The sequence below is a fragment of the Pholis gunnellus genome, assembly GCF_910591455.1.
Source record: "Pholis gunnellus genome assembly, chromosome: 4".
Lineage (NCBI taxonomy): Eukaryota > Metazoa > Chordata > Actinopteri > Perciformes > Pholidae > Pholis > Pholis gunnellus.
Genome location: NC_136530.1, coordinates 2,303,136 through 2,447,314, shown reverse-complemented (window position 1 = coordinate 2,447,314; position 144,179 = coordinate 2,303,136). Strand labels below are relative to the sequence as shown.

The 144,179-nt window shown below is 43.2% G+C and overlaps 4 protein-coding genes across 7 annotated transcripts; 1 reads left to right on the top strand and 3 right to left on the bottom strand.

Annotated features, from left to right (window-relative positions):
• Positions 1 to 3,566: 3,566 nt before the first annotated feature.
• On the top strand, positions 3,567 to 23,672 carry kdr (kinase insert domain receptor (a type III receptor tyrosine kinase)). 2 transcript variants are annotated; one of them, XM_079158570.1, is made up of 31 exons: positions 3,567 to 3,713; positions 4,534 to 4,627; positions 4,709 to 4,911; positions 5,976 to 6,097; positions 6,943 to 7,108; positions 7,725 to 7,864; positions 8,881 to 9,064; positions 9,771 to 9,885; positions 10,045 to 10,211; positions 10,309 to 10,465; positions 11,389 to 11,509; positions 12,026 to 12,137; positions 12,244 to 12,443; positions 13,400 to 13,568; positions 14,295 to 14,441; positions 14,527 to 14,658; positions 16,435 to 16,541; positions 16,914 to 17,049; positions 18,000 to 18,104; positions 18,207 to 18,320; positions 18,770 to 18,858; positions 18,960 to 19,122; positions 19,231 to 19,322; positions 19,440 to 19,562; positions 20,361 to 20,472; positions 20,564 to 20,663; positions 20,752 to 20,857; positions 21,292 to 21,437; positions 21,820 to 21,904; positions 22,832 to 22,917; positions 23,013 to 23,672. In XM_079158570.1, exons 1-31 carry the CDS (start codon positions 3,659 to 3,661, stop codon positions 23,227 to 23,229), a joined length of 4,065 nt encoding a protein of 1,354 aa, XP_079014696.1. In that variant the 5' UTR covers positions 3,567 to 3,658; the 3' UTR covers positions 23,230 to 23,672. The 2 variants fall into 2 exon arrangements, with proteins under 2 accessions (XP_079014696.1, XP_079014695.1); XM_079158569.1 differs by having other exon boundaries at positions 6,940 to 7,108.
• Positions 23,673 to 47,328: 23,656 nt separating this feature from the next.
• kita (KIT proto-oncogene, receptor tyrosine kinase a) lies at positions 47,329 to 77,486 on the bottom strand. 3 transcript variants are annotated; one of them, XM_079157386.1, is made up of 21 exons: positions 77,178 to 77,486; positions 73,147 to 73,401; positions 71,270 to 71,554; positions 70,659 to 70,798; positions 69,359 to 69,551; positions 67,728 to 67,914; positions 66,866 to 66,981; positions 66,483 to 66,597; positions 62,971 to 63,155; positions 59,953 to 60,059; positions 59,665 to 59,791; positions 58,996 to 59,100; positions 58,515 to 58,625; positions 58,255 to 58,411; positions 58,004 to 58,098; positions 57,782 to 57,909; positions 56,221 to 56,343; positions 52,026 to 52,137; positions 51,838 to 51,937; positions 51,345 to 51,450; positions 47,329 to 50,359 (listed from the first exon to the last, which is right to left on the bottom strand). In XM_079157386.1, the coding sequence occupies exons 1-21, from the start codon at positions 77,230 to 77,232 to the stop codon at positions 50,171 to 50,173; spliced, it is 2,991 nt and encodes a 996-aa protein (XP_079013512.1). In that variant the 5' UTR covers positions 77,233 to 77,486; the 3' UTR covers positions 47,329 to 50,170. The 3 variants fall into 3 exon arrangements, with proteins under 3 accessions (XP_079013512.1, XP_079013513.1, XP_079013514.1); XM_079157387.1 differs by having other exon boundaries at positions 58,270 to 58,411; XM_079157388.1 differs by having other exon boundaries at positions 69,359 to 69,530.
• Positions 77,487 to 98,074: 20,588 nt separating this feature from the next.
• Positions 98,075 to 119,765, bottom strand: pdgfra (platelet-derived growth factor receptor, alpha polypeptide). Its single transcript, XM_079158214.1, has 29 exons — positions 119,626 to 119,765; positions 117,471 to 117,546; positions 116,976 to 117,254; positions 115,687 to 115,947; positions 114,587 to 114,726; positions 113,619 to 113,781; positions 113,099 to 113,291; positions 112,500 to 112,615; positions 111,996 to 112,292; positions 111,645 to 111,911; positions 111,420 to 111,550; positions 110,773 to 110,941; positions 110,490 to 110,679; positions 110,233 to 110,348; positions 109,753 to 109,879; positions 109,460 to 109,656; positions 108,933 to 109,027; positions 107,882 to 108,014; positions 107,562 to 107,666; positions 106,749 to 106,859; positions 106,252 to 106,414; positions 104,602 to 104,753; positions 104,223 to 104,338; positions 102,790 to 102,912; positions 102,566 to 102,677; positions 102,367 to 102,466; positions 102,131 to 102,236; positions 101,304 to 101,539; positions 98,075 to 100,508 (listed from the first exon to the last, which is right to left on the bottom strand). Exons 2-29 carry the CDS (start codon positions 117,532 to 117,534, stop codon positions 100,361 to 100,363), a joined length of 4,410 nt encoding a protein of 1,469 aa, XP_079014340.1. The 5' UTR covers positions 117,535 to 117,546; positions 119,626 to 119,765; the 3' UTR covers positions 98,075 to 100,360.
• A 5,389-nt stretch (positions 119,766 to 125,154) lies between these two features.
• Positions 125,155 to 126,094, bottom strand: gsx2 (GS homeobox 2; the record flags this gene model as incomplete). Its single annotated transcript, XM_079158482.1, is given in 3 exon segments — positions 125,155 to 125,498; positions 125,664 to 126,075; positions 126,077 to 126,094. Coding segments are annotated over 3 exon segments (774 nt in total).
• Between the last annotated feature and the right edge of the window lie 18,085 nt (positions 126,095 to 144,179).

Sequence of the window (144,179 nt, the reverse complement as noted above, 5' to 3'; positions counted from 1 at the left end):
TCTGATAACTTCTACTGTGATAGTAGATGATATCTGATAACTTCTACTGTGATAGTAGACAACTTCTAATAACTTCTACTGTGATAGTAGATGATATCTGATAACTTCTACTGTGATAGTAGATGATATCTGATAACTTCTACTGTGATAGTAGACAACTTCTAACAACTTCTAATAACTTCTAATAACTTCTACTGTGATAGTAGATGATATCTGATAACTTCTACTGTGATAGTAGATGATATCTGATAACTTCTACTGTGATAGTAGATGATATCTGATAACTTCTACTGTGATAGTAGATGATATCTGATAAAATTGTGGAGTCAAAGGCAAAAGACAAATATTTTTTCTGAAGCTGCTCTTCACTCTAGCGGTGACATCACGCACTCTAAGCTGCGCAATACACACCCATTATAAAGGCAGAAAAGGACTGAAAAAATCATAAAAGTTAAAATGGGACAGTTCAAAAAGTATAAAAGATATCAAAAAGCTGAATTATGCGGCAAAAGATCAGGATTTTTCCAACATTTTAAAGTTGAAATGGTGTCTGTAGCTGAAAGTATGAGGAAGTTGAAGGATTTGAAAGTTGAAGAACTTTAAGAGGATTTGAAAATACTCTCCATAGAAACCTTTTAAAAAAAAAAAGTGCAAAGAGCTTAATAATTCAAAAAGTTTAAATATTTGAAATATGAAAAGTCATAGCACCCCTCTGCTGAAAGAGCTGAACATTTTGATATTCGAACGGTTTCTGTAGCTTAAAAAATGTGGAAGGAGAAGAGTTGCAAAAAACGTACGGAAGAAATAGTGGAATAAAGAAAACAGGATAACTATAGTTGGAATGCTTCAACAATAAAGAAAACAGGATAACAATAGCTGTCCTGTTGTAAGCGGTGCAGTTTCCACCCACACAGTGATGCAGTTTGTCAGGATGCTCTCGATGGTGCCTCGGTAAAAAGTGCACATGATGGGTGGGGGGGTTCTTGCTTTTTTCAGTTTGCGGAAGAAGTAGAGGCGCCTCTGGGCTTTCTTTGCCAGTGATGTTGTGTTGGCTGTCCACGAGAGGTCCTCACTGATGTCCACCCCCAGGAATCTGGTGCTGCTACTGTGATAGTAGAAGTTATCAGATGTTCTAATAATCGAATAACTTCTACCGTGACGGTAGGCAACATCTAATAACTGATTCAATAATAAATAAATAAACACATAAATAAATAATAATTGTGCTTATCTCACTTGTCATTTGCCATAAGAGCAGTAAATCCAAGGGCGTAGGTTTGGCCTCAGCATTGGTAGGGAGCCCCCCCCCCCGGCCAGTGTGCAGGAGCTCTTTGGCTGATGAATGTGCGTCTCCTTACTTTCCCTCGGAGCTGTAGCTGTTCATGCTGCCGTCCGTGGACTCCCGGCTGGCCTGCCGAGTCATCCTGCTCCTCATCTCCACCGCCAGGCCCGTCTCCGTGCTCCTCTGGATCGTACTGCGCAACTTCTTACCTCCCGCTTCTGCACACAGAACGACACACAGGCGGAGGGAGGAGAGAGGGAGGAAGAGGGAGGAAGAGGGGGGAAAGAGGGGTGGAGACTGTCAATCCGGGACGTTGCATCGCTTTGTGACTCATACAAGCGAGTTGCACTCACACGGATTACTACCGACATGCCTGCGCTTTCGTCTGTTTATAGAAAATAAAATCAGTCTAGAGGGGAAACAAAACGCAAAGAATGAAAATCAATCTCTATACCATGAAGTGCGTATAGTTTATTCTGGCAAGCATCGAGGCAATTTCACTGTGACAATCAAAACAAGGTGGCTAGTTCAACCAGCTCCACAGAGGTGTATGCGTCGAACACAACGTGTGCAGCCCTCCTGTGGTCTGTGCGACCGACTGCCTACATGAGTTTTATGACTTTTTATGACATACCATTTTCATGACTTACTATATCAGGGGTGGCCAACCTGTCAGAGACCAAGAGCCACATTTTTTACTGTGTTACCGCAAAGAGCCACATCATACACATGGGCACACATGAACATCACCCTATCCCTTCCTCACACACACACATACCTTTGCTCAGCCAGATTTATTGTAAATGTCACACACCAATATGATAATGACAGAAATTGACTCCTAAGACCACAGGCCAGTCATTTTCAACAATGAACATTGTGTACACCAGGGGTGTCAAACTCATTGTCGCTCTGGGGCCACATCAGCATCATGGTTGCCCCCAAAGGGCCGGTTGTCGGCGGTGGGGGGGGGGGGGGGGGGGGGTGCTGCTGCTCCTTCTTCGTCGGCGGGGAGGGTGGCTGCTGCTGCTGCTGTCACATACGCTGGTGGAGGTGTGCGCGGCGCGTGCGGATCGGGGAGGAGCTCCGCCTTGCGCGATACAACGGATATTTGTAAATTGTCCGACTTTTACATTTTTACTTAAAGCGGGGCTTTCAAACAGTCCGTCTCGGCGTTAAATGGGTCGACGAGGAACGTAATCTGTGGCCGCACATGCGCGTTTGACGAAAATACCGTATTTAACTCAAGCGAAGCGAACACGAACATTAAAAAAACACAAATACAAACTTCGATATGAACGTAAGAGCCGCATGAAACCGGGCAAAGAGCCGCATGCGGCTCGCGAGCCGCGGGTTGGCCACCCCTGTACTATATTATTAAATGTGTTGTCTTTTTAAAGACATACTATGTATTTTCATGACATACTATACTATGACATTTAATACATTTTGTTTACATACTATACTATGACATTTCTGGACTTTTTATAACAACTACACAATGCCATTTTTATGATTTTTTGAGTAGTTCTATGACTTCTTTTTACATGCTATACTTTGCCACATTCATGACATTTTCTATGTATTTTTATGGCTTACTATACTATGACAATAGTAATTCTTTTGACGTACTATACTATAATTTGTATTACATACTATACAATTACTTTTTTATGACTTTTTAAAGACATACTATAATATGATTTTGACATACTATACAATGCCATTATAATGATTTCTTTGACATATTATCCTATGACTTTTAAGACACTAACATCTTTTGATTTGTTTTTGATATACTATACTATGACATTTTATTACTTTTTTGAGTATTTTGGGGTATATTATGACCTTTTTCTCCCCATACAGTACTATGATATTTTTCGAATTCTTTACATACTATGCTATGAATCTTTATGACATACTATACCATCATAGACTATTCTATGACTTTTTTTAACTATACTGCGACATTTTTACAACACTAACTTTTTTATATTTTCATGATATATTATACTGAGTTCTGACTTTTTATGACATACCATACGATTGTCTTCTATGAAAAACTATACTATGACATTTTTTATTACTTTTTTGACATCCAATAATATGACTTTTTTCAGACAGACAGACAGATAGAGACAGACAGAGAGAGAGAGAGAGAGAGAGAGAGAGACTCCTCCCCTGCAGGCTGTCCAGCTGAAGGAGTCTCTCCATCCTCAGCAGCAGCTTCAGCTCCATTTGGACTCGCAGTCCTCCGCTGCTCGTTTTCATGACTTTCTGCCGTCGCCAAACTTTCTCTGGAGTGGAATCTCAAACATCAGAAGTCGATGGATTAGCACACTGAGCCTGTAGGATTATCGTTACTGACGGACGATGGCGCAGGCAGTCTCACTGTTTGGCATTATTCTGAAAATCAGCTGTGTTGCTGGTAAGAGAATCAATTAAATACTCATCAAATCTTCTTTCTGAACCAAAAACTTCAGTTCGATAACAAACTAAGTTTCGCAATAGAGGCAATCATTTATTCTTTTTTTATGTCAATGTAATGTAGCTGTCAGTTGTGACTATTAGGACACACATAAATGAACTTTGCTGAATACTTTTGTGGTCAATGAAGAGTTCCATAAGTCTGAAATGTGATGATTATGAGAAAGTATTCTAGTTTAATCCATTGATTTCTGCTCTGGGTTTTGTTGAGAAAAGGAGGGAAATGTGAGTCTACTTGACAAAGAAGAACTAAATACAACCCGATATAATAATTATATCTGTGACAAATCAATCAAATCAAACTTATATAATTCCCACTTGGTCAGCCTGTAAAGTTTTGTTTTCCACACAATACAATGTGTGTTTTAGGGCCTCACAGGGAGGTGGTGGGCAGCCTGTATCCTCAGAAACAGGAACCGCACCTAGGCCACACTGTGCCGGGCTATTGAGCCTGACCCGGCCCATCTTCCCCTGCTTCCTGTTTTGACACAGCTCCGCCATTTTCTGCAGCAGTGGAAAAAAAATGTCCCCTCAGTAGCCAGTTACGAAACACCCTTTTTTAAAAATATATCTTTTTTTGCACTTTAAAGTTCCTACCTTGAGCTTTTGAACCTGATTTAATTTCCATTTAGTACATTTTTTAAAGGACCATACTGTGCGCGTTATTGGAAACAATAGTGACCTCTGACCCCTTTTGTGTAGCTGTTGTTTGTTAGCGCTGCACAGACTTGTGTCATCACTGTGTTTGTCGACTCCTCCAGCCATCGAACTGCGGTTTATGCCCGATCCACCGACGCTGAACGTCTATGGCATTCACAGGATGAACAAATCGGACAACCTGGAACTGACATGCAGGTATATACGTATGAATATACTTTAACGAGTTCAATCCACACATACAGTACAGAAGTGACTCAATATCTCTCGTGTGTGCAGAGGCCGCCAGTACCTGAGGTGGACGACCCCTCCCACGAGCACTCGCGTCTCCACCGGTGACTGCAGTGGATCGGGACTCTTCTGCACGACGCTGCAGATCTCCAACGCGACCGTCAACGAAACGGGACAGTACCAGTGCTCCTACAGGGACCTGAAGGTGGAGGACGGCAAGACTTCAGTCGCAGCTTATGTGTTTGTCAACGGTACAACCCACTCTAAACAAACTGACATCTTTGCTTTATTATATTGTATTATATATTTTATTATAAAGTAGGTCTAAGTGTTGTATAAATACTGTGAAAATATCAAACAAGTATTAAGAAACGGTGCCTTTAAACAAGCCGTCTGGATCACAACTACACCATAAAACCCAATAAATTCAGAATACTCAAAACTTCTGAGGAAACATTGAACTGTTTTTTGGGTTAATTTGACTCGTACAAAAGAAAATGGCGATTGTTGTTAGTTTTGACTGTTTAGCTCTTTTTCTGTAACCAGTGTAGCATTAAACCATGGTGGAATTAGCGAGCTTGCTAACCAGCCAGCTGTCCACTAGATAGATAGCTAGCATGTTATTTGCGCCATGCTTTAATGCTACACTGGTTACACAATGTTTTAGAATTTCTTCCATAGACTTTTATATCCGCATTACACCTTTGAGCCAAGTGAGGAAGCGTGAACGTTCGTATTGTTTGAATATTTGTGGCCTACTTATAACATTGAATCTAATATGAAAGGCTAGCGTACATTCTGTTTTCATGATAAGAGGGAGAAAACGAGAGCCTGTTAAATCCTGTACATGTTTTCAATTACATATGCATATAACAAGATTTAACAAATGTATATCTCTTCTAAATGGCTGGTTTAACAATTTAAGATAATGTAAGATGTGGAAATGGCAGCAGAACTTTAGTTTACGCACAAATTCATCCTCACAATTTATACATAAATGTGGTTTGGGGTCGAGATTTCTGTTTTTTAAGTTTGGGAAACACTGATCTCGGCTTATACAGTCAAAAAAACACTTGTATTCAACGCTATGGTTCACAAACCCACCGTCAGGTTAGAGACGCTGGCTGAAGTCTTGCAGACGTCATTAAGTCAAATTCTGTTAAAGGTTCGGATTGCTAAACTGCAAATAGTATCACTGTCAACATTTATACCCCAAAATCCTGTAAATCCTGCTGTCACAGTCTCACAAAGGACACACTGCTAACTAATACACCGTTTTTAACTTAACTTACACATATTGTCTGTTTTATTTCAGATTACAAGGTGCCATTTGTGCCGCCTGAGAAAGAATACGAGGTGGTGTTCATCCGTGAGGGAGAGCGGGTGGTGATACCGTGCCGAGGCTCGGTGGAGGATCTCAACGTCACGCTCCACACTGTGAGGAAGAGTTGCTTCTGTTCGCTTCATGTTCTCTCTGCTGCACAGAATGGAAGCAACTTCTGCAGGATGACCAGCTAATACCTCATTTTAAAGGGTCGCACATTAACAATAAACAAAGTAACAAATGCAGAGATATTATGTTATTTATAATAATAATGATATTATGTTGTTTCTAAAAATGCAACCAATAGACCCTTTTACAGCCGACGTCATTAAAAACATACGTGTGCATGTTGTCAACGGCCATCCAGACGAGTTATCGAGCTTTAGACACTGAATTCAAACTGTTATCGACGTCAACATGCCTGCTTGTTGCATGTTCGGTTGTCAGATTCGACAGGATCAGGATCATTTCGGTGTTTCACTTTAACACGCGACTGTGCTAACTGGTGACTTTTGGTTGCTCGTACTAACTTGCGTATAGTCGGTAGATAATAAACAGATTAGTCTGTATTTAAATTGAATTGAAGGCTTTTATGAGGACACCTACATGATCTGTTGGTGTTTTAAACAGCTGCCATCGCGAGTCACCAGTTAACAAGTTGACCCTCGATATCTGAGTAATGCCCCTTGTTTCCGATGATGACCTCATCTGGGTTGTTTTTGCAGACTTTAGAAAGCTCCTCTATGGCGTCACATGTTCTACAGACACAGAGACTCATCCTCATGTTGAGTAAACATATACATTCTCAAGTAATTTTTTCACCTAATGTGGAGTTTTTTTTATCTTATCTTATTTACATATCTGGGTATGGGTGCTTGTGTTGAAAACTTCCTGGTGTGTTTTTTAAAATTTATTTTTCTATGTTCGAAATCAGTAAATGTTTTGTGTCTGTCAGAAGTATCCAAATAAGGAGCTCCACCCCGACGGGAAGGACTCCCTGTGGGACGCCAGGACGGGCTTCACGGTCCCGAGTCACCTGATCAGCTACGCCGGCGTCGTGTCCTGCCAGACCCGCATCGGAAATGAGACGTTCAAGTCGCCCCTCTACATTCTGGCTGTAGTCGGTAAGATTCACACAGCAAAGTATCAGCTGTAGAAGTTAATATGTGTGTGTTTTATTAGACTGAATGGATATCTAAACGTAGTGAAAAGGCCGTCTAAGGTCCTGTCTATATATATATATATACAGTATATATTAAAAAAAAAGATATTTCTCTCTACGTTGTGGCCTCTCGTCTACACGCAAACAGAGTTTTTTTCGTAGAACAAAATGTGTTTGGTGCCATAGCACCAAATATAAAGTATGTATAAATAAAGAAATAATTACCTATTGCTTTGCTATTGTTTACAATTTGTTAACGCCGCCAAAGGACAATTAGCAGAACCTCCTCTGGTATTTGAGGTATCAGTGATTTAGCCTGTATTGCCACCTTGGAGTCTGGGTTTTTTTGCGTTCTAGGGTTCTAGTTCTAGAGGAGATATTTTGTAAAACGTAGGTGGTGTGGACAGAATTTCATTTCAAGCTGTAGGGGAAAATATGATCGCAAAGCAAGTGAAAGACTTGGTGGAGTACTGAGCGAGCGAGGAAAAGTACGAGCAGAGAGAGAGAGTCAGTAGTCGCAGGAGAACAATAGGCCGTCGACTGACTGCCATGCCGTCCCTCCCTTTTCTTTTCCGCAGGATACAAGATCTACGAACTCACCCTGACCCCCGCTCAGCTCAGGCTGTCTGCGGGGGAGCGGCTGGAGCTCGGCTGCACGGCCAAAACCGAGCTCAACGTGGGCATCGAATTCAACTGGACGCACTCCGGTCAGGCCCTGGTCAGTGCCCGAGGCCTTCCTGCTCTTCCCTCTGTGTCGTGTATATTTTACATGTGACAGCCTGTCTCTTTAATATGCTGCTGAAGACGGACAGAGACGCCAGAAGTGTTGTATCTGACTTCCTCACGTATTCCTTACTTCCTGCTTTCAGGAATCCTTTAGTTTATCTCAAAGTGCAAAGGTGACCAGATGTGTTTTTGATGTTGTGCCGGTTCATATAAGAAAAACTAGTAAAGAGCATATAGAGTGCAGATCTCCCCCAGGTGTGTTTTACTCTCGTACTCTCGTATAGTGCCTAACTTTATTGGATCATAACATATCGGGTATTCTGCAGATTAAAAAAACAAACAAAAACACTTCCTATGGAAGTCAATTTTTGAGCCACGGCAGATGCCAACATGTGGTCTGGAACCAGGCGACAACCTCCAGGTCTGCAGAGTGAAGCCAAAGCTTCATGTGTTAAAGCTGCATTCTCTCTAGTGTCCACCAGGGGGCGACTCCTCTGGTTGTATAGAAGTCTATGAGAAAATGACTCTACTTCTCTCTTGATTTATTACCTCAGTAAACATTGTAAACATGAGTTTATGGTCTCAATCTCTAGTTTCAAGTCTTCTTCAATACAGCATGATGTTCATTTAGTAAATGTTGGTCCATTTAGAGTCAAACAGACCATAAAGCAGGGGATGCTTTAGGGCGTTCATACAGCGTCTCTAACGTCACTCCTTCACAGTCCAAATAAGGTAAATTCCTATCATTGGTTGCAAAAGCATCAAGATGGCGACGGCCAAAATGATGAACTTGAGGCTTCAAAACCGTCGTCCACAAACCAATGAGTGACGACACGACTGCTACGTCCACTTCTTAAACACCGTCTACGCCTGCAACAGATTAGTTAACTGAAAGGCTTTGCTTACTTTAGGTTTGTTTTAGCTTAAAAAAAGTCTTCTTCTCTGTATGTCCACATTCATTCTGATGTGTTTTTAATCGTCTGAATCGTTCTCTCTCTCTCATGTCAGACCTCGGTGAACAATTCGAGGCCGACCCACACGACGCCCAACAAGAAGAAGCTGTGGAACTCGCTGGAGCTCTCCAGCAAACTCAGAGTGGAGAACGTGACGGTCGACCACACCGGAGAATACACCTGCACCGCCTCCAGCGGGAAGATGGAGAAAAGTGCCTCAGCATTTCTTAAAGTGTATGGTAGGTGTGCTGAATACAGAGACCTCCCGCTCAGGTGGAACTGTTTTATTTTTCAATATTTCTCTCCTATTCTTTTCCAAAAAGTGTTTTTTATTTTTGTTTTTGTGTCTTATGGAACCCCAGAACGTCAAAAGTAAAAAATATAATGAATAAGTCAAAAAGTAGTTTTAGTTAAATAATTAACATCGATTGTAAAGAGAAATAAAACATACTTTTCCTGCAACCTCAAATTAATTCATAAAAAAATATATATTTTAATGTGTTTTGTTTTACTCTTCAATTTATCTTTCACCATCTCAATACATTTGAGATTATTTACACGAAAAAAACTTTGATATTTGAAAAGATTAAAGTAGTAAATATACAAGAAAAAACTCAGAAATGTGAGAGAAAAAACTTGAATAACCTCTGAGAATACAAAGTGATCGTTTAGAAAACTCTCTGAGATTAAAGGAACCACGTCTTTTCTCTCAGAATCTTTTTTTTTCGTGGCTTCCATATTTTATTTCATTCATTTCTTTCTACATACAATGGCTCCAATAATACACAGTGATGTTTATCTATTCCCTTTTTTTCTTTAACCACAACACTTTTCCCATTTTCTCAATGCTCATAAGATTGATGGGACAATTTCTATGGTTCTTTCTTAAGATTTGAATATTGAAATATTGAACATTTGTGTTGTGACTCTTTTTTTTGTTTCCAGAAAAGCCTTTCATTGATATGAAAGAGCCGTGGACGAAGGTTTGGGAGGTAAACGTGGGGGATCAAACATCCATCCCCGTCAAGTACTCCGCCTACCCAGAGCCCAACTCCAAATGGTGCGTTCACAGCGGAACAATACGTTGTGGCATAAAGTACTAGCAGCACTTTGTCATACAGTTAGTTAAAAAAACGTAACTTTCCATTGTGATCTTTGTCACATTCATGTAGATTCAGATACTTCATGTCACGCTTTGTACGCTGCTCTGTCTGCCCAGGCTAAAGAACGGCCTTCCACTGAAGGACGATTACAGAATAAAACAGAGAAACGACGCCCTCGTCATCCGCGGAGTCACAGACATGGATGCTGGGAATTACACAATGGTCCTGACCAATAAGATCACCAAAGAGGAGCAGAGGCGCTCCTTCCAGCTGCTGGTCAACGGCATGTTTTCTCTTGTTTTTTTGTTTTTTTTACAGTATTTTTTTACGCCGTTACTGGCGGGACAGTGGTGTTAACTGTCAGTCTCTTCTTCTAACAGTGCCTCCTCACATCATTGAGAAGGAGGTGGCGGTGGACACTGATGTGTACCCGTACGGCAGCAGCCCCACCCTGAGGTGCACCGCCCGTGGATTCCCCACACCTGCACACGTCCTGTGGCAGTGGATGTCTAAAGACGACTGTCCGAAGGCCTTCCAGTGAGTCCTTTTTTCGAGTGCGCGTGCAGCGCTCACGTGCTTCTCAGCTCGACTCGTTGTCAACAGGTCGTTGGTTTAGAAGAAGGAATAGCTGCTTTCGTGATGTTGACAAAAACAGGAGAAGAGACAATGAGAGCGCCCCTCTGACCCGATGCAGATCAGCGGATGTGATTCATGTTCTTCACAATGTCCCCTTTTTTTTAAACAAGGAAATCAGTTATTCTCAGACTTGAGAATGTGTTTACTGATTTTATACAATCTTGAGATTTGGTGCGTACGTTCCTGGATCAGTTTCTGGTCCATTTGCAATATACAGACGGGCGGCGTCGGCGGTCACCCGACAGCCTCCTCGGGTAGGCCGTGATCTGACGCGTGTTGATAGAAAGGAGGAGGCGTGTGTGTGTGTGTGTGTGTGTGAGTGGCCGGCTTTGTCCAGAGAAGACCATCAGCAGGTTTCCTTATCTCCTGTCTACACATCGGAGCACTTCCTCAGTCCTGCACTGCGCTTCCTGTTGTTCCCGTCGTGCTCCCTGTAAAGAAAAAGAAAAAAGAAAGCTCTTCTTCCTGCTGAAGCTGCGTCTCTTCTTGCAGACTTTTTCTTTCTCTCGTTATCATGTTCTGAATTTTAAAATAAACTGAACTTCCTTGTTCTTCTTAATTTTGATCGACAGTTTTGTCTCTGCCGCGACTAAAAATAAGTTGCATAGCTCAGCAATAACAGAAAAGACAAAGAAAGAAACAAGTACATGACCGTCATAGTGAAAGTCATAGTTCTCCGTTTGTAAATGTTAAAATGCGTTTGGTGCATCAGAGTGAAAGAGAAACAACTCTGCTCCTACACTGACGTGGGTGATTAGTGCAGCTTCTGTGAGGACATTTTTTAAAGATGTGTCACCTGGTTTCTGTTTGTTTATGTCCAAAAGGTCACGGCTGATCAAGTCTGAGGTGCAGCTAGCGGAGTGCACAGGCTGGAGGCATATCAGCAACAGCACCGGTCACCAACCAGTCGAACGCATCATAATTGACGCCGGGCTGAACCAAAAGGTAAATAATTCCCCTCGATTACTTACACCCCCCTTCTCCCTGCTGTCCGCTGTGGAGGACTAAAGCTGGCATTATAATAAATAAATGAAACAATAAAGAAAAAAATAAAGAAATAAAAGCCTCAATTGTTCAATTTGGAATGAATAAATATGCACAGAAATAATTTTAAAATTAAAATCATTTTGTATTAATTTATTTTTATTTAAATATTTATATTGTTTACATTTATTTCTGCTTTTCTTTATTCTTTATTCATTCATTTGCTATTTTGTTAAAATAAATAGATATAGCTTAATATAATATATTTTTTTAATTAACCTGTACATTTATTTGATGATTCAGTTTATTTGATGATTCAGTTTTATTTCTACATTTCTTTATCATTTTATTTATTCAGTCATTTATTTAATTATTCGTTTATTTATTATAACAGCAGCTTCAGTCCTCAGCTCAACAGTGTTGCAGTTGCACTTTATTTAATGATCAATCATAAACAAATTAACTGCATTTTCCCAGAAAATCGCGAGCTCTTTGAAGATTCAGAGAGCCGAGGCCCACGCCCTCTACAGATGCACGGCTGCCAACAAAGTAGGGGAGGACTCACGCATCATCTTTTTCCACGTCACACGTGAGCACTGTTCTTGTTATTTTTGGTCTCATGTGGCTTCCTTCCTGTAACCGCGACCACGCTTCGGTATTCACCAACGCCCGCGTGTCCCATCTGTGCTCTGCAGGCGGCCTGGAGGTGAGCGTGTCTCCCTCCGGCGGGCCCTTAGAGGAGGACCACGTGGTTCTGCGCTGTAAGGCCGACAAGCTGCTCTACGGGAACATGACCTGGTTCGGTGTCACCAACATATCGGAGTCGGAGCAGATCACGCCGGTGCAGCCATGTCGCCCGTGGTGGAATGTAACCGTAGTTAAGAACAATTTTGAGGTACTTGTACTTTACAGTAGTATTTTCTATTTTTTTCTGCTACTTTATACTTCTACTACACTACATGTGTCATTTTTTACTCCATAACTTTTATCTGACAGCTTTAGTTAATTAGCAGATTCACATTATCAACACAAAATATAATCAACTAATGAATCATGATGTATTAGATAGATAGATTGTCAGCTAGATGTACTTTATTAATCCCAAATTGGGAAATGATTGTGTTAAAGCAGCAGGTTGTCCACGACAGTAAATGACAATAATAACACATCAACGCTATACTGTATATCTATAGAATACACACTATTAGGAATATAATAGAATACCCTAAATATACCAAACTACAACATCTAGAATGTAAAATATAAACAAAGGATAACATACTATACACATTCGAGAAGGGGTCTCTTGCAAAAAAAGCCTCTTGGAGTTATAACCAAAACCCAACCGAAGGTCGGCCATTTTTAATTGAATGTGACGAGGCGGCAAAAAGGGGCCTTGTTTAGTCCGAAGTTGTTGCAACTTCAGAGTCCTTAGTAAAATCTGCTCCAAATTTCACAGCCATAAGACATTTAAATGACAATTACGACTCATACCCAACAGCCCAGCCCCGCCCCATTCATAGCCACGCCGCCCGTCCCACGAGTACCTCCGACACAAGCGAGGGTGTGAGGGTCCGTTCATCGCTGCTAGCAGCTTTAATTATAGATTAAACTACACAACAAGCCATTAAAATGAACTCCACCTTTACCGGCTGCAACATTAACGTGATGAACACCTTATGCGTCAGTAATGTATTACTCTGCATAATGATCACTTTAACTTCTTAATACTTTTGCACTTTGACTTAGTAAGGTTTTGAATCCAGGACTTCTACTTGTAACAGAATATTATCATGATTATATTGCCCTATATACTTAATATATACTTCCCGTCGCTCCCTTGAACTGCAGCGGAGTCCCCCGTCTCGTGTAACGCTGTCCAGCCTGCAGGGCACCAACGTGACCCTGGAGCTGTCGCTGCCCAACGTGTCCCCTCGGGATGAGGGTCTGTACGCCTGTCAGGTAGAAAACATTAAGACTCGGGAGAAAACCTGCCTGCTGCGCCGGCTTTCTCTCAAAGGTGAGAAAAATGTACAATTCCCTTTTTTATGTTTGAGAACACTGAGGACCTACAAGTTGATCAGCCACAATGGAAAACCATAATTTCAAGCAGGCGGCAACCTCCGGTTCTGCCGAGTGAAGCCGATGCTGAAGTGTGTTAAAGCTGCATTCTCTCTAATGTCCACCAGGGGGCGACTCCTCTGGTTGTATAGAAGTCTATGAGAAAATGACTACTTCTCTCTTGATTTATTACCTCAGTAAACATTGTAAACATGAGTTTATGGTCTCAATCTCTAGTTTCAAGTCTTCTTCAATACAGCATGATGTTCATTTAGTAAATGATGGTCCATTTAGAGTCAAACAGACCATAAAGCAGGGGATGCTTTAGGGGCGGAGCTACACAGTGATTGACAGGTCGACACCAGAGACGTGGCGTCTCTACGTCACTCCTCCTCAGTCCAGATATGGTCACTTCCTGTTCACTGGTTGGGGAAAAGCCAAGATGGCGACGGCAATGTTTTTCAAAGACAAAGCTTGATATCACGAATCATGAAGAATACAAAATGAGAAGTTATGAGGAATATATTACTCTGCAAGTATTAAGAGCGGGGCATTTGATTGAGGGAAAATCTTTGTGCACGATTATTTCATTCTACATCCCAATTTAAACCTTTTCTTTCAGATGTTTTTGACAAAAACTGACATTTAGTTTTTTAAAATTAATTTCCCGTGATTCTGATTTTAGGTCTTGAGGCTGCGAGGATCCTCAATAATTTAACCGACCAAAAGGTTAACGTGAGCGCAACGATCAGTCTCCTGTGCGACGCTGCCGGGACCCCGAACCCGACGGTGGTGTGGACCAAAAACAACCACACTGTGGTGGTGGGCTCAGGTGAGGCTTTCTTCATGAACACTCCACTCACTTACTTCACGCGTTGCCACAGTTTATTTAATCAAACAGCACGGATTGCTTTCAGGCGTGATCCTGAGTCAGCACAACCACATTCTGACCATTCAGCGAGTGAAGAAGGACGACAGCGGCCTGTACACCTGCACCGCCTGTAACAGCCGAGGCTGTGACACCTCACAGGCCTATTTGACTACTGAAGGTGAGTCCCTCCCCCGAATCATACCTGAAGTATTACAGTATAATGATGAAGTATTTCCTGTTTACTGATAACATATATCGGCCCCTGGGCACAGACATGTCAAAGGCCCCCGACCCCTTCTACACGGGAGCAAGAGCCCCAAAAGTAGTTGTCGTTTTGTGTCTGTTTGTAGTTGTTTTTCGTGTCTTTATGCTCTTTTTGATTCTCTATATACTTATTTCGTGCTCGTTTAATACTTTTATGGGGTCTTCGTTCTGTCTCAAAATCTTTTTTTTATCTTTTTGCATCTCTTTGTAGTCGTGATGTGTCTCTTTGTAGTTGTTTTGTATCTCTCTGTAGTCCATTCGTGTCTCTTTTTGTGATCCCTTTGTGTGTGTTTGAAACAGTTTTGAGTCTTTTTGTAATAGTTCCGTCTCAATGTTGTCTTTTTGGGATCTTTTGTGCCTCTACGTAGTCATTCTTTGTCTTTTGTGATCATTTTGTGTCTCTTTGTATATGTTTTGCATCTTTTTGAAGACATTTACTAGATTTAGAGTACATTTACCTTCCAACAAGAAATGTTAACGCTCACTTCAAACAGAGGGCCCAGGTGCCCCAGACCCCTCTGAGCCCCTGGACCTGTGCCCAGTAGGCCAGTTCAGTAATCCATCTAATCCAGCTGATGAAGAACATATTGCTCATAGTTCATGTAAGGTACTCCAGCCTTAACCTCTTGTAAATACCCTCAATACTCACAAAGACCGTGTATTTATATCTGACCTCAAGGCTTCACCGATTCATATCAAACATCTGACATTTTTTGATATCAAAGATTTAGAGTAAGAATAACTTTGCTTCCGCATGACAGGAAGTTGGCCCAGTTAGCACACATCCTCCTCTGTGTTTCTAAATCCAAAACAATGAGGAGAGAGCAGGACAAAGGGAGAGGCCAGCTCCAGCCTCTGCTCTACCGTCTACAGCGACACAGCGACACACAAACAAATGACTGGAACCAGGGCTTACGTGACCTGGATCCCGCCAGCAGAACGTAGAGCCAGTTAGAGTTGCTCTCGGCTCCGGCGTCGTCCCTGCAAAACAAGGGAGGGCAGAGGACGGACGGATAACAAGAACATCTTGCATGCATGTGAGGGAGTTTTTACAGAGCAACAAGCGAGAGCGAGCAGTGTAAAAAAAGGGATTTTCTGAATGCATTTACTTTTTTAAAACACATGTTTAAAATACATTTCACACGGGAACAATTAATCTGTGATGCTAAAAAAGTTTGAATATAAAATATTCAGACTACCCTCGAAACCTCAAGAAGAAAAAATACCATTCCCTCCCCTTTTCTGACCCAATCTTTCCCCTAATCATTTCCGTACAGTCTCTAAGCTGAATCGCAGCGGAGAGAAGCGGTTCATTACAGCATGTTACTCGGCTCCAAAAGGGCTTTTCCAAGTTGTCTTTGGCAGTAATTGTTCTTGCTGACTCCTGAACATTTGTTATGACTAGATAAAATATCAGTTTGCTTACAGTCCAGATTCCAACAGTCTCCTTCCTCCAGCCCAAACACACACACACACACACACACACACACACATACACACACACACACACACACACACACACACACGTGAACATGCCAAAGACAAGACTGTCTGAACTTTATGCAACTCCACCAAGGCACTCCACTGAAATTATAATCGACATTCCACCGTGACTGTCCCATGTTTTTGTCACTGAGGGATTTGTTGTTTGTGAGCACGCCTGCTTCTCAAATTGTTGGGTCAATTCTAGGTGCAGAGGAAAAGACCAATGTGGAGCTGATTGTTCCCATCGGGTCAGTGGTCATCGCCATGTTTTTCTGGTTACTGATCGTCTTTGTCATCCGTGGAAGAAAGAGAGTAAGAATTTCCTCATCCTCATCCTCCCTTTGCCACCACACTACATACATCCTTCCTTTGGAGAATCCAAGGAAGGAGGATTCTGAATAAAAAAAAAGAAAATAAGAAGTACAGCTAAAATGCACACACAAGCACACACACACTGTGGGGGTGTGTGTGACTGATTAGAAGTGACTGGTTTGGCTCTCAGTGGCAGCTCTCCTTTGTTTCCAGGAACAACAGGGTCCACTTTCTGCTCCGATAAGTCACGTAGACCAGCAGCACTGATTGGGATCGTTTTTTTAACGGGAGGGGCAATAGAGTCACTGGAAAAACGCTGTACAATTTAGTTTTTAATCATTAATTCAGACGTATTTTCTTGTACGGTTTCAGCCAACTCGGGGGGATCTGAAGACGGGCTACCTGTCCATGATCCTGGACTCAGAGGACATGCCCATGGACGAGCAGTGCGAGAGGCTCACGTACGATGCTAACAAATGGGAGTTCCCTCGGGACAGGTTGAAGCTAGGTGAGACTACTGAAGGCTGCAAGGTGGCATAGCGAGTAAGGAGTCAAGCAAACATGAACAGGACACTAAGCTCCTGCAAGTCCCAGCTTAGAGAGTTAGAAGAGTTTTAAAAAGATCACATTGCCTTATGCTGAAATAGATACATTTTTCACTTTAATATATTTTTTTCTGTGTTCAGGTCAAGCTAGCAGCATGGCTCTATAATGTATTGTTCACACCAAAGGCAAAGTGGATTTTTTGCATGACAAGTTTACATACAACGTCAATGCATAGACGTGAATGGACGCGAGTAGATGGGAAATTAGCCTTATTTGTGGGAGCTGAAATATTTCAACTCGAGCGAGAAATTCGCGAGACGCTGTGTTGCGAAAGCATATCAGCGTTGAGATTCTCCTCCCTTCATCACTGACGTCCTGACGTTGAATCAGAAATGGAGAAAAAAAAGTATTGCAGCTGTTCACCCAGAGCGTTATGATACCTGATATTAGCAGAGACCGGACGAAACTATAAACCGTTTGGTACAAACAATAACGACGCTGCCAAATTTATGCCTAGATGATGTTATTTTGAGTGTTGATGGAGCTGCTACAATGTTAGCGTAGCCTAGCACTGATCAATCCAAACTCCATTCAGAAAACAAGCATTTTAAAAGTTGTTTTGCTTGTCATCTTGCGGAGAGACCTCACAAAGCATTAATTCAGACTTTTTACAAATCGGCAAATATAGCAATCCATCCAATAGTTGTTGAGACATTTCAGTCTGGACTAAAGTGGTGGACCAACGCTAGCAAAACTACAAATTATCCACTTTTATATGGTTGATCGTTTTAGATGAATTCCAGTTTAAAACAAATTCTAATGAACACATCATATGACGGGTGATGTCAAAGAAGGGTTACTGCATCTGACGCTGTTATTTGTGTCTTCATGATGAATGTCCTGCATTTAAAGGTGACCCGCTGGGACGAGGAGCATTCGGTCAGGTGGTAGAAGCGGCCGCCTTCGGCATCGAGAAAGCCACCACGTGCACCACTGTCGCAGTCAAGATGCTTAAAGGTGAGTGTTTCCTCCTCCCTTTTTCTCTCCATACGAACACAAAGACAATAAATAAAAAAACTCCAAACACACAAAGTTAAATTAAATCTGTCTGTGTTACAGAGGGAGCCACGTCGAGTGAGTACCGCGCCTTGATGTCCGAGCTGAAAATCCTCATTCATATTGGACATCATCTCAACGTCGTCAACCTGCTGGGAGCCTGTACGAAGCCTGGAGGTGAGCGAGCAGCTGTCCTTATCTTCGTCCTCTTTTCTTCATGACCAGGCTGCATTCTCTCTAATGACCATCAGGGGGCGACTCCTCTGGTTGTATAGAAGTCTATGAGAAAATGACTACTCTCTTGATATATTACCTTAGTAAACATGTTTCAAGTCTTCTTCAATACAGCATGATGTTCATTTAGTAAATGATGGTCCATTTAGAGTCAAACAGACCATAAAGCAGGGGATGCTTTAGGGCGGGGCTACACAGTGATTGACAGGTCTCTACCAGAGACGTATACGACGTCTCTACGTCACTCCTCCTCAGTCCTAAAATGGTCACTTCTGTTCACTGGTTGCAAAAGACAACAACATGGCGACGGCCGTAATCCAAGATGGAGATGGCAAAATCGCCAAACTCAGGCTTCATAACATCAGCCTTAACCTCTTCCCCTCACTCCGCAGGGCCACTGATGGTGATTGTGGAGTACTGTAAAAACGGAAACCTCTCCAGCTACCTGAAGAGCAAGCGTGGCGAGTACAGCCCCTACAAGGTAAATGTAGCTCTCTCTGATTGAGTCCTTGAAAACCTGCAGCTTGAATAAAATATCATTCTGACTCTTTCTTTCTCTGTGTTTTCCCTCGCGGTCAACAGAGGAAGCGGGTGGACAGCCAGAAGTGGGCGTCTGCAGACGAGGATGTGGCCGAAGGGGATCTGGGCTTGGGGAAGATCGCCCAGCTGGACATCTGCACTGGAACGGCCGTCTGCTCCAGAGCTGGAGACCGGGCTTCAGGCAGCAACGTGGACACGCAGGAAGGTGGGGAAGACAACGCAGAATGACTAACTCCCACATTAGTTGTTGTGGACACCTGTAATGTTGTTCAGGGCTCACGGTTATGATCTAAAATGCATCATGTGACCACAGAGAGCTCAGACGAGGACCATCTGACCATGGAGGACCTGATCTGCTACAGCTTCCAGGTGGCTAAAGGCATGGAGTTTCTGTCGTCCCGCAAGGTGAAACTAAATATTATCTAGACGTCTGTGTGTACGCATGCAGACATCCAAAATTGGTGATGATAATCTCTCTTTGCGTGTGAATGTGACTCCCATTTGTTTCTGTTTGCTCTGTAGTGCATCCACAGAGATCTAGCAGCCAGAAACATCCTGCTTTCAGAGAACAATGTGGTGAAGATCTGCGACTTTGGCCTCGCTAGAGACGTCTACAAAGACCCCGACTATGTCCGCAAGGGAGATGTGAGTCGCCCACACTAACGCATGTGGGATCAATAGCTGCGTTTCCACTGAGCGGTTTCTGGTCATTTTAGTCCCGGGACTACTTTTCAACGAACTAAAAAGGTTCCTTTGGCCCATTGTTGTCTGTGTTTCCATAATGGTTTAAAGACCGGCGAAGATCAGGCAAAATTAGTCCGCTGGGACGATGGCTGCTGACGGTCACGTGGTAAACACTCTGCAGTCTGCAGCTCATTGTGCCCGTCTCATCTTTAAAAAAAACAACAAAAAACGTGGTTTTGTCTCATTGCAACGACATCAACTGATGAAATGCAGAGGAGGAAATTTAAACTATATTTATTAATGAAGCGGTACGCGGGTTGAAGCAGCGGCGCTGTGTGTGTTTGACCAAACAGCGACGGACATCACTTAAAAACCACACCCTGAAAGCTCCTGTACTTTCAGAAAGTACTACCCCTTACCGGGGGCATTTTTGAGGGGGAAAACCATGCGGCAACCTCCGGGTCTGAAAAGTGAAACTAATGCTGAAGTGTCTTAAAACCTGCATTCTCTCTAGTGACCATCAGGGGGTCGACTCCTCCGGTTGTATAGAAGTCTATGAGAAAATGACTCTACTTCTCTCTTGATTTAATACCTCAGTTAACATCGAAACACTGTATTTAGACTCTGGTCACTGCGGTCGAAACGCAATGTTCCTCAAAGAGCTCCTAGTTTCTGGGGAAGTTCCTGCAGTCAAAAGGGGACTCATCAAACAATCAAAATATGTGAAGTAATGAAGCTTACGTCCTCTTCTTGCTACAGGCTCGTCTCCCTCTAAAGTGGATGGCTCCGGAGACCATCTTCGATCGGGTGTACACCACACAAAGTGACGTTTGGTCTTTTGGAGTTCTTCTCTGGGAGATCTTTTCTCTGGGTGAGCCTCATAATCACCGTTACACACAACACTTGACACACAATGATCACTGTACACCTGCAGCATCGCCTCTTCTCTCTATCTCCTACAGGGGCTTCTCCCTATCCGGGTGTTTGCATCGACGAGTTATTCTGCAGGAGGCTTAAGGAGGGCACCAGGATGAGACCTCCGGAATACGCCACCACCGAGATGTGAGCGGAAAGTCGACACGATGCAGGTCACACGCAGAAAAAACTGAACTCGCTCCAACGTCTTAACCGTGATCCAATTTACTTATAGATACCAGACCATGTTGGACTGCTGGCTGGATCGTCCCACAGACAGGCCGACATTCGCGGAGCTGGTGGAACATCTGGGCAACCTGCTGCAGGCCAGCGCCCAACAGGTCTGTCTACCGCGTCCATAAAACATTTAAACTCCGGGAAATATTGTCAGCTGTCAGACAGCAAAAGTAAAATGATTCAGATGTACCGGTTTCTGTACAGCCTCAATAGTCCATCATGCAATTGATGATTAAAAGGCAGTGTCCGTGTCTTTTACTGCGCTATAGTTATGGCTGTCAGTGTTCCCAGTAAACCAGAACTCACTCTGGGAAATTTAGGAAGTTAGCTGAAGTTGAACAAGAAAATAAATAAAGGCTGACGCAAGCTAGCTGCGACAGGAGAAAGCTGATTACAGCATCAGGAAAAGTAATTACTGGAAAACATTTAATTGATCATTTTTAAATGTGAGTTCATATATTTCTACTCATTTGTGTGGATTAATTTGATCCAGCGTGTATTTGAGGTGAAATCATTAAGAGTACTCTTGGTCATCCAGGATGGGAAGGACTACATTCCTCTGACAGTCGGCAGCGAGGCAGAAGGATCTCCGGTGACCCCCGACCCCAGGAACCCCTACAGCAGGCCGCAGAGCGGGGAAATCCTGGAGGCTCAGCTCCACTACGACAACCCGCCGTCCTTAGGGTCAGCATGATGATCTCACTCTCCACTCTTAATTCAACAGATCTAATGAATCTAACCAAGCTGCAGGAGAGAACCATGAAAACGTTACATTACCAGAAGCAATTGAAAACAAATTTCAGAATGCAAAACATGTGGACGGCAAAACATTTGTTGAAAAGCGCATTTTTACTTTTTTGGGACTTGAAACTCGAAATTTAGGACAAATTTAGGAACTTGACTCAGAGTGCAAAGACCAATTTTGTTGGTCAAACAAAATATTTCTGCAGGTGGGAATCTGTTGAAATCGTCATTACGGGAATATTTTGTGCCCTGCACTTACGGCTTCAAGATTTCAAATCCTCAGCTGTGGAATGTTGTCCAATCACTTGCCTCCTCTGTGCAGACTGTCCCAGCAGAGCGAGCGGTGCGGTCGTCCCCTCAGCGTGAAGACGTTTGAGGACATCCCTGTGGCTCGCAGCAGTGTCATGGTGAACGTCTGCACATCCAACACACAACGTCGCACATCACAGTTTTCATCTACTTACTCCTGAGAAAATGAGCCTTATTGTATTTGTTCTAAAATGTTCCTTTACATTGACATGAAATATTAAAAGTGCATTTAATAAAAGTCAGACCTCTACGACACGATGTCAACAAGAAGTGAATATGATAAAAGATGTTTTACTTGATTGCATGCATTGTGTTTATACATTATGAATTTATGAATATATAAGAAGAATGTCAAATTCATACATTTCTTTACTTTTTGAAAATCTATGAAGGAAAAACACAACTGATATTTTGAATACAGAAAATATACTTAAAATACTAGAGTCACTAAGTTAAAAAAGATAATGTTGATGAATTGACTCCATGTTAGATTACTTGGTGTAAAAACCGTCAATGGTCTTAATCTATTTGTCCATTAGTGGACTGTCAGAAAATAAATCACCAAGTATTTAGAGAGTCGATTGATCGATTATAAGTCAATCTTAACGATACGGTGAAGATTGACGAGACGTCAATTGGACTAAACGTCCTCACTAGAACACTAGTCCTCCTTTAGCTTAGTGGTGGAGACGTGAAGTCACGTGACCTTCATACTTTAGCTTTTTACGTCTGCTGATCGTATTCATTTGAGAAGATTAACTTGCTCATATCATAAATGTTTATTTCTGCAACAATCCAAAATCTAATCTCATTGGCTTTTTGTCGAGGGAACCAGTACGTCATCCCCGCAGCACTGTATGTCTACTGGTGAAATATTGCTCAAAATCAATTAAAAAGGCCTCGATATAATAAATAAATCTTATTTTAAAAACACTTACCAAGCAAATTTTCTCTCATTGCAAGCAAACACACGTTCACATTCATTTGTTTTTATTTGTCCTTGTCCACTGTTGCTGTTTCTACAGGAGGGTCACACAGACTGTGGTTTGTGCTTCTCACCTGAGGAGGTGAAGGGTTTGAATCCACAGCTGCCAACTACACCCAACTTCAGGTGAGGGCTCACATCATAACCAGACAGACTTTTGATGTGTTTTAGCTGCAAATCAAGTTTAAATGTAACGTCCCCCTTCCTGTCCCCTCCTCCAGTCAGCTGCTGCGCTTTAAGAGTAAAGAGTCTCTGGCCTCGGAGTCGTCCAATCAGACGAGCGGATACCAGTCGGGGTACCACTCCGACGACACGGACGCCCCGATCTACGCCAACGAGGAGGCCATCATGAAGCACAACATGCTGAAGAAGCCTCCGCTGCCCAAGACGCCGGACAAGTTCAACGCGGAGATCCGCTACAGCACGCCGCCTGTCTGACCCCCCCCCCCCCACACACACACACACACACACACACACACACAACAACTTAACCCCCAGGTCTTTTCACTGTATGAGTCACAGGTGTTACACAATAAGTCCGCTGGGGAAAGACACATGGAAGGTTGTGTGATGAGTTTGTAAGCGTAGCTCTCTTCGGACATGCTTTCATGTTTACTCAGCGCGTAAACGACGAGGACACGCCCACTTCCGGAAGCTCCAATGCAGGAAATGACATCTGGAGCTTTTAGATAATTGAATCTGCAAATGTTTGTTTTTTTGGCACATTAAATGTCCAGTAAGGAGGCAGTTCTCACACATCGATCCCAGCAGTGTCACATTTGTACAGTTCTTCTCTGCATATATATATAACTTACAGTATTTTATTGAAAATGTATTACTAAACCTGCAATACATGTAACTAGTTTTATAAAATAAAAAATACTCACAGATTATAAGCTCTTGTCTACTCTGTTATTGTGAAGTCTCCCGTATTCATCACTAATCCATGAATCCAGACACATCTCATTTCATTTCTCTGCGTCTAAAGCAAAGAAAACTACTTCCGTGTGTGTGTGTGTGTGTGTGTGTGTGTGTGTGTGTGTGTGTGTGTGTGTGTGTGTGTGTGTGTGTGTGTGTGTGTGTGTGCTATAGGAACAATGCCCTTCCAACCTTGGGTATTTTCTCAGCGGTATTCAGCTCACAGTGCCCATAATAGTCCGGCGAAGACCAGTAACCAAAATAACCATTTATATATCAATTAATCGCCTTCAGATCGTGTCTTGTATGTCTCCTCGCTTTTCTACAGTCACTACTTCCCAATCACACGCATCTTCGTTAACTTGCTATTAAAAACACGCTTTTGCAGGCACACTACTTGTCCGCGCGAGTCCGAAGTTGTTTTAAATAGTTATAGGTTCTATCGAAGATGAATGCGTTTGTGAAGTATTGAGCACGCGAGCGGATCAATGATTGGATTCTGCTGCACTGAGCTGTGTGAGAGTCTGTAACCGGATGTTTTGATAGAGTTTTCCTGTTGTTTTCTTCAAGAATTCAAGGTAACACGGGGGGAGTAACTGGTACACGAAGGATCATTTTGTGGGCGAAGTGTCAGCATGACTACACAACATATTTAGTCTACAATCAAGGTCACCAGAGGAAACCAGTGAGGAGTTGTTTCCTCACTTCCACACGAAACGCTGGGGGGTAAATTTAGAAAGTCCTCCCCAGTACCGGCGGAAGAGGCCAGAAGGACGGCTTAGTGTCTATGTCGGTGTATTCAAGACAGGGACAGAGGATTTTAAATAAAAACATTGTTTCTAATGCATTATTTTACTGAAGCTTGCAGCTTGAGCAAAAGCATTAATCAAACATATAAAGAACTGCGGATGAGAAGCAAAACATATTCACAGAAATGGTCTTTGAGGTTTTAAAATCACTAGAAAATGAAGATCATCACTATTCTAAAGGTTGTCAGTATTGTTTAAGGATAACTGAGCAACAGTGCCGTCTGTTGAACTAAAGATGTAATTACATTCAGTAGGTCAGACAGGCAGATATCTGCCATAATGTGAAGCTGCCAAGTAATTATAAAAAAGATGAATAAGACGAATTCCTCAGACTTTTGGAAAACATCTGAAACACATTGAACGACACAAGGGAGAAACATTCATTTCCTCCGGGGTGGACGGACAAGCTGCAGGCAGAGCTGCCAGGAAATACCTTGGCATTAACAAACATACACACCCGACAAGGCAGACGAACAGTCATACGGACAGACAGAGACAGACAGACGCTGAATGATGCACCTGGTTGCCAGAGCACGATTGTTGAACAGCTGCTGTAGTGAAGCTACTGACGTCTACCTGAAACATGCAAACATGCTCTATTCATGAACAGGTAGTTATTGATTCCAGGTCCCAGTCCAGGAAAGGGACGAGGTGATGAAATGTGGATTAGATATAGATATAGATAAAGTAAATAAGATAAAGTATGAATGAAGTATATCCACAAATACAGTCTGAACTAGTTGGCTAAAGTGAAACAAAAGTAGTGGTGCTTGACCAACTAAAACATTTGACAGCTCAATTGAATAAAATAATATTGGAACCAAATCCACATTTATATAACGAATAGTTGTGGTTTATTTTGGCAATAGCTAAAACACAACTTCTGAAACTAGAGCCCTCTTTGTCAAAACTCCACAAAACACAGATAACCTCCAGACAACATACAAACTGCATCTTAACTATAAAACACTCATCTGGAGTTTGTGGCATTTTCATTCGTAGCATGCTGAAACTATAAACTACCAACACGAAGACAATGTGACAGCATCAGAGCTACTTCAGCTGAACGATCTCTCTCTCTCTCTCTCTCTCTCTCTCTCTCTCTCTCTCTCTCTCTCTCTCTCTCACAACGCTGCAGCTGATTCAGAACTCTGCAGCTGGAGTCCTCATGAAGACCAAGAAAGTGGATCACATCACTCCAGTCCTGAGGTCTTTGCACTGGCTTCCTGTCCAACAAAGACTTGACTTTATAATCCTGCTGTTGGTTTAGAAAGCACTGAATGTTTTAGGGCCAAAATACATCTCTGATGTGCTGCTACCTTTTAAGAACCATCCCGACCCCTGAGGTGGTCTGGGACCGGTCTACTTCCTGTTCCCAGAGTCAGAACTAAACCTGGAGAAGCAGCGTTCAGGTGTTCTGCTCCACATATCTGGAACAAAGTCCAGAAAGCTGCAGGTCTGCTGAGACCCTCAGCTCCTTTAAATCCAGACTGAAGACTTTTCTGTTTGCTGCTGCCTTTAATTCAACCAGATTCAAGGATCAATTTCCTGCATTTCTGCATTTTACTACTGTATTTTATTTCTTACACTGCTTTCTAGTGTTTTAATGAATGTTCTTAATGTTTCAATGAATGTCCTTAATTGTTTTTAAATCTCCTTTTCTTTTGCCTCATGTTTTGATGCTTTTAATGGTTTTATGTGAAGCACTTTGAATTGCCTTGTTGTTGAAATGTGCGGCACAAATGAACTTGCCTTACCGGTTTTTTTGGAGCAGGAGGGGGGTGTCAGTGAGTTTATCTGATGTAGCTGTAGGGGGAGAAGGTTGGGGACCACAAAGTACATAAAAAAAAGAACACAAAGTTCTCACAAAGTAAAGCTCCACCCGAAATATCGACACAGATAGAAGGGTCGTTTGACTTCCGTAGTATTTGAGGCTATAACTTCCACCACTAAGGGGTAGTAACGCCTTAACATCGGCTCCCCTAAAACCCTGCTGCTATAAAGACATCAGACGGAGGCAGAGCAGCGGGTCGGAGCTGTTGCCCCTCGATGGAAATTCTTAAATTTTACCCCCAAAGATCCTGACGGTGACATGTGAGCGGAAAAGAGAGAAGGCAGCAGGGCCGTGTTGGATCATGTACCCGATGCTCATTACACTAATCTGTGTTATCACGTCAGAAAAGATAGGCTAAGAAACACACACACACACACTCACAGACACACACACACCAGTATGGCGTTGATAGATTGGGTTGTCTGATTTAAATCAGTTTGTCACTCAAGAGATAATAAATTGTGGAACCTCTAACCAGGTTCTTTCATTAGAACTGTCAGTTCAAAAATAAGACCCTAAAAAAAGAGAAAGAAAAATAACTGCAACCAATCAATACAGGGGCTTAGAAGCATTTTCACTCTCACACACACACACACACACACACACACACACACACACACACACACACACACGCACACACATTGATTTGATAGATATGCTTGTTTCACCGTCAGGCTTATCGCATATTCTTGTCATATCCCCGTCCCTCCCCCGAGCTTTTAAAGGCTGCTCACACAAGCCTGTCACTCACTTGCTGGCAAGTCAAGATTGACTTCTGTGATAAACAAACAACAAGTTCACAGAAAATTAACTCCCGTTGGCATTTCGGTGTTCCGAGGCAAAGGAAGGGAAGTGAATCAGAGCGAACACGGATCCACGGTTTTCTCTTTTGGAAAAGAAAAGCCGAATAGAAGCCGAGATGATTTCATGCAATTAAAACACGATCATTGAAAGCACCGACTGAACCATAAATGAGCAATGATGATATGATATGGCGTGCAGGGCAGGATACATTGGATGAGTTACTGCAGTTACCCCCCCCGAGGCCTGGGGCCCACGTCTGTGGGTCGTGGTGTCTGGAAGGACAGAGATGTGGCAGCAGCAGCGTGACGTTGGAGCCTCCGGGCTCAGCCTGTAAGCACTGTTACATCAAGCTGTCAGTCTGACCTGTCACGGCCCTGCAGGTGCTGCTGGTAGCAGGGACTTTATTCCTCTAACACACACACACACACACACACACACACACACACACACACACACACACACACACACACACACACACACACCTATACTCACACACACACACACACACAAATACACACACACTAACACACACACACATACACAAACACTAACACACACACACACACTAGCTAACACACTAACTAACACACACACACACTAACACACACACACTAACTAACATGCACACGTTAACAAACTAACACACACATACACACTAACACACTAACTAACACACACACACACTCACACACATACACTTATATACACACACTCACACACACTAACACCCTAACTAACACACACATACACTAACTAACACACTAACTAATACACGCACACACACTAACTAATACACACACATACACTAACACACTAACTAACACAGACACACATTAACACACACACAAACTAATACACACACACAAACTAACACGCACACACTAACTAACACATTAACTAATACACGCACACACACTAACTAATACACACACATACACTAACACACTAACTAACACAGACACACATTAACACACACACAAACTAATACACGCACACACACTAACTAATACACACACATACACTAACACACTAACTAACACACACTAAGACACACACACTAACACACGCACAAACTCACACACAGACTCAGGAGCAGTGAGGTTCTGTTCCTACACGCTGTGTTCTGGGAGGTTCTCATTGTTTCAGGTTATCTGCGGTTCATAACTTCGACGGTGTGCTTTTGTGTTTTTCACATTCCTTTGTTTTATGTTGCAATTTAAAGCTGCAAAAAACAATTCTCTCAGGGGATGAATAAAGTTGAAAGCTGATGTAGTGCTGTGGTTTGATGTCTGTAATAAATCATTTGACAAATTGGAGAGATATTATGAAACTGGTTTTCATTTAACCTCATTTAGCCTAAAGACGATGGCCTGTTAATAAACCACAATAGTTGATTTATTCAGTGTATTAGATACATTAGATAATATTCCACAAAGTTAAACTTACAACTTTAAATATGTGCAATCTCAACCTATACGTATATGTCCAGTGGTACATGTCTGGTAAGTAGTGGTAACAACCTTCACAGTGTAAATAAAGTTTTACTGACTCAGTAGAACTTGTGTTTATAGTCTCTGATCATGTTTCATTGTAAACAACCAATCAGAGTTTAGACCAACAGGAGGAGAGCTAGTAACGTTAGCAGCACCGCTAACGGCTAACTAACAGGAGGAGAGCTAGTAACGTTAGCAGCACCGCTAACGGCTAACCAACAGGAGGAGAGCTAGTAACGTTAGCAGCACCGCTAACGGCTAACCAACAGGAGGAGAGCTAGTAACGTTAGCAGCACCGCTAACGGCTAACCAACGGAGGTTCACTTCAGTTACACTATGATGCCTTCAGGCTCTGCTCAGTGAACATGAGTACTGGCTGAAGGTACATTATAACGCTATCATGATGTGTTCACATGTCATCTGTAAAATGTAGTTTTGGTGATGAACTACAATAAATCCAGTAGTTTGAAGGAGATGTTTTCACATGAATATAAAATAGATATTAGAGATGAATTATGAGGTATTTACACTAACTCTAATAATACATCATTAAAACTACTAATGACAAGATTCGCTTTAATCCATAAAATACAATCTGTTATTTCCTCATCATTTGAATTGTGTTTTTATGAAGAACAGCCCAGTAAAGATTACTATAACTAAAAGTAAAAGTAGAACATTTGGTGTTTTTGATGGTTTACAGACTTCAGAGAGGTTGAAATGATTTTTTGGACGGTTGCAAAATAAATAGAATGTTCTGGATCCTTGTAGACCAGCTGCTCTAATCAAACAACAAAGGGATCAGTATCTGCCAATATGGATTATTAATGATCAGCAATTAGTGTCAGGGATCTAAAATCAATCTATTTGCTCCCTTTTTTCTTCTGATCCGATCTGTGGTCCGATCTGTGACTCTGATCTGAACTGTCAGTCCTACCATTGCTCCACCGCATCCACCCATCAATCAGCGTCCTGCACGTCTTGTGGGTGACAGACTCTGTCAACATCTGCAGTCCATCACGGCGTCAGAGGAGCAGCAGAGCGCATCGTCACAGAGGAGGGAAATCAACGCAGAGCATCGGGCTCATTCCAACATTCCTCTCTGGAAAAAATTCCGACGACAGATTTAAGCGCAAGTGTGTACAACACACACACACACACACACACACACAGATAATTTTCCATCTGTCAAGACCGGGTTGAATCAAAGTCATAATCTAGCCCTGAACTGACAGAGATGCAAACCCACTAACCATCATAAATACAAATCATTTGAAATATTGCTTTGTGGTCAACAGTGACGTGCTGTGAACACAGACTGCATACAAACACGTGTGTGAACTCTGAACAATGCCCACATGGATTAATATCAGCGCCGGTTTACATAAACAGAAGTTCAGTTTTATTTTGTTGTTGTGAAACACACAATAGATGGAGGTCTGTATCAAGATGCTCCGTATTGCTTTTGAAAAAGGAGAAGAGAGAAATGGTTCCACGGTCACTGGAATGGATCGAGACAGTAAACAGTAATTCACATCATAAATATTAACATGCTGGAATTTATATGGTATCCGATGAACTGCATCGACTAAATGTGTAATAAATGACATTACGGAGCCTTTCAGAGACAGATGGGATAAATATAACACGGTAACATTAAAGTATTGTTTTTAAAGTGTGTTTCTGTTTTTAGGAATGAAAAACATGAACGTGATGAAATTGTTTTATTATATTATATTAACATTTTAATGGTTAAAATGCTCACTGCATTGCAGTGAAAGCAAACACCGTCAAAGGATTATTGTAATGTGAGTTTATTTAATAAACTCAGATTTCCCATGGTGCTTTTCATCCACATCAGTGTGTTTGCTAAACTCAGCGTGGTGCAAGACGGCGTGAATAAAATGGCGCCGCTCCAACCGAACATTGTTAGTTTTAGCGCGGCTATCTGCAGCTGGTATCAGGGGGGCATGAACCGAACGATTCCTACGCAACTGCACCGTGCGTTCACAACAATTGATTGCACAATCATCCATTATGTATTGAGTGAAGCAGGATGTGCTGCCTCACTGTTATTGTGTCTCGTAGGTCCAGCGAGGGGCTGAGATCTGCAAGGCCCCGATAAGAAAACCGGCCGGTCCGTCCATTCACAAATTTCTCATGAGGTCACTTTAGCTGTTGGATATTAAAAGCCAGCGGGGGGGCTGAGGTAGTGCCGGTGGGGGGGGGGCATAGAAAGTAATAACCTCCAGGATGTTTTTCTCTCCCAGAGTCGTGATAACACTGCTGGTTCCTGTCCAACTACAGTCACTGCTTATCAAGGAAAAGAGAGGTATCTGTGTCACCGGCACTGTTGTGTGTGTGTGTGCGTGTGTGTGCGTGCTCGTGTCTTTGGTGAATAATTCATTCATTCAAGTGTTGTTGTGCCGGTCAAGCACAGCTGTGCAGGAAGGAGACCCTCTCCGGTTATCAGCGGTCTCAGCAGACGCTCGCGTCGCTCCCGAGCTGCACTGCAGATGTGTGATTTCTCCGTCCTCAAGTGGAAAGCGACGGCGAATGAAAACACTCCTTTGAGGTGTTGCTGTTGTTGTTGTTGTTGTTTCTTTCCTCTAAACAAGTGGAAACTATCAAGAGATAAAAACCAAATTAACCACATTACGGACGTGAAATTGTTGCGTGCCAATCCCGTTAAAATAAAGCTCTTTAACGGTTAAAAGGTTTATGTCTTTGTGCAAACACTTGAAGTTTGGGAGCATTTCAATTTAATGGCATCCATTTGTGGATTGCAACATGCCTTTAGTGCTGTTAATAGGGATCTGTCATTAGGGCCGAATTGGTAAAATTTAAGAAGTGAGTCACGTGAGTCGGTGATTCACAGTGATGGTAACAGCTAAGGGGCTTCGTTAGGCACGACGCAGAGCATGAAACAAACACCCAGCAACAAAAAATAAAGGAACTTATTGATAAATACTAATTCTCCCGCCAACCATTGCAGTGTTCAGCAACATTTAGCAGAACAGTTGCCAAGCAACACAGGTGTGTGTAGCTTTTTTACTTCTGCCAACAGCATTTAAGCTTAAAAAAAGCATAAAAGTGATGTTTATTTATGAAGTTTATCTCGCGCAAAAAAAACATGTAAGTATCTATCAAGGTTTTTTTTGCCACAGAGTTTGTTTTCTGTGATAATCCAGAATCCAAGGGAACCAGTGCGATGCTAACTTCCTGTTGGCCTTCAACAGCATGCATCCCTGCAGAACGAGAGAAGAGTGAGCATGAGAGGCTACAAATAGAAATATGAAGGCCAGCTGAACTAACGACAGATCATTGGTGTAGTTAGACCGCACTGAATGGAGATAAAAGACAACAACAGGTATTTCTCCTTGGCTGTTTCTGTCACTAAGAACAACCGAACGCAAAATAAAACATTTTTAAGGCAACCGAAGTCTTACAACTTTCATGAAGTGAAAACACACGTGAAAGGGTTAAAGTTGTAAGAGAAAAACACGACAGAGACCTGTCAATCACTGTGTAGCCCCGCCCCTAAAGCATCCCCTGCTTTATGGTTTGTTTGACTCTAAATGGACCATCATTTACTAAATGAACATCATGCTGTATTGAAGAAGACTTGAAACTAGAGATTGAGACCATAAACTCATGTTTACAATGTTTACTGAGGTAATAAATCAAGAGAGAAGTAGAGTCATTTTCTCATAGACTTCTATGCAATCAGAGGAGTCGCCCCCTGGTGGACATTAGAGAGAATGCAGCTTTAACACGTGAAGCATTGACTTCACTTTAAAGAACCGGAGGTTGCCGCCTGCTGCCAATCACGTATCCATTCTGTAAATCCAAATTCACAACAAAATCTGACATTTTGTTGTAATTTGTTTGGCGCAGTAATACTTTTATGTTTGTAGAGTATTTTAAAACGGGTTTGAACATATCAACCATAATCAAGAACCATAACTAACTTGTTTAAAAATGGGTAATTGGTAATAAACAATTAAAAGTTATATCATATAAATAGACAAAGGCCCATAAGTGACCTTTCAGACATGTCAAGTCAAGTCCATCTTGCAGGAACAAATGTAATTTCCGAGGCAATTCAAAAAGATATTATGATCAATTCTTTTGGAGGAAGTGAATGAAGAGGAACTCAAAGTGTTTGAGGAAGAGGAATCTTGATAATCGGTGTGATATTTACCACCTTACAGAACTCACTTCTCTGCTGCACTTCTAACTTGAAGTCAAGTTGAAATGGGGTTAACAGCCCATTACTGGAGTAACAGCCGCCTAGTTGTTCAGCTTTCATTCTTTCCAGTTGTTAAAAAGGAAATAAAACCGTCAAATTAGCCGGCACACCAGGATCACAGCTAGGTATTTAAATAAACACATAGTGAGAGGGTTAGAGCTGCTTTAGAGGTAGGGGGCCTAATTTCTGGAGACTTTATTAATAAGGATCCTGGGTCCTTTTTCACAGCAGACATTTTGATTTAACAATGTCTGTGCTCTATATAAGTATCTTGAGGCGGTTGTGGTTCAGGAAAATGTGAGATCTTGTAATGTGCATGCTTTTTGTTGCTTTGTAGGCCCACCTATAATATAGCGTGACTCCGGCCATTTATGGCTTTTCTTGTTTTTTTTAAGATTTCCATCTCCCTCACTCTCAGTCTGCAGGTGTGGCCCAGGTGTGGCCCAGGTGTGGCCCAGGTGTGGTCCAGGTGTGGTCCAGGTGTGGCCCATCAGCGCTATCACTTGTTTAGGGTTCCAGTTTGTATGCGGAACAATCATCTGGTTCATTCTTCATGGAAAATATGGTCACGCTATAGAAGAACTGGAGGCAAGTAACATTTGTGAGGAGGTGCACGTTATAGCCGCGCTGCAGGCTGAGGAGGATATGTGCGTAGACTGTCGCTGTTATGCAATAACCAGACGGCCGCCTCTGGTTCTGCCGAGTGAAGCCAATGCCGAAGGAAAAAACCCACACGAGGGAAAGAAAACGTTTCCTCATCACAATTTCACATCAGCTCATGTCCGCACGACCGTCTTAATGTATAACGGAGGCTTCAGACAGAACCATTAGGCTGTCAGTGTAGAAATACTCTGACATTTGAGGATACGTGGGTTAGATTGTTCTAATTCAACCTAAATGTCCCGACCGGCCGAGGGAGAGTGAATCTGGTGAATTACTATCTGTGATCTGTGACGTAAGACTAAGAGAGAGAGAGAGGGAACGTGTGCGTATGGATGTTTATTTAGCTGTAAACAGCTCAGGATGAAAAGGAAGGAAGACCGATATCCTTACTCTAAAATAAGGAACGCAGAAACAGGATGTTTGTAGCGTACTGTTCAAGGTGAGGAGATGACAGACGGGTGAGCCCGAGGGCTGCAAGGAACTTGTGTTCTCTCAAGACGTTCAGCCTCAGTTTCAGTCTTGAAATGTTGTATTGAGGAGAAAACATCAAATAAAGTAGTTTTCACTTTTTCTGAAATTGTGCCCAATAAAAAACATCAAAGATAGAGAATTAATGTTCATGTAGATTTACATTAAAATCAACAGAAGTTGAAAATAATCATTCAATCACTGATTGAATGCAAAGATAAAGAGTCATTTTCAGAAAAATAAATGTATTTAATGAAAATTACTCTTAAATCATGAGTTTTATAAAGAAACTGTATTTGTGATTTTGTGTTTTCACAAAATCTAATGACACAAAATGAAGACAAGATTAAGGAAAGTCAAGTAAACAGCGGAACTTATGAGACTTTAAGCAGCTTGACCTCCAAACATCCTGCTGAATTTCAGACATCTATAACCTCAAATCCCTAAAATAACAGTTACTGTCCTCGGGGCATTCTAATAACACCACGAATGAACAAAGAAAACAACATTCACAGATGTTCAGCCTTTGAGATGTACGGCCTCAAAACCACGTGCAGGTGACAGAATCTCCAGGAAAAAGAAAAGTATTATAAGGAATCGTGCAACTTCCACAAACACCAGCAGATCTTTCTTTTTGTTTAAAGCTGCAGTCTTCCCTCACAGCTGTCTGTCATTTCCTCAGTCTGAGCCGGGACCATCGCTCTATAACCTGCAGGCATCGACTGACACTAAATCCCATTTTAATGATTGGAATGCCAATCCTTCAAAAACAAAGGAGACGTCGGAGGTTTAAGGTCCTGAGGTGAACATGTGTATTGGATAGAGAATACTTGAGGATCATCTTTTGAATAATAATATAAATCTTGAAATCATTAATGTTACACACTAAATACCTTCTTTTCTGCCCACATATAAAGAAAGGAATCTCTGTCAGGGTGTTGAGAAGAACAGCAGCAGCTTTGTTAAACTGCACTGTAACCTTTAGTCTTCTTCCTTTTTAGCACGATTTCATCTTGGCTCCTAAATCAATGTTTGTAGTCGTATTTTGTGTTTCTTTTGTATTTTGTCTTGAATTGCCTTGCTGCTGAAATGTGATAAATAAATAAACTTGCAGAATGATCTCTTTGGCTCTAAATCAAGGACTCTGTGTGTTCTTCGTATATCTCGGGAAACGACGAGTCACAAATAATTATTTGATCTCATTTTAATTTTGTCACGATTTACACATGACAAGTTTGTAAATTTAAGAGATAATCTTGCAAGTCAAGAAAGTCACAGTTTGTCGTAAAACTGTTGAAGCATAAGACTGAAAATATAGACGAGACATGTAGGTCACTAAATAATACTACAAACGGCAACGTTTTTTGCAAACTGAAATGGATAAACATCATAATGTGTAATTCTTTTCTTTCGTCGTTGACTACTGTACATGTTTATTCCGAGATAATAATGTCCCACGTAGGACACCGAAAGTAGCCTCTCGATTCAAATTGGACCCCAAAATTTGAATAAACAACCGAAAGCTGCTCTGTGCAGCAGCGGGGGGGCGGAGCCTCAGGGACGGAGTCGAGCGTGTCGTTAGTCAACGACTGAAGCTCACTTTTTCTTCTGCGTGTTGGATAAACTAACGTTGCAACTAAACTCTTCCTCACTTCCCTGGAGTCAACGATCGCTGAGGGTTTTTTTGATGAAGTGCACAAGTCTCACCAGACATGTCTGTACTTATGGAGAAACAGTCCTTAGAATGAAACAACACACAAAAATGCAGTGCGGTAGATTCCTATCCCGACATGTTGTAAGTGCTAACCTCACTGTTTGCTTTCTGCATTGTTGGTGGTGAAGCACAGAAAGGTTAACTGAAGAACTTAAGACAACAACTAAAGTATCAGCGTCTGTCAACATAACACTTATCAAACAGCAGGACAAGACAAACAAGCCTCTCGGCCTCAGACCTCGTTTCAAACCTCTGCAAATGCGGCTCGTCCCTCAAGAGAGGAGAGATACCGTCAACGCCTCCGAACCAAAGCAAACACGGTCTGCTAGTCGACCTCCCACTCCAGACGGGTAATTGCAGTTGTAAAAAACTATAAAAGTGGAAGGTCTCAATATGCTGTTTACTGTTTGCATGATACGAACCAGCTGTTGTAGGGAGTGAAATATACACGAGTGTGTCAACAATTAGTGTGTGGCACATTACAGAGAAACAGAAAAACAGTACTTTGAAATGTAGAACGAACAATAATATTAATATTAATAAACTTTATTTATAAACCGCTTTTCAATGGTTTAACCTGGATTAAACCATTTTATGAAAAATTTAAATTGGGCAAATACACAAATAACACACGTTGAAAATAACAGTGTGCTAAAATAAAATGCTTCGGGTTGTAAAGCAGAAGGTACCGGACAGACTCAGAGTTTGGTTGTGATGAGGTGACACTTTGCCAGCGGCGCGGCTGGAGGGAACGGAAAGCTGGTCCACTAATTTGATCCAGACTGAAATGTCTAAAAAAAGAAGTGCAGAAGAAAGTTTGTACCGACACTCCTGACATTTATTCCAGCACTAACAGGTTGATATTTTTGATTTATTGTGAAATGTCCCAGCAGCCATGTGCGATGATGATGTGGTACAGATATCCAGGGCACCCAGAGGATCTGGTGACCCCCTGACCTTTCCTCTGGTGCCACCATCAGGTTCACATTTGGTGGTTTTGATTGAAATGTCTCAGCAACTTTTGGACAGATTGCCATGAAATTTGTTACAGACTTGTCATATTCCTCCCGGGATGAATTGTGATTCACTTCGGTGATCCCTGGACTTCTAACCGAGCACCGTCATCGGGTCAGAATGTGTCCAATACTTTGGTTTATGACCAAATATTGTACCTTGAAAATCAACGACATTCCCAACAGCCAATGACGACGTGTTCCACGCCAAAGTCCCTGCTGCACAAAGATCACTTGTTTATTCAAAGTTTATTAAAATGGAACATATGGCTTTTCCTGAGCTGGTCTGTGACCACTACGAGTGCCGGTGCAGAAGGAGCGCATGCTGCAGGATTTCCTCTCGGTGAAGCGAGTGCTTGAAGAATGGGGGGAAAATCCACGTTCAGAGAGTCTGGTAAGTCCAGTCTCCGGTGTGGCAGCAGAGCGCAGGTTCAGCCTTTAGACCAAGATTAAAACGGCCAAGTCGACCGTGTGTCGACATGAGAAGTGGCCACGTGGTCAGTGTTGTGTTTCTCTTGTCTCTACCAGTGGCGGGCCGTCAGGGCCTGCAAAGCCTTCTCTGCTGGCCTAAACAGAATCACAAAGTTATAGCTATTTTATAATTTAAGATTTTTTCTTAAATACATTTAATTTTTTCTTATATGTATTATAATTTATAAAAATACTTTTCCCATTATCTTATTTTCTCATTGCACAGCTACTGTGTTCCTCAGTTGCTCTGCTTCCAGTGCAGCTTGTTTTAAGTAGAGCTTTTATCCAATCAGATTTCACCTCTGTGTCTCTAGTAAGAAGAGAGGCCCCAGCCTGCAGACTCACCCAGTGTTGCCATGTGCCGTTTAAATTGAATGGGGACGATATTGTTGATTCAACCAATCAGATCTTTAGTTTGGGATTCATGGCCGCACCAGAGCGGTTTGCAGGCCTAGTTACGTCAGCTCAGAGTCCAGATGCCTCTCTGCCAGCAAGGTGCAGAGTGTGCTGTGATTGGTCAGTGGGCGGGCACGTGACTATGTGCCCGCGAAACATAATGCTTGCTAGCAGAGCTTTGGTTGTAGCAGACAGAGTTCAAGTGGAAATATTTGAAAGACATTTTACCTAGCTTTGTTTTTTTAATATGAAATGGCGGAAGGAGGAGAAACGGATTTAGTGGCGGAGTTACTGGGAACGCTTTTCTCAAGAAGGACATTTCTGAACAAACTGGACAGTAAGAAATGACCCCACAGCTAGCAGCCCTGACCCAGCCAGGAAAAGGATTTGTATGCAGCATCAGAAGCGTCCACCGAACGCGGTCGAAGGCGACCACCGAACTCCGCGGAAAACGGACCATCGACCGGCCGCGGAACACAACCGGACCGAACAGCGGCGGACCACGGACAACCGATCCGGTTGGACTTCTTACTGGAACTGATGTACTGGGATTAAACTCTTTGTCAGCATAGACAGCATTTGGTAAGTGAACTTCGTTTGTTTACCTCTACTGTTCATTTGTCTATCGTGGCGTTTTTATGAATAGTATTTGAATGGCTCGTGCTTGTGTGGTGGAATGCGTGGATCCGCTGCAGGTCTGCTGGATTGATTTGTTGCTTTGTTGTCATATGAATATATGCGACTGCTCTTGTGAGTTTGTCATTGTGTTACATTGATTTGGACTATATTGTCCGTTAATGACGCAGCGTCCCGTCATGCTCGTATTCATGTATCTGCAAATTTTATTTCATTTGTCAAATGTTGCAGTGTTATGTGAATATGCGGCTTTTACACGAAACAAATAATAACCCGTAGCTGTGACGTCATAATGAGGTTATTAGAAGTGAAGAACAGCACTGAAGGCCCAGGTATAAAATCCACGGCCCGCCACTGGTCTCTACACACCTTTAGAAATGCATAATCTATCGATGCTGCATTTGCAAACCTCAATAGAAACTTTGAATGTAAAAAAAAAGAAGAAAAAGACATTAAACGAGGGGTCCGACTCCGGCCCTGGCGCTGAAAACTTGAGAATATTTGAACTTTTGTGCGTGTCAAAAAAAACGCTAGAAAAACGCGACACACGGCACACGAGAGGAGCACCGTACCAAGAGGGAACCAATGTTTTTCGAGGGCAACGAGTTTCCAGCGACGCGTGTCGGTGTGGTCGGGGGCCTAACGCAGACACCGGTGTGTCCGAGTTGCACCAACTTCCACATTGCGTGAACCTTGTGTCCCCAGCAATCCACCCTCACAGTGTGAAGTAGATCATACGAGCGGTTCTGAGGATTTGCCGAGGACGTACAGACCGACAGTTCTTGCTCCATAGTTAGAGAAAAGAAGAACATTTAATTTCACTAGAAACAACAATGACTTCATAAAATCCTGTCATATGTTTTTCACGGAGCGGGGAGCTGCTCATGCGTATCATTTAACTGAAGGCCGTGACACCCGGGGCTCCTCTCTTATTTACACCATATGTGAAGGGACCATGAGCAACAGCCTGGCTGAACACAATCCAATGCACTCGTCACCTGGGCCACTGGAACATATGGCGATCTACTGTATGTACATATATACATATGTTTATGCATCTCTTTAACAGAAAGTCCCTAAATACCTTCCAGGCCTCAGCATAAAGGGAGAAGACGACAAATACAAAGTCAAACAACCCACTTTCATGCAACAAGTCCAAACAAGAGCTTGAGTGTCATTAAGGCAAAAATAAAACAAAATAGCTTTAAAATCTCTAAAGGGAAGAAAAGAATCGAGTTTCAGAGTTATTTGCAGTTCATTGCATTTTTAAACTGTAAAGTACAAACGCAGTCCTCCAAGTATGCAGATAAGTAACGTCCAAGGTTATGTAACTATGGGATCGTTTATCATAACTGTGGGATTGAAGTGAGACAGGATCTGCGAGGTAGTTTGGAAGAAGAGTGACGGTTACAGATAAACAACATGACGTGCATATTCCCTCTTGTAATATTAAAAGGTTATCCAACTTTCCGAAGTGTATAAAATGTATCGTTGGTGATAAAGCACAGAATACTGTGGTAACCTGGGTCAGCATGATAAGACACAACTGTGGAGCGAACAATGAATTGCTTGTTTGGCAGAGTTAACTCCGGCTAAACGTCGTGATCTATGTGCCAGCTCCGAGGCAACTGGAGATTTAAATGAACTCAATACCTTGCTTTTGTCAGCCTCTCAGCCTCGCCAGTTAAATATTTGATGAGCCGACAGGTGATATCCTGTTAGCTGACAGAATGTTCCGGGACACGCGGAACGGCTCAGAAAAAAAAAAAGGTTTTCCCGGGAGGACCCGGACCTGATGCACGGCCGGAAGGATACGAGGCGATAAGGGATGTTGAAGAAATACTAAAAGCAGAGAGGGGGATTCATTATGTGTCGGAACTATGACCTGAAGAGGAGTCAGGAGAAATAATATTGCTAAATCTACAAATAAAATGACAGTAGGTCTCACTCCGTGACACACCTTGGACATGAGAACTGTCAGAAAATAAGCATCACGATATATTTTAGGGTTGAATTAAAGCTGCTAGAAGTTATTCTTTAACCCGTTTCACCAATGATTGGCTCACACCCTGATAGATGTCGGCCTATTACAAAAAAGGCAGCGAGGTTTCCATGGTGCCGCGCTGTGCGCCAACTCAAACAACGTGACATCAAGCCCGAGGTGACGGGTCAGATTAATGATTACCTCCACTGCACAAGGTTGTTGAGACCTCACACACCGACAGAGCTCTCACACATTCTTCCAAACACACCGCATTCCTGACAGATTCATAGGCTTATAACCTCTTCATCTGTTATTATATTTTAATAGATATATGTTTTGGCCATGGAGTTATCTGCCTCAGGATTTAGAACAAAGAAGGAAATCACACTGAAGCGTATTGAATGTCCTGACATTATATTTAAACTCTCTTTAAACTCTTTTATTTATGTATCTTTGTCTCTAATAACATATATCTTTAGGCTATACAAATATCCTGACTCAAAACACATTACTTAAAGTACTACATATTGCACTAATAATAAGATCAAGAAGCAGGTGAAGTATCACTTTTTCTTTGAACATGAATTCTGCACCAATAGCTGCATCTACACGTGTTCTAAAACATAACAACAAGAATCACATCTTCATCCTCCTACATGACTGACTAGCAGAGGGCAATTTTCAATAAGATTTAGGGAAACCAAATTATGCAATGACTTTACCCACCAAACAAAAATGTAATTGCTGTTTTGTAATTGCTTTTTTATGTATTATTGTTCATGTATTTCTTGTTTTAGCTTTATATTATATTTAGAGTTGCTTCACTCATAGGGACGTGTAGTATTGCTTAAGAGTTAATGGAGGTGTTTAAACCAACTCGACACAATGACTTTACTTTACTTTCTCATTGTATTGACATTATCATATTTCATATCTTGTAAAAACATCAATAATATTTTACGTATTCTTATAACTTATGCATATTCATTTTATGTTCTCTGTAATATTATACTGTAGGTGGAGGCTTCAAATAAGCCCAGTTGGCTTTTTGCCTCTTCCTGCACTGTGATATTATTTATCTCTGTTAAGTTTGTATATATATATATATATATAACCTTTTACCGTGCCAAAGCTAACCGTTTCCACCCGTATCCAGTCTTTGTGCTAAGCTAAGCTAACTGGCTGCTGGCTGCAGCTTCACTGGACAGACATGCGGGTCGAATCTTCTCAAAAAACACAATCTCTTAAATCTCTTGAATCTCTTAAAAACACAATTTGTCAAGGTCAAGATCTGTTTCTAGATTGCTCTGAAAACAAATCAAAATTCTTTTCAACGATCATAATTAAGCAAAAACATTATGACAAGACACAAGTATTGAATTACATTCATAAAAACATCATGTCAAGAATGATTGCAGGGAAAGGCAAGCAAGTCAAACTGGGTGCTGAAGGAGTAAGCAGACTCTGCCGTTCTTGTATTTTTTAGGGAGAATCTCGGTGAAGCTCCTGAGAACGCCCTTTCTCCTAAAAAGTTTTTCGACGTGTCTGTGGGATAACACAGCCATTGATCCGTAGATCCTCGGGGCCTAGCTGAACTGTACAGGGGATAGAGGTTTCTGAAATCTAGCTCGGGGCAAGACCGAGCAGGGCTTTAAACACAAACAGAAGAATGTTGTAAGGAATACGATACCGAAAATGGGGGACCGGTGCACGCTAGCACAGGGGGACTGTGATCCCTTCTTTTTACATTTGCATAGGAGTCTGGCTGCAGCATTCTGTACCAGTTGTAAGCAGTGAAAAGAGGCCTGGGTGATAACAAAACATAGGGAGTTGCAATAATCGAGGATGGATGACTTTTTTCTAAATCTTTGGTGACATGAAGGGGCTGATCTTGGATATGATTCTGAGCTGGAAGAAGCAAGATTTCAGACATTCGTATAGGGTTTGATGTGATTGGATAAGTGGTTGAGGGACAGCGGTGCTGGAGGAGTTTGTGGGGCGGAACTATACGATCTCTGTTTTGTTTTTCTTTCATTGTAAAAAATGATGAGCCGTAACGATTCTTTATTAACAAGGGAAGGTAGCTCTGTTTCATCTGTGTAGCAATTAAAATGGGATGTTGTGGTTCTGGATAATTTTGCCTAACAGAGGCTTATAGATGGAAAATAGAAGGGGACCCAAGGTTGAGCCTTGAGGGACGCCACATGAGAGGCACACGGGAGTAGAGGATTTCGCTCAGAAATGGCAGTTTCAGTCTGAAGTTATGTGGTGTTAATGGATCAAGATCCGTGTTTTTTAACCACAATACGTTCGAGCCATAGACTGCATATCAGAAGCTGACGTGACCGTGACCGTGACATCACCCATTGGTTTGTGGACGCTTTGAAGTGTTGAGTTCGACTTTTTGGCTGACTTTTTGGCTGTCGCCATCTACAACAACTGAATGCTGAATAAGACATTCTTAGGTGACCAAAATGTTACAATTTACTTTCATGAAGTGAAAACACAGTGAAATAGTTTTAAGACCAAAACACGGACAAAACCCAGACCTGTCAATCACCGTGTAGCCCCGCCCCTAAAGCATCCCCTGCTTTATGGTCTGTGTGACTCTAAATGGACCATCATTTACTAAATGAACATCACGCTGTATTGAAGAAGACTTGAAACTAGAGATTGAGACCATAAACTCATGTTTACAATGTTTACTGAGGTAATAAATCAAGAGAGAAGTAGAGTCATTTTCTCATAGACTTCTATACAACCAGAGGAGTCGCCCCCTGGTGGACACTAGAGAGAATGCAGCTGTAACACATGAAGCTTTGACTTCACTTTAAAGAACCAGAGGTTGTCGTCTGATTTTAACAAGGGCTTTTGCACTTTTAGTTTCCTTCGGACAAGTTATAACATGTTAATTACTGAACATTGTTTTTTTTTACCTTCTGTGTTTGGGTTGCTTCAAGTCTTTATGCTAAGCTTCATATTAAAAAGAACAGATGACTAACGAAACTAGTCGAAACTTTTCCACGTTCAACCAATGTTCACCAAACCACAAAATGTCTTATGATCTCTTTACAGGTCATGAGAAAAACCCTATAAAACGTTACCAATCATACAAAGTACGAAAATAGTTGTTTGTCCATCAACTGTTTTTATATTTAATACAGCAGAGTAGCCGGCAGCCATCTGCTGGAGTCCTGCACCGGGAACAGAAGGTTCACTCTTAACACATGAGGAAGTGCAGTGTACCTTAGATAAAGTGTTGCCCCTCATCACCCCCACCCGGCCCACACACACACACACACACACACACACACACACACACACACTCATCCTCACCCAACCATGGCCGCCTGATCCCTCTGCGGTCGGTGTATCTTCTGGCTGGCAGGCCGCAGCAGCAGCAGCAGCAGCTCTCCTCGGCTCAGTCAGGGCGCAGGTTTCCTGAGCAACTTCAGCAAAAAATGGGAAGTGGTGGTGACCCGAAAAGTAACCCCCATATGTGGCGCATTCATGTCGCCTTAGGTTTTTTTTCCCCGACCTCCAGCGCATTGGTTGACTGCTAAAAAAAGTGCACAATTAAATCAATTTATTAAAATAAAAGAGACTTTATGTAATTTCAGTTCAAAGTCACAATGGCTGTATTCAGCTCAGCAGAGACGTGGGAGGGTGGGAATGTGTTTCCGGGTGTACATCGAGACTCGATGCCGTCTTTGTTGCATCGTCCTCTCCGGCGTCACATGGTAAGGTATGAAGGCATCACATGACGCTGAAGAAAGTCGAGGGTCATTTAGTAGAGGCCCTGGAGGTTTTTACTGTTAAATGTTTCTTTTCTTTTTATACAAATACATTTCACAGAAGCTGAAGTCGTCGACTTTTTGTTTCTGAGTATGTGCTTTGTAATTTCTGGAAAAAAAAAAAAGGTTCCCCGTTCACAGGATAAGGTTTTTTTTTTGCACAAGCCTCTCTGTTTCCTTCTTACTTTGAGCTTCAAAACAAACCAGGAGGTGTTTCATTTTAAAACTGCCAGATTTTACCACAAACAGCGTCGGAAGGAGTGTGACATGCTTATCAAATTTAGAACCACAGCGAGGGACCGCAGCGGGTTGAGCAATCCCAGGGGACCTGTTGCACAAAACATACCAGGGTTACATGCACATGCTCCTACTTTCTTTAATTTCTTTTTTTTATATTTTATTTTACAAAACACAAGTCAACTCTTCTGGTGCCAGATCACGTCGTAAAGCTAAATCTTCCTGAGGGATCGGGAAAAGAGATGAATGATGGTTCTTCTGTCCAAACTCAGTGTAATTATTATGATGGTATGCTTGTTTCAACAAGAACATTTTCATTATCAAGACAACCTGAATTTCCAGCACAGCGCACACCTATTAGCCCTCAAGGAAACATCCCTGCTTTTGATGTCTGACGTTTTCCAGTTCAGGATGACATTTAGGATGTTTGTTAGAACAGAAACATGTTTTTGAAATGCATTTAGGAAAGAAATCCTATCTTATCTTAGCCTAGCAATGTTGCTATTGCAGAACCATCGTAATTCTGCTATTAAAGCCGGGTACACCTGTTACATGGTTACACTCTTTTTAAAATAATGTTCCATTTTCACAGGAAACAACAGTTAGATTTAGGAAACAAAAACGACTTAGTTGTCGTTTGGGTTAAAATAACTACAGAAGCGACGTTAATAAAGTACGGAGGTAACACGACTAATAACTCAACATTGAACGAACAGCGGTCTGCTGGCTGAAAGATCGTTGGTTGTTGGACACATCCACCTCCGACCACCTTCTTTTTTGTAGGTAGAGCAACGAATGCTGGATGAGACCAGCCAGTTCAGTGTAGTCCTGATCCTCTATCAGACCTCCATCAGTGAAGAGACCATCAGAGAGAAGATGGTCTGTTTCTATAGAGTTATTCTTAAAGCTCGTCATCGGAGCCACCGGACCGGATTCTGGTGAAACCAGATGAACTCATGCAGGTTCACCAGAACCTCCTTCAGCTCGGAGTCCAGCAGAGACCGGTCAACCGTGGACAGACCCAGATCCTCCAGCAGAGACCGGTCCACCGTGGACAGACCCAGATCTTCCAGCAGAGACCGGTCCACCGTGGACAGACCCAGATCCTCCAGCAGAGGATCTGGGTCAAAAAGCATCGTATTTCACTTAATTCACATACAACTGTTAAATGAGATTAAAAGGAGCAACGGACAGAGTAACTGAAAATGACTGTTCTTTGGGAAAACAGTAGTATATTGTTTATTTCCTTCATGCTTCTAGCCAATCCTGAAGGCTAAAGATGATGAACAGACTTGACTAATACATATATGTGTAATTAGTGTGTAACATTTTACATTGAGGTAAGTGTTGTACTACTGGTCAAACCGCTACGAAGATACACCTCAGCCTCTCTTCAACACTTCCTTAATTCTGACAAACAAACATTTACTTCAATGGTGGGACTTCCTGCTTGTCTCTTATCAGTTAGATCCTGAAACAATAGATTCTGCCCACGCAAAAAAAAAAAAAAGAAGTGTGCACCGGGTTTGTCCCGAGTGCTGCCGTCCTCACGTCCAGATGTCCCTCTCTGGGCCGGAGCCAAAAGGATTTAGAGGAGAGCAGGAAGAATCTGAGAGTGTGTCATCCATTACTGTACTTCACATTAGCAATTGAACCCCCAAATTAGAGATGATCTAAATTACTTGTGACAACAGCCTGAGGGGACAACCTGCTACGAGCACACTCACACACACACACGGCTGCCACTGCACTGGAAAAATATAATTGCATGTAACTATTATGTAGTGATGGGTATTGTTTAAAAAAAGACCAGTCCCCTTAAAGTGATACCGATACCAACAGAGTACTTCATTCGATGCCAATCATGTGAATGGAAGCATTTAAGTTGAGTAAAATGCCACCACAGCATTTATTTTGTGTAGTCATACTTCTTTCAACGTGGCGGTGGCCTCTTGGCCACAGGCTGCGTTAAATTGATTAACGCTTGTCGTGATTGGCAGCTAGTAAAACTATACAAATTATTATTTTCTCTAGATTTGGTTACGAAAAAAGGATTGAATGCAGTTTAACTGGAGAAGTTTCCGTACTAGTGTATGGTGGGTTGTTAGGTCGACACCAAGGAAGCAACCTCCGGTTCTGACGAGCGAAGCAAAGTAAAAGCTGCATTCTCTCTAGTGACCACCAGGGGGCGACTCCTCTGGTTGTATAGAAGTCTATGAGAAAATGACTCTCCTTCTCTCTTGATTTATTACCTCAGTAAACATTGTAAACATGAGTTTATGGTCTCAATCTCTAGTTTCAAGTCTTCTTCAATACAGCATGATGTTCATTTAGTAAATGATGGTCCATTTAGAGTCAAACAGACCATAAAGCAGGGGATGCTTTATTTGTTGCCTTTTATCTCCATTCAATGCGGTCTAACTACACCAATGATCTGTCGTTAGTTAAGATGTAACTTAAACTGGCTTTCATATTTTCATTTGTAGCCTGTCATGCTCACTTTTCTCTCGTTATGTTGTCAGTAGAGTTCTGCGGGGATGCATGCTGTTGAAGGCCAACAGGAAGTTAGCATCGCACTGGTTCCCGTTGACTTGAAAATTGGTTAAACTGTTTTCCAAGTTCTCCAGGACGCGTGGGAACCGTTTCCATGCACGACCGTGCAGAATTTAAGAGACACGCGATGACAGCAGCTGCACAGAATGACCGTGTGTTGAGCAAGAAGTGTGTCTGTGCAAGGATGTTAATAAAAAAAAATAAAAATAAAGTTTCGTTGGGAATTCAATATACACAATTTTATTTACATTGACAACAACATCAAAATTACACAGTAACACTAAAGCCTCAGGTTTAATAAATATGTAGCAAAATGCAGGAAAACTCTTCGGGAAGCAAACATTTGAAAATAATCTCATTGGTATTTTTTTTGTTGTTGCTGATATTGCTGATCACACGTGATCACTGGTCTGTTTGGATGAGGCGGTGGGCCCAAGTGAACTGGCTGTAACTGTTTGAAATGATGAATCAGCCAAAAATCTATCCAAAGATAATCTCTTCCGTTTAAGTTACCATGGTGACAGAGACACAAGCAGCTTTTTTTTTTCTCTTTCTTTTTTTCAGTTGAACCAACAGTTTGAAATCTGTGCACACATTAAGAAAATACGGCAATAATAAAACTCTGCATCAATGTACCACATCTTCATTGAGATAAACATCTTCAAAAGCGACGACATTACTTCTTTACAATAAAACGCACATTTATATTTACAAAAAAAGACAGAGCAGTAAGACTGTGTAGTTTTTTTTTTGAAGCCTAAATGACTTGATGAATCTTTAGCAGTGGCACCTCTTGACAGTATTTTAATTCTGCAGTCACACAGACATGCACACACATACACACATGTTCATACACTCAAACAGGACACTTTCCTTCACAACCACGTCCACCAGTGGGAGGATAGGGGGGGTTGGGGGTCATAATGGTCTGGGACTGGTGCAGACTACCGGCTGAGAGGTGCTGAAAAGTCCCACATCTGGTGGAGGAAACAGCTGGAAGGGCTGCTGGGAAACCAGCTACTGGTTCGAGAACAATGAGACGACCGACACGCTGAAACTTAGCGTTGACGGACGAAAACAGAGAGCCTTGAAGACAACACATTTTCACTTTAGCTTTAAATGATGACGCTCTACGTTTTGGACAGCGTGCCAGTTTCCACCAGGCGGCAACCTCCGGTTCTTAAGACATAAAGCCGATGTCTTAAAGCTGCATTCTCTCTAGTGTCCACCAGGGGGCGACTCCTCTGGTTGTATAGAAGTCTATGAGAAAATGACTCTACTTCTCTCTTGATTTATTACCTCAGTAAACATGGTAAACATGAGTTTATGGTCTCAATCTCTAGTTTCAAGTCTTCTTCAATATAGCAAGATGTTAATTATGCTCGATTTAGAGTCAAACAGACCATAAAGCAGGGGATGCTTTAGGGGCGGGGCTAAACAGTGATTGACAGGTCTCAGCCAGAGTCGTACGCGGCGTCTCTACGTCACTCCTCCTCAGTCCAGATATGGTCACTTCCTGTTCACTGGTTGCAAAAAAAACAAGATGGCGACGACTTAAATCGCCGAACTCAAAGCTTCAAAACGGCGGCCCACAAAACCAACGGGTGACGTCACAACGACTACGTACACAGTCTATGGTTTCTATGGTGTCTTTATGGAGAAAAAAAACTTCCGTCTTCACAGGAAGTTCATGCAACAAAACCACCAAGTTAGGTTCAGGAAAAGAGCGTCGTCGCCTCACTTTCTATCGACTAGCGAGTGGCAAACAAGTCAAGGGACCGATGACACTAAAGACTAAACGTGACAAAAAGGTCAACGTTTACTTTTAGTTCCACACGGGACACGAACAGCGTTTTGTTTCACTCTCTCTATATTTACTGGAGTTAGCTGTCAGCCCAGTGCGTTGGTGTCAGACGCCGAGGGCCACCGTCTGGTCGGTATTTGACGAATTGGGAATGAGACTGAATTGTCGAAGAAGACCCACTGTCTTGTCGACTCAAAGAACATTGCAGTCCACTTATTAGGCATTGCCCTTGACTTAATCTGTACTGTACAACAGAGAGCTACAACCAAAAAAAAACAGCCCATCAGCCAAAAACAGAAAGGGTCCCGTTTCCCGGTCCTTCATTAAAGGGGAAGAAGGTGAAAAAGCAGAAATGGCAGTACCTGTCTCATGCTTGTAAACAAAGACCACACACACTTGGATGTGGCGGGAGAGCAAACCACATAAAACATGAACAGTTATTTACACTTTTACAAAGAGAACTCTCCAGCAGTCCAGCTGTCAAAAAGTGAAACTACACAGCTGCATGTTACGTAACAGAGCTAAAGACCCAGAGCCACAGGCTTCTTCTCAGAGTGTCTCGTTTGTCTTAACCTCCCATCATCAACATCTTCACCTACAGATATGTGCACATATTCAGTCAACAAGCACATCAAATGAAAAGCTAACGTACCGTGTCTGTTCCGTATCTCTGAAGACAACTGTGTGTTAATAATCGTGGGCTGATCCATGTAACCTGTTACCAGATCCAGTAGTTGCTCTCTAGGTAGCAACATCGTACATAAAAACAAAGAAAACAGAAGAGCAGAAATGCTTTTTCCTAATTGACTTGAAGCACTTATGGAGTCTAAGCACGACCGACCATGCTGTCTAATAGCTTATACACCAGTGTCTCGATATCTATACTCAAATTGGCCCCCGAAAAAAGTATCTCCTTCATATCAACATAGATCTGAACAGTTGGAAATAATACTGACAATAAAAGAGTAAAAAAAAGAAGAAAAGCTGCAGTGTGAGGTGAGTGTGTTTGACAAGAAGTGAAGTTCAAGTGCCTCAAATGCTTTTCCTCCAACAATTGCAACAGCCAATCAAAAAGAGAAGAAAAAAAAATGCTACATAAATATCAGGAAAAACAACAAAGAATAACAAAAACACAAAATGTAAAAACAAAAAAAAAACAAGTTTTTCCAGTGGATGGAAAGAAATAGAACAACCTTTATGAAATGTGTAGGAAAAATGTAACTGAAACTAAAAAGTAAAACAGTTTCAGACGTGTTGATGTCCCTCCACCGTTTCCCAGGTTGCCTCCACAGTTCTCTGCTATGAGCACGGGAGCTTTAGTCCAACTGTCCTCCCTATGATCTGTAGGCAACAATAGTGGTGACAAGCGATCACAGCCATCCGTCTTTTGTTGTTTCTGGTAATAGATGGCAATTACCGTTGCAACGCAACAAAAGGCTGCAGGATCCGGGGCTGGTGGGGCGGGTGTCGTGGTTGGTTTTCGTGGCGGAACGTTACAGGCACTTTATGAGGCAGCCAGACAGGTCAGGCGGGTCCTCACACCCGTTGGGCTCTCAGGGTTGTCCCCTCCAGGAAGACCTCGTGCTGGACCAGTAAGGGCTGGGTCGGAGGCGGAGCGCTGTTGTCACCGGCTGAGTCGAGGCGGGGAAGCGCAGCGACCTGAGAACCGGGCTCCTCCCTGGCTGTGGGCGTCGCAGGAACCCTGGAGCTAAAGTTCAGATAAATCTGAAGAGAAGGAAGCGAGAGAGAGAGAGAGCGAGAGAGAGAGAGAGAGAGAGAGAGAGAGAACGTTTTAAATTCTTTCAGTTCCCATCTCAGTAAAAGTTTTATTTGTCATAAAATTATGCAGATAAAAGGAATAATTGGAAGGCAGGTTTAAAAGTAAAAAATCTTCTGACAAGGCTAGCTTTTATGCTAAGCTAAACTAGCGGTCTCCTGGCTGTAGCTTCAAATCTAAAGCACAAACGTGAGAGTGTTGTAATTGTTTCCCGTCCAACTCTCAGAAAGACAACAAATACGTTTAACTGACAAAAGTTGGAGTTGAGATGCGACGCGTGCGACCGGATTGTTTCATAAGTAGCCAGTTTACACACTAATATGAAGCTAAAATCGGTTCCCAGATTGCATTCCGCCTCATTTGCTCTCCACACAGACTTTGTTTGTCTGAATTCCACCAAAGCCTGCACGAACGTGACTGGTAAGAACTTCTGTTAGACTACAAATGGAAACCAGCGCTCTTCCGAAAAAATCTTGTCCTGTTGCCAACAGACTCGACATATGAATGCAGATGTTTATTACAGATTACTTAACCTGACATCGACAGGCACATCGACAGAACTGTCAGAGCTGATGAAGTGTACGAGGACAGACATGAAAATAACGGAGGCGCTCACATGTGAGCATGATTAACTCTAGCTGGAAGGCAAAGGCACCGCTCGAGAGGGAAATATATATATTTACATAAATATATCTACATTTATATATATACATTTATATAAATACATACACATTTATGTCCAATATGTATTAAACGTCTCAAAAATGGCGTGAAAGGTATCACATGAACCACGTCACGTGACCACTTTTAGGACCCTGGCGTTGCCTCGGCTTCACTCGCTCATAATCCACTGAACCGCCTGGGAAGTCTTCTCCGTTCTGCACCAATTACAGTGAAAAACAAACAACCTGAGACGGTGGTGCTTCAACCTACGTGCTTCGTGGCGTCCGTCAGCTGTTGTTCGATCCTTTCCACCACCTTCCTGAAGGGGGGTCTGTTGAAGGGGTCGGCGTCCCAGCAGGACCTCATAATCTGATACCTGTACAGCAGCAGAGAAACACAACAAACACTTGTATTGGTCTGTTCTCTCTGGACTCACATCCCCTTTATTTTGTGTGTGTGAAAAACTAAATCCATGTAGACCAGCTGCTGTAATGAAAGAACAAAGGGAATATGGATCATCAATGATCGACAATTAGTATCAATGGCAAAAGAACGTGATCGGGGATCTGAAAGTTATATTTGCTCCCTTTGTGCTGAGTTTTATGATCCGTTGCTCCCCTACATGTGTGTGTGTGTGTGTTGTTTTTTCTGTTTTAGTTTTGCCAACAGGAGGACTACTGCTGTAGTCTCACCACCTCCATCTACCATTTCACACCATCGCTCCTCTGATCTTTTTTACACTTCCAAAAAAACGATAACTCACATTTCGCCGGGTGCAAACTCCGGAGCATCCATTCTGTATCCTTCTTTTATCAGCTTGTAGAACTTGGCGTCCACAGGCATGCCGGGATAAGGACTGTTTCCTGCGTTTTAGAGATTCGGTTACATTGTGCAGCGCTGAAAAGAAACAACACACACAGACAAAACACACAAATGGTCGGATGGACTTACCGAGAGAGAAGATTTCCCAAAGCAAGATGCCGTAGGACCACACGTCACTCTCGAACGTATACACGCACTCAAAGATGCTTTCTGGAGACATCCATTTCACCGGCAGACGAGCCTGCAAAGAGTAATAATAATAATCCCAGAGTGAGATGGAAAGTAGAAATCAATCAAAGCCTTTCACACAGCGATGTTTGCTTTCTTTTCTTTCGGGGTCAAACACGTTTGTGACTGAGGGCTGCTAAATGAACAGACAGTGATAAATGTCAGGTATGCACACACACACACACACACACACACTGTGTTTGCCTGAGGATCTAAAAAAAAACCACTCAGTTCATACCTGACAGCCTGTGGAAAAATAAAAGCAAAGACACACACGTCTCTAGCATTTCCATTCACGTCCATCCAAAGATGCAGTTTATGGTTCCCTCTGCAGATCAGCCGCCGCTACATATCTGCTAAACCAGCTTCAATTCAAACCAGATTTCTTTTTTGGAAAAAGTGGTTTACATGTTGATTGTAAAAAGAAATGTTATCGCACGCTAGAAATACTACTTCCTCGCCAGGAGCCACAAATAAAGGATTTATTGTGATTTAATGCTACGTCTTGAGGCTAGTGATTTAAATGAAATATTATATTTGTAGCAAACAATGTTCACCTGCAGCTTCCAGCCGGCTGATGGTGTCCTCACTGAAACCCGAGGCCTCAAGTTTTGTCTTCTTTAGAAGCTGATATATCTCGGGGACTGCCCATTGTTTGAAAAACACCAAAAGTCGTATCATCGGACCTTCCAGATTTCTTTTCCCCTGCTGGTGAAGGCATGACCCATCACTCCGCCTCTTATTACTCATTCGTTGGTTTTGTACATTAGGTTTATGCACGAGGAGTGAGACCAGCTAGGTTTAGGGTGATAATGTCAGGCTAAGCCACCCACAGGACGGGTCAAACCATTCTGCATAATAATCAGCCCCAGTGGCGGGCCGTCAGGGCCTGCAAAGCCTTCTCTGCTGGCCTAAACAGAATCACAAAGTTATAGCTATTTTATAATTTAATATTTTTTCTTAAATACATTTAATTTTTTCTTATATGTATTATAATTTATAAAAATATTTTTCCCATTATCTTATTTTCTCATTGCACAGCTACTGTGCTCCTCAGTTGCTCTGCTTCCAGTGCAGCTTGTTTTAAGTAGAGCTTTTATCCAATCAGATTTCACCTCTGTGTCTCTAGTAAGAAGAGAGGCCCCAGTGCCGCCATGTGCCGTTTAAATTGAATGGGGACGATATTGTTGATTCAACCAATCAGATCTTTAGTTTGAGATTCATGGCCGCACCAGAGCGGTTTGCAGGCCTAGTTACGTCAGCATTACTGCAGCTTGATGCCTCTCTCCCGCAAGGTGCAGAGTGTGCTGTGATTGGTCAGTGGGCGGGCACGTGACTATGTGCCCGCGAAACATGTTTGCTAGCAGCAGAGCTTTGGTTGTAGCAGACAGAGTTCAAGTGGAAATATTTGAAAGACATTTTACCTAGCTTTGTTTTTTTAATATCAAATGGCGGAAGGAGGAGAAACGGATTTAGTGGTGGAGTTACTGGGAACGCTTTTCTCAAGAAGGACATTTCTGAACAAACTGGACAGTAAGAAACGACCCCACAGCTAGCAGCCCTGACCCAGCCGGGAAAAGGATTTGTATGCAGCGTTGAGAAGCGTTGCACATGTTATGGCTGGGAATGTGTTTCATTTTAACTGAGCGTCGGTACTTTTGGAGAGACTCGAGTGGATCTACAACTCAACGACCACGTTCACAGGGAATTCAGCTCCACAACCGCGGCCCGCCCTTCACCGGTCCGGTCCACGGCCGAAGACGACCACCGGCGCGCCTACCATCTGCGAAATATAACTGGGGAGGCTCGACTGGCGTCGAGAAGGACTTCTTACTGGAACTGATGTACTGGGATTAAACTCTTTGTCAACAAAGAAAGGAGGATAGACTGCATTTGGTAAGTGAACTTCGTTTGTTTACCTCTACTGTTCACTTGTCTATCGTGGCGTTTTTATGAATAATATTTGAATGGGGGTGCTGCTGATCGCAAGAGGAGCGGCTGTTGCCGGACCTTCGTCGGCGGGGGCGGGGGGGCTTGCGGGAGAGCGGTGCTTGCAGGAGAGCGACTGCTGCATCAGGCTGACTAATTTGCTCGCGGAGTTTTGCAGTAGCTCGCGCGGTTCACTGTGCATACGTGGTGACCCGTGTGTTAGAAAAGAATGACACGCGATCTACCTCCGCGATCGCGATCGACGTATTGGGCACCCCTGATTTGGACTGTATGTCCGGTAATGACGCAGCGTCCCGTCATGCTCGTATTCATGTATCTGCACTCTGCATTTCGTGTTTTGTATGATAGGTGTTGAACTTCATGTAACATTTTATTTCATTTGTCAAATGTTGCAGTGTTATGTGAATATGCGGCTTTTACACGAAACAAATAATAACCCGTAGCTGTGACGTCATAACGAGGTTATTAGAAGTGAAGAACAGCACTGAAGGCCCAGGTATAAAATCCACCGCCCGCCACTGATCAGCCCAATAATAATGTATTTCCTTTCATTGCACCAAGACTTTGTATTTTTGGAAGAATGTACCGTGGAAACAACGGTATGTTTTGGGCTTTTGATCCAATGATACGTATTTGGGTTTTAGAATAATGGGCCACTGGAACGATGGGATGTTTTTGGGGCAACAGGTTTTTAGTCCAGCGGGACTTACCGTGGTTTCGGAATAACGGGCCGTCGGAACAACGACGTGACACCGATATCTCCTCAGTGGCTGGACGGATTATTACGATACTTCTCCCTTCATTCTTTTATAATTGGAAATGCGACGATAGCCCTTACTAATCTCTTTCATTGTTCGTTTATATATCAAGAACAAAGGACCCTGGGAACATATGGAGGACTTACTATTCACGTTAGCAAGCTAACGTTAGCTTTGTCGGTTGTATACACAACAGTTACACCCGGCTTCTCTCTATTTAGAAACCAGTTTGGTCTGATGTTTATGTGTAAAACATCATCAAGACTAACTTTACTTCTTTGTAGCTAATAGATATCACAATAAAACTTCCCTAGTTGAGGACTTGCATTAAGACAATTATGTTTTGTATTACAAGTTATGTTAAAAGAAAATGCAAATGAGGCATTATCTTATCAAACATGTGCTGATTTGCATACATTTCCACAACATAAATGTGAACATTAGATAAAGCCAGGTTTAAAATGATTGTTTGATTTTGTTGACATATTAGAGTCAAAGGTTTTTACATTTTGGATATATCGTTGTGTCACTACATAAATCAGAAAATACAGAAAACAGTCATAATCAAATCCATTTTCTCCATGTTTATATTAATAAAATCTCTGAGTGCTGTGTGAACTAACCCTCTGTGTGAACCTTCAGCACATAGAGAGGAATGAACGTGTAGAGTTTGGTGTGTGTAAGAGCTGCTGAAGTGGAGATTTATCATCAGAGTCTGAGAACAAACTCATTGAGAGAAAACGTCCTTTAAAGAGACGTTTAGTTCATTACAGACATTTAGAGACTCTACAGGTGAAGAGGGTCAACACATGAACTCATAGAGATCACCATGAACCTTCACCACTTCATCACTCACATGAAGAGGAGGAGTTATTGTGTTACAAGTTTACTGACATGTTATGTTTAAATATGCAAATGAGGCATTAAGTAATGGTAACTTTTGGTGAATTTAGGAGAAATCTACAGACACAAACAGACAAAGTAGTAAAATAAATGTTTTCTCTACTCTAGTCTGAAAGAAGAAGAACATGGTATGAAAGTACAATGCAAAAGTCCCAAATCTACAAATTGATTAGCGCATGAATAATTCTGTTTTGCCTGTAGTGTCTCGCCTTAACAACCGTACAGCTCCTAATAACTTTCTAGTGATTTGAAAAAGCCCAGAAGGAAGAAGTTTCCTTACACAGCGGCTCTGACAAGTAAAGACATGATTGACTAACCGGGGTCAAACCAATTAACTGCTTCATTACTCTACAAATCTATTTAGATAGTTTGAAACCAGGAAACTAAAGCACGGGGTTTGATTGAAGACAAGAAAAGGCATGTTGAAGGGGCGTCTTTGTTGTCATCTAAAACTCCCAAGGACCACATATTTAGTGCAGACTTACGTTGCCTTTGACGACATAGTTGGAGTCCGTGTTGATGTCTCGGGCCAGACCGAAATCACAGATCTTTGCTACTCGTCCTTGAGTCAGGAGGATATTTCTGGCAGCCAGATCTCTGTGGATACACTGAAAAAAAAGAACAAATGCACCATTACCTTTAATACCCAATGATACATGTCATATACATGACCAATCAATAATATAACAACATTAGGCATGGATGAGGTGCTTCTTCTAATGCAGTTTGGTGCTGAATTTCCACACTTGGATCTGTAACACACAACCACTGACACCGATACAGGAGCTTACTGGCCACAGTATCTTGACTCCAGGGCTAATCAATCTTTCAACAGTATGCTCCAACATGCATTTTAGATCCGTTTACTAGCTGTGGAAAGATGATCCGTGCTCTGTCAGAGTTTTATCCAAAAATTAAATCAAATACGAAGGCTTGAACAGACAGCGGTGTGTGATGAATCAATGACACACGAAAAAACCTAAATATTCTGCTGCAAATATTTAGCATCAAAACTATTCATACAGGCAGAGGACCAACCACCAGGATGCTTTTGATCCAGAGCAGCGTCTGACTGTCTGTTTGAGGTAAACTGTTTTATAGCCTAAACTACTGTCAGATATTTTATTGACTTTCCTTTTAGGGAAATGCTCTGAGTGAATTTGAGTTCCCTCAACAGTTAGTATCTATGGCTTTTATTGTGAACGGTAAGTACAGAAGAATTGGATCTGGTCTGCGCTGCCTTTGTCAAGGTTTAGAGGAGTAAGACAGTTTTCCATCTTACTACGGAGCCTCCACAACGTGATTGGTTGATGCCTTTATTTGCTGTTCCAAAGCTCAGAAAGATCAACGTGATCTCACAGAAATAAGTGAAATGACCACATCATCTTAACAGCTTATTACATGGTGGTAGTACATAATGTGTAAGATTATGTGCCACCAACACGGAAACAATTCAATGTTAGGTTTAGACAACAAAACAAATGTTAGCTTTTGGCAACAAAATTAACATCAATTATGCAACAAAACAAATGTTAAGTATGCAACTAAACGAACGTTAAGTATGCAACTAAACGAACGTTAAGTATGCAACAAAACAAACGTTAAGTATGCAACAAAACAAATGTTAAGTATGCAACTAAACGAACGTTAAGTATGCAACAAAACGAACGTTAAGTATGCAACAAAACAAACGTTAAGTATGCAACAAAACAAACGTTAAGTATGCAACAAAACAAACGTTATGTTTAGGCAACAAAGTCCCTTAGTTGGGTTTAGTAAAGACATCATGGTCGGGCTTAAAATAAGAATGTGGATGTGTTTAATTTGCATTTCCACGACAACAAAGGATCCTAACTGACTTTCCGTTGTTTAAGTAATTATAACACATTATGTTCCACCACCATGTAAATCGCTGCTAAAGCTCTTTTTCACTGTGTGTAAGTATTCAAGGCAAAAACAGCGGTTTGAAAGAAATATATTGAAGTACAAATAAATCAAACCCTAAAAAAACCCTGCTGTGTCGTGGCCATTATGGTTGTTGCTCACATTTTTGGCAGCCAAGAACTCCATGCCTTTGGCCACTTGGTGCGAGAAGCTGAGGAGGTCTTCTGTGTCCAGAGACAGACCATCCTCGTCGAACATCTCGCACTCTGCATCTTCTTCATCGGAGACACCTGAGAGGACAAACAGGACGAAGATTATCCTACGAGTCCAACTGCTTTTCTTTTGAGTATTTTAAGATATTTGATGAATGGCTGGCTCTCTTGCCTTTGCGTAGTGAGCGTCTCTTCTCAGAGGATGAGCCGAACGGCAGCTTGCCAGCAGCAGAAGGCCTCATGGTCATGTAGCCGTTCAAGCTGTCACTGTGAAGAGGAAAAGGAGCAGTCTGGTCTCAGCCGAGCACAGCCACACATCGGCAAGCTAGTGTCCAAATACCCTCCTCCTACGCACGTTCTGGAGAGTATATACTAGTACTCTCCTTTCTCTTACACTCACAGTATACCAGTGTTTTTACATACAGAAAATAACCTGACCCAGCTGTGTCGCTCTGCGGCATGACGTTGCGGTAGTAGCAGTCTTCCTCCAGCTTATAGCAGATGAAGGATTCCCTCTTTCTGCGTAGAAAGTTAAGGAGGTCTCCGAAGCAGCAGTACTCCGTGATCACCAGCGTAGGGCCTGCAGACGAAGACACCACAGCGACACCAAGAATCACAACCAAAATCAGTCTCCTTAAATCTCTGATGAAATGATAATACGGGACAGAACATGGCTGCCGCACCTCCAACAGTGCAGGCTCCCAGCAGGTTGACGATATTCATGTGGTTTCCCAAGTAACTGAGGACTTTCAGCTCCGACATCAGGGCCTCTTTCTCTGTGGCGTGAGCGCTCGCTGTGAGGAGGAAACAAATGTGAACAGAATCAGAACCGTAAGGATCGGCAGTGAGCTCAAGTTGGACTACGAGTACGTATCGCGAGCTGGTATTTGTGCATAAATCTGTTTATTGAGTCAGTCTTCATTTGATGGTCTACATCTCTCACCCCCAGACAGAACTCCTTAACAGGGGTGGACGAAAGTCAGCAGCAAAGTTATTGGCGTGTATCTGAACTATGTGTTATATATATATGACGGTACCCCCCCCCCCCCCCCCCCCCCTGCTCTTTGAATTTGACTTTGATGCTTTCAGGTTAGACAAAACAAACGGCGACAAAACCCTTCTGGGACAAATAAAGGTCTCCCACGGTGTGTTGACGGCACTCACATTTAAGCATTTTCACCGCCACCGTCACGACCGAATCTGCTTCGGAGAGTCCGTACGCGGTGGCCTCCACCACTTTCCCAAACGCACCAGATCCCAGCGTCTTCCCTGAAGACGAGGAGACAGACACACACACACGCACAACAAAACTGTTATTCCTCCATCCTGTTTCCCTCCAGCATTGCTGGACCCGTGCCAGTGTTCCCAGGACAACACCGGTTTGAGCCCCCGGGCTGTGTACGTAGGCACCAGGACACGCAGGATCCTGTTTGAGGAGGTTTCTTTAAAACAACACCCAGAATATGTCAACGATATCATGTTTGCAGTAAGGGAGTGGGGAGAAAGGAGCTGTGAAACTGGTTAGTGACCACACACGTGGCTAAAAACCGCCGTGTTCACATACACGGAAAACAGACGTTTGTCAATCTGCACGAAGTCGCCCGAGGCGGGCGGCGGTGATGTCATGCCGTCTGCACTGTCGGGCTTTATTACCGAGGCTATTACTGACACAAACCCTCGTTTATCTCCACATCACTCTGCCCCGACGGTGATTTACAACGCTAGACGTAAAAAAACTTAACATCATGACAGATTAATAGAATCATGGAGGCCTAGACAGCACAAACACACCAACAGATCATTAAGGATGAAAAGGAGTCGCAGGGCGCTCACCAAAACGCAAGTTGTTTCGCGGGAACTCCCACTGGTGATCGTACGGCAGCTGGGTGGGGTCAATGTAGACGTAGTTGTTTCCATGGATGCCCTCGATAACTTTCCACTGGATCTGGTATTTGGGTTTCTGGCGCCAATGCAGACAAACATCAGACACATCAATTACTGTGACACATTATTGTTGCTGATGGGGTTTCAACACGCTTTAAAACTTTTGCTTTTACTTTGCTAAAATTGTCATTGGAAGAGGGCGTGCCACGCGGGGGAGGGAGTGCAGAGCTGTCTTACCTGCATGTACTTGTAGAACAGCATGATGAGGACGAGACAGAGGACGCCTGCTGCTGACACGGAGCCAATTAGCAGAGGGGTGAACAGATCGTGGGGGACGGTTCTCTCTGCAGAGACAGAAACGATCACGTTAGACTACAGGAGCAATAAGTGCCGGGCCATATGGAGAACAGGGATCACCATTATATAAAGATTAATATCATTTTTATAGCTAATGACCAAACATATTTATCATCAACTATAGCCTTGACATTTGTTATAGTCATCTTTCGTGGTTATTTGAATAAAAATACACAATTTAAATGATTTAAAAGATTGTATTTTTATTGCTAAAAATATATACGATGTATAATAATAGTGCTGAGAGCTGGTGTGAGGAAGTCAAACCGCTCATAGTTCATCTGTAATATCTATTTCATGTTGCAACTGGATTTATTCAACTTTCTCAAGAACTACAATTTTACAAGATTACATTTGAACACATGATAACAAAAACATGTTCTTCATCCGTCATTCATACAGAACGGAGCTTGAACTCAATGGAACCTCTGTATGTTATAACATAACGAACTAACGTCTCCTCCTGCCGATCGCAACACGGATCTGTTGTTATCATTATCAGACTTACTCAAAAGCATAAATGCGGATCTTCAGATCACATATTTGATTTTCTATCTCCAAAATGATTGTGATTAACAGTTTTATATGAGGCTGGGATGTCAGTTCCCTCTGACATGTTTACAGAAGCTTCTTCTCGAGGCTTCAGGTGAACGACTTTAACGCACAAAAACAAACACACGTGTTACGTGACTCGCGCTTGGGAAGATTATTACCGCACAAACAACAAACGTGTCTCACGAGATTCGTTTTCACCGACCAACAACGCAGGAATCAGGACACCGTGAATATCGTAGCTTCTTCAATTCTTACAGTTTGAAACCGGGACTTAAATATCAAATATCACAACATTTTTGAGTGAATACCTCAATATCGTTTTGATATCGTAGGGTTGACTATTGGTGCTTTTGTAAAAATATTTGCACAATGCACAATACTATAAGATACGATTTATTTGTCTAGTGGATATAACGGCTAAGCAGGTTAAAGACAAATAAAAGTCCACTAAGCTTAGAAAATGACATCACAGTTAGAGTCATTTCTAGCTTTTATCATTCCTTATAGTTTTTATTTACCTCAATGTAAAGAGTAAAGAGTAAAGCAGCACCTGGTGGTAGTTTTTAATGCATCTGGCGAAGCGATGATTAAAGTCAGTTGAGCAGAAAATGAGTGAACTGTGGAAGACGCCACAAAGAAACTTTCAACCGTCGCATGTTTTGGTCATTTAATCTTAGTTCGGTTCGATGAATTCGTTTATTTCCCCACTGACTTGAACTTTCTGTAAAAGGCCTGTTTATTTGGGGAAAATGTTTGTGTCGGCCAAAGCAGTTGAGCTTAACCCTTCAACTCCAATACACCATTAAAAAACAACCGCTTGGACACAGCTGAACCATCATGGACCATCAAACAGTGAGTAATGTTAACAAACCAAATAAACATCGACCATGTCGATTATGGCGTCTGTGAGCGGCTAAAAAACACTTTAGCCTTATTACGCCATCCAAAATCTAAGACGATATCTTGTCTCAAATCACCATAATGAAATAATAATATGATATTGCCCAGCCTTGGTGGAAATGGAGTCAATCCGTGACTCTTTCACTGGTTTGCCATGTTTACACTCTAAATGACATTGCAGAGGGGCATTACGGTAAGCCAGAGAGGGCTAAGTCACAGTCAAGCTCACTTTGGTCAAATCACAGCCAACTAATCCAATTACACGTGTAAACATACTGTCTCTGCTTTTCTTTGCTCCTGCGTTTACAAATTCTGCTTTTTATTTGGTCGAATTTTTTCATATCCGTTTCCATCATACGGTATTTTACCGTTTTTCCCCCCTGTTACTTTTACAGCTGTGTCTGCGAGTAAATTATACTGTGACCAGTGTCCCGTTCCTCTGCGTCTGGCTGTTTGCGATGCCTCATTGTTTTGCTGCTCTGTACAGTCGGGTGTAATAAGCTCTTTAGAGATAAGAAGCTTTCTCTTCACTTCAAATCTGAGAATGCAGCGTCTGCAGGAACTAATCCCCTGTAAACCTGTCAGTGGTTTCTAAAGCCCGGTGTGACACCTCCCGAGCCTCCCACAGCCCCCCAGAACGGATCCCAGCGCCGCCAGGACTCCCACTGCACTCCACACTCTCGGCGTCTCTCCGCCTGGTCTGCTGTTGCTCAGTGAAGCACAACAAAATCCTGGGCGCACGCTCCAAAAAAAAAAGAAAAGGAGGCTTGTGCTGCCTGGCCACGGACGCTCTCCTCCCTCATAATGCTCGCCCACATACCCACTGAACCCGCCCTAAACCCCCACACCCGGGTCTCCAGGCTCATGCAGGGACGACTCTGCTGTAATTTCAGTTCCTGCGCTCACGCCACATTGAGGACGTCGCACGGCAGATGGGGAAGCCGTTATAACAGAGCGGATTTGTGGTCATAAAGTAAACAATGGACTAATTCCCATCTGTAATCTCATCGTGGCCAATAACGGCCGAGGTGTCTCTCCTTTTGCTTATGTTTACTTAACAGATTAAAGAAGACCAACCTGTACTTGGACCACGCCGACGGGTTAATCCTCCCCCCAAATCATGCTGGTAGTAAATATTTTGACTTGAGGATTAAGTAGCGGTTTACAGAACTGCTAAGATAATTTTGTTTTTTCAGTGCACAAAGCAGGCTTTCTTTTTTTAACAAAATACTCCAGTAAATGAAACGTCTGTGTGTCCTCTCTTGTGCTGTTGAACTCTGGTTTAATTCCACTCTGAAGGTGAGGACGAGCAGAGGAATTACATCAAATCAGCAACAACACACGAGACTGACAGTCAACACCACGTGGCCTCTATTTAACCGTGTTTGTGTGGGCCGCATTCCACCTTCTTCGTATATATACGCGGCGGCGGCGGCGACTCACCGCTGATAGAAAACAGCGTGTAGGCCTGCTCTCCCTCCACCGTCGCCACGCACTCCAGAGTGCTGAACCGTCCCCGGCTCACGTTCACGCGACTCTCCACCTCCGTCTTGCCGAACAGGGGGCTGAACAGCGTGACGGTGATGACGTTGTGCTCCTCCTGCGTGGCGTTCACCTGTTGGGAGCACCTGAAGAAGCAGAAAATTACAGGTTGTTGACAAAAGGGATCACAGAGTTATTCATCAGCTGTCTCGTTAAGACGTCTCTCCCTTTATGTCACTGCGTGAGTCACATTCCTGATTTCACGAGTCTTGAAAACATCTCCCGTCCTGTCTCTTCCTTTTGCGTTTCCTGCCTCCTTGATTATCCACCTCACCCCCTAATTTTGCCGTCAGTCAACCCTGTTTTATGTACTCCCTTGTTTTTCTTGTTCCTCCACCAGACTGTCTTCGTTCTTCCCATAGACTGCATATACATGGACATATTCACCCTGGCGCCATGCACTGGTTTGCGGTTTTGTTTTTGTTTGTTTTTTTGCAACCAGAAGTGACGCGAGAGGGTGAAGCTAAATACAACTGAATGCTGAATAAGACATTTTTAGGCAACAATGTTGCAATTAACTTTCATGAAGTAAAAAAAAAAGGGTTAAAGTTTTAAGACCAAAACACGGACAACTACCAGACCGGACAACACCGTGTTAAAGACCTGTCAATCACTGTGTAGCCCCGGCCTAAAGCATCCCCTGCTTTATGGTCTGTTTGACTCTAAATGGACCATCATTTACTAAATGAACATCATGCTGTATTGAAGAAGACTTGAAACTAGAGATTGAGACCATAAACTCATGTTTACAATGTTTGAGTCATTTTCTCATAGACTTCTATACAACCAGAGGAGTCGCCCCCTGGTGGTCATTAGAGAGAATGCAGCTTTAACACGTGAAGCTTTAACTTCACTTTTTTAGAACTGGAGGTTGCCGCCTTGTTCTATACGTTGTGGGCTCATCACTATCAAGACATTCTTCAGTGCAAGTTCTCTTTGGTTTTGGATTTTTTGCCTACTTCCTGTCTGGATTTAGTCGCTGAATTCTCTTTGGTCTGACCCTCTGTGTACGACCACCTGGAATCTCAGTGAAGACCCGGCCTTTTTTTGGCTTTAATTGACCTTAAAAAGAGTCTCTGTGGTTCTGCATACTGTGTGAACATAACGATTGTGGGTTGAACAGACTGGCACCGTATCAACGCGTCCACCAGAAGCATTCATTCATTTTCCCCGGGGCTCCACAAGAAGCAGCTGTTGTCTCCGGTCACCGGCTCATTGTCTTTCTGTACATTGGCGTGCGTGTATGTAATTCGATTGTACTTAAAGAATTACTGGATGGAGTTTGGATAATCACTTATGATCCGCTGCCTGTGTTGCTTGGGATTGGTTGTTGCTATGGCAACCGGGTGCCCCCTTCCTTCGGACGCGCTTTATGTTTGACACGAGAGAGAGAGAGAGAGAGAGAGAGAGAGAGAGAGAGAGAGAGACGAGTCCCCGCGTCCAGTTTGTATCCGGGCAAAGGCGCGCTGGGCCCCCCTCCGCCAATCACAAGTCAAGTCTATTCCAATCCCGTGTCACATGGGGCGGTCATCTTATCGCTGTCAACCAATCACAAGTCAGCGCCGGGAGAAACAACCTCCTCAATCCTACATTCCACCGTCGTCATCGTTCCTGAGTCCGTCCGGCCTTTAGGACCCTAGAGGTGCACTTCAGAGGAGCTTTGCAAGCCTGTGAATCTGAAATCAATGGGCGGCACCGATCATCAAGGAAGCATCACTGAGAAACACGCCTTGTATCCACACACGGACATGCACGCCTCGTTGCCGGTGCAAAAACCATGACAGTTGTTTGCAAACATACAATAGATATCTAACAATAGAGTGCTGCAGGGATGACTTATTGCTGTCGACGAACCAGTAAGTTAGCATCACTGGTTCCCACGACAAAAAAAACACCGGGCTTCTTCCACTTTTACCATTTTATAAATCACGTTAGTCTATACAGGAACTCCACTACGGTCACATGACTTCATGTTAGTCTATACAGGAACTCTACTACGGTCACATGACTTCATGTTAGTCTATACAGGAACTCTACTACGGTCACATGACTTCATGTTAGTCTATACAGGAACTCTACTACGGTCACATGACTTCATGTTAGTCTATACAGGAACTCTACTACGGTCACATGACTTCATGTTAGTCTATACAGGAACTCCACTACGGTCACATGACTTCATGTTAGTCTATACAGGAACTCCACTACGGTCACATGACTTCACGTCTCCACCACTAAGCTAAAGGAGGACTAGTGTCCTAGTGAGGATGTTAAGTCGTATCATTTACATTTTTAAGACACGTAAAAGCGTCTAAATTAACCAGAGGGAGATATACCGACCAGTTTTATATTGTAGAACAAAACTTTAAAATATCTTCATCTTAAACCAGCTTATTTCAGACATCTAACCAAAAACATATCGACTTAGAAACGAGGGAACCAGAAGTGCAAGCCCACTACATAAAGATGAAGCCTGTTAGTCGTCCCTTGTTCTCGGTCGCCTGCAGCATCACTTCTCGCTCTTAGTCAGACTTACCTGAGCAGGTGAACGAGAAACACTGATCCTGAAAAGTGATACGATTAACATCATTTCCCTCGAATATATTATATCATGTCAAAAAGACCAAAAAGCCCCCTGGGGCCCGGGGGAGAAGAGAAGAAGGAAAAAGAAGTGATAAAGGTGCAACGGATCACAAAACATCAGATCGTATCACGGTTTCGAGTCAGTTGCTTTCCTCGGGCTCTACATTGGTCAGATTGATTTTGGTTCCGCAGCTTTTCTTTTGTTTGATTGTCAATTTAATGAGCAGTCTGACTAATCCAATTAGTCCAATCCCTGTAATTACTTTAGGCTGTAGTTCTTAAGTTCAGTGCACTTATTACACAATCCAAGGATATTCTGTCTTTGCTTTTTATTTTATATTTTAAACTGATGAATGATGATGAAAAATTAAGGGAAACCTTCACCAATAAATATGCACAAATGTGGATAAAGTTTGGATGAAATATTGATATTTATTTCTCTCTCTTAAGGCTTCTTCAGCCCCTTAAAACTACTCAACTCAGTATTCATCTGTAATATTAAGTATTCATTACTAAATAAACAACAATTTACAGAAAAGTTTGACAAGTTCAGATATTTTTAATAAAAGTTTCTTAAACACTCATCAGGACTGTGAGGGTGTGGTTTTTATTGGCCAGACTGTTCTCACTAAATCTGATTGGTGCAAGGACATACAACGTTACATTTCCCAATTTTAGCCCCGCCCACTGCTAAACCAGTGAGAACGGCACAAACTAAAACAGAAACGCACGAATCTAGCATGTGAAACACTTGAAGCAGTTTTAACTTTGGACAGAAAAAATGGTCGAATTACTGATAGTAAGAAAAACTAACTCTTTAAAAGTCTGACCTGGCGTACGGCTGCTCGCAGTAGTACCAGGCGATCTGCGGGGCGGGGAACCCCTCGGCCACACAGCGGACCTGTCCGTCCACCGGACCCTCGTGAGACACGATCTCAGGTTTACCTAAAAAAACCAAAAAGACACGTCAGGACACGTCACGGACATTAAACCTTAGGGAGGCGTGACTGATGCACAGCGACGTGAGGTGGAGGACCTCATTTCACACACAGAAAAAAAATAAATCAAATCAATGAAACCTGTTCCCATATGTCAACGCCAGAAGATTAATGCAATGTGCAGTGATGGAGTTCATTATGTGGCTTAAGGGAACAGAAAACCTTTAACACACACACACACACACACACAAATAAAAACCGATGAACCAACTTACTGATCACAAAGATGGTGAACGTGTAGTTCACTGAAGCGTCGCCGTTGGAGGCTCGAAAGGTGTAAACTCCACCCTCTGACATTTTCAGTCGCACCAGCCTCAGCTCGCTGCTGTACCTGAACATTAAGCAATTACATTGTTTTAGCATTTATGCTTTAAAACATCTCATACACTTTGTATTTCACTTTTTATATTCAAGTTGAATTTTGAAACTTTCTTGAAAATTTCCTTCAGGATTAATAAAGTTCTATATTATCTTAATGCATTTATCAACGTTTAAGAACCAGCAGTTAAAATGTCAACGCTGATATTTTCATCTTAGATGATAACCTGTCCTTTGTTTGCCTTTTGCTTGTTTAGGCACAAATTGCAGTTTCCAATTATTCTGGTGGAGTAATGTCTAAGTATTGATTTATTGATTACTGTGCTCCCTCGCGTACCCTTAATCTGCTTGAGGGGGGGGGGGGGGGGCTTTTCTTCACATATCACCAGAGATGATTGTACCAAAACACCATGAAACGTGAGCCAAAAACTCATTAAGCAGAACACGCAGCCTCGGATAACATTATGTAATATTTCTATCTGCAGCACGGATAATACTGCACATATTTCACGGTTTCCTTTCCTGTGAAAAAGCCATTTATATTCTGACAGTTCCCGTTTCGCCAGAAGCGCCCGGAGCAGTTTTTTTAGAATTCCAGCTGTATTTCTCAGGAAGCCGTTAACAGCAGCACCTCCACCGACCTGCAGCCCAATCCAAAGCTGTCAAATTCCACCGAGCGGGGTTAATGAACATTTTCATCTAGGTGGTAAAAACTAAAAGGCACTTGAAGGCAAGTGTGCGTCTGTGCGTTTGTCCCACCTGTACTCGTGGCTGTGTGTGGTGATGACGTGGTCCGTTGTGTTCCTCAACTCGTGGCCCATGAAGCTCCAGGAGAACGAGCGCGGCTTCGGATAAGCCTCCATGTCGACGTTCAGGGACAAACTCTCGCCCGAGCGGACGTGGATGGTTTCGTTGATTGTGGGTTTTAAGTTGATGAATCCTTTCTCTGAAAAATAAGAGAAATTAGATATTTTTACAGGGATTTGTAGAAGTGAAACTGAGTATTTTTATTGGAATAGAAACTGATTTAAAAATGGTCACAAAGGAACCCAACAGCTGCACGTAACGACCTCCCAGTCCAGAGACGTGAATAGAACAGAGACAACAATGAATCACAGCACAAATGTCACTCGACATGTCACTCTCATATCTGGCAGTTGGCTAGCTTAGCTTAGCTTAAAGACTGGAAATAGGGGGAAACAGTTAGCCTGGCTTTGACCAAAGGTAACTACAACCACCTACCAGCACTTTTAAAGCTGATTAACATATATATCCTGTTTGTTTGATCCATACACACACTGAGGCATAACAGCATTTATTTTATTTTTTTTAAATGTGACGTGAAGACAGCAGGAAGATTCTGTGGTCGGCTGTGGCACAAAAGTGAAAAGTTGTTTTTGTTTGTTTTATGTCAATGAGACTTCAGCACACAACATTTTATACCAATTCATTCAGCATCACTCTCATAGTAGATTTTCACTTTTAAACGGAGCGCCTTGTAGTGAGGATGGGATGTGATTGATGAGACGCAATCAGCTGGCTGTGAGTGGATTACAGCTGTGTGTGTGTGTGTGTGTGTGTGGGGGGGGGGTTATGACTTTGCTGTCCTGCATGATTCAGTCGACATCATCGACCCGGTGCTGCTTTTAATGTAGCTGCTGTTGTGTTTTTTGTGTAAACGTGTCTTTATGTGTCCTGTGTGGATGTGTTGTGTTGAGTCTTAATGTAAGAGCATTTTTTACACATTTCTGCCTTTTGAACAAAATAGAAAGAGAAATAAATCTTCTCTTTCTCTTCTGTTGGTAACATGTTGATTAGTGAGCATTAGAGGTGCTGGTAGAGCGGTTTTGCAGAGAGCCAATCTTAGCCGTTTCCACCTGTTTCCATTCGTTATGCTAAGCTGAGCAAAAGCTAATCAACTGCTTCACATTTACCTAACGGAGGCATAAAGAGAACTGGATATACGGCGTTGGAGGCGAGGCCCAGTTCATTCCAACAAAAGTTGCTCAATGGCGCTTGAAGCCACAAAAAAAAAAAGTTTGACAGCTGTGTGAAAAATGACCCAGATCTTCCACATCCACGGGCCGTAGAGGAAGCACGCCAGCTTTAACCCGGCGAGTTCATTATGCAGGAGAGATTACTCTGCTTTGGTTTAACAGTTTATTCTACAACTTTTAGGACCCAATGATTTAAATATATTAAAGTGTTCGTACTGGGAAGTTTATTGACCAAAAAATAATGTGTATATATATATATATTCTCTGATTTACATATGTCATCACTTGACCGACCTGGAGCACTTTCTGCTTCAGATCTCTCTTCATTCGCCGGTTACATTTCCGCGTTTATTTCTCTAAACGGAAAAGAAGCGAATGTCTTCGTGCACTCACCGTAAACATCGAGCCACGCCGACTGCGAGCTGACCCCTCTTTCATTCTGGGCTTCACACCGGTACCTCCCGACGTCTTGAGGTCCGACCGCCGCGATGCGCAACGTGACGCTGCGCGCGTGAGTGAAGTCCTCCGTCAGGATGCGTGAAGCACCGTCAACCTTTACTGGTTGCTGTGGATACCAGACGGCACCCTGTCAACGCCCAGAGATCTCTAGAGATTAACCCTGTCTGCTCGTCTATCCTTGCCAAGCACACAAACACTGACACCGGCTGCATGCGAGTACACACACACACACACACACAAGGCCGTTCACGCCCGTACGCACACGGTACACACACACACAGCCAAGATCCTGAAGCTTAGCCAGCGAGAACTTTGACCGCTTTCACTCTCGTTCATAAGAAGAAACAACCACTGATACCAGGTCACAAAAACACTCGGTAAAAAGAAATAATACATCAAACAAATATTATGTTATTTTTTGTGGATTAGAACGCCACTCTCTCATGATTGTCGCTCAGGTTTGGGACGTTTAAAGACAGTTGAGATTGTTTGACTGGGACCAGTTTCCTGGTTATACAGCTGGTATTCGTGTGGTTGACTCTTCACTTTTAAAGTTACTCCAAGGAACTTTGATTTAGTGTTGATTCTGTTGGACTAAAGTGGAATTGTTTCTGAGCACCAGAGTCTCTTTAGAAAACCTCTCATGTTACTGCAGCAGGGTCTCTGACAGTCTGCCTCTCTCAGTCCTGGTTCTGGTTCTCCCGTGCCCCCCTTCCCTCCAGCGGGTCCAGCAATACGTCCTGGGTCTCCAGCAGCGTCTCCAGAGAGGAGAAGCTCTGCTCCTGGAGGAGGAGATGCTGCCCGGGAGCCGAGCTCTCCTCCTCCCTCCGGAGCTCCGACTGCAGGTCCAACGCTGCAGGTGAAGCCGGATCTGGGTCTGTCCACGGTGGACCGGTCTCTGCTGGACTCTGAGCTGAAGGAGGTTCTGGTGAACCTGCATGATTTCATCTGGTTTCACCAGAATCCGACCCGGTGGCTCCGATGACGAGCATCAAGAATAACTCTATAGAAACAGACCATCTTCTCTCTGATGGTCTCTTTACTGATGGAGGTCTGATAGAGGATCAGGACTACACTGAGACTGTTTAATAACCAGATAAAAGTTCCTCAGAGTAGCTTTAAGTCAAAAATCTGATCAAAGCTCTTTTAACTCTAACAAGACTACAGTCAACACTCAGTGTTCAGTATTTTTCTAGTTACAGCACACGGCAAAGGAAGGGAAGAAGGGTCTCACCGAGCCAGGAGGGGGGACCCACTGCAGCTGGATTTCTGCGTTGACGTTGGTGGTGTTGCAGGTGAGCGAGAGACTCTCATTCCACGTGAGAATCACTCGTTTGGTTGCCTGCATCTCAATCACAGGAGGAGCAACAGGGACTACAAAAAACAACAAAAACAAATGTGACTGAATGTTCAACAACATTACATCCCCCAAACAACTAAACCACATCCTCGATTACACTTCGAAGGAAACGTATTTTCCACAGTCTGAGTATGAAACACGTGGTTTATAATGTAAACTGAAACAGAAACAAAAGAAAAAAACGCTACAAAACTAGTTTACATTTACTACAAAACATCTTGGTTTACATTAAAATGACTACGAAATTGAAAATAAAACAAAAACGGAACAAAACTACTTGGTTCACATGGGAAAAGAGCAGCAGTGGAAGCCCTTTGTTTTGTGAACAAAACAGCACCCCGACCTTCCCAAAACCTGTTTATAATACGTCAAAACTAAACGTAAACCACGACAACACAAGTCTCCCTCCCAAAAAATGTCATTTTTAGCAGACAGGGCTGGCTTTTGAAGCCATTACATCACACTTGAGTGCATTAACTCTTTACCTGGCCTCACTGTCAGGTAGTAGTCATGCGATCTGACGCTCTCTTGCCCGAGTCTTCCCGTGCACACGTAGCATCCCTCGAAGGCCTTTTGCGTGTTGTGGATGACGATGCCTTGCTCCGGGCTGGCAGAGAACTGGAGACCAGAGGCCGGAGCTCTGCTGGAACATGTTTCCAGGCGCAGGTTGTCCAGACTTGGATCGGTTGCCAGGCAAGGGATGGAAGCGTTGTCTCCCACTCGAGTGAGAATGTTGAACACCATTGATTTTCTGAAGGGATTGTCGGGATCTGCCAAGAAACGGAGGCGTCACAGCTGTAAACGGGTCTGCACGCTGAGCTGATGAGGCTTTAGTTGGTGATCACGTGCCGTGGTGTAACAATGCAACACTAACATACACTCTTTTCCCACCACTATATTGTTATTTTGAGTTATTGCCATATGATCACTAGGAATTACTCGCTGTTTTCCTGGCTGATGTGCTCCATTACCTGTTGAATATAACGGATGATTACCAGCATATTTGGCAAACTGTCTGTAGCACCGGCACTCTCTTCTTTACACTTAAAGTTCATGACATCAAATCACATTTTTTTATGCTATTTATGGTCTGCACAAGGAATTCACAGAAAATGATGAATGTGTGTAATCGAGTTGAAAAAGCTAAATCAACTCCGCCGACGTCCTCAGCTTCATTCCTCAGTGCGGTGACCTTTGATGGACATCTGGAGCTCTACGACTTTACCAGACAACAGCAGTTAGTGCGGTGCTTCAGATTTCAGGTAAGTTGTTTTTATTCATTTAAAGTGTACTATTAGCAATTAGGTAGCGTAGAGTTCGTGGTTTATGCTAAGTTGACGCTCTGTCTGATCAGGCCTTATCACCATAATGTCTATTATGGTCTTGAACAGGTCATGATTTCGCTATGGACTCGATTTCAACTCTGACCTGACTGGACCTGGTCTTGATTAGCCCCACCTCAGCGACACCCACACAGTGGCCCCTTTAAGTCACAAGCTTCATTATGTCACGATTTACTCACAAAGTTTTTTATTTAAAAACGAATAAAATAAACGTACTAATAACAGCCTCACTGTTTAACGTTCACTCTGTCGACACCGTATCGTGAACCTTCTGCTAATGCAAACGCAACATTTCCCACGGCTGATGCTTCACATTAAAGTGACCGCAACCCATTCATCCAAATGCATCCATACAAATAAAGCAATGGCCAGTTTTGTCAGCAGATCACAACAACGTGGGTTTGTTTAAATACCATTAGCAGAAACAGACACACCAGCTGCTCTTCTGTCTTCAGCCAGAACTGAAATCTTCAGGATTATGTCTATAAATCAACCTTTTTTTTCTTCTTCTTCAAATTCGTAGAACTAACAGACACGAGATCTGATCTGCCAAAAACGATGACTTGGCTGCAGCTTCCATCGACCTTACAGAAGACAAGTTGCCAGAGCTTGAATTGTTCAATGACAAATTAATCAAATCCAAACATCTTGTAACAATGCTACATGTGTGCCTCTCATCATAGAAGTAGCTACCGCGTGTTGCCTGGACGGTGTGAACTGTGGAGTGAATGATAAGCACATGATGTTCGCCTGCAGCGATGGCAGCGGGCCAAGGAGATGTGGAGTCACATCGAGGTGGAAACACAGTAACACTCCACCATGCACTCGATAAATAGTTAGAGTATTTACTCTACCTGTCCGGGGCAAAGCTACAAACACCTTTCTCTGCGAGAACACCCACACATCCTGCTCCCTGTACTCTGGATTTCAGTTCTCTCTCACACACAAACACCACGTAATCTCACACACATGCGATCTACTGAATGCACTCGGAACACTTGACAGTTACACGCGGCTACCTTTCACATAGACATAGATGGAGGCTTGCTCCTTGGTGCTCTCCTCCAAGCAGATGTAGCGGCCCATGTGAACAGGCTGGGCCCTGGGGATGTGCAGCGTGGACATCCCAGCCACCTTTTTCTCTCCCCGCACCTTCGGCCGGTCCTCCCGCTGCCACTGCATCTCCTTCTCACCCTGGCAACGCAGCTCGAAGGGTCCGTTGAGCGGGACGACAAGGTGGGGGTCGACGGGGGTGATGGTGGGCTTGGTGTTGCCTATAAAGTGACGGAGGAGGGAAATCAACTGCATGTCAAACATAACAAAGTCACGATGAGACAGTTTGTGTTATATATATATATGTTAGAACAGTAGTCCCATTTTCACCACACTGGAGGAAAACATTGTGCATGATCATGGCCCTGAGTTGATAATTCCGGGCTCAATAATATCGACAGTACAGATCAGGCATTCAAGAGAAACTGAGCTGAAGCGAGCGTTTCATTAATCCTGGAAACATAAAACCATAGACTCTATATAAGAGGTGGACGTAGTCGTCGTGACGTCACCCATTAGTTTGTGGACTGCCGTTTTGGAGCCTCGAGTTCGGCGATTTTGCTGTCGCCATCTTGGATTACCGCTGTCGCCATGAGTTTTTTCCGCAACCAATAATGACCATAATTGGACTGAGGAGCCGTGACGTAGAGACGCATCCCCTGCTTTATGGTCTGTTTGACTCTAAATGGACCATCATTTACTAAATGAACATCATGCTGTATTGAAGAAGACTTGAAACTAGAGATTGAGACCATAAACTCATGTTTACAATGTTTACTGAGGTAATAAATCAAGAGAGAAGTAGAGTCATTTTCTCATAGACTTCTATACAACCAGAGGAGTCGCCCCCTGGTGGACATTAGAGAGAATGCAGCTTTAAGAGGCTTCAGCATCGGTTGCCACCTGGATAAAACTAACAAGACTCAAGGGTCATTTACTTAAATGAAGATTGAAGCGTAACTGCATACTTACACGTTTGTTTAAGCTATGAACTAAATGATATGACTGTTCTTTGATGAAACAAATCATAGCTGGTGTTAATATTGACATTTCTTCACAAAAAAAAAAGAAATCTGCATTTAATGGTTGAAAATGGCTAGAAAAGCCGTCTAACTTTAACTTTGGTCTTTGTTGTAATTTGATAGCTGCTAAAAAATATTAAAGTTGAACCCTGTCTTTATGTTGACTCAAGAAGACAGATATAATTATTAGAAATCCTCAAATTTCAGCAATGCTACAAGAGTAAAATCATGTTCTCACCAAATGTAAGTCTAAGTGTCAACAATTCATGTGCATTGAAAGAGTCCCTGATCCAAAAGCAAACAACAGGATCATCCTTCAAACTAAAAAAACAAACAAAGAGGATTTGTTCTGGCTCTCATTCCCATAATTGATTGGGAGGTGTTTTTTTTTTATACACAGCTGGTTACACCTATACTGTAAATATAAAAGTTGTTGTTAAAGCAGTGGTTCCCAACCGATAATAGCTTGCGACAAAGAATCTAAAACAAAGCAAAGTCCACAGTGACCCCTCATCATGGGGTTATAGCCTCAGTGTGGATGCTGTGAGCGGATCAAAGACACAAACAGTGGAAAACATGCAGTATTTCATAAGTAAATGATGAAAAATACAGATTGAATGATCAAGTTGGGACTTCTGAGTGTCCTGACCGCCGTGTTAAAGGTTTGTAACAAAAAATATGATTTAGATCATTTCTCATCCGCAACTCCACCTGTGACTTCAGCTGGACTTCAGATTGTTTTGACTATCGTCCAGGTTAAAAGGCTCAGTGTGACAGCAGGAGTCAAACCTCTTGACGTCGGGGAGGCGAATGAGTAATATTTATGTTCGGGTCTTTTTTTTTATTGAAGCCACCTGTGACAAAACACTGCAGGACAGCGGCTGCAGCTTCCCCTGGTGAGACAGCAGCAGGAGTTTTAAAACACGTGGCTGCGTTGTGGACCGGGCCAGAGGGGCCATAAGGGCCAGCGCATGGTCGAAAGCCTGCAAGGGCCCTCAGTGTGCCCTCATATGGGTGCTTATGGCGTGAGATAACCACTAGAGCCCCTTAGACCCCTTGGCGCTTATGGTGTGAGGGCTCACAGACCCCTTGATGTTTAAAACATAAGCAAGCCTATCACTAGGACCCTCCAGACCCCTCACGCTTCCAGTGTGAGGGCCAATAGACCCTTTGAAGTTTCAAACGTTAGCTGGGGCCCCAGACCCCTTGTGGTTTAAAAGCTAAGTCAGCTGACCACCAGGGCCCCCAGTACCCTTGTAGTTTAAAACCTAAGTCAGCTGACCATGATGGCCCCCAGACCCCTGGCTGTTTAGAATGTAAGCTGATCACAAGAGACACCCCGGGCCCTTTGAAACCTACAGTTTGAGGGTCCATGGGACCCTCTGCACATGAGCTGGACGTCATTAACCCTCAACGACCCGACCCGTCCTGATGATAAATAATGGTGTACTTTAATTAACCTCCAGGTTTCTTTATGGTTCTGTAAAGAAACATTTAAAGTCTAAATATATATCGTAACAGTTATTTACATCGATCAATACTGAGACAAAAAGATATCATGATAACATCCAAAAGACATGCGTCCAAATCCTCCCATCCCTCCTTTGATAAAGAGACACCTCAAGCATAAACACAAACAGGGCGTGGTGGTGATGATGATGATGATGATTGAAGGACAGAAACGCTTAAATTCATAGAATCACTGGACAGCAAACAGCAATGTGTCATTGCGCAGAAACGGTTCCGTTTTTAGAGGCTGTCAGTTCTGTGTTTGCAGAGCGGCTAACAGTGTGATCTAACGTCAACGGTTGTTCTCAACAGAGGATGAGATACAAAAAAAACAGCCTCTACAAGTTCTTTAACTGAGGCATCATTTAATGATATGTGTGTATTGATTAAGCGCGAGCAAACACGGTGAATTAGGTCTGTGTAAACAGGCTGGAGGCAAAACTTAATGGCATCACATGACAGGCGAGCCCTGTGCACACACACTGCGTAAAGATGTGGCCGTCATTCACACCCCCCGATGATCGCGTGAACATCGACGTGCGCGTCGGATACTCTCAAGCTGTCGATCAGATGGAAACAAGCAGCAGAAGAAAAAAAGTCCACCTGATGCAGGAGGCTCGCCGGACAAACCGAGCGCTCATGGAGCGCAAAGTTAAACAGAAACACTTGTTTTTCGGCACAGATGGCTCCATGCATGCCAGCTTCTCCATAAAAAATGTTTGCCAGCCAAGTTTGGCAACTTTCCTGACAAGATAAAACAGTTGACTTCGAATCGACTCGCACACAAACAGAATAAACACGTCTTAAAAAAGTAAGCTCCAAATAATAAAAACAGACAGATACGTTTGCGCATATAAAAGCCAATTAGTCGAAGTCGAAGCCAAAATCTCCCCTAAAATGATTCATTAACTCCACGCGGGTTAAAAAGTGATAAATGATATAAGCATGCAAACCAGTTGTGGATATGCCAGCTAGTTTGCATGCTTCCTCGGAATCAAGAGTTGCCACTATATTTCCATAAAGACGGTTTATTTGAGGGGAAAGCCGCATGAACCTGCCGCGTTTCCTCGAGCACAACACGGTGAAAAAGTCTATTTGCATAGCGCTCAATGTTTATTACTCAGTATCCTATACTTCTTTATTATTATTATTATTATTAATGGCGCCCTGCTCTCTGAATACAACATGAATTATTAAAAGATAGGCATCCAGATCATGCACCAAAGTGTCCGCTTTCCTCATCGGGTTTCAGCGACTTCGCTTCAGATCTCGTTGCACCGGAACAAAGAAAAAGTGGTGAAAATGCATCACGAATGGCGATATAATTTCAACTCCCTATGATGTGGACTATCTTGGCTAAAGGGAGCTGAACACCCGCAGACATTTAGAGAGACAGTCGATCATGCGTTGTGTTAAAAAATAAAACAGCAACAAGTTGCCAAGCGCACAAATGCCTCGTGCCTCACCTGGATGGAAGGTTAACTGCAAAAACACAGACAGCAGTATCCAGTGGTATTCCATAGTTGTTATTCCATGGGTCTGGCCGTGAAGGTGAGCCTCTCCGGGGTTAAGGTGTCTCTACTCTACTCGCCCGCGCGCGTCGGAGTTGTGGAGAAGTTGAACTGTGCGATGTGTAGAGAGGCGCACTTTACAAGCCTTTAAAGGCGCAGACGCTCAGTGGAGAGCAACAAAAGCAGCAAGCAGCCGTCGCAATATCTCCGCAAACATTGCTGTGGAGCGCGCCAGAGTCGTGGGTACGAGACGGGGAACGACCGGGTCGGTGTGTGTGACTCTGACTGACTGTGGCGTCAACAACATGTTTATATGGGGAGCCGAGTGGTGGAGCCTATTACTCACGAGGGGAGGGAGGCGTTGTGGGACCTGTCGTCTGCTTTACCGACAAAGAAAAGACGCGGCGCAGAGACGCAGAAAAGACAAAGTCCAGCATCCACTTTTTATTTTTCATCTGTTATTTGATAAAACATTGATGTCTTTCCACACTACTTATCTGACATAAAACACACTCTGAACACACGCACATCTCTAAGGACACGATTATAATTACATCTCTCCAGTATTTTGTTATTTGTTATTTTTATATAACACACATATGAAATCATTAAAAACTGAAAACCTAAATTGAGAACATCACATAATGACCCTTTGTATTGTCCCTCATGAGACCACACATGACGGGTTTTTTTCTAGTAGCATGCACACACACTCAGAGTTGGCCTAGTTTTCCATTGGCTCAAACACGCAAACCAGGTCTGGTCTCTGCATAATGTTGAATTGGTAATTCCATTTAGTTGTTGAAAACAGCCGTTTATAATCCCAACAACAGCTAGTTTGCCCTTAAGTTATTTCCTTTGATTGCTCATAACAGACCTCATTATCGGTTGACACAATTTAGGGGAAACCATTAGGTTTGTTTTACGTTCATCCTGTGACGTGATAGACCGTTTAATTTACGTTCTTATTACTCAACATTTTTACATCTTCAGAGTTGTGCAACTTAAGTGGTTTAACCAGTTCTTGCATCAAATGTTGAAAGACAATTCTGGTAACTATTCCTATTCTACTATGGAAGCACTATAATTAAAGGTTAAAAGAAGACGTTGATTTAGTTTTGCACCTCCAAAAGGTTAAGGGGGGGGGGGGGGGCTTGTGAGAGACCGATTAAAAGAAGAATGAACAAAATCAGAGACAGCACAGACATCTTGACTTCTATTCCTTACGATGAAGCTTAGAATTTCCTGGATCCTACATTTCCCATAATGCACCTCAATAGCATCTTTCTTGTTCGACCCTCCCTGCCTGTGACAATACTCCACACCCTGAATGTATTACCAGTTTATAATCAAGCAGCAACCTCCCGTGCTGAGAAATTAAGCCAACGCAGAAATACCTAGAACTGCAGTTCCTTAAATGGCCACTTGAGGCTCTAAAAGCGAGTCGATCCCCATCGACATCTATGTTAAAATGAACAACTTTACAGCCGAAATAAACATGTTTACAGCCAGTATAAAACAACGGGTTTGGTCTCTTTAGCTAATATTCCTGTTTATGACAACTAAATGTGCAGAATTTATATATAACGCTCCTGTTTGAATTATATCAATTCTTAAAAGTACAATTAAGGGTGTGGCCTCTTTGAGTGTCAGTTTCACTTACAATCCACCTCTTTGCATATTTTTAGAGTTAAACTTTTCATCAATAAAAGTCCCATATTATTTTGCTGCTTACTCTTCTTCCCTGCAGTATCAGGTGACTTGTTTTATTTAAGAATAGCCGCTAACAAAGCTCTGCTAATTCAGTGATAAACACATTTAATTTCCTACAAATGCTTCACAATAAAAGTCCCCCTTTATTTTTGCTCTTTACATTTCCTCCCTGCAGTATTAGTAGACTTGTTTATTGAAGAACAGCCACTTACGACGCTGTACGCTAATTCGATGATGAACACATCCCCCCCCCGTTATTAGCTTTTATTTTAACAGGACTCAGACAGCAGGTCTCAGCTGTGCTCCAGGTTTTCCTTGGCTCTTCCCTTTACAATCTCCTGTGGAGCGAATCTCCTGTGTAGTGTGTGTGTGTGTGTGTGTGTGGGCATGTGGTCTAGATTTGCGGATCCCAATGTTTTCAAAGGTGCTATATAAATACAGTTATTATTATTATTATTATTATATATGAAAAATTGATGGAGTGCCCCTTTAAAAGCCATGTCGCCTGTAAGTTTGGTCTGATTTAAAAGACGTTTGGTAGGCTACGCACATCCAATCTATTCTCTACAACTTGTAACTTGTACCACTAATTTCTGCCTTTATTTAAACACAACATTTGCATAATTTTGCCTTTTCTGTTGGTCAACACAGGCTGGGAGGCATCCAGTGTTTACTGTCTGACTAACATGGCCACAACATGCAAACGGCTTTAGATGTGGCCGAAAACCAAACCCAAACGCTGTGTGTGTGAGTAACTAATTTTTTGGTGAAATGAAAACAAACCATACTGCGGTGGCGTTTATAACCGAGTACCGCTACTACAAACCCATTTAAACAAACCTCATGAAATTTGAGAGGCATGTTTAGTTAGGAAACAGGTCATTACTCAAAATCAAAAAATGTGGCGAGAATACAAGGTCATAACAGATGATACGGGCGGCGGAAGCATGTAGCTTCATGTGGCACAAACATGTTCTAGACTAGACTCTTCTTGTCTTCTTGTCTTCTTGTAGCTAAACCACTATCTGCTCACTAAAGAGAGGCAAAGTCCCGCCCCTTCCAGTGTCACTTTATTTTGGAAAAAAACATGTACAATAGTCAACTGTAAGGGATAAATATGTTTGTTGATCCTGTTTAAATTGCACCATGAATTAAAACATATGATGTTTGTCAATTTAAAAGATCATTTGGCAGATCAACAAAGTCCCAATTTGTCGTAGTATCATTCACTACATCTCTCGTTTCGCACAATGCACGTCACCAACACGGCCGTTCACTTAGCTGTGGTTCACGCACAAATGTAACGTTATCTTGATTGATGTATTTTTAATAGAAAGAAGGAGTGAGACCTGTTGTTGGTGTGAGAACATCCTGGTACGAAAACACTCAGCGAGAGACGTCACTTTAAGACCCTTCTGGGTTTGTAGTTTTTCTTATTACATATTTTCACAGTTTTCCGACATAATGCAACTTTCTTGACGTGCAAAATGATCTTTTAACTCGACAAACACATTACACCACATCACATTCACATGTGTGTGTATGTACGACGAGAGTAGTGTGTAACCGGAGTCAAATTCCATGTAAAGCTGATTCTGATTCTGATTCAGCAGATGCTTTTATCCAAAGCGACTTACAATAAGTGTGTTCAACATCGGTATTCAAGAGAACTACTAGTCACCAGAAGTCATAAGTGCATCTCCTTTTTTAAACAAGCATCTCAGAGCATAAACCAGAGCAAAGGTACAGAAACAAACTAACATGAATACAACTAGTGCTGAGTGGAAGGCTCAGGGTAGCGCTTCTTGAAGAGGTGAGTTTTCAGCCTGATGAAAGACTCCGCTGTCCTGATGTCAGTGGGGAGTTCATTCCACCATTGCGGGGACAGAAAACAGCCGTGAGCGACCAAACACCATGTGTGTCAATCTTGGCACAATTCAAACAGGATCAGGGAAATAAGGTCCCGTGGTGGTCCACCAGCAGGGGCGGGACTTCGCCTCTCTATTCTTTCTTATAGTTTGCGTATGTTTAGTCACGAGTGCTTTAGGTACCTGACCCACTTGGCGCTGCAGGCCGACACATTAATATATTTATTTAACACAAGACTCATCTGACAGGGCTCCCTTGAGGAGAGTTTGAAATAACAAGTTCCTGTATTCATTAGCTGTTTTGGACCCTGAGGCAAAAAAAACATGCTTGTTGTAAAAATGTCTCACCACTATTAAAGAAACGAACCATAAACTCAAGCCTAAATAGGTTCTTACTGTCATTTAATATCTTTCAGCACCACAGACGACTCTTAAAGGCTCTAATGGCCTGAAACCAAACCTCTAATTTAACTTCCTCGAAGCATTAACTCCTGTAAAAGACCCATCAATTATCACACATTGATTTTTCCATTCACATAAATGTCTTTTAGGGTAACGGAAAATGTTTTTTTCTTTCTGATTAACATGTTAAAACGGGTTGTTGTCAGATTCAGAAATGTAGTTGCTTTTGAGGATATGAATAATGCACAAAATCCAAGCTATATTTTGTATATGTCCTCTTTAGCCAGAGCATCTCCACCTATAAATACATGATTGTAATGTGAGAATGTTTCGTCTACGCTGTGATCAGATAAGAGGAAGCATCGGTCTTCCATCTCGGCCTCCATAGCAAAGTTTTTACAGTGTCTCTCTCCAAAACATTTCCTCTGTTCGGTGGAAAACATTGGGGGAAGACACTGAGCGACATAAGTAGCAGCATGATACTCGTCTTCATGCTAAATCATGTTTGTTTAAGTCAGTAGCCGCCCACTTATGAGCAACCGACTCCACGTGCACGGTTACAGTAGTCAACTCTGCCTCACCTGCTTCTGTGATAGATACACAACAAGGTGCACGCAACTATCTATTTATTTGTTACCTACATTTTTATTAATTATAAGTTATAAGTTTACTGTCACAGAGGAGGAAAGAAACTAGAACATGTTTACTTGTAAGAAGCTGGAATCAGATCATTTTTAAAACCGATTAATCGATTAGTTGTTTGGTCTATAAAATGTCAAAACGTTATGAGAAATGGTGTTTCCAAAGCCCAAGATGACGTCCTCAAATGTCTTGTTTTGTCCACAACTCAAAGATATTCAGAGAGAGGAAACCAATCGATTGAAAGCTCAACGTTCCTGATGTTCCTTGTTGTTTGACAGGCTAACCGTGGAATCAAAACAGTGCACGAGAACAAGAGGGATCAGGAGATCCATTACACCCTGACGATCCCGCAGGCCTCAACCAAAGACAGCGGCATCTACTCGTGCTCCATCACCGATATCATCAGCAACGAGAGCCAGACCAAGGAACTGGCTATTAGAGTTTTTGGTACGAAAACTTTTTATTTTATTTACTTAGCGTTCTTTCGTAAATTCTCTCTGAATTGAGCGCTGATTGTCCGTCGGCCTCTTTCCCTAACAGCGAGTGAGTTCATGTCCGTCTGGCCGGAGTTCAGAGAATATGAATCGGCGGAGCTGGACGAGGTCCGGGAGTTCAGGGCCGAAATCAGCTCCTTCCCCAGCGCTCACGTCACCTGGCTCAAAGACGGCGTCCCGCTCAGCGACGTGACGGCGGAGATCTCCACCAGCCTCCGGCAGCTCAGCGAGACCAGGTGAGCCTCCCGCCCGAGGTCGACTAATGACGAGTTCCCGCACGTCAAAACAGGCCTCTCATTAGGACTCGGTGCGACTGTGAACCTCCACGACTGTTGTGTTTTAAATTGCAGTCTCTGGTTTGTGTCGCTCTGTTTTAGCTACACGGGTGTTCTCACCCTGATCCGGGCCAAGGAGGAGGACAGCGGGAACTACACCATGCGGGTGGAGAACGGAGACCAAAGACGAGACGTCGGATTGATCCTGGAGGTGAAAGGTCAGAATGCCCCTTTTATGTCTTTTCCTCACATGTTAGTCTCAAGTTACCTCCTCTGAAGTTATGCATTTTATTCTATCAAGTGTGTTTTATTTTCCATCTTATTTTCACTGCTTACTTTTAAAATGTTGTATTTTCTTATGTACTGATGTATATGTATGCTGTAAATATGGGAGCTGATGTTTAAGTTTTTAGACAAACTGGTGTTTACTGAGGTAATAAATCAAGAGAGAAGTAGAGTCATTTTCTCATAGACTTCTATACAACCAGAGGAGTCGCCCCCTGGTGGACATTAGAGAGAATGAAAGTATTGCGTTATCTTGGCTTGCTAGTGAGCTAACTTAGCTATATTCCATGCACCGATGTAACATTAACTTACAAAAGAAAAAACATCACCTGCTGTTAGTTTTTATGGTGACAACCGCCTCAGTTGGGCCATAAAGAGTTGTTGCAGCTCGCCAGGAAGAGAGCTGACGCAGCTCCGGAGACTGGCTAGTTAGCTAGGTAACGTTAGCATGTCCTTCTCCTAAGTGGTGAGTCTGTGACTTGCCATAAGTCGATTTAGTTTATATGAAAGTTTACTACGCTACAACGGTCGCAATGGCAACGGTACATATAACAACGGTCGCCGTTCTGACCATCCAGCTACGTTGATGAATGTCCCTTCTATTCTAATTTCATTTCTACTGCTGTATTGCAGTTTTTCTTCATTGAATACACACAAAAAATGGAAATATGCAATCAATTCTAAAAACAATTGCATGGCCCAAGAGTCCAGACTGCTAAACTCTCAGCACAATCCCTTTGTTTTTCACCCAATTAGAAATCAACCAGGACTGAAATCTTCAGGATTGACACTTTAATATGTGTAAAGCATTAACTCTTCAAAACACCCATAAATTATCACACATGGATTTTTCTATTCACAAAAATATGTTTTCGGATAACAGAAAATGATTTGTTGCCTGCCAACATGTTTAGACACGCGTGACAACAGCTTGTTTTTGTTGAAAGCATTTTGTGTTATCCGAAAGCACGATAATTCAAAGGGAACGGCCAGCACAGGAAGAAGCCAACTTTTTTCACCTTTGGCTCTGTAATCACTCACTCTACCATGTGGTCTGTAATTTAGATGTGATTTAGTGCAGTGTACAACTCAATAAAGGTGTCTACAGCAGGTGGGCAGAGATGCTGCTTGCATCCAGGTTATAATTTACCTTCCTTTCCATTGCATTCATTTTGGTGGCAATGGGACTGCAGAATCGCATGTAGCTCGGGCAGAAACAAAGCAGGCACAGCCTGGTTAACAAAGTGAGACTTGGCATTCATATCAAAAGCACTGACACAGAGTGAGATGAAAAACAAAGCAATTAAATTGCATGCGATGTCAACGAATAAACAATGGTAGTTGCAGGATATAGAAACTGCAGGGAACACGAAAACCATGTTGGTTATCAAGACGTGATGGAATCTTAGCTGTAATTGAAAGAACCCGATTTGAACCACAAAACCACACTTTGAAATGTGTGATCTATTTGCAAATCTCCTTCATGAGCAGAACTCCAATTATTATAACAGTTGTAAAACCAAACCAAAGAAGGCCTGGAACATCAGTAAGTTTATTAAAGAAAGCTCATGTAACTTCTACTAAACAGGCACAGTGCATACCTGCCAACATTGAGACCATAAAAATGTGTTGGGTTCTAATTGTCCTCCCCCAGAAAAATGATGGTTTCAGAGACTTTGTTTCCTTCATTCTAGCGATTTTAAAGAACTAATATCATAAATACTTATGAAGAAAATTAATAAGATTCAACAAATCCATTTTAGTGGAAACGTACAATGGCAACGTATTATTGTGCCGAATGGGTTGGTTATGTAGAAGCTAATGGACAACTTTTACCATAGAAATAAAGTAGGAGTTGAGCGGGCAGTCCCGTTTTAATCAACTTAGCCAGACGGTCAGAGGGGCTGCCATTTTTATGTGTATCGTTGCCATTGCAACCGTTGAAGTGGGCCAACTTCTGTATAATGTACCATTTAAGTATTGCAGAATTAGCAAGATAGCTAGCTAACTAGTGGACAGCTGGCTAGTTAGCTAGCTTGCTATTTCCACCATGCTTTATTGCTACACTGGCTCAGTAAATTAGCCAAATGTGGTCTGGTGGTCAGTGGCAGCATTGGGTCTGACAGATTCTCCGCCTCACTCCCCATCGCTCTGGAGTAGGACAAGTGTTAGCTACCTAGCTAACTAGCCAGCCACCCGTCTCAAAACCTGCATCATCTGTTCTCTTCCCAGCGAGCTGCGCCGATGCTTTACGGCCCAACTGACATCTGATGTCACCATAACGCTTTATCTGAGAAGTCCATAAAAATGTTTTTGGATTTCATCACGTGGTCAGTATCAATGCCTGAGATACTCAGTGCTCTCAAGAATGATAATAATGATTCATGGCAGTATTATTACCAACAGCTATTTTCAAGTACAAATCATGGCACTATACACGTGTAGTGAGCTCCTCATTGGACCCCTCATGGTTCCCAAGACCACAGGGTCAGAATGACTAGTGCTGTTAAAAAAAGAGGCTAGAATATAAAAAAAGATCTTTTATCACTTGAAATACTCTATAGTGTGAATTGTCAACTTTGCACTTCCTTCAATTTTATACATATCACATGAACTTGTTGCAATCTCCACTCACAATAATGCTTTGTTTGTTATGAGCAATAAACCTATCAACGTGATGCTAACAGACTGCAATGAACCTCTGAGAGTCACAAGAGAGGAAGTAGCAGGTCTGGCACAGCGATATTCTAATATTGTCTGTGCTCCACTCGTACAGCGGGGAGGCCCCAGCTGTCAGTTATCACCCTACGCACATTAAAAACAGTTTCCCAGAGAGGGAAGGCTGTTTGTTGCTTGAGTTCGGACACATTAACAACGTAGATATGACTTGAAATTGCAGCGTTTGAGAGAGGAGACGTATTAATGTTTTACTCAAGAAAGTTTGCCCATATATGAAACTAGACAACTCTGTCATTCCCTCCATAACCTTTAGTTTTAGTTTCAAATAGGATTGGGAACAGGCAGGTGAGAAAAAAGTGGCAATAAGCTTCAGCAACGCTCCTGTAGCATTCCCTACAGGCCTCGTTTGCTTAAGCCAATGTTGACATAGCCAATGAAAGCAAGGTGTAACGACCCAGTTAAGGAAATACTGTTGGAACCTAAGCTTTGTTTCTGCAAACCCTGTTTCCGTACAGCTATACTGTATTCTCAACTACGTTTCGAGGGCAACTTAATTTCTTGTGGCTCTCGCAGTTTTAAAGTGTTTTCAACACGTGGTTAATGTTGTAAATCAGAACGAAATTCAAAAAAACGCAAAATAATTAGTTGGTTAGGTTTACGCAACAAAACTACTTGGTGGGAGTGATTGATTAAAAAAACATCATGATTTGGCTTAAAGTTAAACAAGTTAACGTCAACTTTTGGTTTCACAAGAGACATAAGCAGCAGTGTCCTGGGTGAAAGTCCTGTTTGTCCAGTTGTAAAGTGTAATAAAATAATCTAAAAATACAACTAAACTACTTGGTTAGGTTACTTGGTTTGGTTTGATTGGCTTGACCATATTTTTTACATTATTTAAGCTGCAGACCTAAATTAAAATAAGTGAACTTTTGACAAAACAAAAACTCAACAAATGTACTTGGTGAGGTTTAGTAAAACGTTATTTATTGTTACGTTATTTAAGCTATGTAGGTATAATAAAATAACTAAACATCTACTTTGGATTTCACAAAGGGACATGAATAGCAGTCTCCTGGGTGAAAGTCCTGTTTGTTCTTGTGGTTAACAAAACAAAGTAAAAAAGGCAACAAATCTACTTTGATGAGTTTAGGTAACAAAACCACTTGGTTAGGTTGAGTAAAAAAAACACAATGGTTTGGCTTCTGAGTCAGTTTAAGACTCTGGTGCTAGCCTACAGGGCAGTGAAAGGAACAGCTCCTTCCTATCTCCAGGCCATGGTCAAGCCATGGCCTGGTTCCCCCGTCGCTCAGAGTCCCTGCGGCCGATCGACCCGGTCACGGCTGTTTTCTGTCCTGGCCCCACAATGGTGGAATGAACTTCCCACTGACATCAGGACAGCGGAGTCGCTGCCCATCTTTCGGCGCAGGCTGAAAACTCACCTCTTCAAGAGGTGCTACCCTGAGCCTTCCACTTAGCACTTATTGTATTCGTGTTAGCTCGTTGCACTTATTGTATGCGTTTGTTTCTGCACTGTACGTTTGCTCTGGTTTATGCTGGTTAACAAAGTGAGACTTGTCATTCATATCAAAAGCACTGACACAGTGTGAGATGAAAAACAAAGCAATTAAATTGCATGCGATGTCAACGAATAAACAATGGTAGTTGCAGGATATAGAAACTGCAGGGAACACGAAAACCATGTTGGTTATCAAGACGTGATGGAATCTTAGCTGTAATTGAAAGAACCCGATTTGAACCACAAAACCACACTTTGAAATCTGTGATCTATTTGCAAATCTCCTTCATGAGCAGAACTCCAATTATTATAACAGTTGTAAAACCAAACCAAAGAAGGCCTGGAACATCAGTAAGTCCATATGTTTATTAAAGAAAGCTCATGTAACTTCTACTAAATAGGCACAGTGCATACCTGCCAACATTGAGACCATAAAAATGTGTTGGGTTCTAGGTGTCCTCCCCCAGAAAAATGATGGTTTCAGAGACTTTGTTTCCTTCATTCTAGCGATTTTAAAGAACTAAAATCGTAAATACTTATGAAGAAGATTAATAAGATTCAACAAATCCATGTTAGCGGAAACGTACAATGGTGTGACGACCCCTCCCTTCCACTAGGGGTCTATGTCCTGTTTGTCTTTCTGTCATTCAGGTTGCTGCTAATCAGCTGCCAACACACACCTGAGCCTGGTGGGAGCGCCAGGAATAAAGGCCCCAGCTTTATACCTAGTTTGTTTATTTGTTCGTTAAATAAATGTCTATTTATTAGTTTTATTACTCGTCCTGTCTCCATTATGTTGCGGCCTTTGAGCCAGGTCGTAACATATTGGGGGCTCGTCCATTTCTGGTGTACCTGGTGTCTGCATTGACTTAAAATCAGTAGCAGCTGTAGCCTGGTAGGCAGGTGAACCTCGTTTAAGTGAGTGAGTTGTGCAATCTGTTTGTTTGTTTGGGAGACATGGATGAGTGTGGTGAGTCGGCTGTTTCCCTGTGGTGGTTATTGTGAGCAGCTGTAATGATCAGTGTTCCTGAGCATGTGATATGCTGGTGATTTTTGGTAGTAACAGTTTAGGTGGCCCTGTATACACGGTGTGTACATTTTCACAAAGGGACATGAATAGCAGTCTCCTGGGTGAAAGTCCAGTGTTTGTACTGTGTTGCAGATTTTAACAGTTTCAGACATGTGGTTAACAAAACAAAGTAAAAAAGGCAACAAATCTAACTTTACAAATCTCGATGAGTTTAGGTAACAAAAGGTTAGGTTTAGTATAAAAACACAATGGTTTGGCTTATGACAATGTTCAAAACATTTAAGCTATGTGCGTAAACTAAAATAAGTTAACATTTGGTTTCAAACAGGACACAGTAGTCTCCCGGGTGATAGTCCTGTGTTTGTCCTGTCACAGTTTTAAATGTGATTATTGCCATACATTTTAAACAAAATGAAAGAACTCCAACACATTGACAAAACCAAGTATAATTTTATGAAAAACATTGTGGTTTGGCTTAAAATTAACAGTTTGTTACATTATTTAAGCTCTGGGCATATTTAAAATGAATGAACATTGACTTTTGTTTTCACTAGGGACACGTACAGCGGTCTCCTGGGTGAAAGTCCTGTGTAACAATGTTAGACCATTTTAAACATGTGAACATTGTAAATTGGAACAAAACATGCAACAAAACTACTTGGTTAGGATTGGTTAAAAACATCACGGTTCAGCTCAAAATGACTAAGTTTGTTACATTATTTAAGCAACAGAAGTTAATTAAAATGAGTGAATGTTGATTTTTGGTCCTGTGTTTGTCCTTGTGTCGCAGTTTTAAACACATGAAACTGAACAAAAAACACGACAAAACTACTTGGTTAGGTTTTTTAAAAACATCACGGTTTGACTTTAAACAACATTTGTTGTGTAATTTAAGCTATTTATCTGGCACAAAATGTGTTTTCCCTTAAAATGTAATTCACAATGCAGTTAAGTTGTACTGGGACCCTACATTTTAGGAGACAGGGCTGTGTTGAACCCTGGAAATAAAGGTTAGGACAAACATATTAAATGTTTTAAAATGTGCTATTTGACTACCTACTGTATATCCGTCATCAGTCTTCATTGAAGGCAGTAACCTCCGTGGTATTTCGCCATCTGTTGCAGTTTATACTCTAATACTGTAGTAGAAGGCTCTGTGATCTCATGGTGCTTATTCAATATTAAATTTATAGCAGGTGTTGACCAGGGTCCCTTGATCTGCGTCTTAGTTTGACAGGATAACTTGAGGCTTCCAACTTTTTCTCGTTTGATTTTGTGTAAAAACCACAAAACTGTTGCTGGAATATATCAAGTAAAAGAGAGAGCATGTGGGAAACGGGTGTGTTTGGGAGGAGAGTTACTCGGTTTCTGGATCATGGAGGGTTTGCGAGTCAATCAGCTGGTTAGACGGATCTTTTGAGACTGCAAATTTCACCGACCCAGATCATTTTGAAAATAAACATATTTTAAGTTTTTTTATTACTATACATTTTTTTTGTTTGTGTCCAGATGGTTTGATGTTCACACCCTCCTTCAAGAACACAAAGACTTAAAATAATTCTGATCCCCAAACCAAGAAATCAGATCTACGGTGAGTGGTTTGCAGCCAGACTGTGACGAACAACTGTTTGCGTAACAAGTTATTATATAAAATGTTCTGACTCATCCAAATTTTTCTTTTAAACTTTAAACTATATTTCATGATATACTTACAAAAATTACTTACAAAGTAAACATTTTTTAACAATGACATGTCAATCCTATGTTTTTTTTATTCATTTGTTATTCCGGGTACTTCTTCCCCAGCAAGTATACCTATAAGATGAGATAACACATTTTTCCTGGGAGAAGTTGCTGTGAAGCAGTTGCAATGCAAAGTGGGAAGAGTTCAAATACAAACAGTGCATATAAAAGTCTAAGGTGGGAAATCAATGCCCAAAACAGAGAAAGATCAAACAAATATAAAAGGATAACAGTATGAATCATAACATTACAAACAGGTTCACTTCATGGATCATAAAAGTACAAACAGGTTAGCAGTCTAATAACATATTCAGGTTATGGATCAGTATACTTGGGGTTGTATGTATGTATGAATGTAGACGATCAGATTTATGGTATAAGTAGTGTAACAAGACATGTTTACAGAATGTTCATGATTGTGTCCATGATGAGTTGTAACTCATTTTTACCAATACTAATTAGAATGTAAATTGTAAAGACAGTACATTTAATCAGTCGCTGCTAATCACTCGTTCTGCTCCACACACAGAGTTCAATTCTGTGTTCTGTATTTTGAACGTTACGAACCATAGGATGGATTTTGTTCAAACCAAACTTTTTTAACTATACTTGGGCCATGAGTGCTTAATTCACTGCGACTTGACGTGTTCAAAAAACAAAAAAACAAAAACAATTCAAGGAAACATCAGCATTTACAAGGAAACGCTGCAAGGAATGAAAACTCTACCAATTAGATGAACGGAAGTCACAGAGAACGCCATGGAAATTAGACTTGAGGCGCATTTATGTATGTTTGTTTTTTCTGTATTTCCATCACATTTTTCTCTATTTGCTTGTGTTTTCTGTATTCCAAGCACTTTTCTGTGATTGTGATAGTGTGTTTTTTGTGGTTGTGATAGTGTGTTTTCTGTGGTTGTGTGTATTTTTGCTTCACTGGGGGAGCAGCATCCTGAGGGGAGTCTGTGGCAAACAAATACAACAATAAATCTTCTTGTTCAACTCGGGCAACAACTTGTTTTTGTGACAGAAATATTAGGTTTCACAATAAAAATGCATTTCTGCAGGAAATAACCAAGTTAGTGTCGCTCTCTACCCATCACCAAGAGGTGAGAGTAATTCACTTTTACTCGTTTCTGGTTAGAAAGTGTTGCAGATGAAGGCAGAATGAGTTCAGGTGTTGCCCGTGCTGAATCAGTAACGCAGCAGCTGCATTGACTCTGCTAGACCACTCCAGGACTACAACCACCTCCACTTAGATCGGTTCAAAAAGGCCGAAAAGCAGAATTTGAACATGTTTGCTCCGACACATGGAGGGCATGTTGTGGCCATTCTTTTAAAACAGTTTTGGGAGACGAATGCACTTTGGTGAATTTATCGAGTTTATTTCTGTCAGTCTGGCATAAGAAAGGAGTAAATGTTCCCCACTTAAGCCCGAGGCCGTTTGCCAACACAGCCCACTGTCACTGGTCACATGAATGGTCGGGTGTCATCCCCAGGCCAAGGCCAGAAGTCAAAAAAGCACATGACTACTATTGGCTCAGTAGCACATGCATATACACAGAAAAAGGCCCGCACATCAAAGCGCACACACAGAACACCTCAAGATAAAAACAAAAAAGCCCTCACAGGAAAAAAGAAACCAGCCACATGCACTTTTCTTTGAGTAAACATTGTTGTATTCAGCTCAAACCTTCCAGAGAGCACCGAGGAGCAGCGGTGCAATAGCCATAAAATGAAGAGATGGGGGGGGGGGGGGGGGGGTTAAATGGAAGTTAAAAAGAAAACAATCATCACTCTGTGCAGATTCAAGATGCCTGAGAGGAGGAGGACTGTGGGCGGGGGGGTGTTGTGGATGCCGTGGGTGTATTGGTGCATGTTTGCGTGCTCAGCGACAGTTCATCGCTTCAACACATTTTGTGCTCGGAGGCAAAGAGTCCGCCAGAAAAATGTATTGGGATTTATCATTTGCAGCAAATTTGTGGGAATTGCTTTTTTTTGTTTGTTTGTTTAGTACCAACTGAGCGTGGTCGTTATGGAACGTGAGGCAGACATTAATGTTTAAATACGCTATGTGGTGGAGGGGAACTGAATAGCTGGGTGTCCGGTGTCCTCAACAATCACCACCATAGTTTTAAGACCAAGTGGTGCTTGTCAAACCTGAACCGTCAAAGACTCTTCTCTTCAAATGAAGAACCCTGTCATGGATCATCAACATTATGTTGAGATCTGAACTCATGTATTCAGTGTCTGTAGTGGGTGGAGCTATACACGCTTTTCTAAGGCTCCTAAACGGATGTTTGTGGAACACTTTAGAAAATATATGCTCGCAAAATCCTGAAAAAACATGGCAAAAAATTCTGCGTGATAAATGTAAGAACATACTTTCAACACAACAGACAAAGTCATATTTTGGCGTCACTGGTTGCTGACCTTTATCCCTGGATATACATGGAACTAATGGAAGACAGAGACCGTGTTTGTGCTTTAACAATACGACATAACCTCTGAGACACCAGCTTCACTTGGAAAAAACGTAAACATGACAACACCAATCATGTAAGAAAACATTATTATGTCGTGAGAAAGACACCAAATAACAGTCTGCATGGGAACAGTTCTTATTTTTAGATTTTATTGAACTCTCAAGACTCCGGATGAATTAATAGCTAAGTATTGAAGAAGGAACCTTTTGAAATATTGTCCATGTGCTTCTCCAACTCTCACAGCGAGAGTAAATAAACTATTTGTTTTTTTAAAGGAGCAAGATGTGACCAAACAACAGTTGGCTTAGTAACTAATAAATATATAAGTGAGTCTTAAAAGTGCTGGATTCCCGTACTCTCACAGCCTCCAGCGCTCTCATATGATTCCTGAAAGCAAACTGTCCTCACAGTCATGAGTTAGCATGTTTTTCTGGCTTGCAGCAAGTTTCCCAACAACAAGGTCTGCTGCCTATGTGATTGTGCTATAAATTGGAGACAAGAGATCAGTGGGTTTTCGGTCTTCCTGCATCATGTACAGGACTGTCTCAGAAAATTAGAATATTGTGATAATCCCCATACGTGTGATTTAGTTTACTGAACCAAGCTGAGTGTTTTTCAAGGCTCAGGAAACCCTTGCAGGTGTTTCGAGTTAATTAGACGATTCAAGTGATTAGTTGAATACCCTACTAGTATACTTTTTCATGATATTCTAATATTTAGAGATAGGATATTTGAGTTTTCTTAAGCTGTAAGCCATAATCAGCAATATTAAAAGAATAAAAGGCTTGCAATATTTCAGTTGATTTGTAATGAATCCAGAATGCATGACATTTTTGTTTTTTTAATTGCATTACACAAAATAAAGAACTTTATCACAATATTCTAATTTTCTGAGACAGTCCTGTATGTATGTAGGCTGTTTATTTCCCCTCGTTATTGTGTGACAAATCAATGGCAGTATATCTTCCAGAGATGGTGTTTTAATCTGGATATGATGCAAAAAAAATAAATAAAAAGAATCTGGGAAGCGCAGAGGAGAATAAGAAGCTTGAAATGGGACACCGGCTGGACCCACGGGGCGGCCAGGAGACAAATCTATTTTACAGCAGATCAGTCTAAACCCCTCGACCATAACTCCTGGAGCGACGCTCCCAGAGGAGCGCCGGGATGGAGACCACACGGAGCGGCAACGCGGCGTCGAGTTTCATGAAGGAGGCTGATGTTCCGTATCAAACAAACCAAAGAGATCGCTAATCCAATTGTCTCACACTCACTCGTGCAGCCAAATATATCAAAATCAGATTGCCTCTCACTCTTGCAAAGTAAAACATGATGCAATCAAATCCCCCCCCCCCCCCTCCGCCCCCCCTATCCACATATCTCTCCAATGAATTATGATCTGGCACGGCCCTCGCAGAGTCTTTCCACGTTGTTAACAGAGATCTTTATTTGTCATTCCAAATCAAATCTCGGTATCTTGGTTCTGAAAGCGTTTAGCAGATGCGCCGCTTGTGCTTTGTTTGCATTGCATTTGCTATAGTCAGCCTTCCATTTGGCAACTCAAAGAAATTAATTGTTCCTGTGGGAAGACAGGGTCAACCAGAATCCAATCATATGATTTGTTCCATATTTCTGTGTGCTAACTTGCCCGACATAGTTGTTTTTTGGTTTTGTTTTTTTTTCACTCCAGGTTTGTTTTGAGTGCAAACCCCGTTCGACACATTTCTGACGGAGCCCAACAGCCCCTGCAGGGCGCTAATTGTCCTCAGCGCGTCTCGATTAAAGTCTTAGAAATGAAGTCAAACGGTGTGAAGTGTATCAGCAGCACACCAAATCACATTATAATAAACAAGAGTTGACTCAGTCGTCAGTGTGGCTTTGTCTCCCTCCCCTCCGCAAGATCCTTATCGTTAAACATTAGCACATTTGTTAGATTTATTTGCTTTGCTTTAACTTTAACAAGCGTGTGTGTGTGTGTGTGTGTGTGTCAGTCTGTCCAACACATTTAGTCCAGACTCAAATACGTCAGCTGCTTAAAGGATTGCTGTGAAATGGTGTCCAGATATTCGCGGTCCCCAGACGATGACATTTTTTTTTATTTTGTGAAACATGTCAACAACATCTACTGGTCTTTTTCGGTCTCTAGATCGTTCACTCAACGAGCAACAGGCTACAAGTCATTTTCAATGGAAGCCCTGTTGGTCTTTGGTCTCGGTCTCAATACACTTTGGTCTTAACTCGCCTGATATCAGATATCCATCTTCAGTCTGACATTCAGCCTCCACTTTCATTGATTTCCGTGGGGGGGTTCGATTTCAGCTAACTAATCATAGGAGACCAACTTATCCGCCTGAATCTAACCTCATTTTTAAGTCGACAGGTGATGCGTTGCCACAACAACGTACTTTGTGCCAAAGGAGCGGAGTAACCGGAGTCAAATTCCATGTATGTACACGCATACATGGCCAATAAAGCTGATTCTGATTCTGATGTTACAATGTTAGCTGCGTCCGTTTCACAACGCCAACAATGTTAGCCGCGACCATCTCACAAAGCTAACCGCATGTTACAATGTTAGCCATGACCGTCTCACAACGCTAATCGCATGTTACAATGTTAGCCGTGACCGCCTCACAACGCTAACTGCATGTTACAATGTTAGCCATGACCGTCTCACAACGCTAATCGCATGTTACAATGTTAGCCGTGACCGCCTCACAACGCTAATCGCATGTTACAATGTTAGCCGTGACCGCCTCACAACGCTAATCGCATGTTACAATGTTAGCCGTGACCGTCTCACAACGCTAACCGCATGTTACAATGTTAGCTGTGACCGTCTCACAACGCTAACTGCATGTTACAATGTTAGCTGTGACCGTCTCACAACGATAACCGCATGTTACAATGTTAGCCGTGACCGTCTCACAATGCTAACCACATGTTACAATGTTAGTTGCGACCGTCTCAGAACGCTAACCGCATGTTACAATGTTAGCCGTGACCGTCTCACAATGCTAACCACATGTTACAATGTTAGTTGCGACCGTCTCACAACGCTAACCGCATGTTACAATGTTAGCCGTGACCGTCTCACAACGCTAACCACGCGCGAACCAAGTTGGACACTCCTATCAATCTTTTATGCTAGTTAGCAAATGTCAGCATGCTAACACTTACTATTACCACAATCTCTGATTATAAACTGGTAAATACTGTGCCTGCAGCATGTTAGCATGATAATGTTATCTCAAAGCACAGGCTCACCACGCTGCTAACGTGGCTGTAGACTCTTAATCTTTCTTATCAAGGAGTTTATGGTATGTTTTGGTACAGAGCCGGAAAGAGCTCCTGTTGCTTTTCTTTGAGCTGAAGCTGACCGTTAAATGTGTGAATGTGTGTACTTTCTCATCAGATACGTTACCCTGGAAATACATTTTCATAAATGTAACCATTCTGCCAAACCAACAGTTATTTTATTGTTGTACAATCACTACAACACTTTGCATGGTCCACTGGCCCATTTGTTATCATCATAAGGGACCTTTCACCCATTTCCATGAAACTTCTCTGGAGAACAAAGCATCCTTATGGGGCCGTTCTGGGCTCAGTGGTTTCATTTCAATGGCAAATAATACTTAAATTTCCATGCACTTTTTGGGCTTTTTGTGAAAAATGATTTGTTCCGCTTGCAAGCTTCTGTTGCAACTTGTCCCCAGGTATTGAGGTTCATTTAAGAAAACATGCACGTTAACCTTCAACTGTCGGTTCATAGCACAGTGATATGTTTACGAGCAGCCTCGAGCACATCTCCAACAACTATCAACTTTTTCCATCCAGTGCCACCTCCTTTGTACGCTCAACTGGGCTCACGAGCTACAGCTGCGGTTTGGAGGAGGTATTGACCCCTCTTTGTAGTAGTGCCGGTCTGCCTCAAGGGTTCGACAGAAGATCAAAAATAAACGGGAAAACCAGTTGAACACGACTGTAGGACAAATTAGGGAAAAGTTGTTTTCAAGTTGTATAACTGTGCAAAGATGTGGGTAAAGTTATAACATTAAACTTTAGGAGGGACATCATGAGTAGACATCATTTAGTAGATTAAAGTCCCAGAGAGGAGGGCCTTATGACATGGGTTCAGATGAACTGCAGGTGTGCACGGCTGTGGTGTGATGGATGTTCCATAAAACTGTATGCTTAACTCAGGACACACACCCTCCGGTGTTGTTCCTGATTACTGTTGGAGATGGTCCACCACGCACACCTGCAGGCTCAGATCATTAGCTGGGCCTCAACATCACATCTTCCTTTTCTCCCACTCCATCTCCTACGCCTGAATGCACCGAGCTTTAGCTAGACTCTGCCTCCCTCTGGTGGGAGGAAACAGCAACGAAAACTGCTATTTAATAAATATATCTAAATGTAATATTAGTGTGATTGTGATTGCATGCATGGGAAGTGACTGCATTTACTCAAATATTCTACTGAATTACAAGTTTGAGGTACTTTTACTTTACCTGAATTTTTCCATTTTGTGCGACAAAATACCACATTTCATAGCAATGAAACACTTTATACTACATTTTAGAGGTAATATTTTACTCTACTGGTTTTATCTGCTGTAGGAACTTTTTAGATTAATATTTTACACACAAAAAAACACAGTACAAGCATATAAAACACACCGCATTGTTAGATTAAAGTGATAAAACATTGTTTTTCATGCGCTGATCAGTTTTAAGTTTTTGGTGTGTTTTTATTCCATAATATTTCTTGTTTATTTTACTTCTTTGTCTGTTTGTGTCTGTAGATTTCTCCTAAATTCACTAAAAGTTACCATTAGTGACCGTCAGTAATGAAGTGGTGAAGTTTCATGGTGATATCTATGAGTTCATGTTTTGACCCGCTCTATGTTCTGAAGGTTAACACAGAGAGGTTTGTTCACACATCATTCACAGACTCATTTATACTACATTTTATTAATAAAAACATGGAGAAAATAGATTTTTTTAATAGCTGTTTTGATACAAAGAGATAGAGACATTCCCTCCAGAACAGCCTTTGACTTTACTTTAACAACATGAAACACGAGTTTTGAGTCTGGCTTTATTCAATGTTTAGATTTCTGTATTGGAAATGTATGCATATACTGTATTTAATTAGAAAATGCCTCATTTTTATATTTAAACATAAAAATCATCAAAACATTTTATAGCAAAAGCAAAGGTTGAAGAAAAGTCTCAGAAATGATTCTTCTTTCTTGCCTCAATCAATCATCACACGACCCCCGGGACAGGAATGCACGACTGTTACAGTATTTAACATTGTTGTACTTTTATTTAGTATCTACAGTGAACGATCTATGTATTTCCCCTCACAGCGCTGGTCATGTGTGTGTGGGTGTGTGTGTGTGTGTGTGTGTGGGTGTGACATGCCCAGAGGCACGTCTTCTACCAGTCTTGTATTAGTCATGTTGATGTTTTTATTACCAACACGTTATATTCATGAATAAAGAGTCTTATTGTTCTTGTCCAGAAATGCTGCATCTGATATCCCCCGGGACAAATATGTACTTTATGATTCTATATTTGGTCCAGCGGAAAGGGGCGGGGCTTGGCCCCTCTGGGAGTGTAGCGGGACAGCTCATAAATCTGTTTGGGTGTGTAATCCTTTAAAACCACAGGGAGCGAGAGGCCTTGTTCTTTGTTTACATTATAAATCATTTATTGAAATATAAATCATCTGAATGTACATGATGTAACATATTGAAACATAGTATTAACTCATCATATTGGGGGGGTGATTAGCTATTATTACAGATACTGTACCGTCAACACGTCACAAACATTCACATCCACACGGGCTCACTACACGTCTCGAGAGCTTTCTGTCTACGTCTTCTTTCTGCAACATCCAAAAACAAAATGGAAGAAAAAGGAGGAAAGTGCAACAACTGGTAGCAGATTATATCACAGTCAACAGGAATGGCAGTGGCACAGCTGGTACAGTAGCTGGGTTACAGAGTCTACACATAAACTGATGTATAACATCGACATGATTGGATGGATAGTCCATCTAGCGTCTGAGTTTAACTAGAACCTGCTAATAGAGAGCCGCAGGAGTGAGTCCTAAAACCAGGAAGTAATCATTTTTACACTTCCTGTTCAATCGTCTGGAAGTCAGTGTGTTTTTGTTGATGTCTGAAAGAAGGTCTGTGGTTTTGTTCTACGATAGGTCAGTAAATACTACTGTGGGGAATTTAGAAGCTAAAGCTTCATGTGTTAAAGCTGCATTCTCTCTAATGTCCACCAGGGGGCGACTCCTCTGGTTGTATAGAAGTCTATGAGAAAATGACTCTACTTCTCTCTTGATTTATTACCTCAGTAAACATTGTAAACATGAGTTTATGGTCTCAATCTCTAGTTTCAAGTCTTCTTCAATACAGCATGATGTTCATTTAGTAAATGATGGTCCATTTAGAGTCAAACAGACCATAAAGCAGGGGATGCTTTCGGCTTACTGTGATTGACAGGTCTCTACCAGAGACGTATACGGAGTCTCTACGTCACTCCTCCTCATGTTCACTGGTTACAAAAAAAACAAGATGGCGACGGACAAAAATGCTGAAGTCAAGGCTTCAAAACAGCAGACCACAAACCGACGGGTGACGTTACAGCAACTACGTCCACTTCCTGTACACAGTCTGTGGTTTATAGCTGTTAGCTTTTTACTTCTGCTGATTGATGAAGCTCATTGGCTTCTTGTTGAGGGAACCAGTGAGATGCCGACTTCCTGTTGGACTTCAACAACACGTCATCGCTGCCGACCTTTGAAGACGTCGGGACAGACGGTACGGTGCGAGACAGGAGAACACAACCTGCTGCTGAAGCTCTTTGTTTACTGACGTGATGAACTTCCTCATTTTGTTGTAGCTAGATTGATTACTATCCATATCGTACATTAAAAACATGATCAAATATGAATATTTCTAATCCGCAAATATCGTCAGAGACTGTACGCTGTCCACTATATGACCGCAAATGTGATTCCTACAGGAGGAGAATGAGTTATATTTGCTTTGTTGCGATGGATTCAGCAGAAGCATCATTGGAAGCATTGCAGAAGCTTAATATGTGCTTACATAAAAATAACTGTTATCCCAATAAGTCTCTCTTATATAAAAACAACAACTCTGGAGCTATTTACAATACAATCACACTTTCTTAGTGTCGTCAGAGCCCGCGTGACTGCAGTCTGTCGGGGGTGACGTGCTGGTCGGGCGACTCAAAAGATCTTTTTCTCTCAGAACCACGTTATTCACAAATAACACACCTTTACGTAATGATGAAGTAAAAAAATAAATTTGAAATACCGCACGTGTTCCTGCTATTAGAGAAAACAAACAGTATGTGATCAGTTCGTACGCAAAAAAACACAAAGTCCAGATGTTCTGCTCTTCTAATCGGCAGCAGGTGAGTGTGAAGTGAGTCTACCTGCCAATGCTGCTGCTAGTATTGGACTCCTTTAGTGTAGTGCATCTGTAGTGGTTAACTATACACATATATATATATATATATCTCATGTGAATGATATCCTGTGGAGTTGAGTTTGTCCCTTCTTGCTTATATTGCTGTTAAAGAATGCCCGATAGAATAAAGCTTTGCAAATGAAAATGATCCGTTTCAGGTCCGACGCTCCGGCTCGGTGGTTCTCTCGAGTCCCTTAAAGTGTCACGTTCTCTTCGGCGCTCGCTCCTCCGGCCCAACAGGCAGGGCAGCGTCCAGGGAGGAGTGAAGGTGCGTACTGCCACCACATCCAGACGGTGAAGTGGTTCTTTAGTTCTGTCCTCTGAATGGGCGGTCGAGGAGGAGGAGGAGGAGGAGGAGGAGGAGGAGGAGGAGGAGGAGGAGCAGCAGCAACGAGTCTTTGGTTGATTTAACAAGTTTGTATCTCTAGTGTTCTGCGTCCTCACAGCTCTTTCCCCCTCCCCTCCTTCGCTGGGTGTTGGTCACAGGAAGCTGTCCTCCCCCAGGTCACTGCAGTCCAGACACATCTCGTCCAGCAGCGTGATGTCCTCCAGCGTCTCACCCTCGCGCTTGGCGTAAGTGGAGCTGCTGGAGCCCGTCTCGATGGCGCTCTCCTCGGACGTCTGAGAGCTGCAGAGGACACGAAGAACACAAGTTAGTGTCGTCTGTGGTGAACACAGCAATGAGGCAAACGCCCCCGTGGGGCTTCATGTGTTAAAGCTGCATTCTCTCTAATGTCCACCAGGGGGCGACTCCTCTGGTTGTATAGAAGTCTATGAGAAAATGACTCTACTTCTCTCTTGATTTATTACCTCAGTAAACATTGTAAACATGAGTTTATGGTCTCAATCTCTAGTTTCAAGTCTTCTTCAATACAGCATGATGTTCATTTAGTAAATGATGGTCCATTTAGATTTTAAGCGGCCCGCGGTGAATTTAAAAAAAAGAAACTAGAATATTAAGTATGAACTTGAGTACAAGTTATAAATGTATCTAATACATTTGCTCGTTGCACTTCTTAGTATAAACACTAGATGTCGCTGCCATTTTGAACAACTACTTGACCTGCAGTGATTACTGGTCGATGAAAACATTTAACTTGATGAGCTCAACGTGTGAAACACAGCGAGTGAATCCTGAAACGTTGGGAGAACGAGCGCTCTTTACAGAGGTCAGAGGGGAAAGTGTCTTTGCTTCATTTGAAAGTGTTTTGTTGCTGTGATGAAAATGTAAAACGTGAGAAGACATTATGAAACTAAACAGTGTGTGTACGGTCCACAAGCTAAAGAGTGAGTCTTCTCATACAGGAGTTGAGTTAGGATGTGAGTCCTTAAAACAATGTGTACAGGGGCGAGTAAAAAGTGTTAAAAGACATCAACGTTATATCCGGTAGAGCAGCGGAGGTGAACGTTTGGGTTTCTTTACCCGTGTCTGTTCCTCTTCCCGTATTCGTCGTCAGATATGGGGTCCAGGTCGGGGAGGGGAATGATGTAGCCGCTGTCGGAGCTCAGCCGCTGCTCGTCGAAGCCGCTCTCCCGGTCCTTCAGCTTGCCCTGGTTCTTGTAGCTGATGCCGACGTAGGCGTCGTCGTTCTCCACGCACACCCGAGTCACGGCCGGGTGGTCGCTCTTCAGGAACTCGTGGTTCACCCGCTCGTAATGCTGCGACAAGAGAGAGACGGACACGTCGAGAGTTCAGTGAATATATAAAAAGACAGAATGAATAAAAAGGTCACAGTAACGCCTCAGGAGGTACGAGTGTGTGCGAGCGCTGGTTGTGCTGCCAGCTGGATGGTGCGATCACCCCCCCCGGGCCGTTAAACCCGCTGTGAAGGAGGCAGAGGTACGACTGTTTTGATGTGCCATGTGTGGCGTGGAGCTTAATGGGGTAATTTAGGCTGGGTGGTGGTGGTGGAGGCGAGAACCGGGGGCCGCGTCATTACCCGCTCGTCCAGCTGCTCTCTAATCACTTGTTGGGTTCACAGAAACACTTCTAACGCACTCTCAGGAAGTGGAGGGGGTGTTTTTAAATGAGACTCTTTTTTTTAAAAACCTGCACTTTGCTCGGCAACACGACTCAAATGAAAAAAGCGCGAGGGGGAGGAGTCAATCGTCAGCCTGGAGAACGCCAAAAAGAAAGAAAAGGAACAGAATGTGCACGAGGTCGAGAATGAGACGTGGTAAAGCAAGAAAGCAGGTGTTAGGAATCCAAAGAGGTCTGAGGGGTCGGGGGGGGGGGGGGGGGGGACTCACCCTCTTGTAGCTGGAGGGCAGCAGAGAAGAAACCGTGTCACTCAGACCCATGAACGAAGGCCTCTTCTCCTGCTCGCTGTTCCAGCACTTCATCATCATCTCATACCTGAAAGAATAAAGCAAAGACAGGCGACGTCAACTTGTAGTTTTGACTCATGTCAGCCGCTGAACGTCACCGCTAGAGACGAGGCGCATTCCTCGTCACAGCACGCGTGATGATTCGTGTGATCACGTACACGTCGTCTGGTGCGAGCTCCGGTTTGGACATCCGGTATCCACTCTTGATCTTGTTGTAGAAGCTTGAATCCACCACCATGCCCGGGTACGGGGTTCCACCTTCAGACCCCCCCCGAAACAAACCAAAACAGATTCTCATCATCCAACTCCAATCTGAAGAGGTTTATTTTCTCTGACAGACGCGTGCGGTGAGCTCACCTAAGGAGAATATCTCCCAGAGCAGGATGCCGTACGACCAGACGTCACTCAGAGTGGTGTACATGTTGTCGAAAATACTCTCGGGGGCCATCCACTTCACGGGCAGGAAAGTCTGCGTGACGACGGGGAGGAAATGTTCAGTCTCGCTTTGCAAAAACCGTTATGAAAACAAAGACTAATAAAGCCGTGTTTTAAGTGAAGGCCGCGTGCGAGCGGAGACTCACACTCCCTTTGGAGACGTAGTTGTTGTCGTGCATGATGTCTCGGGCCAGTCCGAAGTCGCAGATCTTCACTATCTTTCCCTGAGAGAGGAGGACGTTCCTGGCGGCGAGGTCCCGATGAACACACTACAGAGAGAGAGAGAGAGAGAGAGAGAGAGAGAGAGAGAGAGAGAGAGAGAGAGAGAGAGAGAGAGAGAGAGAGAGAGAGAGAGAGAGAGAGGAAGCAGAAAGGTGAGTCCAGCGCTCTCAGTTCCATCTGTTTCCAGAACCAACTCATTTCGCTCCCACAGCTACCGGCTGCATCTATTTCTGGAAGTGTTTCATTTCATTTTTTAATGCCGTTTCATTTTGCTTTATAAAGCTCGGCCTTTGTGTAAACATGCCAGTTGGAGGGACGGCCGTGACCGCTGGATATTTAGGGATAATAACTATGAAGCTGAGCGGATAGCTTGTGGCTGCAGCCCGGTAATTCTAGCCCTGGCTGTGCTGCTGCTATATTCGGCCCCTGGCTGCTCTCCTGAGTGGGCTCAGCAGCCTCCAGCAGACCGCTTATCACCCGACGGCTTCAGTCCCCCTTTGGCCGGCACCGCTGTCCCCGTATAGGACAAAATCCACAACCAGCGGGAAAGCAGGGGGAATGTGAGGCTGCAGGACCTAAAGCCATGGACGGATTACTGACAGGCACACAGGGGCCCCAACAGGTCAGGGGGCCCCTGGGCCTGTGCATGTTTGAAGTCACTGCTTATATTTCTTGGTAGGAAGTCACAAAACCACCAAAAAGAGGACGCAATAGAACCATAACCAGACACAAAATGACCAAAACAAGATGTAATACGACTAGAAAAAGATGCTAAACAACCACGGAGACAAGAAACGACCAAAACGAGAAACAAAACTACCAAAAAGAGACGCAAAACTACCAAAAAGAGACGCAAAACTACCAAAAAGAGACGCAAAACTACCAAAGACGGATGCAAAACTACCAAAAAGAGACGCAAAACAACCAAAAAGACGCAAAACTACAAAAAAAGATGCAAAACTACCAAAGACGGATGCAAAACTACCAAAAAGAGACGCAAAACAACCAAAAAGAGACGCAAAACTACAAAAAAGAGACGCAAAACTACCAAAGACGGATGCAAAACTACCAAAAAGAGACGCAAAACAACCAAAGACGGATGCAAAACGATCAAAAAGAGACGGAGAACAACTACAGTGTGATGCAAAATGACTACAGAGAGATGCAAAACAACCAATAATAAGTCTCTTTGGATCTTTGGCACTTGTTCCTATATTGGAGAGGTGGGGGCCCTTCACATGTCTCTGCCCAGGGGCCCCTCGTCTCATAACCCATCCACGCCTAAACTCAAAGCTGTACAAATGTGTAAAAAAACAACAATATTTTCATTTATTGTGTCTCTGTGGACAGAACGTACGTTCTTGGAAGCCAGGAACTCCATCCCTTTGGCCACCTGGTAGGTGAAACTGAGCAGGTCGGTGGTGCTGAGGCCCTCGTTCATGTCGTCTGACAGCAGCTCGTCCATCTCGTCCTCTGGTTTAAGTAAACACACAGAAAGCAGCCATGAGTATATAGGTTCATCACGTACCGTAAATATAGCACCGGCTGCTCAAACCTGGCTTCTGAACTAATGGGCAGGGAGAAACTGGGCATTATTATGCTCCCTGCTATAATTATCCTCTCCGTGTAATTACAGGGACTAAATCCTGAGAAGGGTGCACCCCTCAAAACCAGCGCTGAAGCCGAGCCAGTGCACAAGCAGTAGCTCAGAGGAGAGGGGCGAGCGGCGTGCGTACCTTTCTGAGAGGGCGGGTGGTCGTACTCAGACTTCTGGATGTCGGAGTACTTGGAGGGGTCGCTCATCTCCAGCATGGGGACGTACTGAGTGTTGTCGCCCTGCTTCATGTCCATGTAGTCCACTTTGCTCTCGAAGGACAGGATCACATAACTGTGTGCAGAGAGAAGGAGACCATTAAAGCCATGATGTGGTGACAATACATCATGTTATACATCTGAATCTGTCCCTTAGTGTGTGTGTGAGTGTGTGTGTGTGTGTGTGTGTGTGTGTGTGTGTGTGTGTGTGTGTGTGTGTGAGAGTGTGTGTGTGTGTGTGTGTGTGTGTGTGTGTGTGTGTGTGTGTGTGTGTGAGTGTGTGTGTGTGTGTGTGTGTGTGTGTTCTCTGGCCCGGCCTTAGAGGAAGATGTGGTTGAGTCTGGTACACGGCAGCCGGGATGAAATCATGTTATGGTCAAATTTCGAGGTGTGGTCCCTGTGAGTCATCAGAGAGAGGGCTGCTGTCTCACCGCGGACGCCGGGCCGGACAGAATTAACAGGTACCTCCAGAGCAATGACATTAGGGCTGAAAGCTGAGACCACTTCAGGCTGCGATTTGATTAAAGCGAAGACGCCAGATGATCTCCTCAACCGTGGAGAAAATGGCGATAGAGTTACCGATTAGGGGTGTGTGTGTGTGTGTGTGTGTGTGTGTGTGTGTGCAGCCTGCAGCTCAGTGTGTTTGCATATTTAACTAAAAACAATCAACCTGAGGTTTGGTCAGCATCGTGTTTACTGATGCACGTTAAAATGAATGAAAAGCAGGAGGAGGAAAATGAATCTGAGCATTTGTCTCCACAGTAAATGTCCTTTCATTCCTTTCATTAAGCGAAAGCACACCGTGAAAGGGTTAAAGCTGTAAGACGAAAACACGGACAACTCTGTGGCAGAGACCTGTCAATCACTGTGTAGCCCCGCCCTAAAGCATCCCCTGCTTTATGGTCTGTTTGACTCTAAATGGACCATCATTTACTAAATGAACATCATGCTGTATTGAAGAAGACTTGAAACTAGAGATTGAGACCATAAACTCATGTTTACAATGTTTACTGAGGTAATAAATCAAGAGAGAAGTAGAGTCATTTTCTCATAGACTTCTATACAACCAGAGGAGTCGCCCCCTGCTGGTCATTAGAGAGAATGCAGCTTTAAGATACGACACTTTTCGGAAACAGAGGGTGGCCGCCTGTATAGAACGTAACCGCCGTTAAAATAATCAGAAAATCTCTCTTTTTCTCTCAGTATTTGTTCAAAATGAGTCGAGAAGCCGACAGCAAAGACTAACTTTACTTTTAATGCTATTAAACAAAGAGAAGAGCTCATCATTTGTCGTAAAATGACACTAGAGTACTTCCTTGTTTGTTTGAGTTTGACCAATCAGCGACGGTCATCCCTGCAAACCCCAACCTGAAAGTTTCCTTTCAGAAAGTATTAAAAAGTTCAAACGCAATGAGTTCCTTCAAAGGTTCCTCGTCCCTGAGGAAAGTTCCTGCGGCCTAAAAGGGTTTTTAAATGAGGACGGTGTACTTCAATGTGTGCTTTCGTCCTCTCACTTAACATTTTCCGAACACAATAACTGAATTCCAATTTGTTTTTAAATGTAAGACACAAACCTCCTGCTGCTCTCATCTGCAGGGTTGATCCCAAAGATGTCCAGCTCTTTCTTGCTCTTCTCTGGGTTCTCCGGGTTCAGGCTGAGGAAGGTGTCCCTGTTCTTGTGCAGGTAGTTGACCAGGTCCCCGTAGAAGCAGTACTCCGTGATGATGTAGATGGGGCCTGGGAACCGCGGGGAGATAAGAGTCGGAGCATCGGCGTCAGTCTGCAGGCTAATCTTATCAGAGAGGCTCGTAAAGGCTGAAAAGCTCAGTCGGGAGGGCAAAGCCTCCACTCTGCCGTAAAACACCACGCCCACCACAGAGCGGAGACGGGAGCTGCCGGTCTCTCCGGGCTGTAAATCATCTGAATGAGTGTGAATGTGCGTGCAGGTTTTTCCTTTTAAGCAGCATGAACGTGCGCGTTATTGTGTGCCTCTTGGGTAAAGCGGTGGCTAGATTGCAGAGAAGAGGAAACTTAAACTAAAGCTCTGTTTGTGTTCGTGTGTGTTGTTTACCTGATTTGGTGCACGCTCCCAGGAGGTTAACGATGTTCAGATGTGGTCCGAGATGAGTCATGATCTTCAGTTCGGACATCAGGGCCTGCTTCTCACTGGAGCGGGCCGTGGCTGAGAGGAGGCGTGGGAACATGTGACTATCATCGCGTGTGATCAACAACATTCAAGCCTTCATCTTGTTAAAAAGGTGCATTTATGATCCTGCAGACTCTGAAGTATCTTTCCTTTCCCCAAAGTTCTGCAGTAGTTGAATACAATCAGCTGTTTTCAGTATTTTGGTATTAAATGGTTCAACAGGCCTAATATTTTGTGTCACTGATTTGAATTCACTATCAGTATAAAGGAACTTCACGTCTCCACCACTAAGCTAAAGGAGGACTAGTGCTCTTTTAAAGGGACAGTTCACCCTAAAATCTAAAATACACATTCTTCCTCTTACCCTTGGAGCTCTTTATCTGTCTAGATTGTGTGTGAGATGTCGGTCTTCTCTCTAATATAATGTGACTTGATGGCACTCAAAGGAAATTAAGTTATCAAAGAGGTTGTGAGCCGTTTCATGAACATGAAAACAGGTTAAAACACAATAAAACCATCTAGATGACTATAGAGCACCACAGGTAAGAGGAGAAATATGCGTTTTGATTTAGAGGTGAACTCTCCCTTTAAGCTTGTGATAACCACATTCCAATCCAATTAATCGACAAACAACTCCCCGACTTCTCACCTAACACCCTATAACTCCCTACAACACGTCTCACATGACCTGCAGCGACGTCTTTAAAGTCTTGCGAAGCTGTGATCTGTTGAACTCACGTTTCAGCATCTTGGCTGCCACCTTCATCACGGGCTGGGAGCGGCTCAGTCCGTAAGCGGTGCCCTCCACCACCTTCCCGAAGGCTCCGGAGCCCAGGATACGACCTGGAGAGAGACACACGACGTGAAGAAGCCACTTCATCAACAGACGGCAGACAGAAGAAAGCTTCACAAACACAGACGACGCTCTTCGGACGCCTCGTGGCTTTCTCATCTGTGGCCGAGTCAAACCAAACCCGCTTCTTCTGCCCGAGCAAGATAAGCTCGAGACTTAAAAGGTCTTACAGCTCGAGCATCGGAAAAATGATATGTCAGCTCACCGAGCACGAGTCTGTCTCGGGGGAACTCCCATCTGGAGTCGTAGGGAAGCTGCATGGGATCCACATAGATGTACTCGTGGCCGTCCGGGCTCACAGACTCGATGACCCTCCAGCGGATCTCGTAGCGCGGTTTCTGAAAGACAGAACACACGTAAGAGCTGATTAATCAGCACTGTTGGATGCCGTACGGGGGTCTCATATTTGGGACAGTTTTAACAGCCATTTTCTCCAAAGCCTTGCAATGATAGGAAATTTTGTTTCATTTATTATGTATTATATTAAGTCAGGAGACTTTGCTTTGGGTGGGAGCGCTGCTGTTTGGTGGATAACCAGAAATGAGCACAGATGTTCGTCTGAAAGACGTATTTTGTGGGTTCTTATGAAAGTTTGCACATCCCTGTGGAACACTTGTGCGGAGGTACAAATATTTTGAAGGACTTAAGTGGGATGTTCCGCCTGCAGAAATATATCTTTGACCAATGAAATCCAAGTGATGTCAAACCTCCAGGTTATAGTAAACCTGCTGCCAAAATGGGGGAAGTTCTTATTAATTTAGTTTCTCGCCTAATATTGTTCAAGAAACACTGCGACGAACAAAAAGGACAATACACGGCTTGAGATCGCCGGCAGCTGGGATACGATCAAGATGCTAATGTAGCTTGCTAACGCTATACGTGGGTCACACGTAAAGACCCGCCATGCGTTGCTGGTTGAGGCTGAGACGTTGACCTCGAGTAGTTAGCATCAGCTAATCCTAGCGCTTTAATGCTGCAGGAAAAGGTTTTGGGTTTGATTATTTTATGTATTTTGTAGTTAATTAGTTAATTAGCCTCTGGGACCGTCTCTGTCTGGATAGCTTGTATTGTTTTTTATTGATTGATTTAATTATTTTGTGACTAAAATGGAATTTGCACCGGAAATCAGTGAATTCACGCTCGACTTTGTCGGGCTACTTCGCTATAAAAAAAAACAAAATTTCCCAAAATACATAAACAAGTGCAGAAGAACAGATGAACACGTGAGAATGAATGCATAATGGTGCCAACAGTACCTGTTTCCAGATAATAACCAAGACAATGAGTGAGATGATGACAATGACCAGCAGCACCAGCACAGCAGCAGCTACAGTCAGCTCTGGGTGAGGGCCTGTGAGGGGGGGGGGGGGGTCACACGTGTTAACATGGTCCATCACATGACATGATGTCTGTCGGCGTGACTAAATGAAACGCTTTCAATGAAACACGTGTTGCACAACATATGTCGTCTGTCAGTTTACTGGGACCAAAAGGCATCCTGGGGAGAAAACACGGGAGTGGGGGAGGGGACAGAGGCTGGTCTAGGGGGAGTGGGTGAGGATGGGGGTGTAAAGCTCATCTGGAAGGAACAAATGGCCGAACGATCTCTCGCTTTTCCTGAATTAGCCTTCACAATAAGAGCCTCCTATCAGCTGTCTCACCACAAACTCATCGTCTGACAGCTGCTGTGACGCTGTCGCACTCCGAGTGTCACAAACGGAAGCAACTCCACAACAACAACAAACATAAAATGTCAAGTGTGTGTGTGTGTGTGTTGTCTTACCATTGGACACCAGTTTGACCTCCCTGCTGACGATGCCCATTTCGTTCCTGGCCTGGCAGCGCACCGCCAGCGTGCCCTCCAGGTGACCAAACATGACCTGGCTCTCCAGGTTGCTTTCCTCGTCGATGTGCGAGTCCATCGTGACCTCCGTGGAGTTGGCGGGGAGCGGCACCCAGGCCGACGAGTCGTTGGCACAACTTAAAACAAACAGGACGAGAGACGTGACGTCAATCAAAGTGTCTGCGGCCGATCCAAGCATCTCTGTTGGCTGTCGCTCTAAAGAAGAAACTTACTGTTTGATGTTCTTGCAGACGAACCACTCCACCACCGGAGTGGGCTGCCCTCTGGTGATGCACACCACAGACTGGCCGGCGGCTGAGCCGTGGTGGATGTCCATCAGGTCCACAATGACTGCAGGCACTGTAACATAGTCCAACATCAGGGGGGGTAAGCTTTGCAATGTTTGTGTAAATCAGGCAGCAACCTCCGGTTCAGAAAAGTGAAGCTAATGCTTCATGTGTTAAAGCTGCATTCTCTCTACTGACCACCAGGGGAAAATGACTCTACTTCTCTCTTGATTTATTACCTCAGTAAACACCAGTTTGTCTAAAAACTTAAACATCAGTTCCCATATTTACAGCATACATATACATCAGTACATAAGAAACGAAAATATGGAAAATAAAACACACTTGATAGAATAAAATGCATAACTTCAGAGGAGGTAACTTGAGACTAACATGTGAGGAAAAGACATAAAGGGGCATTCTGACCTTTCACCTCCAGGATCAATCCGACGTCTCGTCTTTGGTCTCCGTTCTCCACCCGCATGGTGTAGTTCCCGCTGTCCTCCTCCTTGGCCCGGATCAGGGTGAGAACACCCGTGTAGCTAAAACAGAGCGACACAAACCAGAGACTGCAATTTAAAACACAACAGTCGTGGAGGTTCACAGTCGCACCGAGTCCTAATGAGAGGCCTGTTTTGACGTGCGGGAACTCGTCATTAGTCGACCTCGGGCGGGAGGCTCACCTGGTCTCGCTGAGCTGCCGGAGGCTGGTGGAGATCTCCGCCGTCACGTCGCTGAGCGGGACGCCGTCTTTGAGCCAGGTGACGTGAGCGCTGGGGAAGGAGCTGATTTCGGCCCTGAACTCCCGGACCTCGTCCAGCTCCGCCGATTCATATTCTCTGAACTCCGGCCAGACGGACATGAACTCACTCGCTGTTAGGGAAAGAGGCCGACGGACAATCAGCGCTCAATTCAGAGAGAATTTACGAAAGAACGCTAAGTAAATAAAATAAAAAGTTTTCGTACCAAAAACTCTAATAGCCAGTTCCTTGGTCTGGCTCTCGTTGCTGATGATATCGGTGATGGAGCACGAGTAGATGCCGCTGTCTTTGGTTGAGGCCTGCGGGATCGTCAGGGTGTAATGGATCTCCTGATCCCTCTTGTTCTCGTGCACTGTTTTGATTCCACGATTAGCCTGTCAAACAACAAGGAACATCAGGAACGTTGAGCTTTCAATCGATTGGTTTCCTCTCTCTGAATATCTTTGAGTTGTGGACAAAACAAGACATTTGAGGACGTCATCTTGGGCTTTGGAAAAACCATTTCTCATAAAGTTTTGACATTTTATAGACCAAACAACTAATCGATTAATCGGTTTTAAAAATGATCTGATTCCAGCTTCTTACAAGTAAACATGTTCTAGTTTCTTTCCTCCTCTGTGACAGTAAACTGAATGTTTTCTAGTTGTGGAAGAAAAAAGACAGACATCTTGGGATTTGGGAAACACAGATACACACATGACACCAAATGACTAATCGATTAATTGAGAAAAATAATTGTCAATGAAAACAACGTTATTTGAGTTTCAAACCACCCAGCAATAGGACTTTTGGGAGACTGACACCCAAACACACTCATTTATTTGTGCTGCATAGGACGACCCGTGTCCTCACCAGTTTTCCGGGGTATTTCCAGTGATCCTCCAGGATCTCAGACCCCCGAGCCAGACAGGTGACGGTGATGGCGTCTCCCACCAGCAGAGCGGTCTGCTTGGCCGTCAGCTCGACATGCAGCGCGGCGCCACCTGAGATGCAACAATTAACATTAGCAACATGTGTGGGGGGGGAAATAAAAGAAAGAAAGCACGGAGCTGGTTAGATATCTGAAAGGTGAAGCACCTGCCCAGCCGTGGACGATGTATTCCCCGCTGTAGTGCTCCTCCCCGTTTACGAGAGCCTTGCAGACGTAGGTTCCAGCGGTGAACACTCCCAACGCGCCCCTCTTGCTGTCGTAAACGCTGCTAACGGGCTGCTGGGTGTCCACGTTGACCAGAGTCACGTTAGCGCTGGGATCGGACACGCGGCACTGGATCTCCATGTCCTCGTGGTCGGACAGGACGTGGTTGCCAAAGGGCACCAGCGACGGCACGAAGGGAATATCTGGATCTGGAGTAAAAGAAGTTTCTCAGACCAGATAATACAAAGCACAATAGAAAACAAACAGACAAAAAGCTCCAGGCTGCTGTGTACCTGGCACATAGATGTAGATGCTGCTGTCCTCCGCGTCCTCTGTGGCGTTGCGGCTGTAGAAGCAGGCGTAGTAGCCGGTGTGCATCACCGTGGCTATATCCACCGCGACGGTGGTGACGAACAGGCCGCTGTTGTCCTCCCGCGCTTGCTCGAGCACGCCGATCGGCGTCCTCCAGGCGAGTTTGGCCTCTCCCCGACAGGTCAAGGTGAAGGGGGTGTGGAGGGGCACCACCAGCTCCTCCGCCTGAGGCAGCAGCACGGGGGCGGAGGACGGAGGGAACATCAGAGAGGTGGGGGCTGAAAGAAGAGAGACGTGTGCAGAGCTCAGTCATCACAAAGTCCTCTAAGGACCACCTTCAAATAAATTAAAATATTATCACGTGGTGGTATTCAAACGTAACTGCTCATTGAAATGATGCTTTGCTTGAAATATATGTTTTTATTCATGTGAATGTTTGAGCCATCTATTCGTCCATCCCTTCTGTCTATCTGTCCTCGTCTTACCTTTCACTCTGAGGCTGAAGGAGAACTGAGCGGAGCGAGACCCACTGAGGGCTGTGATGGTGTAGTTCCCGTCGTCTTTCCCCAGAGGCTGTCGTAATGTCAGAACGCTTTGATACCTGGGAGAAAAAATAAGCAAATATCTATTATAAATACATTTTATCTACTGACGCTTCCACGCAGGGACGGTAAATATGAAGGCGGTTAGCTTAGCTTAGCATAAAGACTGGAAACAGGGGGAAACAGCTAGCCAGACTCTGTGACAAAAGAAATCTACCAGCTCACTGATGTTATTAGTTTAAATCCTTTATTACTTAGAATTAGATCTATTTAATTCAACTCTATGTTTATATACTTTACACATTATACACAAAATGTTATTTTCCTGTTTAAGTTTTGACCAATTTGTTGCTGCATTCAAAATCTCCGGCTCCAGCTTCACGTTTATCGTACAGAAATCAGTATCTTCTCATCAAACTCGGCAAACAAACCAGATATCATTTCCCAAAAGTATTCCTTTAAACGTCTTAATCGCTGTCAGAACTGAAGCTGTAAAAGCCTCGTCCATCGACACATTAACGAATCGCCAGCTTTATTCTCACCGGTTCCCCTCCAGGTGGCTCGTCTTGGCGAGGACGTAGTAGCTCTGCGACATGTCTCTGCCGTCTTTCAGCCAAGACACTTTGGGGGCCGGGTAGCCGTCGATGAGGATGGTGAACTCCGTCTCCTCCAAAAGGCTGACGAACTCCGTGGCCAGAATCCCACTGTGGTCCAGCGCCACGAAGGAATTCTCCTCTGAAGAGAGCAACAGAGAAAATAAATGGATGAAAATGGGTGAACGGGTTAGATTCTAGAGTGAGTGAGAGGTGCAGCACAGCGGAGGGAGGACGGGCGGAGGCCTGACACACACATCTGCTGGAGCCATCCCATAAAACACAGTAGCTGATGTTGAAAGCAGAGGTGAAGCTTTACAGTCGGATGGCAGAAAATGACTTCCACACACACACACCACGAAACTAAATGCACCTTGTGAACGAATTCAACTGGATGACGATAACGTTACATTCGGATTAAGTGGGCGGCGTGAGTTTGGCTGAGAACTCATTAAAAAAAAAGTCTCACCGAAGACGGTGACGGCCACGCTGCTGACTCGGACCTCGCCGCTGATCTCCTCGGTGACGGAGCACTCGTAGGCGCCGCTGTCCTGAGAGGTGGCTCGAGGGACGCTGAGCGTGTAGACGACCCGGTCGGGGAGAGTCTGCTTCATCTGAACTGCGTCCACGGCCTTTGAGAAACAGGACAACGACACATGAAACCCACAAAGAAAGCTCTGTAATAAGATCGTAGAGTTTTACAGCTCTGGGATCCGTTGCGTCGTGCTGCTGCTGCTTAGGACTAATGGTTAAAACACTTGCTCGGCTATTGCAGATAAATCAGGATCACAGAGCCGTTTAAAAAGCTTGTAATTGCGACTGAGTCCAAAACCAGGAGTCCAGCGTTCCCAGACTCTGGAAAAGGACTTAGAGGAATCCCAATGCAGAGAAACAAGATGATGAATTATGAATCTGGATATGAATGTAAACAAGATTTGCACATGCACGTCATTCAGCGGACACTTCAAAAAGCACTAAATGTTTAGCTGGCTGTCATGGTCAGACAGCATCTGTCCTACTAGTCTGACGGTCGATGGGGTCAAAGGATTTACAACCCTCTTCTTCTTTTTTTTTTTACTTCTTTTGAACTGCCGGCTCCCCTCGAGCCATTTGTCCACAACTTCCTGTCAGCGTCCTGCGTACGGGGTTAACTGCAGCAGGATGAAGACACAGCATTCGCTGCTTTCCTAACACATACTTTGTAACCACTAAGGGCCGTCCTCAGAGCTATATTCCACCAGCGGGTTCAGGGCAGAAAAACATTATTCGCTAATTTAAGGCTCGGTGCTGCTGTGGCGAGGAAATAACATGGAAATGTGACAGGGGGTTGAAGGAAACGGGGCAAGAAAGGCTGAGAAGGTAAAGCTTATTATGGATGAAGCCATAGAGGAGACGCAATTGAAACTTAAAAAAAAGGGGAAAAGGGCTGCATCTTGCCTGTTTTTTCGGATGCAGCCACTGCTGATGAAAGTTGAATCCGGTGGGAGCGACACATGTGACGTTGAAGGGCTGCCCGGCTCTCACCGTCTCCCCGCTGGCTTTCACCTCCACGTCAAAATCCTCCACCTCCTCGGGGGCTAAAGGGACCACCAGAGAGCAGATATCAGCACCGTCACCTCACAGCTCCAAACATAACGACATACATCACCGACACACACACACACACACACAGGCACGCACACACACACAGGCACGCACACACACACACGCGGAGTGAAAGCAGACGTGTTAAGTCATCTCCCTCTGTGATAATGACATAATGTCACAGCTCTCATGCAGTGAGATCACCCAGCAGCCATGGACGGATTATGAGACAATGGGCCCCTGGGTACCGACGTGTAAAAGGCCCCCACCACCTCTCCTATATAAGAACAAGGGCCACAGATTCAAAGAGACACATTTTTGGTCTTTTTGTGTCTTGTTGTAGTCGTCTTGTGTCTCTTTTTTTATGTTTAGCGTCTCTTTGTAGTTGCTTTACGTAGCTTAATACTTTTTTACATCTTTTTGGGGTAGTTTTGTCCTTCGTTTTGGTCGTTTTACATCCCTTTTAAGTTGTTTTGCGCGTTGCCTTTTAGTTGTTTTGTATCTCTATGTAGTTGTTTTGTGTCTCTTTTTGGTCGGCTTGCATCTCTTTGTTGTCGTTTGCTGTCTTGTTGTGGTCGTTTTGTGTCTCCTTTTGCAAGTTCCGCATCTCTGTGGTAGTTTTGAGTGTCTTTGTGACTTCCCAACAAGACATTAGTTAGCAGTAACTTCAAACAGAAGCTCTGGCCCAGGGGCCCTCTAACCTATTGGGCCCCTGGGGCTGAACCCAGCAGGCCCCTTCAGTAATCTGTCCATGCCTGCAGCCCTCTCATTGTAAACAGGCTTGGGGATTGATTCCAGCTGTGCAGTTTTAGAATGTGCATCCTATTACTTAAGTGCTTTTTTAAAAACACAATAATTACATTCTCATTCTAAGTTGTTCATTAATACTAGAATTTTAGAATATATAACATCAAATCTATGAAATGTCCGTTTTCCTCGTCTTCTGGACTTACCCTCAGTCTCCACGGTGTAAATGTCACTCGTGAGCGTCCGGCCGTTCACTGTGGTTTCACACTGGTACCGTCCAGGCAAGAGGCTTCCAAAGAAGCCCATCTTGTTGTCGTAGTAGGCGAGCATCTCCTCTCCACTGGGGACGCTCCTCAGGGTGACGTGAGATTCAGGGTCCGACACCCGGCAGGAGATGGGGACCCCCGGTGTGTCCATGGGAACTACCAAGTTTTCGGGGGTCTCGGGGACGAATGGAGCCTGGGGATCTAGGTGCGTGCAAAGCAGAGTAGGGAGGTCACATTCGGTTTCATTGAAAAGCATCATTTCTAATCCACTGTGCTTCTTTTTCATGCTTAATATCGAAGAGATAACATTTTATTCCTAATGTAAATTAAAAGTTGAATGCATAAACAATAAAACACACCCTTGGGTTTTGCTGCTACAGCCCCATCTGGTCTGATAGTTAGCTACTCACTTTAAATGTCCATACACAATAAACCCATGACTAGGAATGAGTCCTAAAACCCAGAAATGAGTCAGCATTGTTACACTTCCAGTTCCTTCGTCTTAAAGTCTTATCTGTGCGTTCCAATTCCACCATACTATTTAGTACGCCGGGATAAAGATTTTGTATGGCCCAATCATAGGTCCCAATGCATATTATGTCAAATGCAGTTTGCCACAAAATACCAGGATTTTCCTACATTTCCTACAAGCATTTTCACAAAGCTTTTCTGGCTATTCTGACCCACAATCCTTTGCACAGCAGATAAATAAGCAAGAGGGTCAAAGTTTAAGGTGCCATGTTATGACAATGTCCCAATTAAATCCACATTGCACGCAACAGCACAACGTTTATGGAACTTTGTATGTACTAAAAAGAAAAAAGTAAAGGATTTTTAACGCTGATAGTGTGTTTTTTAATTTTTTGTTTTGCGATATTAAAATGTGTCAGTAAATACTCATCTGATGAATTTTTATATTTTGTACGTGTCTTAAAAAGGTGGCGGTTGCTAACAAGTGGCTAAAGGAGACCACTAAGCTCAACGCTAGCTACTACTAGCTTAGCGGCGGTGACATGAAGTAACACATATGTTAACCGTGGTATAGTTTATTTATAGAAAACCATAAAAAGTGGTGCTCTTTACTGAATAAATCGTGTAAATATCCTAAACCTGTGTTTAAAAACGGAGCTTATTTTCTGCAATAATCCAAAAGGTCGAGGGGAACCAGTGTGATGCTAACTTCCGGGTTTGCCTATCGGCGCCATTTTTAGAAAAAACCGGTTGTTCACCTGGGACGAAGACGTATATTCCCGCCTCATTGTCTTCTTCCGGTTCGCCCTCCAATGACTCATAGGTACACATGTAGTAGTTGGTGTTTTCTACGGTGGCGTTGAAAATGAAAAGCGTCGCCGTGTAGTATCCCGGCATCACGAAGGTGTTTTTCGGCAGCGGCTCGGCCCAAATGACGTTTCTTTTACCGGTGCAGCTGATGTTGAACACGGAGCTGGGCCGGAGGATGAACTCTTCTTCGTTGGACACGATGGTAGGCGGCGACAGACCGGAAATAACTGAAAGATAGTTTTGTAAACATTAGAGCAACTGTCAAAAAAAAACTATATTATGTATATTAGCCTGTTATGTATATATATATATATATATTTTAAATTATTATTACTATTACTATTACTATTATTGTTATTATCAGTATTATTATATTATATTATATTATATACATATATATATATATATATAAATATATTTTATATATATTATTTTAAACTTACCTGAAACCAGCACCACCAGGAAACCCCCAAAGACGACCCACGTCTTTAGGCCATCCATGATCATGGATGTTGTAGCCTTTAAAGACAGAAAGGCGACTTATTTAGTCAACAAACAATGTAGGCTACCACTGTCTCCACGTTCTAAACAAGTATATAACATTACGATGTAATCAATAAATCAATGTCGTATTGACTTCTTGCTTTAATTAACCCATAATGATTTATAGAGTGAATTTTGGGGGATTCGGCTTGTGGTCTCCCACATCACTGCTGTGCTGAAACAGTAAAAATCTGGACTGTATCACAGGATTACGTAGATTATTATTAGTATGTGTTTGTAGGATGAAGATAACAAGACGTTTGAATTCCTGTGCTGTAGATGAGAAGACAGGATGCGCTGCTAGTGAACATAAAGATGGTCGCTAGAGGGCGACACAGTCCACATTTTAACAGCATCAACCTCTTTGAATCTAATCATCTCCAGTTTGAACAGTCGAGTTGTTCTTTTCGCCTGATTTGAAGAAAATATCCGCTTTTCAAAGCTTTGACTATATTGCAAAGTCTATAACATGCACACGCAAACTGTCTCTTTTGTTTGTTTGGCCGAAACATATTTTCCTAATAGAATGTCTAAAGGACCCTGAATTACGACTTTCTACTCGTCTCACAGAGGCTGCCAGGTTCGGTTTGGTCACGCAGCTCACCAGCAGACATCCCCCCCCCCCCGTGTGCCTGTCTGTCTGATCCTGGATCAGGGCGTTCAGTCAGGGGCCACACAGTTTGAGAGACGCTCACTAAAAGAAACTGTTTTAAATCACAAAAAAACACCATTCAAGCCATCTCTGCTTCAGGAGTTACTTATATCTGTTACTCTTTTTCTCTCTGTGGCTATTCCGTTTTTTTCCCGAAACACTAAAACTTTTGGCCCCTAACTTGCAAAGCTGTCGCTGTGGCTCATCCGAAACATCCTAAAATCATCCAACCTGGGGTTTCTGTGACTCTATGCTCAGCGGACCAAAACCGTAACCACAAAAGCACATCAACTGACACAAAACAGCCTCGTCTCAAACACATTCTTTTTGTGGAGGATCCTCCAGCCGCCGCGCGTAAATCTAACCGAGCCCGGCTGCCTGTATGTCCGGCTCTCCTTTTACGCCTCCTGCTCCCAAACAAGCGACTCCACAAAATGTGTCAGACAGTAAATTAATCGCTCCGCATGCATTTGACTAACAGCTGATAAGGCTCGTCTCAGCTTTCTGCCCCCCTGCAGAGAGGGATGTGCTTCACTTCAGTCCCGCATCAAGAACAGTTTGATTTCCATGGAAAGTTTTTTTTTAAAGAATCTTAAAACGAGAAAATGTGCAATAAGAATAAAAGAAAAGTTTGGAATTTATCTTGTCTTTTCTATATATTGGAGCACTTTTGAGCACACTCAGTATTCCTCGGGTGACACAGCGGGGTATAGGTGCTTAATGAGGAATGCGTCCGTGGCTCCAAAACGCTCTTCTCCTCCTCCTCCTCCTCCTCTTCCTCTTAGATCCACTCAGCTGCAGCTCTGGGGCCCACAGTCGGACTCATTTGCAGTGCCGAGTATTTATTTTATTTTAATTCCTCACATTCCACGAGAAAAAGAAGAAAACAACCCAATGATGCGATGTACAACTCCCAATGTGTTCCTCATTACATGCCGGGCGGCGTCCCACAAACGGTCACGTCTTCGAGGGGACACCTCCAGCTGTGCGAAGGCCCGAAACCGAGCGCGTTTTATCCGTCAGCGGCATCTCACTGCTCGGCGTCCAGGGGCGCGACCATATGGTAACCCCCCCCCCCCCCCCCCAAAAAAAGAATGTAAAGTCTAAAAGAATATAAAAGTTGCATGCAAAAAGTTGCAGGGCGGCAGCGCAAACCCATATCAGCGAATACAACTTTTCAATAAACTTTTTTTGTTTGTTTTAAGAACAGAACTTTTACCTCATAATTGGATAAACTAATTAAGTCTGCAATTAAACTCCTATTAGACTTTTTAAGAGTATTGATTTATGATGCATTCCTCGCGCGTTATTCCATTAAGAAAAAAACCACTTTTTTCTTTTTAAGAGACTGAGAAAAAAATGAGTTTCAATCATCTTTTGGATCCCGGCAACCTCTCAATTACCTTTCAGTAAATCCCCTCTTTGTATTCCTTTAGTACATCCACTCTGTGCGTCGCTCGCTCCAAAAGGCGCAGCGAGGGTTCTTTTCTGTTTTTGTTGCAGCGGCTGTAATCCTCAGAGATCCGGCGCTGCGAGAGCATATGTGCGACCCTCTGTCCGCATCCGCGACCGTCCTCGCAACTGCGCTCCAGCTAAGCGACCTGTAACTGATTCAATGTTACAGTCCTCCTCCCTCCCCTCCTCCCCTCCCCCTCCCTCGCTTCTCCCTCCCTCCGAGAGAAAAAAAAGTAATCATCTGGCTCAAAGTAAATAAGTCTGAGGAAATGACACCCCTCCTTCTCCCCTCCTCCCTTTACAGCGCTGGACCCCTTTTCAAAATAAGAGTCTTTTTTTTAGGGGGGGATCTGCAGACGAATATCCCGGAGAGACGAGGAGCAGAACAGCGTTTTCATGTTTTTCTTTTTTTCTTATAATTTGGGTGCAAGAACTGTTTTGTAAGAAACAAAGTAAAGGTCTGAACTGGTGCTGCAGCTTTTCTCAAGTTCTTGTTTTGTGAGTGCAAACTGTTTACACACGCACACGCACACGCACACAAAAAATACTTATTTTCTGCAAGATGCACGAGAGCTCAGCCAGTGTCTAGTAGCGCATCAGTCACAAAGTGGGAACAGGAGCGCTGCACTCATATAGAGGGCGCTCCAACACCATCACAGCGCGAGCCAGACCCTCACACACACACACACACACACACACACACACACACACTTCTCCCTGTGTTATTGTTGTTGGGAATTGCATTGAAAGAAATGACACCATCCGGGTAGTTCTTCTTTTTCCTCAGAATGTGACGCACATGGGACCGTCAGCTGTTTACCGAGTCCTGCTCCACAGCCGTTATTATTAGTAGGATCTCTTTCTCTATTTTACGGACACCCCGGGGCTCTCCTGCCGGGCAGCAGGAGAATAAAGGGCCGCTATGAATCACCTATCTATGGGCAGAGAAGAGGCATCAGACCGGTGTATCTCCGCATTAGCAGAGCCCCGGGGCCGAGGATCACCCCCCCCCCCCCCCCCCCCCCCCCCCCCTCCCCCTCCCCCTCCCCCTCCCATGCAGCCATTTGTTGCAATTACTTCCACATGTTGCCCAAGAGAACAGTGTCCTTGTTCTCTAAAACAAAGGATCTCAGCAGAGCAATGCTTACCTGAAAGCGGTTTATAGATCTCATTTTAACACCTGTTTTTCTGCCCCCCCCCCTCATTTTAAATTAGCTTGAGGTCCAGTAGATCCTACAGACAGTTTTTGAGGCCAACATGTATTCACATTGTTTTTCTTGTTGTTTTCATCCAGCATGATGCAGAATATGTAATATGTGCCTTCACACACACTTTAAAACACCACAGAGTTCCTGTTGAACATAATAAGTCTTTAAACCTGGAACAGTCTGCAGGCTTCCAACTGAATATCACTGAGCGCTGCGCTGAGTCATCACAGTTGTGTTCTTGTCCATAAGATGACGAGGCAAAAACACTGTTTCATCACTGATCAGTTTTGAACAACACTCGAGGAAATAGAACATTTATTTTACTTCTTTGTCTGTTTGCGTCTGTAGATTTCTCCTAAATTCACCAAAAGATTTTCAGAAAACCTACAAAATAATTGTGTTAACGTGTGTATTCAGCTGGTGAAGTTTCATGGTGATATATATCTGTTAAACATTTCCCTCATTCACCTGTAGTGTCTCTCTTTAAAAGGTTATTTCCTAAATATCCACCTGATGCTCTGAATGGAGGCAGAAGCAGCTTTAAGCTCTTCTCAGTCAGTCCCAATGTCCCCACATCACCAACACACTGCTCTTCACCAACATCTCCTTCCTGGTGACTCTGACTGTCCACCAGGGGGCTTCCGGAAAATATAAACAGCAATCTGTGTCCAAATAAGTAGATTATAAATTCAAAGGGGATTTATCAAACAGCCGTTTAAATTCAAACCGATTGAGCGTGAATAAGATCATTTCAGCTCACGCTTCGTCCTTCCTGTGTCAGAACATGGGCCCTGAATCCGGCAGTAAGAACATCCTGACTCTGTGTTTAGGATGCTCCTTAAACGTGTCAGCATGTGGTTGGAGCTCAGCCGCTTTTTGTTGTTGAAATGTGAACCGTTATAGATGTATTTCTGTCAATCTGTGACTTTAAAGTCTGTGATTCAGAGTTCAACCAACATACCGGCTTGATTACATGTTAACATGAGAGGAGGAGGAATCCTCCGTCTGTCTGTCTGTCTGTCTGTCTGTCTGTCTGTCTGTGGTCCTGGTAGGAGCTGTCCATTGTGCTGAAACGTTCTCCTCTCAGTCAAAGCTTCACTGACTCGTATCGATTCATCTCAATAAATAAATAAATATTATTTTTGTTTTCAGGAGCCTTGACCTCCATGAAGCATTGAGGACCGGCGAGCAGCTCAACGGGCTCCTGGTGAGTTTTTATAAACAGTCCTACATATCAAATGAAATAACTAATACAAGTGTCATAATATGCTTAGATTCATATTTTACGTGGACCAGCTTTCACAGATTTAGACACAAACTGTGTTCATATCTGAACAGATCAAAAATAAACAAGTGGAAGCAAAAAAACAATAAACACATTTCTGGGTCCAATCACATCACAAACACACAAATACAAACACAAATACATGAGCCAAGCAAAAATACAAATAAATAAATAGTAGTACTCCTCCCTGTTTATGAATGACCACACACACACACACACACACACACGGGGAGACAGGGGTTGGTTGGATGCAGCTATTTCCTGGTCACAGAAACACCAACACGTTGAGTGAAACTGGTCTGTGGACTAAACGTGTACTAACTATTGGTTGCTTCATTTTCTTTTCTAACTCCTTTAAAGAAAATGAAGACCAACCAAACCCCCAGAAAACATCTGTGTAAACAATATTTATTTAATAACTGAGACCTGAAACTTATGAATATTCTGACATGAGTGAAAGGTGTGTCACCGCCCCGGGTTTCCCCAAACTACAAATCAAACGTCTCACATTAGTTTGGTCTCCAAAGGACGAAACCTGTTTCTCGATAAACAGCAACGTGCAGGTCAGATCTGGCCTCTTGTCTCTCGGGAAATGTAGTTCATTCTGTTCTGATTTCCACGATTCAGAAGACCGATCTTCCTGATCCACATCTCAGACATGAAGGTGCATTAGTAAAGTGGAACGTCTCTTTAGGGGGGAGAACAAAAAGAGACAACTTTATTTCCCCTCTCTTTCCACACCGGCACTTCAGCTTCTTCCAGCCTCCATCTCTCCGCATGAGACAGCAGCTGCAACCGGCTGAAAAGCGCCTCTTATTAATTGTCTTTTGTCATGCGTAATTGCCACATTTTCAATGGTTGGTCCGAGGCCCTGACGAGAGAGAGAGCGCGCGAGGTCTCTGTGCAGCGCCTCTTTCATCTGACATTTCACATCTCGCGCACACTTTGCTTTTGCGTTATTTTTATTTGTTTTGAGCGGTTTGTGTTTGATAAATGTGATCAGAAGTTTTAAAGTTTGGGGACGAATAGCTCCACTCTCATAAATGAGCTCCAGCGCCATTTAAAGTGGCGCGAGGTCGCGTCCTGATGGGGCTGAGAGGAGGCTGGACAGTCCGCGCTGCGTTGGTGTTTCACACCTGCAAGGGAGCTCTAATTCGATTAATAGGAACTTCAATATATATTCATTAGGTGGCTCCCCCCCCCCGAAATAATATACGATCACCAGCGGGATTGTGAAAGGGGACCATTTATTCCCCGCTCTGAATGGGTCCGCGTGGGACCCAAAAAAAACTTCACCTGCTTCCCCTCTCAATTAGGAATGTATCCCAAACTCTGACAGAAACGAGTTAAATTAGGCGTCCGCTAATTTTCCACCGGCCCCTCCCACGTAATCCCCCCCTCGGAGTCTTTTCCCATTCGAACCCCCCCCCCCCCCCTCCTCCCCCTTACCCCCTTTTAATTCACCATAAGTTGAAAGGTTCAAATAGTGCCTAATGAAACAGTGACTAAATCGTCCTCTGTCGCTCGGAGGAACCCTGTCGCTGTCTCTCAAAGCGCTCTGAGCGCACAAGCCGTCGGGGGGTCTCCAGGCTAAATGCGGGTCCCAAGGCAGGACAATCTAACCTGTCAAAGCCCTTTGCCCACTTCTATATATCCCCCGTTCTCTGGGCTTTTTTCTCTCTCTCTCGAGCCATGGCGGCATAATCAACCGACGTGGGACCGAAAAACGCAATTAAACTCGCTTTGGACGGCGCAAATCTTTTCAAAAGTGAACATTAATGGGGAGTATTGGCTGCTCCCCATGGGGGCGTTATCGGGTACCCTTTTTGTGGGCCGACCTATAAGGAGACATTACAGCTACACTTGGAGCTGTGTTAAATATTGTTTCGAAATGAATAAAAACCATAATGACAGCTTAATAATGATAATAATAATAATAGCTGCCTATTGATGGAAATGTTTTGTCGTTAAGTCTCTAGTGGAAGATATAACTGCCCTTAATGTGCAAACTCCTCAGCTTTTACGCACGAGTGGCCAAAAAAAGTAGCAATATAATATATATTATACATTACAGTCATTTTGTAGACGCTTTTATCCAAAGCGACTTACAATAAGTGTATTTAAGAGAACTAATCACCAGAAGTCATAAGTGCATCTCCTTTTTTAATCAAGCATCTAAGAGCGTAAACCAGAGCAAACGTACAGAAACAGACTAATACGAGTAGGCTAAGTGCTAAGTGGAAGGCTCATATATAAGTCAATAACTGATGGAGTTGTGTTTGCATAATTTTAAAAGGTGTTTTACATATTTACGTTTTTCCCCAGTATATCTCTACAATATGGGACCAGTGCTTCCTGGTATGAATGCGCGTCACGATACATTGATAATAATCATAATAATAATGCCTCATAGTGTTTTGCAGAGTATTTATTTCGAAATGCAATCATGAAGGACTTTTATTTCTGTGCCTCATTTTAATCACTTGCAGAGATGCAAAAACACATTTCATTATATATTTTTTAGAATAGTTGTGGTTTTAGATCCTTCATCTGTCAAATAAATACACTGACAACGTCTTAGGTCAACTCGTCATGTTTATTACAATAAATACACATTATACATAGTTTACAAATGGTTGCGTGCAGGTTCCACACGGGTTCGGCCTGTGCTGCATCGGGCGATGGTTACAAACACTTACTGGTGTTATGTGAGCTAGACCCGGGTTTGTAGGCGAGAACCCGGAAAGGGGTCAAAACACGTCATCGTTACGGCACACAGTAGGTTATGTTTCCCGAGATTTCACCACAGCGTTAAAACACGTATTCACATTTCATTCCTTTTTTTTAAATTTAGAAGCAGGATAAACATGAAACGGATATTTTAAACACTTCAGTTTTCATGCAGGATGGTTTTTTTTCTGGGGGGCCAAGAGGTAACCTGATGCCCATAAAAGTGCCAGGCAGCAGCGGGGGTCTGGTCCCTCTCAGATGGGTGACACCTCTTTCTCCTCAGACGCAGAGGCCGGAGACAGAGACTCCTCGTCCTCCGACCTCGAGTAGTCCGTGAGGCCGCTCGTGCACTTGCAACCGCTGCTGTGCGCGCTCCTCTGGGTGGCTTTGCCCTCCTTCTTGTGCTTCACCCTGCGGTTCTGAAACCAGATCTTCACCTGTTTCTCCGACAGGCTCAAGTACGTGGCGATTTCGATTCTCCTGAGTCTGGAGAGATACATGTTCGTGGAAAACTCCCTCTCAAGTTCCAGGAGTTGCGTGCTCGTGAACGCCGTGCGCATCCTCTTGCCATTCTGTATGTGGCTGTTGTCGGAGGCGCCTGTTGGAGGAAGAAAAATATACAGTCAGACATTTAGCTTTTTATTATCACAAAAAACTCAAATCAGATGCAAATGACACAAAACATCGCGCGTAAATCCTTGTGCGTAAAAGCCGAGCGTGTTTACAACTAACTGAACGTGTAGCTATCGAACAGGTGGCTTACCAATAGAAAGACAGTGGTATCTCCTCGGGTCTGTGACGCTGAACGTGGGCGTGCAGACAGGTGTGTGTCCCGGGTGCGCGAGTGCAGCAGACTGCTGATGCGCTATCCTGTGACAGTACTGCGCCTCCACGCCCGGAAACTGACTCTTCAGCATGGGAATGCCGCCGCGGGAAGAGTGGAGGTGGGACGTGACACACAGCGGGCAGACGCAGAACGTCCCCGTCTTCCTGGACGGGCACATCGGAGCGGTGACCGTCATGACGCTCGGAGAGTGCATGCTGATGGGGATGAGAAAGTCCTGTCCCGGATGCTCCAACGGTCCGGGTCGAACCGCATCTTTGATTATTAAAGAATCGACGTAAAAAGACCTCGACATGGCTGCGCCGCTGATAAGTGATCTTTCCTCTCTCAAGATGATGACCGTTTCTCATATGAACCCCCTCGGGATCTCCAAAGGTGCTTATGTTTGATGGTTCAACAAAAGGGACCCCGAAGAGGGCTGGCCCTGCAGCGTCACCCACGTGCGCACCCGGCTCCGAAGGGTTTACACTGTCAGCGACCCAAACCACGTGATGTCTCCCTGGGCCTCCAATCACAACTTGCAGATTTTTCTCTTTTTTCTTTTCATCCCCGAATTTAGGAAAGTCTTGTGCACTAGAATAATATAACCAGACACATTAAATATATATATATATATTTATATGTTCGAATGAAGCAGACACAATAACTGAACCATCTTTCTGAAATAATGTCACAAGAACTAAAGCTTTAACAACTTGTTTTTCACACACATGCTGCTTGTTTTCATGGTGTTTGATTTGGGATTTATAGAATTTTTTTAAAATAATTCTGAGTTGTAAAATATATTTAGAAATACCTCCATCACTTCGAAAATATAAAGAAATACATCGGATGTGCTGGAAGCTGTTGTAGCAGGTGCAGTGGAAACAGAAACATATCTGTTTTTATCTCATAACTTCACTGTTTACATTTCCAATATTCATTAGTTTTTCAATAAAAATGTGTGTATTCTTAACGTGACTTTTTAATAAGTCTATATATATATAAGTATAATAAGCTATATGATGGAATCTATCCAGACCTACTTTTTTTTTTTTTTTTTAGATTCATTTCCCCTAAATGCGATTTAAGGAATTGTGCACGCGACCAAATAAGCACTAATTGCCCGATCGTTCTCCGAATCCGGTTGGTGCAGCTCTCGCTCGCGGCAATTAAAGAATTATGAACCGATGGAGAAGTCTGGGCCGCGGTCATTCGATGGCGATTAGGATTCAATTAGAAAGTGTTTATAAAGGCCGGTCTGTGCGGAGGGTAAACAGGCAGCTATTCCAGAAATGCGCTAATCCCTCATCTTGTGACGCTAATTAGCGAGTTTGATCCCCCGGGCGGGTCACCGTTGGGTTTAGCTTTCATCTCGCCAAGCAACGCCTCGGACCTTCAGACGGAGGTGAGCCGTCCGCGGGCTTCTGCTGCGTTCAGACGGTTAGTTTTCTCCTCCGACCCCGAGGAGACACAAGCGGAACGGGCCTGATGTGGATGCAAAGTTTGTTTCCATTGCACCTCCTTTTTCTTTTCTTTTTTAAAACCTCCTCATTATGGAGCAAACTGGAGCGCGTATTGGAGTGTGCGTTAAAACGCATGCCCTTTGAAAGCATTAGAAAGTCTTTAAAATCCAACCAGAGTAATGATGGAAAAAAACAAACATGTCTGTCACACAGACAGTAATTGCTCTAATAAAGTGAACGCGGCGAGGAAGACGCAGAGTTGTTATGGTGCAGATAACAGTCTGAAACAAGAGAGAGAGAGGGAGAGCAAACCAAGCGGAATGATGCGTGGCGCGCGCCCTCAACACACCATGCGAGCTCTAATATTATTTTTCCATAATTCTGCACGATAAAATTTCATTGTCTATTAAGTAATCCCACAAATGAGAGCCTTTATGAGGCTATAATGAGGCCTAATTGCCGGGACTAGTGGAGCCACGTGGAAGGATTTAGGAAGCGCTAAGCCGTCGGGTACAGAGCACAGGCTGTTACCTCGCCATTACTTTCATAATTCAAGGAGAAAATTAGACCATTTAAGGGAAAGAAATCCTTTGATTCCCTTTATTCTGCTCGGGGTGACAGGACTGCAGTTGTTTTGGTGGGGGGTTGAAGCCTGTGCAACAAATGGAGCCGGTGGTATATCACTCACTGTTTTAAAGGTTATTATATAAAAAAGGGAGAATTTCAGAAATGTGTAAAGCTCTCAGGGCCCCACCTCTCACTCGCCTCCTCTTTCTCTCCAACGTCCTTTTTACTTTATAGTGCAGCGGTTAGCCTCCACTGTTCACCCCCTTTTCAAATCATGTTGATGGGCAATTAATCACTGGCCCATTCAATAACAGGAAAATTAGATTTAAATAGCTGGATTTAAGAAGCAAAAAAATAAAAAGGTTCATTCTCTGCAGTAGTTATAAGTTTAATCTCCTCCGTGGAAAACAACATTTCTAGTATGAGAGTTTGCATCAAAGAGAGGGAAAAGGTGTGTGTGTGTGTGTGTGTGTGTGTGTGTGTGTGTGTGTGTGTGTGTGTGTGTGTGTGTGTGTGTGTGTGTGTTCAAGCTCCTCCCAGTAGTAAAAAACACACAAACTTGTAAAAGTGCACTGCTGAAGTTCCCCCCCTCTCATTCACGTCGCATCCCATGCCATATTATACCGTGAAGAAGTCCATTAATGTTTTGTTGAACAAGCGTCATTAACTTGTTTCAACGCCTTTTTACAAACCTGGCATTGTTGCACTGGGGCCAGTCTGCGGCCCATCTTTGGCCAATACAGTGGATGATTTGCCCCTTTATCAGTTACCAGGCAACAGATCCTGAATACCAAAACTCAAAGGGGAAACACTCTGGTCCACCGTATAGATCTCAATGGCGATGAAGGGGGGAAATGAACAATGATCCTGTGGACAACATAATGCCACGCAATGACTTTTCATTAACAATTATCTGCTTGATGTGAATAGCAGCTGCAGTGGCCGCTCTCCATCTCGCGGTCCGTAGAGAAAGAGGCCGGCCGGTGAATGGCGTCCCTGCAGCAGGAGTTTAGGGGGCTCCGCGGCCTCCGTGAATGCGGAATCTAATTTATATCTCGGTGAATAATTAGGTTTCTATGCAAAAATGAGTTGGAAATAATTACAGTTTAAGACGCCGTGACAACTCGGCGAGAGAAACAAAGGAAAGCCGTCCCTTTTAATGCCTCGCAGCGGGAAGTTAATGGAGAGGAGAAGTCCCGCCCCTTCCGGTGGACCGCCGTGGGACCTTATTTAGGAAAAAAAACAGTGAGAGATGAATAATTTATAATCCCGTTGCAATTTGATCCATAAAACTGTTACGATCATTTTGCACGTCAAGAAAGTTGCATTTGTTGTAAAACTATAAAAATATGTAATTAGAAAGACAACACCCAAAAGTCTTGTACGTGTCGTCTCTCTCTGAAGCTACGATGTGTTTAACACCAGGATGTTCTCAACAACAGGTCTCACTCGTTCTTTCTCTTCTTGTCTGACAAAATGAGTGGCTGGATGAAAACACATCAGGTAAGAAAACGTTACATTTGTGCGTGGAACATTGTGCTAAGCTAGCTAGCTAGCTAGTCAAGGTATCCTTATACAACGGTTCGTATGATATCGTACAAAAACCTACTAGTTCTTTTTCCTGCGTTTTTCCCTCCAAAAGTCCAGCAACACGTGTCGTTACCATAGACTGTTTACTTTGTTTTGAATCACTGTGTAGCCCCGCCCCTAAAGCATCCCCTGCTTTATGGTCTGTGTGACTCTAAATGGACCATCATTTACTACATGAACATCATGCTGTATTGAAGAAGACTTGAAACTAGAGATTGAGACCATAAACTCATGTTTACAATGTTTACTGAGGTAATAAATCAAGAGAGAAGTAGAGTCATTTTCTCATAGACTTCTATACAACCAGAGGAGTCGCCCCTGGTGGACACTAGAGAGAATGCAGCTTTGAGACACTTCAGCATTGACTTTACTTGTCAGAAACAGAGGTTGCCGCCTGCTCGTTACATTAATACAGTCTTTTCAAAATAAATCGCCGTCTTCACAGGAAACTATACCCGGTTAGATTCAGGCAATAAAACTACTTAGTTATGTTCAGGAAAAGATCATCGCTAATAACTACGGAAGCTGTTACTGAGGTACTGAGGAAGTTACGTGACGAATAAATCAAACGTTGACTTCTCGTTTCACACGGGGGAACGAACGGAGGTCTCTTTGTTGTGTGTAATTATGGCGCATAGTTTTTTGTAGGTATAGCTACCGACGCTGGATGAGACCAGCCTGAGGTAGCCGAGTTATCATCATGACGAGAGATGTGGTCCACCGATCGGTTTAACACAAAAACTAAGTATACTAGGACAAACTATGATTCATTTATTGACATGACACATGCAAAAAGATCTTTTAAATTGACAAAAATCATATTTGTAATTCATGGCATAATTCAAATGGGATGCTTGAATTTTTATTTAAGTTTTGACAAATTTGTTGCTGCATTAAGGTTTAAAAGTTTTTTAACAAAGTCACAATTTATTAATCGTATTATTCTAATAACAAATAACAATTCAGTGCATTTATATCTATTAGCTAGATTTTGTTTTACAAAGGAAAGCAATGTTTAAGTCAAGCCTGATGTTTCCTTACAGATGCTCGGTGTTGTCGGACTGAACGTGTCCGATCGGTGCATCCCCTCATCAATAAGCCTAAAGTTTAAACCTCAGTTGCAGAAACAGAGCAAGTAAATTTCTCTTTCAGTGATTGTTGTGTCGCAGCTCTGTCCTTGAAAACGGTTGGTGTGATTGGGAGCAGACAACAGTGTTGTGCAGCGCGGCCCTCTCTCCTATAGAAAAGTAAAGTGACAGCTTCAGTGTGAGAGGAGGCTGCCGAACAAAGCAGGCGAGGACCCCGTCCGCGGCCTATAGAGACGTCCCGCGCCAGGCTCCCCTCTAATTAGGGAGACGCTCCTCCAGTCGCTCTGAGCCTGCTCGGACCAGACACTCCAGACTGAAGTGTGTCCTCCCTGCGCCAAAAAAGAGTGCGTCTGGATGTCCACACTCGACGCAGCATGTGTACGCGTCTGCTCACAATTAAACGAGCCTGCGAAAATGAGATAAACGCCGACTGATAGCGACGCCGGTCACGGTTAAGTTCCCAGAGAAACGTCTTCATTAAAGCTCGTCGTTCGCGGCCCTGATTTGTCCCTCTGCCCCCTCTGTTTGTTTCCGAAAGACTAAGCAAATGCCATTACAGAGACGGCACAGAGCAGCCCTTATTTCAATCTTTTCTTGCTCGAGTTGTCAAATAGTCCTGATACTCCGAGGTGTTTTTAACGGGAAGCTTCCCATCGTTCGGTCACGTTGTCGTGTGGCGTTCTCAGCTGTAAGGACTCATTATTGTGCTCCTCGCTGGTTTCCGAGAAGATCAAGATGCTGTTTGGTCTTCGTTAATGATTGGCTTTTTACCCAAATTATTTGTGTTCAGAATGATGCCTTTAGACTCTGAAAACAGGCTCCTCCACACAGACAACGTCTGCATGGTATGTTTCTGACAAACCATGGATACGTTGAATGTTCATTTTTTTGTTGTATTTTTCTTATGTTGCATTTGGTCAGAACACAAGTGACAAGCGGGTGTTATTGAATTACGTGGTACGACTGGGCGATGAGGAGAAAATGAAAACATTCTGACCAAATACCTCATTATTAATATTGTAAAGTTTACTATTGGTGCTTTCACAACATAATCACACAATGAACGTTCTGATAAATGATCACCAGTAATGTGGATGTAATGACCAAGTGGGTAGAAGGAGCTAGAACAGTCTGACACATTACAATATCCACGATATCTAGTCTAATATCACAATATCAATATAATATTGATATACTGCCCGTCCTTATAACAGGTTGGTAGAAGTGGTCGTGGACGTATCGAACAAACACAGGACTTTCACCCAGTACACCGCTGTTTGTGTCGTGTTTGTTGCGTAAAGTTATTTATTCGTGGTTGTTACATCGCTCCGTTATGATTTTAACACAAACCATGATATATATTTTTTAGCCTTAACCAAGTAGTTAACTAATCGTTTCATGACGTTTTGTGCATTGCTGCAAAACCATAACAACCAATGTCAATGTTTTTTTATTTATTTTCTTATTTTGTCAGAGCGAGGGTGTACAGTAGCGGGTGAGGAAGTCCTCAAAGGGCCGGTGGGAGGTTTGGTCGACCGGTCAAACGAACACAGGACTTTCACCCAGGAGACCGCTGTTTGTGTCCGATGTGAAACCAAAGGTCACGTTGTGTAAGAAAATACCCTCAAGGCGTTTTTAAATGTATTACCGTAGTTACATTTGTTATGTTACGTTGTAACGTTATCTTTTTAACACAAATCCTGATGTTTTTTCTAAACCTAACCAATCGTTTTACAAGGTGAGCCTCATTTCAACAATGATAATAACAATAATAATACGTGGCTGATATGAAATATATCTTTGGCTCCAAAACGTCGACATCCAACGTCTCCGGTATTCTCCAGATTCGTACGATGCCAGACATTTCTTCTGCCGTCTTGTGTTGAACATCTCGACCATGCGACACCAATTCTTCCTCAAATACACAAAATAAAATCAGCTGTGGTTCTAGATGTGGTTCTAGATGGAGACCCGATCAGCTCCTCCTGACCTGCGAGGTCCCCCCCCCCCCCCCCCCCCCCCCCCTCTGCTCTCACAACAGAGAGACCCTGACTTCCCCCTGAAACCTAAATCAGGAAATGTTCCAAAGAAGTGAATGACAGGAGTTTCTCCCCCTCGATCTAAAGGAGGTGATATTGTAGCCCTTTTCCTCCCCTTTTGAAAGGGGGAAATCCTCGGGATTGAGCTTGTGTGCTGGAGCGGAAGCAGACTGGAATGTGTGTCCGGGCCGCGTCTTTTGTCGCCGTCCAGGCGTCATGAATAGACTTTCGGGCCGCGATCGCTCTGTCCGCTATTTATCAGACTGTGAAGAAGCAAACAAACCCCAAAATGTTTCATCCGCACCTTATACCTGTCAATCACGCCTCCAATAACAAACCTCTGCTGAAGCAGATCCAGGAACCTGCAGCTTTTTCAGTTTTTAATGAGCGTCCTCTTGGCTTAATTCATGCTACGTTTAGCCAATGAGGACGTTCAAGGCTTTAAGAAGGACCTTATTTGTAGATGAATAATATTTGTGATCATGTTCTCTCCTCAGATTTAATATTGATTTGAAAAACGTGTCGCGCTGAGTAGAGTTTGTCATTATGTCGATTTCCGGCCCCGTTAGCGCCTCTCGGGCAGCTCGTCGCTCTAAACCTCGTCCCGGGTCTCTCTCTGCGTCTGAGGTCAAAGAGAGGCTCTCAAACAAACGGGGGAAAAGCTTTCTTAAATTGAGATGACGGCCGCATTTTCCCATCTATTATTGTGAATACAGTGTGATTTACTGGAGGATTTGCGGCAGAAGTTTAAAGGGCGGCAGAGAGACGGCTGTCAGGATCTGATTCTGCTCATTTGGACGATGAAGGGAGCGTCGATCTGGTTTCTCCTCTGTTCTTCGTCTTCAGCGTCGTTACGGCTGTTCGTTTATGTTCATTCCACTGCAGAAACACAAGCCAACGTCTTTGAAACCCTCCGTGTATTCTACGCGAACGTGTTCCTTCATGTGATTCTCATATTCAGAGGATTATCATAAGAATACGTCTTTTACTGTCTTTCTTTGTTTTTAAATTCTCAGATATAGAGCTCAAACAAAAGCTTTAAAAACAGAAGGAAGACTTTGTCAATTCATCACTTTCAGTTTTGCTTCATATGTAGAAGAAAGGACGTTCCGATCATAAAAAGTGTTTCACTTTAGATCATTAATATAAACTATGCATGAATAATGATGTGTGACGCCCCCAACAGGAGGCATCTGTGGAGGGGCATCACAAGGTTTAAGAGCAGAGGAACTCCTCAAGAGCTGATTACTCAACAGGCTGCTAATTGTGCAGCGGGCGGGTTTTGGGGGCATCACATGAACCGGCTGGAGTTGGTTGGGCAGCTGCATGAACTCCTCAGGAACACAGACCTCGGGTCTGTTTGTTCTGGATGTGTGAGGTGTTAACTGTTTATTAAGAGGAGACTCTACAGGTGAATAGGGTAAAGAATGATCTCATAGATATCACCATGAAACTTCACCAGTTCATTACTCACATTAAGAGGATTGTTTTTTGTATTGCAAGTTTTCTGAAATTGTATGTTTAAATATGCAAATTAGGCGTTCTCTCTATTAAATATGTGCTTAACCTTCAGCACATAGAGAGGAGTGAACGTGTAACGTTTGTATGTAAGAGCTATGAGGCATCATCTAATGGTAACTTTTGGTAAATTTAGGAGAAATCTACAGACACAAACAGACAAAGTAGTAAAATAATATGTATTTTGGAATTTTTGAAATTTTGAAATTTTCCTTTCCACTAGTCTGAAGGAGAGATGTTATGGAAGACAAATGTATGAAAAACAATGTTTTGCCTGCAGTGTGTTGATAAGCTCGAGTGTTACAGTCACATTAGAATGTGGATTATCAATAGAATGAAGGTCTTCAATCCAAACTAATCTTCAAACGTTGCGTTTTACATCATTTCACTTCCAGAGAAGGTGAAACCACACATCATACTGTTCACATAGATAAATCAAATCTATAGAAACAACCAAATAAATACATGATCAATAAATATATAATAAATAAAAACTGAATGAATGAAATCTGAAAAGGGAACAGAGTCCTCAAAACGAAACTATTATAGAGTTATTGTTCAAATCTCCCCGGCTCGCTGTCGTTCATGTGATTCATAAAAATACTTATTATTGAAGCAAATGAAGAGCTGTGAGGTACAGAAAACAACTTAAAAAATATATTCTTCATAAAATAAATGCACTCTATATGTCTGATTGGTGTTAGAAGTCAAGCTAATCTTAAATATAATTTCTGTAAACATTTTGGGATAAGACAGGAAGTCCAGAAAGTGTAACTACTGTAAGTACATTTATTTTAATTTGATCTTTATACGTCTTTCTGTCTGTTATAGCGACTAGTTACTTTCCAGATGAAACGTTTCATTCAAAATATACGTTATCACATATGATGTAATGATATTTCATTAATATATCTGTTTATTATAACGGTATAAGAGACGACTGTGTGTAAAATATGTTTCGTTGAGGAATTCAATGTGGACAGGAAGGCCCGCCCCCAAAGCCAGTTGATTGACAGCTCGGCCCTTCAAGGAAAAGAAGAAACTTTAGAGAAAATAAGGAGAATATAAAGGGATAGAAATAAATAAATGACATGATATAAAATAAATGTACTTATTCATTAGAATGATTCATATCTTCACGTTTAATTTAACCTTTTTTTTGGCGCTCCTCTGACTCCGTGTCGGTCCACTCTCCACAAACCCATCGCACCATCGTGTCTTATTACAAAAACACACAGAAAAATAATCATCAATCGTCTTTATGTAAAAAGTCTGTTTGCTGCTTGTTCATGACCTCAACCACCTGCACAGCCTCTCCATCATACACAATACATAACTACATGTTCTGTATTCTGCATAGATGCACATTGTACACAGAAGCTGCTCCACCGTCGTCCTCATCAGTCGCTGCAGGATCCTGGCTTGTGTGAAAGTTCATTTCAAGTAATTTAACAAGTGTTTTGCTCCACATTGTTTTGCATTTCCAAGTGCATCGGGGTTTTTTGGGTTGTTTTTTTTTTTTAACCGCATCCAGACAGCGGAGGTCAGCGGCTCCTGTCTGCATCGTCCTCGCTCTGTGCCAGCCGGATAAATGGACAGAGTGTTTGTAAGCTGTCTGAGCTTTGTGTTTGCACAGAGTCGCAACTTTGTATGGGGCTGAGGGTGTGTGTGTGTGTGTGTGTGTGTGGGGGGGGGGGCAGCTCCCTTAAGATTTGTATGCAGGCTACATCGCTCAGCCGACCCCCCCGGTCCACTCTATGTCCTCTCACCTGCCTGTTGCAGTAAATCATAGAGCTATCAAGTGAAGCGTGTTCATGGGCCTGCACGTGCAAGAGCTCTGCTGCACCTGTCCTGTGTGTGTGTGTGTGTGTGTGTGTGTGTGTGTGTGTGTGTGTGTGTGTGTGTGTGTGTGTGTGTGTGTGTGTCGTTCTGCAGAAGCAGAGAAAGGTCTTTGCAAATGTTTTAACTGTTTCTATGGGTGTTTTCTTTCTTTTTTTAAACATCTCGTATTGTCTTGTATTGAAAAGGAGACAATACGGTGATAATGAGACACAATACAGCGCAGAACAAATAACGTACGACACAGAAAACACAGATCAAATATAGGATCATGTAAGAAAACTAATAATAAATAGAAGAAATTAGAGGTAAAAATATTCAAATATAATAAAATAAATGATAGAAATAGATCAATAATAAGCACAGCCCTGAGGTCGTCTCTCTGCTCATTGATGTGAACGTCATTATGCTCCAGGACATTTTAAGAAATTCAAAATTTTACCAAAAATTCATTATGTTTGTTGTTTTATGAGAAAGCTCGTCTTTTCACGAGCCACGTATGAAAGCTCATTCCTATTTCTACGGTGTTCACTTCTCCCCGCTGAACGCCGGCCTGCAGGTCGGCGATAAGAGAGTTGTTTTTGGAGAATCTGCCCTAATGGCGTGTGTGCGTGCGTGTGTGCGTGCGTGCGTGTGTGTGTGTGTGTGTGCGCGTGTGTGCGTGTGTGTGTGTGTGTGTGTGCGTGCGTGCGTGTGTGTGTGTGTGCGTGCACGGCTCTCTGTGACAGAAGTATACGGATGGAAATGGAAGGTGTAGCTGGAAACAGGAGGTCTGCAGATGCCCGTCCGGCTGAGAGCTGCTCCCTCCCTCCCTTGGAGACGGAGTATCCATTCAGAGTCAATGAGCTGGGTCAAAGCCTGCACGTCAGGCTGCAGCTCGGCCGAGCACCGGGGCGGTCCAAGAGGTCAGTCGTATTCACATGGCGCTGTCATGCAAATGAACCCACCCACGCTTAAACAACTCTTGGAATTTTTATGCCTGTACCCCCCCCTCTCCCCCCCCTCCTCCTTCATTTCCCCCTCTTTTTTTTTTTTTATTCCTACTTTCCTCACTCCCTCTCTCCAAATCTCCCCCCCCCCCCCTCTTGTATTCACAAAGTCATTGACGAGACATTCAAAGCTTTTTCAAATTGGCCAGCTTCATTGTGCATGCTCTAAAGTGGAGGTGGGAGGCGGAGGGGGGGGGGGGGGGTGGGGAGAGAGAGGGAGAGTGTAAAGAGGAGTGGGCCTAAATATACTCCGGTCTGAAAGTAGTTAGATCATGTTCTTTTCATGGTCCGATTAGAATCAAAACGATCCCCCCCCCCCCCCCTCCTGACACTCAGAGGTCTGAAGAGGAGCGGCCGGACAAAGATTCCTCGGTGGAGACGGGATGAATGACCCACAACCTGAATGCTAAACACACTCTTAAAAAAGTCTCACTCTGAAGCGCCACAAAGCCCGAGAGAGTAAATTTGTTTTAAGTGTGTGAGTGTGAGAGATGTTTGTGTGGACGGAGAGAGAGAAAGATATCTCTACAGTATGCAGGAGCGTCGGCGGTTCGAGACCTGATCTGCATATAAATCAGAAACACACACACACACACACACACACACACACACACACACACACACACACACACTGTGGAGGATCTTTTAGGGGAAAAAAAAAGCACAAAACAGCCTCACGATGATGAAGAGTTTAGACAAAGGTGCGTCCTCTCAAAGAAGTATCTGTTGATACGGCAGTATTTTAATCCATAGCAGGAGAGAGGTTACAGAGCAGTGAGGCCGGAGGGGGGGGGGGGGTCTCTCTGCACCTGCAGCCGTGATGACCAGCAGCTCGTTCTGCACCGAACACACCGTGAGCTGTAGCGTTGCTAGAGAAACGAGACGAGATCTGTTTTTGTTGTTGTTTACCACAAACTGTGTGTTTTTGGTTTTCTCCATAAAATCTCCAAAACGTTGCGATCATGACCGATGAAAAGTAGCCCCGACTTCAGTTTTGTTGCGATGTGTTTTCATCGTTTTCTAAAAAATAAAATTACAAAAAAATCAATTCATCCTGCAGTTTTTGGGAATACTTCAGATGTGTTTACTCTACTCTGGATGTTGTGGTACAAAAAAGAATCGAGAGTCGATCTTAAGCACATTTAAAAGCAGCACGTTTACCTCCTGCCTTTGGTTCATCTGTCTATGTATTTAAACATTTATAAAAAAATCAAATGAATGAATAATTTGCCCGGCAGGTCTTCTGATTCGGTTCTCCCTCACAAAGACTGTTTACATCTGTTGGCAGTTCATCAGCGACACCGAGCTGAAACTAATGACGTCTGATCCCAATCGCACCGTCATGGAGTTAATACGTCGTTCAGTTTATTGAATCACTTTGACAAAAGGAGTTCATTTATTCTTTTGGAGGCCGTTGAACTGCTTTGCATTGTGCTGACAGGTGTTTCTATTATTTTGTCCGCCCCATTTGTATCAATAAAATTGTGCAAAATAACAGGAACACCGAACACGTTTTAACCAATCAGAAGCCAGAACTCTCTTCAGTCATTATTGATCGTAAATCAGCAATCAAATCTACCGAGACGAATATCTTCAGATGTTTTTAAATTCTTACTCTATGAATGGATCGAACGTAATACTCTGGCATTGCTTTGTAACATCAATTATTTTTATATCGTAGTATAATTTCTGTGTATATTTAATTGTTTGTGTTTACGCAGCTGCTGCATTGTTTTACCTCCAGCTCGTCTTCATCCATCTGTCCGTTCAAACGAGCAGCCGGTCGTTACGAACGCTCGCCGTGCAGCCGAACACGATTCAGACACGCAGAACTTTATTTTATATTCTAGTCGAGGTCCCGAAGTTTCCACAGATACCAAATAATATGCAGAATGTAGGAGAGACGTGTTCCCCTGAAGGAGCGTTGATACAGAAGGTACAGTCCAGGATTCTGTCAGACAACAAAAAGCTCATTTTAATCAACTTAAAGCTACTTAACGGCAGAAACTCAATGTTAAGGGATCGTAGAAGTGAAAATCTGTCCTCCCCTCCTGGTGGTTTAAGGCCTTTTCACACACCGACTCATTCTCATGTCAACAAATTTGTTCACGCTGTCGTACTTTCACTCTGAACGTCAAAGTTACGAAGCAAAACTGGTTGATTTTTCTCTGCTTCTGCACAGCGAATAAAGGCGTCAACCAGTCACGTTGTGCGTCCGCTGTCAGTGCGCTGTAATACTCACACCACCGTGCCGTTTAGTATGCCAGCGTGTCCCAATACACAGAATACGCCAGAAATACCAGGACCGTCTATGACATCCGGTCACCTTTTGCAGTGTGCAAGCCAGCTGGATTTTCTGGCTATTCTGACCCACAATCCTTTGTGCAGCAGATATACGAGCAAGAGGGTCGAAGTTCAAGGTGCAATATAACGAGGAAGTAGTAATGTTCTAAATGTTCTAAATGAACGCATATACTTCATGATACGTACATCGTAAAGGCAGCTGCAGTATCAACTACTGTAGAAGTAAGAAGTATGCAATTTGGTGTCTAGTGTACGACAACAGAGAAGACGGCAAACTTTATTCCTCCTTTCAACCTTTACAAAGGAAGCGCGACCAGATCCACTCCTTCAGTTCTTACCTTTCACAATAAAAGCCCGAAACATCTACAAGGTTTGGCAGTAGGAACTCAAATTCACTCGGAGCATTTCACTAAAATAAAACATAACTTACGTTATCTTACAACAATTTAACTTAGACAGACTGTATGTGAGAAGTGGACGTAGTCACCATGACGTCCCCCATTGGTTTGTGGACCGTGGTTTTGAAGGTTCAGGTTTATCATTTTGGCCGTCGCCATCTTGTTTTTTTTGCAACCAGTGAACAGGAAGTGACCATATGTGGACTGAGGAGGAGTGACGTAGAGACGCAGAGACCTGTCAATCACTGTGTAGCCCCGCCCCTAAAGCATCCCCTGCTTTATGGTCTGTGTGACTCTAAATGGACCATCATTTACTAAATGAACATCATGCTGTATTGAAGAAGACTTGAAACTAGAGATTGAGACCATAAACTCATGTTTACAATGTTTACTGAGGTAATAAATCAAGAGAGAAGTAGAGTCATTTTCTCATAGACTTCTATACAACCAGAGGAGTCGCCCCCTGGTGGACACTAGAGAGAATGCAGCTTCAAGACATGAAGCTTTAGCTTTTCACTTTTCAGAACCGGAGGTTGCCGCCTGTATTCACAGCGTATTGCAACAGTTTTGATACAAAACCTCCCAACATCCACCTTCACCCCGCTCTGTGCACAGACCGCTCACCCCTCAGCGGTGTTACAGAGGCGCTCTGCTCTTGCAGAAACGTAGCATGAAGCTGTTTAGCGTTCTGAATCCAAAGAGGAGCCAAACAACTCTCGAGGTTTGAGGGGACGGAGGAGGTGGGACCACCCTGCAGCTGCCCCTTCTCTCTCTCTCTCTCTCTCTCTCTCTCTCTTATCACTCCCCACCTCATCCCTTCATTCCCTCTATTCATCCTGCAGCTGCAGTCTTGTGCCTCTCTCTCTCTCGCTCTCTCTCTCACTCTGTCATACAAAGTTTCTTCTTCTCTCTCTCTCGCCCTCTTTCTCTATTTGTCTCCGAGACACAAAGATGGATGGAGAAGCTCCTGGAATGGGGCGCACAATAGGTTGTGCCACAAGGTGAGCAGCCTCAGCTGCATACGGGCCCAGTGCTGCCTTTTTTTTTTTTTAGCTCCTCACCCGACTAGAGTGTGTGTGTGTGTGTGTGTGTCTGTGTGTGCGTGTGTGTGTGTGTGTTAAGGGGGGTCTTGAGCGGCACAGTATGGCAACAGATGCTTTTGTTCGGCCAAAAGTCTGAAAGGGGCCTTGGGTTGGGGGGGGGGCTTAGCGGTGTCAGAGCACGGAGTCATTTTTCTCTCCCTCTGCCTCCCTTTCTCTGCGTCTCCCCTCTCTCCCCAGCTGCGACTGCCGCGGCGGCGGAGCAAGAGGAAACGCGAAGGGGGCAGCGGCGTGATGGAATACGTAAGTGGGGCGCGCGGTTTTGGCCTGTTTTGTGGGCGACTTCATTAAAGGGTCGTTTATCTGGCCTGTGATCCCTTTGTGCCGGGCCTTCTTTATCAGGCCCGGTGTGTCGGGGGGGGGGCCGTAATTGGCCGATTTGGCCACGGTCTGCGCATGCTGAGGTGATTTATAAAGCCTGTGAATGGAGCTGACTCCTCTCCGGGGGCAAGCGCTCCCATCTCCCCACATATAGGAGACACGGCGCTGCAGAAGCACACTGGCTAAACCAGAAGAAATGTGAAAAGGATGAAACGTCCCCAAAGCTCTTTGTGCGAGTGTGAAATCAGAGGCTGAGAATAAAAAGGGCTCTCTTGTCATCTATTTTCTCCACCTTTATGCTCTTTCTGACTTTGTTGTTTCACCTCTTTAGACTCTTTTTTTTTTTTTTGGCCGCAGTGTAACCTCCTTTTTTTTTTGAATACCTTCCAGCCAATCGCATACACGTTAATGTTCCAGGAGTTTCTTATATTCTTACACCGAGGCAAAAAGAGTCGATATTTGGTTTGTTAAATACACGACAAACTAATTAATTCCAGGTAGTTTGGTGCACAAAATGAACTTGTAGTTTCATGTATAGCTTTTGTGGAGCTGCGTTTTGAGTGAAAGTGCATATCTCGCAGCGCCGGCTTTATGTGCTCCCATGGTGTGTCGAGGTTGGCTCTTAATGACCTCCTAATTAAAGCAGGCCCTCCTCTCAATGGGCTGATCATGTAGTGGAGGTCGGAGGTCATCTAAAGGGCTGCTGGTGGCCAGAGTTGCTGCTCCGCACTAATTGCCCTCCAAATTAACGCAACGCAGTCGTTTCTGGCGAGTTAACGTGAGCGCCGTGCTACGCGTCCTCGTAGCGTCGGTGGTTTTCTTCACGTTGTCACCGTAACGTTTCGTCTTTTTTTAATTAAGTACAGTTCAGCTCTCAGACGGAGGCCGACAGTCCGTCTCAGGGACTTTGCTCATTGTGCTGCCGTAGAGTTCATTAAGCCAGACTAAGTGTTTGTCTAAAGGCTAGACGGGACGACTTAAATCCCACAGTGTTTGTGGACATGCAGATAAGCTCTGCAAACACGCAGCGTTTAAAGGATTCACATCAAGACTCTCATCTTTTAAAACAAGTTCAAAAAGAATGTTTTTGCAGCTATATTTAAGTCTTAACAGGCGTTCAATTCGTTCCCCTAAAAATGTCTTGAATCAAACTTTAAAAAGCCGTAAAAATGCTCTGACGAGTTTTCTGATGTTGCATTGATAAATAATAATATCTACTTTAAAAAAAATCTTCTTATCTGCAAGTCAGCTGTCACTGTACGATGGACGAGAAAGTTTAAATTCAGTTAAAGTTGGTTCGTTGGTAAATGCATATCTGCCAACTTTGAGACCTCAAAAACAGGAAGTTTTTCTTTGTTCAGCTTTCTGGTGATTTTTCAAAGAATGCAAATAACGAAATAGAAATGACTCTGCAAACAGCTCACTGTCAATTCTCGAGAAAGAGTCCAGAATCATCATCATGCCCCTCTGGTGTGAAACTAATCATATCATTTCTTCCCCCTGTGGGGCGGCTGTGCCTCTAATCGGAGGATCGGTGGCTCCTCTGGTGTTCAGGTTTTTCTTGGGCGAGAAAACTGAACCCGAATATCATCTGAATGAAACTGAACCTGGTCGAACCCGATCCCGGACCTATTGGTGTGTGAATATAGTGTTTATTCACACAGGGGGGGGGGGGGGCATCAGGATGGTAAGTGTTTGTAGAACACATGTGTGGCTTGATGTATTTTCTGCAGGATGGGAATCAAGGCAATCCCACATGCAGAGTGAAAAACACCAAATCAGCAATAAAACCCATTAATAAATGGCAGTTAAGACCAGAACCCTGAAGAACCCCCTAAAGATGGTTTAGAGGTTCTGTGTTACCTGATGATTCAAAACATGCACATTTAGTTTGGAAAACCCCAAATAAAGTTCTCCTCTTTTAAAGTTTACAGCAACTTAAAACATGTCTGATGGTCATGTTGCCGGCTGTGGTTGTTACCTTCCACGGCTCTCTGAAACAGGCCAAAGGAGGCCAGAGGAGGAGGAGGAGGAGGAGGAGGAGGAGGAGGAGGAGGAGGAGGAGGGGCCCGGCTTTAATGTAGCTGATTGTGCTCACCGTGAAAAAAAAGGAACAGTTTCTTCTGTGTTAATTTTCAATTTTGTCTCCGTCCGTGTGCCCGGGCTTTGTGTGCGATTCTTCTCCCTCCCTAAACGTCAGCTCCGCCCCTCTCTTTCCCTTTTCTTCTCGCTTCTCCTCCCGTCAGGCCGTCTAGATTATGTTGCTAAGGAGATTTCTTCTCTTTTGCTTTTTTTCCACCGTTTCCCATTGATTTGGTGTTAATGCGTTTTGAATGCCCCTCGGTGTGTGCCGAGCTCTGGGGGGGGGGGGGGGGGGGCACGGGGTCTTTGCCGAGTGGAGGAATTTCAATCTGAAGCGGTGAGGTGGGGGTCCGTGTGGGTTCAGGCCCAAAGAGAGGCACTCAAGTGAGAGCTGAAGTGGTTTACAGAGCTGAGGAAGCTCTCCCCCTCGTCTTCCTCCTCCTCCTCTTCATCAGGGTCTCTTCTTCATTGGCAGCCCACAGGTGCACTGTCAATCTCTGCTTTTCACACCCAAAAAAACGAACTCACATCTTTCTCTTCAGTAAGACAACAGGATAAATGTAGTTCAACAGCAGAGTAACAAATATAAGATTACAGAGGAATCGAGATTTTTGGGTCGCAAGTTTGCATCCGAACCGATGAACGAACCTATTAAAGTGAATGTTCGTATTCACCACCTGTATTTCATGTATATAATAAAGATTTCACACCTAAATAAAGTCCTTTAACCAGCGATCTGTCAGCCAGCCTGTCCGTTCCCCGCGTGTCTAACTTCTGTACTTCAGTAGTTATTTTAGCCCAGATGATCTGTTCCTAAACCTAATTAAGTACTTTTGTGCTATTCTGTAGACGAAGAGATGAAGATTCATGGGATCATTGTTCTGATGATGAAGATGATTTTTCAGGTGATTCTCTGAAATGATAAGCTGACACATGAATATTGCTTTTACATTAATGACAATTGTGTATATAGTAATAATATAGTTCATGTGTTTTTAGGATTAATACATCAGAACAAGTAAAGAAACGTTTTCCACCTTGAATCCTAAATAAACAAGGTTAAATACGTCCCGTGTACGTCGTCGTTCCTCTGGGTTTTCACTTTATTCCACCGTACTTATAATTAGTTTACCTCTTCTCTTCCCTCTCCGTAAC

What these genes read in the sequence shown, in the direction of transcription:
- kdr (XM_079158569.1), top strand. Translation starts at nt 3,659, where the DNA reads ATGGCGCAGGCAGTCTCACTGTTTGGCATTATTCTGAAAATCAGCTGT. An exon ending in GACTGTCCGAAGGCCTTCCA is followed by an intron (nt 10,466 to 11,388) that starts GTGAGTCCTTTT and finishes TATGTCCAAAAG; the next exon opens with GTCACGGCTGATCAAGTCTG. An exon ending in GCGAGTACAGCCCCTACAAG is followed by an intron (nt 18,859 to 18,959) that starts GTAAATGTAGCT and finishes CGCGGTCAACAG; the next exon opens with AGGAAGCGGGTGGACAGCCA.
- kita (XM_079157386.1), bottom strand. Translation starts at nt 77,232, where the DNA reads ATGGAATACCACTGGATACTGCTGTCTGTGTTTTTGCAGTTAACCTTC. An exon ending in TGCGAGCAGCCGTACGCCAG is followed by an intron (nt 63,156 to 66,482) that starts GTCAGACTTTTA and finishes CTGCTTCTTCAG; the next exon opens with GTGCTCCCAACAGGTGAACG. An exon ending in AGTTCTTGGCTGCCAAAAAT is followed by an intron (nt 56,344 to 57,781) that starts GTGAGCAACAAC and finishes CTTTTTTTTCAG; the next exon opens with TGTATCCACAGAGATCTGGC.
- pdgfra (XM_079158214.1), bottom strand. Translation starts at nt 117,534, where the DNA reads ATGATCATGGATGGCCTAAAGACGTGGGTCGTCTTTGGGGGTTTCCTG. An exon ending in TTACACCGTGGAGACTGAGG is followed by an intron (nt 114,727 to 115,686) that starts GTAAGTCCAGAA and finishes TGGTCCCTTTAG; the next exon opens with CCCCCGAGGAGGTGGAGGAT. An exon ending in CTGGGAGATATTCTCCTTAG is followed by an intron (nt 102,467 to 102,565) that starts GTGAGCTCACCG and finishes GGGGGTCTGAAG; the next exon opens with GTGGAACCCCGTACCCGGGC.